General features: G+C 35.8%; 5 protein-coding genes, 2 long non-coding RNA genes and 1 pseudogene across 11 annotated transcripts; 4 read left to right on the forward strand and 4 right to left on the reverse strand.

Annotated features, from left to right (window-relative positions):
• Positions 1-632: 632 nt before the first annotated feature.
• Positions 633-5,800, forward strand: LOC127794668 (putative glucose-6-phosphate 1-epimerase). The gene is made up of 8 exons (XM_052325915.1): positions 633-734; positions 1,885-1,959; positions 2,269-2,325; positions 2,406-2,566; positions 2,836-2,976; positions 5,224-5,308; positions 5,401-5,497; positions 5,631-5,800. The coding sequence occupies exons 1-8, from the start codon at positions 633-635 to the stop codon at positions 5,798-5,800; spliced, it is 888 nt and encodes a 295-aa protein (XP_052181875.1).
• Positions 5,801-14,130: 8,330 nt separating this feature from the next.
• On the forward strand, positions 14,131-42,952 carry LOC127795806 (villin-4-like; annotated as a pseudogene).
• On the reverse strand, positions 16,346-23,721 carry LOC127795805 (uncharacterized). The gene is made up of 2 exons (XM_052327714.1): positions 23,204-23,721; positions 16,346-18,905 (listed from the first exon to the last, which is right to left on the reverse strand). The coding sequence occupies exons 1-2, from the start codon at positions 23,427-23,429 to the stop codon at positions 18,706-18,708; spliced, it is 426 nt and encodes a 141-aa protein (XP_052183674.1). The 5' UTR covers positions 23,430-23,721; the 3' UTR covers positions 16,346-18,705.
• LOC127795807 (uncharacterized) lies at positions 41,265-42,069 on the reverse strand. Its single transcript, XR_008021865.1, has 3 exons — positions 41,939-42,069; positions 41,512-41,673; positions 41,265-41,433 (listed from the first exon to the last, which is right to left on the reverse strand). It is a non-coding gene; the product is annotated as an uncharacterized LOC127795807 (long non-coding RNA).
• A 1,240-nt stretch (positions 42,953-44,192) lies between the features above and the next one.
• LOC127793947 (F-box protein At5g07610-like) lies at positions 44,193-45,668 on the forward strand. The gene has a single exon (XM_052324770.1). It carries the CDS (start codon positions 44,266-44,268, stop codon positions 45,508-45,510), a length of 1,245 nt encoding a protein of 414 aa, XP_052180730.1. The 5' UTR covers positions 44,193-44,265; the 3' UTR covers positions 45,511-45,668.
• A 10,203-nt stretch (positions 45,669-55,871) lies between these two features.
• LOC127794189 (uncharacterized) lies at positions 55,872-61,235 on the forward strand. The gene is made up of 2 exons (XR_008021582.1): positions 55,872-56,254; positions 60,777-61,235. It is a non-coding gene; the product is annotated as an uncharacterized LOC127794189 (long non-coding RNA).
• A 16,540-nt stretch (positions 61,236-77,775) lies between these two features.
• LOC127795834 (vacuolar protein sorting-associated protein 25-like) lies at positions 77,776-84,342 on the reverse strand. Of its 2 annotated transcripts, XM_052327753.1 has the most exons (8): positions 83,850-84,342; positions 82,053-82,118; positions 80,900-80,997; positions 79,801-79,940; positions 78,656-78,709; positions 78,477-78,565; positions 78,166-78,241; positions 77,776-78,004 (listed from the first exon to the last, which is right to left on the reverse strand). In XM_052327753.1, exons 3-8 carry the CDS (start codon positions 80,956-80,958, stop codon positions 77,883-77,885), a joined length of 540 nt encoding a protein of 179 aa, XP_052183713.1. In that variant the 5' UTR covers positions 80,959-80,997; positions 82,053-82,118; positions 83,850-84,342; the 3' UTR covers positions 77,776-77,882. The 2 variants fall into 2 exon arrangements, with proteins under 2 accessions (XP_052183713.1, XP_052183712.1); XM_052327752.1 differs by lacking the exon at positions 82,053-82,118.
• Positions 84,343-85,851: 1,509 nt separating this feature from the next.
• On the reverse strand, positions 85,852-97,619 carry LOC127794530 (rust resistance kinase Lr10-like). 4 transcript variants are annotated; one of them, XM_052325702.1, is made up of 4 exons: positions 97,472-97,619; positions 96,594-96,700; positions 87,443-87,485; positions 85,852-87,333 (listed from the first exon to the last, which is right to left on the reverse strand). In XM_052325702.1, the coding sequence occupies exons 3-4, from the start codon at positions 87,483-87,485 to the stop codon at positions 86,054-86,056; spliced, it is 1,323 nt and encodes a 440-aa protein (XP_052181662.1). In that variant the 5' UTR covers positions 96,594-96,700; positions 97,472-97,619; the 3' UTR covers positions 85,852-86,053. The 4 variants fall into 4 exon arrangements, with proteins under 4 accessions (XP_052181662.1, XP_052181661.1, XP_052181659.1 ...); XM_052325701.1 differs by having other exon boundaries at positions 96,573-96,700; XM_052325699.1 differs by having other exon boundaries at positions 96,573-97,480.
• Positions 97,620-118,842: the final 21,223 nt, after the last annotated feature.

Genomic DNA, 118,842 nt, shown 5'->3' on the forward strand with positions numbered 1-118,842 from the left:
TTGCCAGTTAGCAAGTGTTGTCTTATAATAGTATCATTTTCAATGATAGTCTCTAACTCATCGTACCGAGGAGAAAGTTTGTTCCTCTACTTTCTAAATTCAAGTTTTCCCTAAAAAAAGAAATTAGAAACAAAAAAAAAATACTTTCATGAATTGTCAATGCTCAAAAGAAACTATATTACTTAATATGTAATGACAAAAAAGTTTCATGGGAGATAAAGTATTATACCCTAAAGAACTCCTTTCAAGCCAATGCATCGGCTGTTACATATTTAGCTGTGACATATTTAGTGTTAGGATTCAACCCAAAATTACCTATACTTAATAATTGAAGAAGTTAAATATACTCTTTCTTAATATTCTTTGAACGCGCCTTACATTTTTTTGGGACACCGCAACTATACAGCCACTGCTTCCATCTTTATAAGTTCACGCTTCAACATTTGCAACCCTAAGAATAACTGTTTGAATTACAGTTTCGCGCGCTCGACATTTTTATTTCATCTATATATAAATCATTTTAAGAGAGACAGAGAGGTGACTTCTGAACAAGTAGAAGGCGAACAAGCAGATCTAGAAAGCAAAGCAAATCCGCATCTCTATCTTCAATATATATAAGAAAAGATCGATCAATGATGTCCGTGAGCTCAGAACTGATTCCAGTAGAGGTGTGTAAGGGCATCAACGGCCTGGACAAGGTGGTTCTCCGCGAGGATCGCGGCTGGTCTGCTGAAGTAATCGATACTTTCTCTCTCTCTCTCTACACACACACACACATATATCATATATATATATATAATGTGTATTCTAGATTTCCTTTCGGCTTCCTCGTTAGGTCTGTAATTTTTCGTTGTCTGTGCATAGATTTTCTGTATTGAGGTTGAATTGTCTTGATAAGATTGGATACTCATCCTCGGATTGGCTTTCTCGTCCGTACTTGGATGGAGACTCAGGGAATTGATAGCTAGCTAGTTACAGTTCTGTGAGATCTGGATAATCTTGATCTTGATCCAAAAGTCTATTTATTATTATCGTATGAAATTCAAGAGAATTGCCTTGTCCAAATACGAATCTATTTCTGAACTCCATATGCATGCTGTAATTTTTTTCTACATTGCTATGTACACTTCGTGCATGTGATTTAATTGAAGAGCTACCGCTTGCCTGCTGGGCCGCTGGCCACTACTACATCTGCAAGTTAAAAATGTTATTTATTTTAATGATAAATGATTTGATTATTGAAAACATTTTTTATATTTGTGGAGAAGTTGCTGTTCTTCTTTGTGCGTTAAAATGACGTTTAAATTCATGAATTAATACTTTGGTTGGTTCAGGTAGAATGTATAGAAATAGAGCTCCCTTGCCACTGCATCTCTAACCTGATTTCTTCAAGATGATGCTTTACTTTTGATTTACTGAATCTTTCTGTAGAAATAGAATAAATTACTTTTGATTTTTTTAGTTAATCAGCATATTCAAATTGAATCAAAGAGTCTCTACCTTGTGATTATTTATTAGAAAAAATATCTGATCTTCTAATCAATTAAGTGCATGAAATTGTCCTAGGGAAAACCTTCCTACCAAATATAAGATTTATATTACCAGAAACAAGTTAATCTGCATATATTAGAAAATTTAAGACGCAATATTACCTTCTCTGGTGGTTACAACAGAACAAACTGTATGAACTTTGTGGCGGTGTTTGTTAGTTTCTTCTTTAAAGTGAAAATGTTGACCTTATGTTTCGCTATCAATTTTGTTTTGGTAGATTATACATTTTTTCTGGAGTTAATTAATTAGCTCTTGCGATTTAAAATATGACGTTGCAGTTTCCCATTGTGTATTAGTTATGTTGTTCGTGGTAAAACTTAACCTGTTGCACAGGTGTACCTTTTTGGGGCTCATGTGACATCTTGGAAGAATAAACATGGAGAGGAGGTTTTTTTTTCCAGTAGGAAGGTAAAGTTTAGTTTGAAATAACTACTTTCGTATCATCATTCCAAACTCATCATTCTAAAGTTATTAAATTCATGTTAGAAATTTGAAAACATCATTTTTGATAGATGCACTACACTGCCAAGTTGTGAAGAGTTTTGTTTTGGTTAATATTTCTACTTAGTTAATCTTTTCACCGTCATTGGTGAATCCTGTAATTATCTTCTTGTTTTTGTGTCGTAATCTGTATGGGACCAAGCTTACCTGCCGCTGCATCATCAGTATTCTACTCTACATCATAATGATATGAATGACTGTAATCTATCTTTGCAGGCTACTTTTGAACCTCCATTGAGAACTCACGGAGGCATTCGAATATGTTTCCCCCAAGTAAATGATTCTCAACCTTCCTTCAGTGATTTCTGTGGTTGCTATCATCTTGATCAAGAAAACTTGCTTTTTATATGCAGTTTGAGAAGCATGGGTCTCTTCATCTGCATGGATTTGCCAGAAGAAGATTTTGGAGACTTGACCCAAACCCTCCTCCTTTGCCAGAAACTTCCCATACGAAGGCATTTGTTGATTTGATACTTAAGCCTTCTGGACAGGATTTAAATATCTGGCCTCACAGGTACAGTTTGAGAACCTCCCAAGTTTCCCAATTTAAATCCACTGACTTTTGTTCATGATATGGTTTTTTCAAGAAGATTGCTTTTTATAGAGTTAATAACCAAAAATTGTGCTGGATTTAGATTTATTTTCTGAAAGGCCTGCTCTATAAAATCTTAATAACCATTCACCACTCTCTTTCTACTTTTCCTGTTCTTTTTCACTTGCAGTCTTTTGATCAGGTTTTAGTACTAATTTCTACCTTCTAATCTCCATTATATTCTCTTGTAGTTTTGAATTTCGATTGAGGGTAACCTTGGCACCTGGTGGAGATTTGATTTTAACATCTCGCGTCAGAAACGTCAACACTGATGGAAAACCATTTTGTTTTTCATTTGCTTATCATCTCTATTTTCCAGCTATCGGGTATGTGTTGAAGTTGATTTGTGCATGTTTTCATTTAATAAATCTGCTAAAACAATAATTGCTCCATCTTTTAGTGCTGCATTGACTTTCTAACAGGATTTCCATTTATCAGATTATTGATCCTTTTACAGATATTAAGTTACATTTTTTAATTAATCTTAGAGCAAGCGGCATTAAGGTTTGATCATTCAAGACAAACTAAGGATATGAAAGAGATTCCAATCTAATGTGACTGTCATTTTCTTTAAATGTTGGCATTGATTTTGAGAAAAACTATGCTGTGGTGATTTATCTATGACTTATCTCCTTATCTTTTCTTCTTATCTGGTCAAATATATCTAACTCTAACATGGTAAGTTCTGCCAAGATGACATGTCAGAAACGGCGTGTAATGCACACATCATGTCAGTAATTATGTGTGGTATAGGCTTATTCAAATGGTTGGTGCATTACTGTTCCTTCCCCTTTGTGTTTTACCCATACAGTTGGCATCCCTGCAGTGTCTTCTTTGATTTACTGTTCCTATAAAAATACTATTTTGGAATCTGGATTATTGAGTTGAGTTGAGTTGAAATCAGTTGTATGAGAAAAATAAAAAATGATGAATTGGCCATTGGTTGGGGCAACACCATTTTCATGTTCTTCAATTTCACAATTCACATTGCTCTTTGGCTAATTTTGCTTATTCCCGCGCCCCCTCCCTCCCGGGGAGTTGCCGCCCTAGTGGTTGGCTCATAATCATTGTCTGTGCATTCGTGTCCAAGACTAAGTGGGAAACTTAGATCCATCTCGGGCTTGGTAATTGACCCTGTGAGTGCCCCCCCTCCCCCCGGCGCCCTTCAAAAAAAAAAAAAAAAAAAAAAACAGAAGGAAAAAGAAAATGGCCTTGGTTTGTGTAAAACTGCTGGCAAAATTGATCTATGTTCTGGTTACGTAATTATTGGAGTTTATGTTGGCTGCTTAGATTAATTAGAACATAATTAATACCATTGCTATGAGCAATAAACTATTACAAATAAATGTTTTATATTCTTTTTGTTTTTTTTTTTTTTTTTTGCTTTGGTTTTTTTAACACCTGGTTTACAGCTTTGGTGTGAGTTGAAAATGTTTAGTTCGTGAGGTTGATAACTACCAAGGATTTGTACAAAGTTGTCTGGAAATCAATTCCATCTTTTCCTTGATAGAGTTTATGATTAGATGCAACCTTCTCATTTTGGTGTCCTTGCATTGAATACAAATTGGACATACGTTAGGATCATAATGCATCGGTGTATAACAGTTTCTTGGCTATCAAGGCCAATTTTTCCCTTTCTTTTTTTTTTTTTTGGGTGGATAAATTAATGGGGCATGAACTCAAGTTTTGTAAGACTTATTTTAGTATCATAATGAATTGGTATACAAGAGTTTCTTGGCTATGAACACCAATTTTTTTCTTGCCTTTTCTTTTGACGGCAAAGTCAACGGGACTCAAACTTAGTCTCTTTGCGGGGAATGAACCTTAACCGCTGTATTGTCCCCTAGAGAGTTGGCCTTAGAGACGTCAGAAGGCGTCTTAGAGGTTCCCAGAGCCAGGGATATTGCTTTGTCTTTAGTTAACAGAATCCTTGTTATGTTGCAGTACTTTGACTAATACAGTTTTTGTTATGTTCTCAGTCGACTAGTAAGATTCAGTACTGATAACCTTCTTCTCTTTGTTGATAAGCAAAATAGTGAATTCGATCAACTTAGCCACTGGAGACGAAGTAACATCTTTGAAGAAAATGTTGAAAACAAATCATAATGATTTTCAGCAGAAGTGAAAGATAGGAAAACTAGTCGGTGCATGATTTTGTAATGTCAACTAAAGCTTCTTTGCTGGTTAAAATGGAGCATGGAATGGATCTATTGGCTTGAAGTGAAGTAGACAGGTTAAATAATTGGATCCCATCAACCATCTTACTGACTTGTGCTTTTGGAGTAAATGTTTCCTGAACTTAAGCCTCTTATGGTATTCCTGCAAGGGAACCAGAGCGTATGTTAAGGAAAATATTTCAAACCCCACTTTTTTCTCTGTTGTGTGAGTGTTTAGTTGTCTCTATATTTTCAATTAATCATTATACTGCCCGGTCGCATTTTGGAATAAATTTATTGGTTAACAGGTTTATGGTTCCATTTGTTGTTTTATTTTAGAATCACTTTTGGCAACTTTTGGAAGAATGTAATGTGAAGCTTTGAGTTGGTCTTTTGGTAGTTAGCTTATTTGCTTCAATTCAGTGAAGTTCAGATTGAAGGACTGGAGACGGATTATCTTGACGACTTGAAGAATAAGGAGAGTCTTACTGGAGATGAGGAATCAGAAGTAGGTTTAAGATATGATTGATTTTCCCTATTCTCTATGCGCATCGAATACGGTTTATGCTTGTCATATGTAATATCCATGCAATCATGCAGGATGGTGAATTATACATTTACAGTGGCGTACATTCAGAGACTGCAGGGGAGGATCAATGGAAGATTCAACACGTACTGACCATGGATGGAATTCCAGGTACATGTGAGAATAGTGATTATTGTTATCGTCGGCCTCACCTAATAGGATTAAGGCCTGTAAATATTGTTGTTGTCATAATATTTATTTTTATTCCGGGTGTTCATTATAAATTTAACCTTTTCTTCTGCAGGACCGGGGAGCCCCTGGCTTAAGAAGTCAAAGGGTTTGGTTGATGTTGGGAAAGATGAGACCGACCTGAAGTTGCGTGTGGAGACTGCTGCAGTCGAAAATCCCATAACACTGAACCCCGGTATGGAGTGGAAAGGAATTCTGGAACTCTATCCTATTCCAGCAGCCTAGAAGTCCGTATGCTGGTGTAATCATGTCCAGGTACTTGGCTGATTTTATTATTTTTGTTAACCCATTTCAATATATTGAAATTGGTTCTCAGTAGTTGTTCACGCGTACAAACTTAGATCACTGATTTTGTAAATCCCGTCCTTCTCTTCTGAGTCTACGGCTCACCACATTCACAGTTTTATTATTGTGGAATCCTGCAGGGTGCTCTGTTGCAATGTTGTTGGAGGACAATAACAAACCTCAGCTCAGGATTTTTGCTAGGCTAGCTATTCTACCCTCTTTACATTGTCTACTTTGGTGGGTTGGAAAGGTGGATTCATGAGTGTAGTCGTCAAATAATCTCTCGAATGATCAGTTGTTTGGAAGAGGCTTCTCCTCGTTTTGGAAAAATATTAATAATGGAATAGAAAAAATATATATATATTTTAGGTATAATAATAATTTTACACATGAAAGATATTTTTAAAAATTTGTTTTTCCTTTACATATTGTTCGAGTCTTTTGTAAAATATTTTTATACGAAAACTGGTTGAGCTTAATTTTGTCTATTTTGACATAAATATAATATACTTATTTTTTGGTGTTTGGATAAAAAATTAAAAAATTAAGCAAAATAATTTTTGCAGCAAATGTAAAAAATGACTAACAAAAATATTTTGGATTTTGAGACTAAAATTAAAATGTCATTATTCAACCAAATAATTAAATGGGAGTCTGAAAAGTCATAGAGACAGGGAGGAAAGTGAGGTTGAAGAAATCAGAGGAGAATAACAACAATAAACAATACGAGATTCTATACATAAAAGAAAGAGGAACAGAAGAGCCTGTGGGTCTTTTACATTTGGTTAACACCCACCCACCGCCCTCCCTTAGTTTTCCTTTCAAACAGTTAGCAAGGAATTAACATGACATGACCCACCACAAGGACCTACTCGCAGTTATTGCTGTCTGCAAAGATGCATAAATGTGGAAATTGGTTTAAGATTGTTACAATTTATTAAGATTGTTACAAAATGAAATTGATTTAAGATTGTTACATATAAGGGAAATTGATTTAAGATTGTTACAAAATGAAGAAATTTAAGATTGAACGAATTAATTTAAGAAAGGACAAAACTACAAATCATGCATACATTTTCAAGAAAGCGCACAAGCTCAATAGTTGATCAAATACTCTCTGTGATCGGGCCATTGTTTCTTTTCTATTATTTGATGGATAAGCCAAATGAAAATGGGGATATCACTTAAAAACAAAAAAATTAAAAAAAGGGAGATATCTTCAATTTAAATAGCTAACGAGAAAAAAAGGTTACAATTTTAGGAAAAAGGACTCATTATTTGCCGAGTCAATTCTATGAATTGACAATTAATTACTAACTTTTTTAATTAAAAATAGTACATAAAATAAAAAAATAAAATAATATTAGGATACTTGTAACACCCCGCTCCAACCGAGGGGCGTTATAAATGAGGAATAAACCATCATGAATTTCGGGGATATATTTTTTTTTCACAAATACAGCGTTTGTACGTGAATAGTACACTAGGTAAGTTTCCAAGAAAGAGAGGTGGGTCACAAACGGACACATTTAAGTACCAAGTCTTTCCTTAACCAGAACTTTCCTAGACATGCACATCCATTACATAACACTTAAATCCGTAATTTTCCCCGACAATTCCAATTACCTTCTCAGCATATCAAATAAAGCTAAGACAGGTAATATTATCATTAAACAAATGCAGAAGTTAGATCGAAACCTGATGATATACATAACAAAAACCATTTTATACATAACATCAAAACTATATCATCGTCTAACATGACATCATCAAAAGGAAATACATATAATCCAAAAACATATGCTGTAATCCACCAACATGTTGCCGTCACTTCTCGGCAATTCCTTTCTCTTTGGAACAGCTGCTACCACCTGGAACGTTAGAATATTCTAGGGACCAAAGTCCACTATAAGATGATGAATCATCTAAGTGAGAGTTCAAAACGTTTTCATGAATGTATGCAAGATATGAAACAACATAATATCATGACAAAACTCGACCCAAGAGAAACCCACCAAGCATTTAACTCTAACCGGGGAAAATGCAATCTCTCTAAAGGCATCACAACCACATTGACACATTGGCATAACACAATCCTGGCTTAAGAGGAAGCAACGTCAATGCATGAGCCCGGGAATCACCCCGTCATTATTACGTTCCCACTCAGAAGCTTACGGAGCACACGTCAACACAAGTCCTGGCCAAATGATGATCAACACCAATCCTGGGAATCCACGTCCACATCGGAAACAATACTACCACATAAAGGCCTCATGGAGTCCTACTTACTCGCAGCCCCGCTATACTATCGGTCCGGGGTGGTGTCCACTCTCAGCCCCGCCATTTGTCGATTCACGAGGGTGGTGTCCTACTCTCAGCCCAAGTCGACAAATTGGGTATTTTCCCTTGGCATGCTTCCCTAGTGCTATCACTCAAGTGCCGTATCACAGTCTGACATCCCAATCCCAACCCACAAAAACGACACGCCAATGCCACATACCATGATTCAATACATCATATGAAACAATATTTCATGTACATAATTTATCACAAAATTCAATGCACATGCTTTAAAACATTTCGGGACAAATCCCTACAAAACCAACCATCACATGTTAAAACCATTCACATGTAGTAAAACATTTGCATGGTTCAAATCAATGGTTAAGAGAACAACTTTGAATAAAAAAATTTTGGGGTTAGAACAACTCACCTTTGACAAAATTCAGGATACCTTGAAAAACGCGCACTGCCTCGATTTGCGTGCTCATTCTCGATTTTCGTGCCAAACTCAAAATTTGCACAAATCACATCACTTTAATCCTCAAGGCACCCTAATCAACATATAATAATCAAAAACCTATTTTTCTCACAATTTCTCCATCTTCTCCATTTTTCTTCTATTTTCACCTCTAAAAATCCAAATAAATCCCTCCGAAGCTATTTTCTCCAATATTTCTTCACAAAAATCATAATAACCTATGAACATCAATAGAAAAATAGTGGACTTACCTGGATGCTGCTTTTTCATGCAAAACGAGGCTCTTTGATGCTAGAATTGAGACCTAGAGAACTCCAAATCCAAATATTTTTCTACAGGACCTAGATCTCGAATTTATAGGAATTTAGAAATTTATTTCAAAATTTTCCGAGCTTGGACGCGCCCACACTCGCTCAAACAAGTTGCTTTACGTGCCTCCAGTCGCGGGCCCAGCTGGAGAGTGTCCTACACGCGCCGGTTGTCTTCAACCTTCAGCTCGCCGGACAGTATGCGACCCACTTGGTTTAATGGTCATATCTCCTTCATCCGACCTCTGATTGACCCCCCGTTTAAACCTACACCTTCCTCTCTTTGCCCTCTACCAGATAATAGCTTAAAATTGGTCAATTGGAGCCATTTATTGACTGCTCAACACGATTTTTTGGTGAAACTCGTTTTTCCGACGAGGCTTCAGATCTCCCTTAACTCTCAACCAAAATGGCTCAAATTGCATAGAAACGAAGCTTGAGACATGAGAAATAAAAACCCCTTATCCGATGCTCTCAATTCGTTCACAAACTCACCGATTTACAAAATTAATTTTCTTCCTCTTCTCGGCCACTTCTATTTATAGGCCTTCCCGAGCTTCCAAACGCTCAAGGCTTGCACAAACGACCTCTCCGAGGCTTCTACCGCCCCTGGATCGACCTAATCTCGTCAAAATCCGACCACAAAACAACCTTTTGGTGCTTCCAAAATTCGACCGAAAACTTGGTCGGTAATCATCAATTTCCGACCACCACATACCCGATTGACATCCCAATCCCGACCCAAAGGCATCCCCGACCCATTTGGCTCTATTCCCAACTGTAGGTAGGTGCTGTCGGCGACCAGAATTGGTCTCTCAACCATGGCAGGAAGCTTCTTAGTTTCAAGTTTCAAATATTACACTTTTGCCCCCTAATTTTGTCTCTTATGCCTTGACCCATTTTCACAAAGCCCACAAACTTTCTAATATTGCCGCTAAGTCCCTCAAGTCATAAAAACTTTCATTCCTTCTTGGAAGATTCCAAAAACTCACCATCTCGACCTCCGGCTAATTCGATAAACTGTACTTTGGCCCGAATCTTTGTTTTGGCCTCAAATCCATTAGTTTCTTCCCGAAACCATTGAAGGGTTGTTCTACACACCAAACATGAATACTCTTGGGGTTCCGTTGTCTTTCCGGAGGCCCCCTACAATAATTTGGTTTTATAGCCTATCCCGAAGTTGTATTTTTAGCTGTACCGAAAACTATTCCTGACCCAAATTCTTTCAATGCCATAAATCATATCTCAAATTACTCGACACTTCAATATCATTTTCTTTAGGCATCTTGACTCCAGGATACTCCCGGTAGTTGATTCAGTCAATTTCTCGGACTATTCTGATACCTATTTTCCTCAAAATTCGATTTTTCTAATAAAATATTAATTTCTTAATTACCCAACGTTCTCGGGTATTACAATACTAGTTAAAGGTGTATTGTGTGGAGGATTCCAGTAAATCAGTTATTGATTTACGAAATCAGGCCTCCTTAATTGTAGGAGATACAGTTTCCATTTATAATTATCTTTGTTATTTGATCTCAGTATTCAAACTTTACTTTATTTTGTGTATACATCTATATAAATGGAAAACTCAACCTCATAGAAGTGTGGTGGTTTTACAAACATTGTTATGGTATTAGAGCAAAGAGATGGATTGGGCAACAAAGAAGTAAGAAATAATTGTCCTTTTTAATTCAAAAGAGATAAAACTGAGTGATTTACGTGACCAAGACGAGCATGCCATAATGCAAAGGAAGCATGTAAATTCTTATTTCTAAGGACAGAAACAAATGCAGAGTTGCCACATTCAAGCACATACAGACCACCTTCTCGTTTACCTTTTGCCACCGTCATTCCTGTGATTTGATTCTGTACAACAAAATTATCATAAGAAAAAGTGACAGGGAGAGGAAAGTCAGAGGTCAATTTACTGATGGACAGCAAGTTTTTGGTAAGACGAGAAATAACAAGAACATCCAAAAGTTGAAAATTGGAAGAGGGAGAGAGCGTGTCAGTGTGTGTAATAGGAAGAGAAGCACTATTTCCCACTATTACTCAATCCTTACCATGATAGGGCTCAACCGTGTCCAACTAAGAAAGGTCAAGGGGGTATCAGCGAACCTTAGACTCCGAGCCATTTGAGAGGGAACAAGCTGTGGTGAAAGCTTCAGCAAGTTGTGTCGTAGGTTCGGCACAGTCGTAACGGCTCCTGCAACGATCAGCAGTGTGACCTTCAGTCTTGCAGATTTGACACCGAGAGGTATAAAAGCCCCATTTGCCACGTCCATGGCCATGGCCTCCATTGTAGCCTCCGCAAGAACGATAGGACTTGGAGGAATTGCCACCCTGAGATGGAGGAAAAGGCCCTTGGTGGCAATAAAGGCAGCAGAGGAAACATGTGGAAAATCTCAAAGCTTTCAGTTTTGGGAACCAAGTCTTTGAAAGCTGGTAATGTGGTGAGAGACATCTGGGTAGTAGAAAAATTAGCAAAGTCAACGCCCAATCCTTTGAGATACCAGTGAACTTTGTCTATATCATCAACCGAGCGGCCCATTGCAATGAGTTGATCACATAAGTCTTGGAAATATGGCTGATGAATTGCAAGTCATCTTCGGGTGACACTTCAGGTGCCGCGTTTGATGAATTGCAAGTCATCTTTGATGCGAAGCTCACAAGTCTTGGAAATATGGCTGAAGGAATTTTCCAAAGCAAACCGGACATCACAAGTGGTGGTGAGACCAAGGACTTCAGCCATGGCTTCTTTAGTCAACAAAGAGAAGAGGAGACTGAGAAGGCGTTGATCTTGAAGTTGCCATTCCACATATTTAGGATTCGGTTGAGAAGAAGAAGAATCAGAGGCGATAGTGGTTGGAGGTGCAACAACGGTACCATCGACATGGCTAAGGAGATTTTGACATTGAAGAAGAGCGAGAAGTTGATTTCACCACATAAGATAATTTGTGGAGGAGAGTTTAATAGTAACCATGTGGGTCATGGTGTTGAAGGAGAAGGAAGAATCGGCCATGAGAGGATCGAGGAGGTTAATCCAAAAAACGTCTTGATACCATTACAATGTTTGTAAAACCACCACACCTCTATGACCAGAGGTGTGGTGGTTTTACAAACATTGTTATATTGCATATATCCTTTTACATTTTATTATATTGAATTATTTAAAAATTAAAAATAATATACAATAAATACATATATATACATTAACAAACATTTTTAAGACACTTATTAACATTATCTAAAAAAAACAACAAACAATGAACGTTTGCTTGCCTTACAAGAACCAGCCAAATTACCATTTCAACTCTTTATATAAAGGATCCTCATTGCACATTAATCAATCTAAAGGTTGATTTAGGTAACTTGACCCTTTGTGGTGTCGTCGAATTAAGATGGCACCCCATGGGCTCGACTCACGACCACGATCAAGAGGACCACGATTGACAGCAAGGAGGAAGCTCGGAGCTTTTCCTCAAATGGATCTGCTCCCCCCATCGTCTTGCAGTCGTCCTTTGGCATCTGAAACTGATCGTTCATTAGCCTCGCCAGTTTCTCAATTAGCTCTATCACTTTTGCCATAACCAATTAATGTCATGGAGTTCAAAATAAAATAAGTTACACTCCAATCGAAATGTAAATTTAAAAATTCTTCTTTTTCACTTGCCGACTTAATTTGGATCAGGTTTTTGCAGTAATTTATACCTTCTAATCTCCCTTATAGCTTCTCTTGTAGTTTTAAGTTTCTATTGCCTTGGCACCTTGGTGGAGCTTTGAATTTAACTTCTCACATCAAGAACGTGAACACTAATGGAAGCCCATATTCTTCCACATTTGCTTATCATAACTATTTAACTGTTACAAACATCAGGTATGTGTTGTGTTGAGGTTGAATTATGCTTGTTTGCCTTTGAATAAGGTTTTGCATTTAAACACATACCTGATATTTATTCAATAATTAATCATTAAAAATGAATAAACTTCAAAACATTTTTAACATGCACATGAGTGGTAACTAAGCCATTAAGTGATATCCACTCAATTAATCATAATTACATATGAAGTGGAGTGAATTAATCTGCTGTCCACACGCAGGGTGACATAAAATTTGTGCAACGCGAGCAAATTGAGAGAAAGGTGTGGGCTCATGGGGGAGGGTGGGACCCACACGCTATCCCCCCGGCAACATATATAACAAGTCTCATGAAGTGGATATAACAATGCAAAAGACTTCTATACATTTTTAACATGCACATGTGGTTCTGAAATAGATTCATACTTAGAGAAGATAATAATAATAAACAACAAATACTCTTGTATTAAAATTTCACATAACTAACTATAACCAGCCATCAATTCCTTGAGTTTTCATCCAAACATGGACGAGAAAAAACTTATCAAAATAATTAATTGAGAAAAATAAATGCACACAATGAAGAAAACTTTAAACCATTATAGAAATATATTCGCATTTAGAGAAGAAAATTATCTTACATTTCAGCAGATAATAATAAATAGAGACTTATATCAAGATCAATATCTCACAGAATATAAACAACAATCAACTTTGAGTCTTCATCCAAATATGAACGAGAAAACAATAAATGTGTCAAAAGCAAAATCTTATTAGAAAACCAAACCAAAAACCTAAAATAATTATTTTTTGAGAAAGAAATTAATAATAAACGAGATTGACTTTCGAGACTGAAAATGTCTCATGAAAATATTTTATTTTTTTGATTTTTGCATAGGAAAACTAGGAAATTAAATATATTTGAACAAAAAACTTACATGCAATTGCAAGAATGACTTCCCTCTAATTATATTTAGGAAATTAAGCATGGCCTTAATTGAATCGCATTTTTTTATCTTTTCATTAAAAGTATAATAATGGTCACTGCACTTGTTGTTTAATATTATTATTATTCCCCTTCTTCCATTAATATTATCGCTCTCCTAATAAATAAGGAAAAAAAATTCTATTATTTTTCATCTCATATTAATATTGTCCCAAACAATGAGAAATATTTTACATTTTTTCCATTTCATTTAATTACTAAGAAGACGTTTCTAAGCCTACTAAATACAGCATATTAATATTACCGCAATCTCTATGCGCGCGCATATATATTTATATATATGCGCGCGCGAGAGAATGATGGCCCTACAGTGTCTCGCTCTTCTCATCCAAACCTGGTAAAGCGGAAGTCGAATCAATCATGGACCATGAATCTCATTCGCGGAGCTTCTCTCCCCACTCTCTACACATTTTGTTCTATTTTCACTGATGATGAGATCACATAAGAGGGAAACAAATCTCAGAATGGCTGCATACGGATCGAAGTACAGAAAGATCTGATCAACGCAATCAATTCGATCTCTTCGAAAGGTTCTCACAAATGTATGGGACGGCATTGTAATGTAACTTAATTTCGTTTCCTTTTAACAGCTATTAATTAATTCCCATTTCGATTTCTGTGTTTAATTTTGCATCAATTTCCACATTTCTGCATCTTTCCAGACAGCAATAACTGCGACTAGGTCGTTGTGGTGGGTCATGTCATGTTAATTCCTTGTTAACTCTTTGAAAGTTAAAAAAAGGGTGGTGGGTGGGGGTTAACCAAATGTAAAAGAACCGCAGCCAGCATTCCAGAATCAGAAAGATCCAAACGGAAAAACAAAATCTGCCTGATTGGAGGGAGATACAGAAGAAATTCAACTGTTTTTGATTTCCCTCAATTACCGTTTCATGGTCAAACTAATAGTGAACGTAAAAGTAGTGATAATTGGATGGGGGGTTAGTGAACTTCCAACCTTGTTAACTCATGTTTTAAATAATAGTTTAATGAATTTACAATTCATCACTCTTTCTTTCTTTCTTTCGGGGCCTTTTTGCAGCCGTTAATGGTAAGGACGCGAGGCATCGTTCCCTCCAAACCTACCCATTATTTCCGTCTTCTGTTCCTCTTTCTTTATCTGTAGAATCTCGTATTATTTATTGTTGTTATTCTCCTCTGATTTCTTCAACCTCACTTTTCAGTCTCCCATTTTGGGCCTTTTTCTCAAATATCAAACTTCATTTTGGTAAAAATTGATTTCATTGGATCTGGCCATTCATTTTTGGGTGTTTTCGGATTATTTTCTTATAGAGAAAGGTGATCCTGTCTCCAAATAATGTTTTCCGTTTGTTGTTCTTTATCAATTTGATTTATCACCTTGTTGAGTCTGCATTTTTTTTTTTTTTTTTTTGAGGTGTTTCCCAAATTATTGGAAATGTTCTATTCTTTTCGTGTTTGCATGCTTGGTTTCGAGAATGGGTTTCTGTAAGAAACTTACAGTTAGATGTATTCATATAAGTACAATAATATAAATGCCAATGCATAGGATATCCTTTGAGACAAATACCTACAAAGGGGATAGCCTGAGACTTATACAACAATAACAACATACAAAACCTTAATCTCACAAGGTTCGATGGGCTATATGAATTCTATCTTGCAAATCATCTTTGTTTTTGACCATATCTTTTGTAAGGTCATTATAACTCATATTATTGTCTAAAGTTTTTTTTTATCAGGTATCTTGATCATCTTCTCTCTCTCTCTGCCATTGCATGTTCTATCTCCTTTTATTAAACTTCCTTCATTTCATCCATTCTTCTCATATGGGCATCTATTGATCTTCTTTTCACATGATCGAACCCATTTTAATAGCATCTTATGTTTTTTGTCCTCAATAGCCACTCCAACCTCATTACAAGTACTCATTTAAAATCTATCCTTTTTTTTATAGCTGTAAGTCCACAAAAACATTCTCATTTAAGTTACAATTTTATTCTACATATGTCGGTGCTCTATTGCAGAAGATTCTATGCCATACAATAGTTGGTCTTATAGCCTTCAAACAAAATTTTTCTTTTAATTTTAAAAAGATTTTACTATCGCATAAAGCCCTTTTCCATTTTAATCATCTCTTCTTAATTTCATGAAAACGTCTCCCTATCTTTTTGGTTAATTGATCCTAGATATTTTAACTGGACTCCATGAATATTGAAAATTTTGACCAGCAGAATTCTTTAAAGTTTAGAATAAAAATTGAGTAAGACTCTACTAAATTAGTAACTTGAATATGCAGGATTTCGTACGCCTTGTCTTCAAATCATACTAATTTATGATTTAACAACTTGAGTTACTTTTTTTCTTGCTAGATGGACTGAATTTTATATTTATATTCACATATTGTGTCTCTAGTTTTTTTTCTTGCTAATACATCATCTTGAGCTAGCATCTTTTCCTGGTGGCCCTGTTGCAATGAAACTGTTTGAAATCTTGCCTCTTTACTAATTTATATTTTCTACTTACACACTCAGTTTATTTGTGTGACTATTTTCAGGGTTCTGCTACTCCTGTTTGTAGTCTGCAGTTGTGAAAAAACATAAACAAAAGGCCAAAAATTATGGCAGCTTCAATGAGAGGTTTAGATCCAGCTTTCCAAGGAGCTGGGCAGAAGGCGTATCCTTTGTTCTCTTATGTCTTATAATGGTGAACGTTATTGCACTAATTCTTACCACCCTTTTATAGAATGTTGGAATCAGTACCTCCAGCGAATCCTTCTCTTGAGGATGATCAATTTTCAGTTTGTTAATAAAGAAGGGCAAATGGAATGATAAGAAAATAATAATGGATAATATTATTATTAATGATAAATAAAAAAGAATGAGTTATCATCCTGTTACTATCTTGACGGTGGCTGCTGTTACCGACAGTCCTATATGCATCTTGATGTTCACATTTTGCTCTTCTTTACAATATGTAGCGGAATTGAAATATGGAGCATTGAAAACTTACATCCCGTGCCTGTCCCAAAGTCATCTTATGGAAATTTTTTTACTGGAGATTCATATATCATTTTGAAGGTATTTTTCTCTATTTTTTTTTTCTAACTTGCAGTTATCCAATTTATACTGTATAATTGCTCCCGGAGGATAGATATGATCAAATTTTGGGCTGTCAGTCTTCAATGTTGTTGGATTTCTCATTTGCAATCTAATAAATATGTTTTCTAATCAAGATATACTAGTAATACGAGTATCTGTGATCATGGTTATTAGTTATAGGATGTTTTTTCAATCTTTAATCTGGGACACTTATTAGCTTATGTACATGCAACCTATTGCCAAAACCACATTCTTTATTGATGATAACCGTATTTGGTGAAAAGTTAATACGGTTGCATTTTAGTACAATACTGACATGGCTTCGGTATGGGAATTCTCTGTACTATTTGGTAGCTTCTATAATATATAGAATAGATTCCCTTGGTGGCAAATGATGACATTGTATTAGGACAGAACTTCGGGATTTTATTCTTTTTCTAAACTTGGATAACTTAAGTTTCTTCCATGTGTATATGAATTGACAGCCATACTTGATTTCAATATCTGGGGCACTGATGTGAAGTTAATTGTTAAAGCATATGATTTAAGTTTTTGAAACTCAGATTTTCTTGCTCACAATGGTGATTCTGAGTATTTCAGGATCTATTAGTGCAGTATTGAGTTTGAGGATGGAAATTCCTCCAAAAATTTACTGGTTTCCTCTACTTTTATAGCATTTCACATGAGATCATGATGTCATCAGCTAGCTTCCATGTATAGAATTTCGTCTTTTGTGAAGTGCAGAAAATAGCAAGCCTTCGCAATGGAAGAGCTCGCCTTTTTTTGTTGATAGGTTGCAGGGACAGACAGGCCTATGACACAATTAGCATGAATGATACCCAATAAAGCATTCTCTGATTGAGAACCTAACCTACCATAGTACATGGAAGAGACTTCTTCCTAAGTTGTTCCATGAGTAGTAAACTTGCTACATTATCCCTTTGGGTGCTTTTTAGTGCAGGAAGCAACTGACATGTAATGATTGCCGCCAGGCCTAGATCTTGGGATATCCGTCAGCCAAAATTTTCTGTCTAGTTGCACTCACAATGTTCTTGCCTCATCTAGTGCCCTTCTTTAATAACTTTTAAACTTGTTATGCTATTCTTGTGGGGCTTCCTAGCGTCAAAAGGCACGTGCAATGGTTCCTGCAAATATCAAAATTTTCTGTCTTTTAGTTGTCAGAATATTATGGCTTCTACTAGCACTCTGCCTCCATCTGGTATAATACATGTCCCACCTGATTAAGCATCTGATATCACAATAAGCCATTAACTTGTTTTCTTTGTTATAATTGTTAAGATTTCGTTATGCTTCTTAGCTATTCCAAACTGGGGAAAACATTTTCAGATCTAATCTTCGTAGTTAATTAATTTCATCATTTTAAATTTTAGATTTTGTATGCAAAATACTAGATTATATTGAACCATATTGCTATGGTTTCTGTGAAGCCCATGAACTTTTGGGCTGAGAGAGAGAGGGAAAAAGGGACCACCCAATTGTCGGCAATGATATAAAGAAAACACGCTGGCCCATTAGGGTACCCTGTGTACTTCGTACCCTCCTAACTGAGGGATTGGCTCTTCGTGCACACATTTAGTTTCTCTAATGCTCTCCATCACTCTCTCTGTGTGATCTTCTTCTTCCCTTTTCAAAAACCGAAATTCCATACCCCTCCCCCCGCGTATTCTCTCAACGCATAATCTATAATATGTCCACACAAGCAGATGTTTTGCCTTGCTCGTTAACTGGAAAAGCTGGTTCTGTTAACCAATTGGACCATCTCCCAGCCACGTCTATCCCATACAAATTTAGAAGCTCCGTGATGTTCGACTCAGTTCGGTAACTCAGGGCTAATGTCGTGCACCATAACAGACTCAACCTCAACACCCGAAATTTTGTTCTCATCCCCTCCAATGACCTCGCTGGTCATGAGTATAATGACAAGGATTCTTAAATCTGCAGTCGTTCTACTGTAATCCTTAAGAGACTTCTTGCTGGTTCCGAGCTTGGAATTCTTCAAGTCAAAATTCCCTATTGAAACAGAAAGAGTAAAAAATATGTCGAGAATCTTATTGCAAAAGAGCTGTTCCAAGCTTAAATGATACAAGGCTCTTTTTCCTAACTAACTATCCAACTAAAACACTTAATTACATATCTGCCACTATCAACTAACAATGCAAGTAAAAGAACAATACAAATACAAGTAAACACAATAAATCTGTTACTCCCCTTCAAGATGGACCATGAAGATTGAGAATGGCCATCTTGGACAATAGAGGAAACAGTCGGGCTGCTGGTAGAGCCTTAGTAAACACATCTACCAATTGATTGTGTGTGTGAATAGGAAGAAGTTTGATATGATCAGCAACCACCTTGTCCCGAGTAAAATGACAATCAAGCTCTATATGCTTGGTGTGTTCATGAAACATCGGATTAGTGGCAATATGGACAACTGCTTGGTTATCACAAAAAAAGTAGAGCAGAAACTAAGGAAGGAACCTGAAAGTCCAACAGGAGCTAATTAAGCCAAGTGAGCTCGTTGGCAGTGGAAGTGAGAGCATGATACTTAGCTTTAGTTGAGGAATGAGACACAATAGTTTGCTTCTTAGATCTCCAGGAAACGAATGACTCACCAAGAAATACACAAAAGCCAGTAATTGAGCGGTGAGTATCCAAGCATGAACCCCAATCAGCATTAGAGAAAGCCCGGAGTTGTAAAGATGAGGAGGCAGAGAAGAACAACCCCTGACTAGGAGCAGCCTAGAGGTACTGTAATAGATGATAGACAACATCTAGATGAGGCTTTCTAGGGTGAGAAACAAACTGACTAAGTTTGTGAACTGCAAAGGTAATATCTAGCTGAGAAATGGTTAGATAAAGCAATCGGCCAATAAGCCTTCTATAGAGAGAAGAGTCTTCAAGTAAATCACCCTCATGAGAACTTAACTTGAGATTAGGAACCATAGGTATAGAGGTAGGCTTGCTAGCTAGAAAACCGATGTCCTCCAAAAGTTGTAAGGTATAATGCCTTTGAGAGAAAAAAATACCTTTTTGCTGATTAAGCAATCTCTAAGCCAAGAAAATACCTCAAACGGCCAAGGTCCTTGAGTTTAAACTGACTGTGAAGGAAGGTCTTGAGAGAGTTTATAGTTGCAAGATCATGACCTTTGATGATTATATCATCCACATAAATGAGAAGAGTTACAAATGATGACCCATTACCCTTGGTAAAAAGAGAATGATCAGATTTGGACTGCTGGAAACCAAACTGAACAAGAGCATGAGAAAATTTGGAAAACCACTATCGAGAAGCCTGTTTGAGACCATATATAGACTTATGTAATCTACACACCAACTTCTCCCCCTGAGTAGTAACAGGAACCTAAGGCTTATATACAAGAGGTAAATCCATATAAACTTCCTAATTAAAAAATATCTCCATTGAGGAAGGCATTATTAACATCTAATTGAATGAGGACCTATTTATGCATAGCAGCAAGAGCGAGCAATATCTTGACAGTAACTAACTTGGCAATCGAGGAAAATGTGTCAATAAAGTCCAACCCTTCCTGTTGAGTATATCCTTTAGCCACCAAGCGAGCTTTGTGCCTATCTATGGAACCATCACGCTTATACTTAATCTTGTAAACCCATTTACACCCAATGGCATGCTTGTTAGGAGGAAGAGTTCTAACAGTCCAGGTTTTGTTAAGATGCATAGCATCCAATTTAGCATCGATAGAACCCCTCTAGTGAGTGTACTGGATTGCTTGGTGAAAAAATTGAGGTTCAAAGTTAGAGGAGACATTAAGAAGAAAAGAACTGTGGGTAGGGGAAAGGTTAGAATAAGAAAGGTAATGTTGTAAAGGATATGAGGACTGAGTAGAGAGAATAGGTTTATGGGCTAACAAGTTGTAGTGGTATTCTTGAAGGTAGGCAAGTGGCCTAATGGATCTAGAGAACTTGCGAACAGGAACAAGAGCAGGCTCATCAGGGCAAGGATCAGCCTCAGCCAAGGCTTGAGAAGTAGAATGCAAGGGGGCAGAAAAAGAAAAGGACAAGTCATTCAGGAGGGTAGGCAGTACCAAGTTAGGAAAGGGATCAACTACTTCATCTCGAGATATAAGTGAAAAAGTGAAAAAGAAACATGTGCTCATGAAATTGCACATCTCGAGATATAAAAATGGACATGGTGTTAAGATCATACAACTTGTAGCCTTTGGCATTGGGAGGATAGCCAATGAAAATATAGGTTGTAGCTCTACAATGGAACTTAGTTTTATGGGAAGGCAATGTAGAAGCACAACAAAGGCTACCAAAGACTTTGAAAGAAGTACAATTGACATGAGATTGATATAGCAATTGATAGGGTGTTTTGGAATGTATAATAGGGGCAAAAGTTTTATTTATTAAGAAGGCAGCAGTAAGGATGCAATCCCCCCAAAACTTAATAGGAACCCTTGACTGGAAATACGGGACCCTAGCCGCATTTACAAGGTGTTGGTGCTTTCTTTCAACAACTGAGTTTTGTTCAGGTCTCTCAACACACAAAAATTGGTGTATAACACCCTTAGAAGTAAAATATTCAGTAAACTGCAATTCAAGAGCATTGTCTGACCTAAACTTCTTAATCACTTTGTTGAATTGAGTCTCAACTAAAGAGAAAAACTTGGGAACAATGGTTCTAGCCTCAGATTTATGCCTCATAAGAAAAACCCAAGTAAATCTAGTGCAGTCATCAACCAAGGTAAGGAAGTATCTCTATCCAGCATAGGTTGGAATATGATATGGTCCCCAAGTATTACAATGGACAAGATCAAAAGCACACTTTGATAGATGGTTACTTGAAACAAATAACAACCTTATTTGTTTAGCCAAAGGACATACAGAACAAAAATCACTGTCACCATTGCTGTAATGTAGCTGAGCCTTTATTGCGTCCATCTTTTTGAAAGAAAGATGACCTAGCCTGCTATGCCAAGTAGTCTTACTTACAACATTAGCTATTGTGGCATGATGAGTACTCCCCTGATCTATCCTTACACTACTAGACACCTCAGTGGCAGCATCAAAAACATATAGACCTTCAATCAAATCACCCTTGCCAATTGTCTTAAAGGTGTGTGTATCCTGAATAATACAGGCCTAAGAAGAGAAATTGAGACTCATGGTATCCTTCCCAACTAATGTGCTCACAGAGATTAGGTTAAACTTGAATTGAGGCACATAGAGAACATTTTTTAACACTATGTATGTGTGGAGCAAGTTTAACACTACCAATAGATTGTACTAAAATCCGAGTATGACCAGGAAGAGTAATATAAGTATTCTGAAGAGGCCTCATCCAAACAAAGGAAGAATGATTAAAGTAGACATGACTTGTGGCTCCTGAGGCCAATATCTAATATCTAGGACAACTAAGCAATGGACTGATAGAAATAGACAGGCAGGTACTTGACGCCTAATCAAGAGAGGAGGCTAGAGGCTCTAAACTGGTCTTAGAAACCGTAAGATGTGAGCTTAATACATTCAACAGGTGTTGATATTGCAGTGGGTTTAGTGACTGCATAAAACCTTCAACCTCCTATTTTTGAGAATGACAAGTATTTGAACCAGACACCTAACTCACAACAGTAGATTTCATATGATTAGAATTGATCTAGCTAGGGTTATTGTTCCGTTGTTTAGGCTTATATCCTGGAGGATATCCATGTAGCTTATAACACTTATCTATAGTATGTCCATTGTACCCACAATGAGTGCGTATAGGCCTCTCCCTATTTTGAAATCTACCCTGATTAAGCCTATTTGTATCATGCTTAATAGAGAATATAATCGGATCAGAACCATCAGTAGAATTATGAATATTCCTCTGATTCTTTTCTTGAGTAACTAGGGCTAAAACTTTGTTAATCGGAGGTATCAGATCCATTAGCAACAATTGGCCTCTAACTTGTGCATAGGAATCATTTAATCCCATTAGAAAGGACATGACATATTCAACGTGATAGTGATCTGCTAAGGCTTTTGTACCACCACAAGAACACTTTCTATATGAGCATGTAGGCCTATAGTTACTAAGTTCTTAAGTTTGGTAAAATAGGCACTCAAAGATAATTGTCTTTGTGTTAAGTTCATCAATTCTCTCATAAGTTGAAATATTCGAGGTCTATTACTCTGTTGATACCTCTCCTTAAGGTCAATCCATATATCATGAGCAGATTTAGAAAATATCACACTTGCGAAAATCTTTTTAGAGACAGAATTCAATATCCAAGATATCACAATATTATTATTTCTGATCCAAGCATTGAGAAGAGGATCATCACCTGATGGTCGAGAAATCAAGCCATTAACAAACCTTGGCTTATTCTTTATCGAGAGGGCGATCAACATTGCGCAGCGCCACGAAGCATAGTTGTTTCCTGTTAGCAATTGAGAAACCAGTAGCAAGCCAGGGCTATCGGAATGGTGCAGCAAGTAAGGACTTGAGCCGTCGTCAATGGCAGAATTGCTCATTGATGTGGAAGAATTATCTGGAAACAAGGTCGCCATAGAACAATCATGGACGATCAGGAAAAACAGAGAGCAATTACGAATATGCAGACTTCTAACAAGGAAGAATGCAAGAACTGACTGTGGCGGCTCACCGGGAAAACAAGAAAGAAGTGACGAAAAAAGTCAGCGAAGAAGAAGCGATCGCTCTGATACCATATTGAAAAAGAAAAGACTACCCTCGGGATATAGCCGAGTGATAAAGGGGCAGGCTGAAAACTTGTCTGGGCTCTAGTGTGGGTTCGATTTCTAGGAGAAGTGGAATGCTTTTTTTTTGGAGGACCTTGGGAGTAGCATAAGTGGTGCCAAGGTCTACCACTTTGTCACTCGGGCACATAATTTACTTTCAGTGTAGTTCTAAGAATAGGGTGACCGAAAATGCCAGTAACAAGGCGTAATCCAAAAAAAAAAAAGAAAGAGTAAAAAATACCTGAATCTTATTGCAAAAGAGCTGTTCCCAGCTTAAATAATACAAGTCTCTGTTCCCTAACTAACTGTCCAACTAAAACACATATCTGCCACTATCAACTAACAATGCAAGTAAAAGAACAATACAAACACAAGTAAACACAATAAATCTGTTATTCCCAAATTGGAACCCACAGGAAGTCTCATAACAAGTGGAATCGTTGAGGATTTGAAAATCCTCGTCACTGTACTCATGACTGATGAGGGTGTCAGGGGGGAAAGCAAAGGTTAGGGAGTCGAGGTTGAGTCTGTCTTGGTGTGGGACATTAGCCTCGAGTTTACAGACTGATATCGACGACCGACCTTTGACATCAACCAAGTCGAGCTTCGGTGAGCTTCTAAATTTGTATAGGATTGACGTGGCTGGGAGAGGGCCCAATTGGTTAACAGAATCAGTTCTTTCATGTACGAGCAAAGCATACACTTTTATGGATATATTGTGGATTATGGGTATGGAGAGAGAGAGAGAGAGGAAGTTTGGTTTTTGAGAAGGGAAGATCAGGCAAAGATTGATCAATTCAGAGAGACTGTATGTGTGGCCATGGAGGCAATCTCTCAACTAAGAGGAGTGTACGAAGCACACGAGGTACCCTAATGGGTCCCATGCGTTTTCTTTACATCATTGCCGACAACAGGCTGGCCCAATTCGGCCAACCCCTTCTTATTTGTATATAATATATTATTTTTTGAACAGCCCAAAAGTTCACAGGCTTCACATTTTCTTAGTGTCTTGGATGCTGCACCTATGCCATGGAATGAGTGCATCAATATTGTTTACTGATAGCATAGAGGGTGAAGGTTCAAATGGCCATCGTCAACATCATCACTGCAGATAGCTGCACTACACAGAAGTATGATAAACCTAAGGTTGCATTTGATAGACATGAAAAATGAGGGTGAAATTCATTTTTTATCTAAATTTTAAGAAATTCTATCAAACAGCTTTTTAATTTTATGGAATTTGAATTCTATTTTAGTTCAAAAAGTGAATATTTTTCTTAAAATCAAGGAATTGGAATTTTTAGAGGTTGGGGTGAGAATTGAAATTCCATGGAATTAGAATTCCACTCTCATTTTCTAACTCTATCAAACGCACCTTAAGTTACTTTGGTTCGTAAAAATGAGTTGTTGAGTCCTTGTATATGCTGTTATGTCAGTGGATCAGCTTGGTTCTAGTCTCTCGTTAAAGTTAATATATGAAACTTCGTGTTTTTTGCGCTTTTATAACTTTTCATATTTTATGTATGATTCAAAATTAATATTCTATTATCATGATAATATAATTATTTTTCAGTTATTTTCCCATATCTTGTCCAGCATGGAGACAACTAATTTTGAGCTATTAATGTCAAAAATGAGTCTATCAAAGGAATTGATTTATAGAACATAAAGAAAAAAGGAATGAACTTTTTAGCTTGAGCATTTAATATTTTCACCATATATAATCTGTTTTCCAGGCATTAGATACTGTTGAGGAAAATCAACTACAAAACAAACAGATTAGTGCAATCAAATCGAATCAAATTTAACGAAAACTAAGAACACGAAGAACAAAAAGAAAAACTCTCTGTTTCGGCAACAATGATAGTCACGAAGACTACTCCAAGCCTCAAATCTAAAAGAATCGCACCACTTTGGTAATGCCAACGAATAGGAACCACAAGCCACAACGAAGCCTCAAACCATAAGCTCAAAAAACCCCAACATCTCTTGGTCGAACTCAACGAAACCTCTCTCACCCAAACGATCAAAACCACACACAGTAGGTTACCACATAAGGTAGATCGGTCACAAATACGGAGTGTAGAAAGCACAAAGCCAAGAGAGAAACCTTACCCGTAAAAGAGACCTAGGTCTCGAATATTTAGAGGTTGCAATTGGCATCGACGGATCACCTATCGCACACACAAGGAAAGGCAGTCGAGAGAAAGGAAGTAAAGATTAACCCACAAAGGCAAGAAGACCCAATCACGATCGGTTGGATATGGAAGGAGAGAGATCGCAATCAGCCAAGGAAGGAAGACTCGAGAGAGAAGCTAGGGTTCGGTCAAGAAAGGGAAAACACCAAGAGAATGGGCCGCACAAAGGGCCTTTTATATGTGGGCTTAAGGACTAAGGGACAAGAGGGCTTTTGGGCTCATAACAGTGGGCTTCTCCCATTCGAGCAAATGGTTTGAGGCACATTTCACCTCCAAAGTGGAAATAGGGCTTGTGACTCGACTTTTAAAATGGGCTGCCTAAAAGTGGTGACGGACTTGGGTTCTTCAATTCCGGGCTGAAGCCTATGAAGATAAACCTCACCCGAAAAATCATCACAGCCTTGAGCCTCATTAGGAAACACAAACCCAACAGATACATAATAATGAAAACGGGTACGGAAAATATGCAGAACTCCTTTTAGCAGTCTTGGACAACTGGTATAGTCCCTTAGAAGATATTCATAAGACATTTGTACATGGCCCCTGTTCTGTCAGAGTTTCAAATGCTGTATAGCGCATGTTCTCAATTTGTATTAGTCTAAGAGGCTTTTGTCCTACCACTTGAGGTTTATTGTACATCTTATCTTTCTGTTTAAGTTCTAGCATTTATTATTATTTGAGAAAATATACTGTCACATAGTTGTTGTATAAGATTGTGTTATCGATTTCAGCCATATTCCTTAGCACAGTTCTTAACCTTTTATCTACTCTGCATATTTAGATCTACTTTTGTTAATTTCTATAACTTCCTGCATTCCTCACTTTCTTCTTTTGCAGACAAATGCTCTAAAAAGTGGTGCATTACGTCACGATATCCACTATTGGCTTGGTAAAGATACCAGTCAGGTGAACTTCTATAATTATGTTGTTTTTAATTCGTATGAGATCCTTCTATACTTGTAATTTGACCATATCAACTCTGTCTAAACAGGATGAAGCTGGTACTGCAGCTATCAAGGCTGTTGAACTGGATGCAGCTCTTGGTGGGCGTGCTGTTCAGTATCGTGAAGTACAGGGCAACGAAACTGAGAAGTTCCTGTCTTATTTCAAACCATGTATTATACCTCAAGAAGGTGGAGTTTCATCTGGGTTTAAGCATTCTGATGCTGATGAGTACCAGATACGTTTGTATGTGTGCAAAGGAAAGCATGTTGTTCACGTGAAAGAGGTACCTCTATATTCTTCAAGTGCTTGCTGATCTTGGATGAATAAAATGTATCACCGTACCCTATTCTTAACTTTCTTTATGGTGGGGTGCAGGTTCCTTTTTCTCGATCCTCTCTCAATCACGACAACATATTTATCCTCGATACCAAATCTAAAATCTTTCAATTCAATGGTTCCAACTCTTCTATACAAGAGAGGGCCAAATCACTAGAAGTTGTCCAGTACATTAATGATACTTACCATGATGGAAAATGTGAGATTGCTGCTATTGGTAAGTGAATGGCCTATTGGGTAGTGATAAGTTCCTGAATTGGTACTACTAGCTAAGTTTTTTTCTTGATGTATCAAATTAGAGGATGGAAAACTGATGGCTGATGCTGGAACTGGTGAATTTTGGGGCTTCTTTGGTGGCTTTGCTCCACTTCCAAGGAAAACAACTAATGACGAGGATGAAACTGTGGGTGCTATTTCTTCAAGGATGTTTTGGTAATATGTCTTTTGTTGGTTGCCATTTGACATTTATATCAAGATTAAATTGATCTCTTTGGTAACATATCTGATACAAACTCCCATCACACTGATGGATAAATATCATATAATAGATTATGCAACATAGATATGACTATCAAGTCTGTTTACTTGCTCAAGTGGCTGCCTCCTCAAATCTTTGATGTTAAGGTATTTGAGTATATATATGAAAGTTGAATCTGGATAAATGTACACACAAGAATAGTCTAAATATAATGTAAATGCATGAAATTTAGTATGAGACTATCCTGTTACTTAAGGATGCACTTGAAATTTCATAAAAATTGGTAAAAGATATTTTTATCTTGCATACATGTGAGTAGAAAGAAACTTTTCTTTATCATCAAATGCAAGTTTTTTCTATATCTTCAAAATTTGTTATAAATTAGAGGATCCAACTGTCCAGTTTTGGTACAGGGTTGGACACATATCCCATATATCCTTGTCCTAGTTTTGCATATCCCATACACAATAGAAGCATTCATGTAATGCAGATTTCAATTATTATGAGAACTAAGATGAAACGGAACAGAATATTTATTTTATGGGTATAATTGTTTATATTTTATTGAAAAGTCAATGTAACATGTATTTAGAATACATCAAAACTAAGTTGAAATTGTACTGGATTACTCATCTGTTACTAGTCTAATATATAAAATTTGAGTTTTTCGTTTTCTTCTCATGATGTGTGAGCATATTACACACACACAAACACAGTTTCTTCAATCCCATATATTCTTTTACAAATTTGAGATGTTCAATTTGGAAGGTGAAAAAGATTCTCTTTCGTGGAAATGGATTTTTGTGCCAGAAATTAAATACTAGTACTGATCTCTTGTTTCTATGGTAAATTATGGATCCTTTACGTTTAAGTATTAACAAGAATGTCTTTTCTGTTGCAGTGTTGAGAAGGGGCAGGCAGAGCCTGTTGAGGCCGATTCCTTGATCAGGGAGCTGCTGGACACAAATAAATGTTATCTTCTAGATTGTGGATCAGAAATTTTTGTATGGATGGGAAGAAATACATCTCTTGATGAAAGAAGAACTGCAAGTGGAGCTGCAGAAGTAATATTTAATGCTTTACTACTGGTTCTTAATTTGGAAGCAAATAGTCTGACTTTCTTTAATTGTTATTAATTTTACTTAACAGGAATTTTTCCACAGCCTTGATCATCCAAAATCTCGCATAATCCATGTAATTGAGGGATTTGAGACAGTGATGTTCAGAAAAAAGTTTGATTCCTGGCCTCAGTCAACTGATGTAACCGAATCTGAGAATGGCAGAGGAAAGGTTGCTGGTCAGTAGATAAATAAGTTTATACATTATCTGCATTTTCCCAGGAAAATAGTTGTGCAATATATTTATCTGCTTCTAAAATTATACATTTTCTGTTTTATATTTTCTGCATTAATTCATTTCAAATTTTATTGTTCTTCTTCTTCTTGTACGAATTTCTCACCATGGTTTTCCATTGATAATTATGCAGCACTTTTAAAAAGTCAGGGTATTAATGTGAAGGGTTTACTGAAATCTGCTCCTGCAAAAGAAGAACCTCAATCATACATTGATTGCACGGGAGATCTGCAGGTGCTGCACTAAATTCGTATTTGTATCTATACTAATCTAGGAAATTTGATGTATTACTAAAGTTCATGCCTATATTTCAGACATCCCCTCAGGAGTGGGGCCCACGGAAAATGTAGAGGAATCAAGTTTTTTGTGGAAGGAAAAAGTCTGGGTTTTGACCTTATTGGATTGCCCCTTTTTACATAGAATTTTTTGTTCAACTTACTTCTTTGTAGAAGGGGACCTAACTAGCTGCAAATGATTGTTTTGTGATGTCCAGTGGTATTTCTTTTTTTTTTTTTTTTTTTTTTGCAACTGTCAAAACAGACATTCCTTCTGAGATTCAAGGATCCTTCTTCAAAACATGAACACCCACAACTCGTTCCCCACCCCCTTCACTTAGCCATTTCTCTTCCTATTAGTGGGGAATAGACATGTACGATATAATTTTAGAACCAAATGTCAATTTTTAGCTAAGAAAACAAATATCAAGATTCACGAATATTTATCTTGTAAGTAAAATCCCAATGACATAAATATTCAAGTACTCCAGAACATCTGTGAACCTTTCAAAATTTTAAAAATCATAGTCATAATGCTCTAAATTCTTTCAAGCCTTTATAAACTTGCTTCCTCGTTGTATTTGAAATACTTCTTTGTTTTGTGAGTGTTTCTTTAGCCATTCATAATAAAGTTCCTGGTGATAAGTTAAAGTTTCCTCTTCCTGTTTGTTTGGCAGTAACTATGACCTTCTCCCTGTATATATTATGAGCTCAAAAAACCTTAATTCTGTCTTGGAAACTTTTTGTCTCTATTTTATATGCTAATGGTAGTTTACATCATGGCTGCAAAGGTCTGGCGTGTGAATGGCCAAGAGAAGACTCTTCTTCCTGCTTCTGAACAGTCAAAATTTTATGGTGGAGATTGCTACATCTTTCAGTATTCTTATCCTGGAGAAGATAAAGAGGAATACCTGATAGGAACATGGTTTGGGAAGCAGAGTGTTGAGGTGATAAGATTTTTTGGTTTGGGTTTTTAAATAATTTTCCTTATTCCATTCAGTACTTATAATTCTTTCTCTGTTTGCATTAGTCACATAATATGACATTTAAGAGCTTCAAACTTAAGGATCAATATATGAATTAATGTTCCAGATAAATAAAATAAGGAATACATTCTGAAGCATAGTGAGAAAAACATTGCTTCATGACAATATTTTAGGTACTTGCTTCTAGCTCTTTTGTACTAGATATTTTTGAACACCAACATTTCAGCTAATGGAGGTATGCCGTAGTTGGCTTTCTACGATCTATGTTGCATCGTTTCTAAGGGAAGAATAATAATATGCAGAAGAAATTGAATGCAAAAAAAAATTTCCCCCCAAGGATCAAGGAACAGAGTTTCCATTTGCTTCCATTTAAAAAACCAAATGCTTTTGTTTCCTAAGATAGAACGAACACCAGTAGAATAATGAAAGTTAGGTGTTTTCATCAGTCAAAACATACTGGAACATAGTGAAACACACACGCCCAAAGATAGCACAATATGGAAACAGTAAATGTGCTGGCATAAATTTAGAATTTAGATTTTTGTTTTACAATTTTGTCAAGAAAATATTATAGAAGATTGAGTTTGCTGTAGGATAAATTTAGTTCTTAATAATATCAGTACATCTATGTATTTTGGGGATTCTTTCTATTGCTCCTGAAACATCTCAATTTCTATGCTTCTGAATTTTGGTCCTGGCTAAGGAAACTGGAAGGAAGGCTATTAGCCAAGGAAATCATAATAGAATATGGAGCTACTGCACTCCAGAAGAAGATTAGAAGCCCAGATGACATTTCCTCTCTATATTAGTCAAAACTGGGCACTTGATTTCAAAGACATCCCAATTGCAATATAAATGCAAAAGGACAGCTTCTTTGGGTATTTGCTTCTGCAACTGAAATCTGGAACAAGAGAATCATATGCACAATGTATAACTACAAATATATGGAAATTCCTGATCCGTGACCTTTCATAAGGATCCATTTCAAGTTGTTTGTGTCTAAACCAATTTACTGGATTTGAATCAAGTTTTAATTTCACTAGTGGTTGGATATACGGAATCAGTTTCTCCTATTGGCTGTATTGAATCTGTAACAGATTGAATTCATTTAATTATATTATTTATTATTGTCCTAACCTGTGGCCTTCTTAGCTTTCTGCTTGTCCATTTTCTTTTTGCGTAGCCGTCTGCCTGTCCTTTTTGTATAAGGCCTTCTACTTTTCCTTTTTCAACCCCTTCCATATACAATTCCAGTTTGTATGACTGGAAACTGGGTTGCCCTGAATTTGACCGAACCATTGCACAGTCTCTTCTTTTTTCTTTAATTGGTTTTCTAACTTTTCACCAGCACCAGATTTTTTTCTACTCTCTTTTCTTTGAACACTATATATTTATCCCAATTTTGTTAGAGCTTGCTATTCCAATTTTGTAGAATTCCTATTTCCAAGTTGCCTTGTAGCATTTGTGCACAAACTAGATTCGTCATTGCATTTCTTGATAATGCTTTACTCTCTCCTTCCAAACCAAGTACTTGTGCATTAGGGAAACCTTCTAATCACTCATATTGTGTTCACATTTTTTCTTTACATATAACTTTATAAGTGAACTTATTTCTTTCATTTTCCGCCAGCTTCATTTAATTAATATCCTTAGGCAACAAACACAAGACCTCCCCAAAACCAATGTGGGATTGCTTAAGATAAACTCATGATTAGTCTATCATTCTTGGGAGGACAGGTATCACCACCATGGTTCGAGGTCCTCAAAACCTACCATGATAATCTTCAGCCATAGATAGCGAGATTGGTTAGTCTGATACAATGTTAGAATACTGCAGATCTTCACCAGAAAGTGCTCACTCAAGTTCCATGATGAACATCATGAACTATTTGTGTTCGTCCTTGATTTTGTCATTGCAGGTCAGGGAGCAAGTCTAATTAGATAGCATCCTACCTGGAATATAGGAGTTGCAGCATTTCAATCTGTGGATTGAGTAGAGAAACAAGACCTCTAGGTCATGACACTTGCTGGTTATTGCCCTTTGTTTTTGGTTATACCTGAGGATGCATCATTCATGACTATTTTCTTCTCCTCTATCTATGGAAGTATCACACAAATTTGCACTTTACCCATGTGCATGACTCCAAAGAATGATGCATTGCTCACTAGTAATTTCCTCCCTACTTCCTTCTTCTTTCTTTATAATCCTTTTCTTTCCTTTTTTTTCTCTTTCGGCTTCTTTATATTTTTTTCTGTTTCCTTGCTTTTATTGAAGTTTTCATCTTTCCTAGGTCCAAAATGACTGGTTGATTCTTTATTTCATAGGCATTGCAACACCTTCCAAGCATTTTATCTAAGTGATCTATTCCCCATAAAGTAACCGAAATTTTTTAGCTAAAGCTTTTAATGGTTCAACATAATGGAGCTGCATATAAAGGTTTATGAGGGGAATTATCTTTCTCTTTTTTGCCTGTTAATTCCAAATATGGAAAGCTAAACACTGATAAGTAACGTTTATGAACTCCGTACTTGCATCATGGAAACTATTAGCCACAAAATTTGAGACACTTTCCTGATTTATCTCTCTCCCTCATCCCTCCCTCCCAAATATCTCTCTCTCAACTTGCACACCAATGCTTGCTCTTACACAGAAACTTATAAAAATGCAATGTATTTGTGTCATGGATTTAATCTATGAACTCATGGTCACATCTGTGTCACGAATCTAATTTGATTATGCTATTTTTGCCTTTCTGAATTTTTTTTTTTTTTAATTTATTCACCATTGTATATAGGAAGATCAAACTTCAGCTATTTCTCAGGCAAACAAGATGGTTGAGTCACTGAAGTTTTTACCCGTTCAGGTAATTTACTTGGACGAAGTTAAAGTGCTCATCTAATGGTTTTGTCTGTTGTTATTTAGTAGATATGGTAGTTTGATTATTTATTGTCCTGCAGGCTCGCATCTTTGAAGGAAATGAACCAATTCTGTTCTTTTCAATCTTGCAGTGCTTCATTGTTTTTAAGGTAAGGGACAATTGAGGCCCAAAAGGAGGGATTTTCCACTCAAAAGTTAAGGCCTGTTCAGATGTAGAAAAATTTCCTGATTTTTCAACTTCAATTTTACAATTAAACATGGCCTAACAACAAGCAATAACATTCATTTTCATAAAATTTAGAAAAATCTTTGATTTTTTCCAATTCATGGTACATAAAGTTGAAAAATTAGAAATTTGAGTTTTTGGTTTTCTAATCAGAGATTCAATCATCCAATAGAAAATTGGAGTTGGAAAATTAGAAAATGTTTTCTACAACTGAACATGCCCTAATATTCTTCATTTTCATTTTTGTTTCTAGTATGTTTTTCTCATGGTTGACAACACACTATTTTGCTCATCAGGGTGGTCTCAGTGATGGGTACAAGAAACAAATTGCTGGCAGTGGTCTTCCAGATGAAACGTATACAGAGGATGGACTTGCATTGTTTCGGGTACAAGGTTCTGGACCTGAAGATATGCAATCAATTCAAGTTGAACCGGTAAGTCCTTTTTTACAATTCTGCCTATTCTTCTTCGGAATGCTTTATTAAATCCAAGTACACTTTGAGACGGCCTTCAACAATTGTGTTGCCGTTGCATTATCTTTTTCATGACCCGAAAATAGAGGTCTATGATCCTCGCAGATCCCTAAGAGAGCGGAGGGTCTCCTAGGGATCTGCAAGCCTCTGAACAATCAAACCCCTGTACATAAACTATCAGGACTATGATTCATCATGAATATACCTCATTATATAAAGCGATCAAATGTCAAATAGATCATCTGTCATCTGATCCTCAGTACTATAAACGAATATCAACATATAATGGAGCCAATGCTCAGTCTAGGAACCTCAGTATAACTATCTCAGTTAACATTTCTGAGTAAGTCTGTCTATATGTGTAACTGTGTCATCGACACAAAAAATGGACTCCCCTTAGGAGCAGACACCTAATACAAAGTGAAAGACGAAGGTAAGGGATCTAGCCATGTAGCCTACCAAAACATAGCTACCTTGCCGCTGAATGAGATGTCTCTCCTCAAAATATAACCACCCAAAAATCTGTAAATGGAAAATATATACACAAGATGTGTCACTAGGCACAATGACCAAATAACCTGTCAGTTAAGAAAACATAGGGTATGAACAAGGTTCATACATAAATTATACTCATTTTTATTCAAATCATGCATGATAAATGATGATAACAGATTTAATGAATAAAACCCCATCAAGTATAAATAATCTACTAACACTGCTAGCATAGAGTGTGCACTCGGCTTGGCCCCACTGTGGGGCGAGTCTGATGCACCCAAAAATGCATATTACGTATCAATATCTTGTTAATCTGTTCCATATATATAACTTAAAAATTCCACTCTCTCAATTATAATATCTCTATCATCTTAAAGTGGGTTCTATCTTAACATTGGTTCCTAATTAATAATTTGAGTTTAATATTTAACAAAAAAAAAGTAAATCCAGTGCATGGGGCTCCTGCATCGCTGGAATGGTCTTGTATTGTACGCAGCCTTACCTTTGCATAGCAAAGAGGCTGTTTCCTGGTTTGAGTTTAATGTGTTCAATGAATTTAAGCCATGTTTGGGCCTAGATGAAGATGGGTAAACTAGATTGGTCAAAACCATAAGGGTCTTGAATCATTTTCATCAAAATTTAGTTGCTTTAAATGGAATTTTTCAAAAAAAATATTTCAATTAAAAACTTATTTAAAAAAATTCTATAGGTTTGAAATTATTTGTAAAATTACACTTCTAACTGAGTCTAGTGTGTGGCATTTTGACAATATCAATGTTGCTCCTCCTAGGAGCTGAGATTCAATAAACTCCTTCAATCTTACTCCAAGAAACAAAATTGAAGTTGTCCAAATGCTTTTTTTATAAATAATTTTTTTATTTGTATTATTTTTATATAATTTCATTTTTAATGTTATCAGTTCTAAAGTCGTTTTTATATAATCCCAATGAGTTAATTTCTGTATTAGGTGCCTTTTAAGAAAGCACCCCTTATCTTACTCCTCCCAGAAACAAAATTGAAACTGTCCAAATGCTTTTGTTTAAAAAAATAAGTTTTTTAATTATATTATTTTTATAAAAATTTCGTTTTTCATGTTCCAATAGGTTGTAGAGTCCGCTTAATCCGATTTGGATCGGGTTGGGTCATTTAGTGACTTAGGGTTACTGTTCCACTTATTTTGGTCAGCCTCCACCGCTATTCTAGCTCGGGTTGCCATAAATCTGGGTCAGGAGTTGGGCTCTGGGTCACATATTTGTTGGTTTTACTCCATTTCGGGCCTCGTCTAAAGCATTTGGGTCAGTTAATTTCACTCGTCGGTTTGGTTTTACCCATTAACGGTCGGGTCTTATTATGCCAATCGGGTTTCAATATATCCCTTTCAAATCGGGTCAGGAGCTTCGGGTGCCTTGGGGGGGGGGGGACAAAAGGCGGCGAAAAGCGAAAGTCTTTGGACGTCGACCTCGGGTCGCGGAAAGATGCTTGGCTGATACCTAGTGAGGTCTCGGCGGCGATGATCCCGGCCAAATATGGCCGGAACCCTAGTGTCAAGTCATCCGAAACCCTCGGGGTTCAGCCGTCAGGTCTTCATCGTAAAATGATGGGACATGTCTGTTTGCCCAACTTGTCAGTTTTATGTGCTAAATGACTTAAGAAAACTAATTCATTTGCATATATAAGAACTAATTGACAATTTTTTCATGTCCAAATTTAATTTGTCAGATCAATCTTTGACTTGCTCAAATTCTAGTGCTGCTCATTGCAGCTCCCGTCAAGGTCCTCGAATAAGAATATACAAATTGTTTCTTCTTACTTTATTTCCAAGGGATATTCTTCTTTACATAAAGAAATTTATTACGTATTTTATTTGGATCAGGTGGCCTCGTCTTTAAACTCTTCGTACTGCTACATCCTGCACAGCGGGTCGACTGTCTTCACGTGGTCCGGGAACCTTACAACTTCAGAGGACCATGAACTTGTTGAGAGGCAGCTTGATCTGATAAAGGTCTGATATACTCGATGTTTGTTTTCCATTCCCTTGTAAGACTTGATTCAGCATGTTCTAATCTCATAATGAGCTATGTTTTATGATGAAAGATTTTTTGTCAACAGAACCACAAGAAAAAGTAATCTGACTCAGTTATTCATCCTTTTGCCCTTTTTGAGTCCTATTTGATTTCTTATAGCTATTTTATGAATTACGTGTAAAAGTCCTGATCCATTTATCTGCACAATCTTACTTCAAAAGGGTATTTCTTTTCCCTCGGATGTTATTATAGATGTCAAACTGTTTTATACAGCTATTCTTTTTTCTTAAATTTTGGTCTGATCTGGCATTTTTTTATTTTTTTATTTTTGGCTAAGTGATATGGCTTGTTCATTATTCAGTATTCACTTATTCTAAATTGTCCTTGCAGCCAAGTCTTCAGTCCAGACCACATAAAGAAGGTGCAGAATCTGAGCAGTTTTGGGATTTGTTAGGTGGAAAATCTGAATACCCTATCCAGAAGATTCGGAAGGATCCTGAAGGAGATCCTCACCTATTTTCATGCACTTTCATAAATGGTTAGAACTACCACCTTTATTATCAATTTCTACTGTTTGATGTAACTGATATTAATATGACCATTTATGTTCTTGCAACTACGCCACCAATACTGAAACGCGCGCTGATCTTCAGGAGATTTAAAGGTGTGTCTTTCCCCGGATTCTGTTATTTATGATCTTGATTGGACCATCAGCATATGAGATCTGCCCCTTGATAAGTCAAGCTTGATTTGCAGCAGAACTTGATTTGCAGCAGAGCTCTTTGAATTTTCATCCAAAGAAATTTAGAGTTCCATATTTTCCAAACCTTATTTCTTTCTTTTCCTTTTTCTTTATTGGCAATAGAAGTATTCAAATTTCATTATAATCAGGCAATAACTATTTGGTCTAACAGGCTATGGTCATTGCCTCAAATACATCATGCCCTTTGTGGTAATTTATGTAGTAGGCTTGGTAATTGTTCCACTTTCTTAGACAGATCAACTTAGATACTAATTTATTTTTGTGTTATAATTATCTCCTATCAATTAAAAACACACGCGCGCACACAAAAAAAAAAAAAAACCTACAGAATTTTATTTTTGTGTTTTTTGTTTCATTCATTTCATAGGTTTACCACTTAGCAATAATGTGTTGCTTGCACAATAGATTCTTCATGAAATAAAAACCAACAAAATTGTGTTATCTACCTCATGTACCTTAAAAAGTACATTGCTGATTATGTGTACTTTGCAAATTCTTCCTTCAGGTAACAGAGTTATACAACTTCAACCAGGATGATCTTATGAGTGAAGATATATTCATCCTGGATTGTCACTCAGACATCTCTGTCTGGATTGGGCAAGAGGTCAACTCTAAGACTAGAATGCATGCATTAACCATTGGAGAGGTATGATTTAACAAACATGTCTTGAGGAATGTTAATACATTGATTTGAAGAAACAAAAACAGATGCTATTATTACTATACCACATTCATATGTTTGTATCGTTAAAAGAAATTTGTAGCATGTAGAATTTGGGCTCTGCTACATCCGAGTTTTCTAATCCAAATCTAAAGTTAGCAGCTGTAAACTGATGTGCTGAGCCAGCATTCTTTTAGTTTCCTAGACTAGGTGAAAGAGTGGTGCTATGAAACTGATTTTGATGTTTGGAGGTTTCATAGGCTCACCAAACTCAATATTCGCACCATCTATTATAGTTTCTCGTCTAACTATAGAATGTGCATATATTTACCAATTCAGCATTAGTAGTAGTGATGCAGGATAGCAAGGATTTGTGGAAAATTGGGGGATGAAGAGAAGAAGAATTCAGAAAAGAATCTGAGAGAGAGAAGATAGGAGAAGAAATATAAGGGACGGAGAGTTGAGAGAATCCAAATTTTATGTATTGACATAATTCCAGATTGCTGTAATGAGACGTACATACAGGCTTGCGTGAATTGTTAACCACCATCTCATCTAAAAACTTAAACCAGTAGATAGAAGGTTAACTTATCTTTTATATTATTATTTTCACTTTCAATACGCCCCCTCACATGTGGCCAGATTCACTGCATAATTGGTCCGAACATGTGCAACAATTTGAGTATTAAGTTAGTAGTGAGGTTTGAACTCAAAACCTTTGCCTTGTTTGCTACGATATTAAATTGTCAACCATCATCTCATCTAAAAGCTTAAGCTGGTAGATAGAAGGTTAATTTATCTTTTATATTATTATTTTTACTCTCAATAGCTTGATAAAACTCTTAAAACTACTCTTAAATAATATGGTAACCTAATACACTTAAAGATCACACAATCCATAAAAAGTCACAATAGAACTAAAATGTATTCAATAAGATTCAAAACTCCTAATCACATAAAACTAACATTTTTATTTGTTTTGATTCCTATTAAGTGGCAGCAACTATATCTTGGATTTCTGATGCTTGAAAATGTCTTAGTCACATATGCAATCTCTTCTTATTTTCAACAGAAATTTCTTGAATGTGATTTTCTTCTGGAAAAATTATCTCTTGAAGCACCTATATACATTGTTATGGAAGGGAATGAACCACCTTTCTTCACCCGTTTCTTCACATGGGACTCTGCAAAATCTGGGGTAAGTAGGCTCAGTTTATATAAATCCTTGAATTGATAACTAGGAATTCATAACTTTTTCAGAGATCCTGAAGTTTCTGTGATTGTAGATCCATGGCAACTCATTTCAAAGGAAGCTTGCTATATTGAAAAATAGGGGAACTTCAGCATTAGATGTAAGTATCTTTGCCTTTTGTTTCCGTGATCATTCAGGAAAAAAACTTTTGGGGCTTCTTGTTCTTATGATTATTCGACTAGAAATTCCATATTATCAACCATATATATATATATATATATTCCCTGTGGAACACATGGTTCCAGGTCAAGATATGTGCTAGCAATTATGTTTTTTATTTTAAAATTAATGTCACCACGGTGTCATTAACTTATAGTGGTGGTTCTGATTTTGTAACACATAGGTCTGCACTGAGCATCTAGTAAAATGACTTGTATAGACTGCAGCATCATTGAACCTACTTGTAGGGTAGATAGTATTTCATTCATCTCATGTTAGCTCTTGGGAGACATACGATCTTCCTAATTTTTAAGCTATACTTGATTGATTCTTCTGATTATGAAAGAAAGAGTGATCACACTGTGTTGATAAAAGTGAAGTTTTCAGATTGCTCTACCCAACTTTGTTGTATCATCAAGTGGTTGAATCTTTGGACAGGGTATATACCAGTAAATAGTCTTTTACTGCTGCAAGACTTCAGCTTGGTGATCTATCCTGATTATTATCTCAGTAGGATTTGTTAAGCTATTTGGCCGAAGCTAAAAGGTCTTATCTCAAAAGTGTCAAGCACAGAATATCCTAGAAATTATGCTTTTGAGAAAATGCTTACACTATAGAAAATTAACGTGCACATCAGCAACTGTAAGAAGAAAGGAGGTGAGAAAATCCAATGATATGTGAGCCCAAGGAAGTGACATGTAATTTTGGGGTTCCACTGGGAAGCTTTGTCTAGATTTGGCATTGAGAACCATTGAAGGGATCAAATGAAAATTTGATAAAAGGGGCATCCCCAGTGCATGGGACTTCCCCCTTTGCAAGGTTTTTGTAAGCAGCTTTCCCCTTGCTTTTTTGCAAAGAGGCTGTTTCCATAACTCTGAGCCCATGACCTCCCAGTTACAAAGAATCAACCTTAGTATGGCTAAGAGAACTTGATAAAGGAAGAAAATCAATCTCCAGGATGGGTCATGTTCTAGATAATATCAATTTCAGGTTAGCAGGAAAATGCATCTGAGCTTCTGAATGTCTCATACAAAACATTTATGACTCTCACTCTCCTTTTTGATTTAGCTGTCTTTCACTGAGTTCCTTGAATTTTCTGGGAAAGCTCTCCTGCAAATAGTTTTCTGGTTTAATGGGGCATTGAGCTATTCATTTTTGAAGTATGACTGTATAAAGGATGTCCTTAGTGCACAAGAATTCCAGCTTTGTGAAGATTGGGGAAGGTCATGTTTGTTTGAAGACTTACCCTTGCTTTGCAAAGAGGCTATTTTCTCAGCTTGAACGCATGACCTTCCAGTCACAAAGGAGCAACTTGGCTGATAAGGATAAAGATGTAGAATACAATGCCGTTTAGGAAAAATACTTGGCTGATAACCCAGTTGAATACTGAGAAATTGAATGCTCTAACCCCACAAAGAGGCAAATAAAAAAGGGTAAAAACAGTAAACAAAAATAAAGGGTGAGAAAAAGGTAGTATTTGTCAACTGGTATGAAAACTTAAAATTAAAATTTCCACTAAAAACGTGCTGTTAAAAGCATATATTAGGGTTATCAACAAGGAGATTACATAAAGCAGGGACAAAAAATAAAAAATTTCATGATTATGTGGATCTTACATGTATTACATTCTTATATATCCAATGATGTCATGTTTGCAAATTTTAATTGTAAGTCGTTCGCTCTTTGAGATTGATGATTTACCTACCAGCCATTTCAACTGCTTCTTGTCTCCTCTAATGACATAATTATATAATTTTTATTTGATTTAATTGATACCATAAACTTATAGTGCTGCAATAAGGTTTTTGAATGACTTTGAGTTGTAGGATGGCATTAAAATTTTCAGTAGAACTTTGTAAAATGCTATAATGCTTGAAACTGAAAATTGAAATAAGAAAAGGAAAGTTTGGATTCCATGAAATTGAGGATAACAAAATGACTTAATGCCATTATAAAACCTGTTGACGGAAGATTGAACTGTCTAATTCCAGGAACTTAAATTAATAGGCAGACGATTTTAATCCTGTGTTCAAACTATATACCCTAAATTGAAGGGGAAAAGGACAGAAGTATTGTTTTGATTAGGAAGCAGAGGCATGGAGCATGGATTGTAAGATGTAGTTATGGAAGCTTAATTATTTGGTGCAAAATTACAGCAATGCCTTTAGTATATTTGCATTGAATAATGCACCCTACTTGTGAGTGCACTGATTAAATGTGTCAATCACAGTTCTTTAACTCTTGGGATGCATTTGGTTGTTGCTGCTCTCCTCCTTGTTCTTCTTGTTGCATTATACTTTTTTGCTTGATTTTCTGATCAGAAACATATTGGGTGACAATAGAAAATTAAAAGGAGAAGACCTGTATCATATGGTGGAAGGTCCAGCATACCAGATAAATCTCAACGTTCCCGAAGCGTGTCTGTCAGTGCTGACCGAGTTCGAGCGAGAGGCAGGTCTCCAGCTTTCAATGCGCTGGCCGCTAATTTTGAGAACCCAAATGCAAGGAACCTTTCAACTCCTCCACCAACTGTGAGAAGGATCTTTCCAAAATCTGTGGCCGTAGATTCAACAAAATTAGGTCCCAGATCTTCAGCTATTGCAGCAATAAGTGCAACTTTTGAACAAGCACCACGTCAAATTATTATGCCCCGTTCTTTAAAAGGTAAGCATTATTGAGGCTTGAAGATAGGTAGTTATATTCTCGACTGACATTTGAATTATCTTGTCATGAATGAAGTGAGCCTTGGTGCGTCCAAACAAGGACAAGAGGCCAACTCCAAGGAGAATTCTATGAGCAGCAGAATAGAAGCCCTTACCATAAAGGAAGATGTAAAAGAGGGTGAAACTGAAGATGATGAAGGAATCCCAATATATCCATATGAGCGGCTTCAGATATATGCAGCAGATCTTGTTGCTGACATCGATGTAACCAAGCGCGAGGTATTCCTTCTGAAATTATTGTAAAACAATAAGTTTATGGATATCATGCAACTATTGAGATTTCGCAAAATCAATGCTTGCAGACTTATCTTTCCTCTGAAGAGTTCAAAGAGAAATTTGGGATGACAAAGGATGCTTTCTACAAGCTACCAAAATGGAAACAGAATAAGCTGAAAATGACCCTTCTGTTGTTCTGAGTCTTCTCACTTCCTTGGGTTTTCATGTCAGTCTCAAGTCTTCTCCCCCGGTTCAGATTGCAGATAAAGGAAGAGTGCTTAGAAATTCATAGGATCTTTTCTCCGTTATATGTTCCATTGCCGATCTTCTTTTGCAAGTCACAACCCATATGAATTCCTGCTTTATCTTTCCAGTGAATGCCTCCATTTCCCATGCTAGAGGGACACTGTCAATCCATTTTAAGCTGCTTCTACTCCCAGATGCAGGAATTCTCGATTTCTTCTCCCCATCTGATGGTTTGAACCTGTAACATTTTCTCCTTTCCTCCAAATTAGTTTCTTCTTATCATTCTTTATGGTCACAGGTTTGATGTGAGCTTGCAGTTTTGTCTTCCTTTATTGTTTCCACTGCTTAGCTTGCTTCTTCTTCTTTTTTTTTTTTTTTTTTTTTGAAATAGAGCAATTCAAAAGGCTTGCAAATGTGAGCATTATACGTAGGCTGTATTTTGTACAGAGGATGGCAAGTTTGTACAGCACTGTAAAAACCAACTTTTGCCTTTTCCTTTGGCAATAAAGACGGTTCTGTCTTCCTTTTTTGTGATTTTTTTATTTAAATGTCAACATCTTTATGCTACTAATTGTAACTGTAAGTTGTTACGAGTATTGTAATTATTAACTTCTTCACAGTGGGAGCTTTAATTGGTCCTTCACATTTTCTGCAGATTTATTATATATCAAACAGATTAATTTTTAGTCAAATATGTCATTAAGATAAATTACATAATTACATAAACATGTCTGAAGTTTATTATAATATGCACTTTTTATTCAATTTTTTATTAACTTTATAGTCCTATACTTAGATCATTTTTAACTTAAGAAAACATGTATGAGATTTGAATCTTCATAGAGATAAATTTAAAAAAATACTTAATTATTTCTCAAAAATAGATAAAAGGGTTGAGGAAGTTCCAAGTTCAAAAAAATTCGTTTGAGGAGTTTTAGGTATTTAAAATTGCATCTTGTAGTTGATTTATTAATATGTAAAATAATTTTTTTGATTATTTTCATTAATTTTTTTTAAAGTTTAGGGTTTAGGTAAATTTCTGTTAAGTTAAAAAAATTAGTTATATTTTTATAAGAGTAATAATAAATTTAATAAGAATGTATATTATAGATGTTAAGAGTAAAATAATAGTTTAAAAGATAAAGATAACGTTACAAATTTTAACTAACTTAATTAGTTATATTTTTTTGATTATTGCATCTATTTGCTTTTTATATTTTATTATTTTTATACTTGTACTTTACTCTTATTCTTTTTTGTTTTTGGGTCTCTTTTTAAAATTCGTTCAAGACTTACTTATTTATTTTATCTTTATTGATATTTTATTCCATCACAAGTTTTGTTTTTTTATATTTTTCTATATATGTCTCAAATTCTTTTGATTACCCGTGTGAAAAAAATCTGTTAGGTATGCTAATATACATATTTTTTTTTTATAATATGAACTAAGTTACATATATATATATATAGAAAAAATATATATATAGTTAAAAAATGCAATCATGTTTGTATTTAAGAGAGGATATTTTTTTATACACGTACTTATTATGTATATTTATATATTTTGTGTATAAAATATATATTATTTTTTTTAAGTATTAATGTGACAATTCTTATATCACCTACATTCATATTTAATATATTTATACTTAAATTGCCCAATATTCTAAACTATATAACAAAAATCAAAAGAGAATTTTCTTAGTTACAAGTTTTAAATTCATTAGTCAAATCAAGGAAAATAATCGAACAAATACGTAAAACATGGATGCAAATCTTCCGCTTTTACCATTAAAAGTATAATATAATAAGAATGATGGGGAATAAATGTTAAAAATAGAAAAAAGAGGGACAAAACTGAAAAATGACAAAGCTAAGACTGCTCGTCGTCGTGGAGTGGGAGGCCAGCCACGGAAGAATTTCTCGACGCAACCATTTTCGCTGCTGCCAAATTTCCGGCATGGCATCAGAAGCTGGCACGCCGACCATCAAACGCCGCGGGAGTGCGAACGAATGCCCGAAGAGAATGGCGCCGTCATCCGACGTGGCGATCGATGGCAACGACGACCTGATAACCGAGATCCTGAGGCGCCTCCCGGCTAAGTCCCTTCTCAGATTCCGAAGCGTGTCCAAGCGATGGTTTTCTCTCATCTCCCACCCCGATTTCACCGTCCTCTGGACCAAATCCAACTGCAATTCCACGTCCGGCCTCTTCTTGCGCTCCTTATCTCACTCTTCCACCCCAACTTTCCATTATATTCCTCTCAATAGTCCCAACCCTAACCAACCAAACTTCACGTCTCTCGATTTCGTTCCCGATCAGCCCCAAGGCATCGACATCATACAGTCATGCAATGGCTTGCTCCTTTGCTCCGCTTTCCGGTTGCGCCACCACTCCTGCAGTTACTACGTCTATAATCCCACCACCCACAAATTCATCGCCCTGCCCAACCCTCGGCCCTTCGGCTTCGAGAATCGGATCGTTCGCGGTGTCAGCTTGGCATTCGATCCCTCAGAATCAGCTCACTACAAAGTAGTTTGCATTTTCTCGCATAGCTCGCTGTTGCGGGGCACTTACTGGGTCCAAATCTATTCTTCGGAGACCCGCAGTTGGGAACTTTACGATGATCTTGTTTTGGGACCTTTTGATATGGTGTTTGATAGTGGGGTCTTCTGGAATCATGCGATTCATTGGCTGAGTCGTGAATCGGACACTTCTTTTTGCTTTGATGTGGATGGTGAGTGTCCCCAGACAACACCAATGCCCCCATTGAAGGAGGGCGAGAAAGAAAGAAATTTCGGTTATTTTGGAGAGTCGAGAGGCCATTTGCATCTTGTTTTGTCTTGTGGTTCTCAAACTGCACTGGTTGATGTTTTTGAGATGGCAACGGACTACTCTAAGTGGTGCCTTATTTACCGAGTTGACTTTGATGCCGTTCTAACTTCATTTCTTGAGAAGCAGTTGGACTTCTCCGTTCCGTTGGATTATTGCAAGTTCTCTGTACTTACTGTTCTTAGTGGAGTGTCCGAAGATGACTTAGTCTTGGTGGTATATATACCCGGTAAGGCTATTTCATATAATCTCAAGGATAAATATCTCGAGAAGCTTTCTGATTTGAGGATGCACAGTAATGATGAATACATTTCATCAAACTGTAGATGGGTCGTTGCTCATCAGTATGTTGAGAGCCTCTTTTCTGTTTAATGATTAAAACCTTAGTTTTTGATTTCTCTCTTGCTTGTATTTCAACCATTTCTTTGGTGCTAATATGTCTCAAGTTTCTATATAAAATTTATAACTTTACAAGCTGCATTTTGTATTTTTTCTCAAAAGGAATTTGGATTTCAGCAGGTGGCTTCTTTCTTGGTTGAATTTATGAAGTTAAATTCAGATAGCAATCAGATATTATTTCCATTTACTTTTTATAGTCTTTTGAATCTGGTAAGATTAGGAAAAGTTGTATTCTTCGAGGCCTTACTTCTTGTTGCTTAGGAGAGGAAATCTAGGACTTCTTATGGGATAATTTTATTGTTAGAAGAAGGACAATGTGGCATATCTAATTGCTCAGCTAATTGTCACGAACCTAGGGTTCATAACAGGGCTATAATTGGCAATCGGAAGGATCCGAGAGGCTTAGGATTAAGAATAGAATGTTTAGAGGAGAATTTAGACAGAAATGGGGAAAGATATCATATAGAATTGAGGGAGAGATATTGAGAGAAGGGGGGGGGGGGGAGAAACAAGAGAGAAACGTGAGGAAGATTGGAGGGAGATTGAGAGAGAATTCTAGAGAGAAAAATGAGAATATTCATTCAATCCATTTAGGCATAATCCTTCCAACCTCAGCTGTGGCTTATATAGAGCCTAACAGCCTTCCACATGCTCCCATGTGCAATATAACAACTAACCTAACTGCCTGTAGAATAGGACAAAGCCCTATAACCGAAAGAAAGGAAAAGAAATTACAATTATTGTACATTGCATGCCAACTCCTACTATTATATTTACTAAACTATCCTTGGGGTCATGACACTAATTCATTTTGTTTGTAAATTTGTGCTATTTTACATTAGTCTTCCCCATTACAATGTTTGTATGGACACTGGAAGCATAAGTAACTTGTTCAATTTCTTTAGGTTTTGAATAAGGGTCCTTCCACCTTGCATTATCTCAAACAGAAATAACTTTTCAACAGGAAAGTGGAATCTGTTAGGGCTTTGATTTGAAATGCTTTCAATACTTGATGTCAAATCATTGATCAGTTGCCTCAGAGGTCTTAGAGGCACAATACCTCCAGAGATGATGGTGCCTTCTTTTTCCTCTTCCCTATCTACTTCCTCTTAATAATCAAAGAGGAAGCGCCCCAACCCTGACAATGTTGATTAGTGATCCAACTCTAGCCCCAAAAGAAGATCCATTTTTAGAGAGGCCTATCAAGAAATTTGCCATCTTTCCTAGGTTATGTGGTTTCTCAACAATAAAAACATCATATTGTCATGTAGCAAAAGAAAAAAAAATCATACTGTACAAACTTGGTATTTGATCCTTCTTTATATCCCCACTTCTGGATGTAATGCACACGATGTGCAACTCGTGCACTTTAGGATCCCAAAACTAAATATATGTGTATCTATTTATCTCTCTTTGTATATATGAGTGCTATGTATTTGTTAGTGTGAAGATGGTGAAACCCTCTTGCTTCAATCTCGATGGCCTCCTTCGGCACCTCCTCTTTCATCACAGAAGAAGCCATGCTTGACTCCGAGTGCTAAATTGGCCATCGAAATGACGACCTCTTGAGGGAAATTCTGATCTCTCTACCAATGGAGCCATTGTATCGATTCAAGCTCTCCAACCATTAGCTCTATCTTGATTGGAAACCCCCAAAATCTCATCAGCCCTTTGTCAGGACCCTATGGGTCCAGGGCAAATGTGCAATTACTTGTTATGGTTAGATGGTTAAGATGGTTGTAATGGTTAGGCTGTTGGGTGGTAGTTAGGGGGTTTAGACTGTTGGGGACAGTTAGATGGGTAAAAGGGACTGTTAATGTTGTTAGGAGGTTAACAACCTGGTGGTTAGGGTGTAACTACCATGGTAACTACCATGGATGGCGGGAAGAGGGGCTATAAGAAAGGGCTCCCCTATTCAATAAACATGATGAATGAATACTTTGATGAATTTACAGCCTATTCCTCTCTCAATTTCCCTCTAAGCTCTCTCTCTCAATTCTCTCCTAGAATCAAACCCTAATTCTCATCATCAAGGAGAATTCCCTTGTCAGGATTGAGACCCTAACACCCTTTTCTTCCAATGGTGATTCTAACCAAGTGTTAGTCCTTGGGAGCCTAGTTAACCTAAGGCTGGTTAATTAGCCCAAGTTGGGTTAACTACTTAACTTCTCACCAGTGGAGCTTTTTCACACAACTTCCCTTCTCCCCTCTCTCTACTAAATTAAACAGCCGCTTGCCAAAAATGATGTTGCCTTCTTCCTCTTCCCCTTCCTCATCTGCTTCCTCTTAACAATCAAAGAGGAAGCTACCCAACCTTGACAAAGTTTATTAGAGCTCCAACTCCGGCCCCAGAAGAAGATCCATTTATAGTGGCCTACCAAGAAATTTGGCATCTTTCCTTGGCCATGTGGTCTCCATTTCTCAACAATAAAATCATCACACTATCATGTAGCCAAACAAAAAAAAAAAAGAAACGTACTATCAATGAACTTGGTATCTGATCCTTGTTTACATCCTCACTTCTGGAGGTAGTGCACATGATGTGCATGCAGTGTGCAACTCATGTGCACTTTAGGATCCAAAAACTCATATATAAGTGTCTCTCTCTCTCTCTCTCTCTCTATATATATATATATATAAGTGTTCTGATTTCATTAACACGAGGGATGGTGAAAGCCTCCCGCTTCAATCTCAATGACCTCTTCTGGCACCTCCTTTTTCGTTGTAGCTTCTCGCGATGGCCAAAGCCAACAACATTGGTGGAAGATGCCATGCTTGTCTTTGAGTGCTGAATTTGTCATCTAAAATGCTGACCTCTTGAGGAAAATTCCTAATCTGTCTACCAATGAAGCCAATGTTCCGATTCAAGCTCATTTGCCGAAGGTGGTGCTCTTTTGGCTTTGACCATTAGCTCCCTCTCGATTGGAAGCCCCCCAAAATCCATGTCCGAAGGTACTCCTCTCTTGATTCTAGCAGCATCAAATTCAATTTCATTCCCCTTGATGCTGCACCCCTAATAAAGCCTCCTAAACCCATGATATTGCTCAATTTTGGAAGTGATCCTTTAGGCATCAAAATTTGCCAGTCCTGTAATGCTTGTTGTTATGCTCTTCCTCTAGTTTAATCAACAGATTTTGATAGGATTTGTTACTATGTTTACATTCCTATTATCAAACAATTTTCCACCATCCATAGGCCTCACAGTTCCCATAACAGAACAAAACTTTATATGTTTCCTAAACTTGGCATTTGATCTTCTTGTGTCCCTTCATTGCAAAGTGCTTTGTGTTTGCTCCAAAGTTTGACTAGGTTACTTTGTCTGATTAACATTTTTTCCCTAACACTACAGTAAATTATTTCATTGTTGTGGTGGTGACGTGGTTGTAGTCTTTGGAAATGATGTCTTCATGAATGGTAAGATCCACTGGCCTTCTCGCTTCACAAAAACTTCAATCTACTATGATTTCAATCAAGCAACACTGCTGCAATTGCCTATGCCTTGCATATGCTGTTCGAGGAAGCTACTATTTTTTTCTCGGGGGGGTGTTTGGGAAGGGTGTTTGGAGGTCATTTAGGGGTTGTATTGTTGTGAAAAACAGTGCTAGTTCTTCAGAAAATTACTCCATAAATAATAAGGAAAAACGCACTTTTCCAAAATTTAATTAAACTTGGAAACTCTTAAAATGAGTTTTCTAAGTTTTCCTTATGAGTGTGGAGATTTGGAAAACACGATTTTCCAAAATTTTTCCACAAATAATCTTCATCTCATTCTCTAGCACAAGTTACACAAAAGAAATTAAAATTTTCTTTTTTTTTTTTTGAACACGGATTCTATTTTCTATATCAGAAATTAGTTTTTGTATTTCTAACTTTTGAATTCTTTTTTCAAATTCTTTATGAAAAATGAAAACTGATGTTATAATTGGGAGCATTGTCGGTCCAATAAACCAACAAATATATCCACTCTTTAACACTCTCTCACCGATTCAACAAAAGAACATAAATAGAAATATAAAGAATTGACAAAAGACAAAGATAGAGCAATCAAACCACACGAGTATACTGAGAATTATCCTAGTTCGAACTGGTTTACACCAGTCCTACATCCAGCCTTTCGAGAGAGCAATCCACTATGATCTTGATGAAGAACAGTACAATCAATTCACTCACACACCTTACAACCCTCGCTAAAACACTTGAGAACTCTCACTGCAGATTACAAAGATTTCTCTCAAACCTTTTCTCTAACAGTACAGCTCTCAATACTCAATGAGAATGATTGATTTCCAGGGCTTCAACAGACTGCCTATCGCCTCTTATTTATAGACATAAGAGGCGTTAGTTACAAAAGAGGGAATACCTGGAATACCCTATCTACCCCTCACTTAAAAATACTTACAATTAGCCTTTTATTTCCTTATTTGCCACTGCCGAATATCAATCTAATTAAACCGAGTTCTCCTAGAATATCCAGCTACTAAATGCAAAACTCGAATAACAACTAAAGATTTTATAGAATGTTGGAAATCATTTTCCACAATTAAACAGCCTCTTACTGGTTGTTGCATTTTCTGAACCTCATTGTGCACAGTTTGATATGTTTGAGATGCAGCTGACTATTCTATGTGGTTTATGAAACACCGTATTAACATTGAAGTGGTTGCAATGGCATTTTCATTAACTTTTGGCTTTTTCATGCTTTGGATTGTTGGAGATGAGGTTGAATGAGATTTGTGCGTGGTATTGTGCATACATGGTAAATTCATTTCATTTAACTTCACAGGTAGGGGTGTCAAAAGGTCTGCAATTTGAAGCTGCATCCTTTTGATTATGACAACATCCATGCATGCATGGGGAGACTATTTTTGTGTTTGAGGGTATTTCTTTGAAAACTTTTCTCCCGTTTCTTATTTAAAATTTTGTTTCCTTTCTTTTCTTGCCCTTATAGTTGAAAATGTCTTTTCCCTCTCCTGGTTCTCTGTTTCGACTGATTGTAAATTTGTTTGCTTCCTGTGCAATTGCATGGTTTCCAACCTCACTCGTGTGGCATATCTGTAGCTTATGAATGTAATGAATTTGAATTCATGACTTCCTAAGTAAATATGCAAGACAAGCTATGATGAAGTAATGCGTTGAGAGAAAGTATAAAATAACGTTTGCGTGTCTAGACAACCATCACAAAGTAAACCTTATTTAGGGATAGATGGATTCCAATTCTCAATTTTCGAGAGTTAACCTTAAGTCATGGTCTGTTGGTTTAAAATAACTGTTTCCTTGTGGAGGATATACTGGTGATTCTTCTTCTCTGCGTTCTAGGAAAGCTTTTTTTGTTGTAAGTAATCTTTATAAAACACTATTAAGGTTTTTAGGGTTTTCACTCTTTTTTTCCCTTTTGTTTCTCAGTGGCTAGGAGGTTGGCTATTTCAAGATATAATGAGTTCAATTGGGACTAAGTTGAAGTTGTTGCAATGGTAGGTTGTCTATAAATATGTTGTACTTTTAACCATATTATTCACACAATTCAATATAATTCTTTTCGATAGTTCTCCTAACAAGTAAGTAGTCATTCAACAAGGACGTGACTTTTTTATATAGATGGGTGGCTTAGATTAGAGGGATTCTTTGTGATCAATGACTGATTTATTAGTATTATAACCTTAGTATAAATAGTCTTTGTAGACAATTATTTTTAGTCTAATTCAACATTTGAAGTTTTTTTCAACTCTTAGGTTTCTTATTATCGTTCCAACTTTGATCTTACACTGCTTTTAGCCTAATTTCTGCACTTGAATTGTTGCTTTTGATTTCTCACTATACATGATGTACATGTAGAGTGCAAGTCTTGTCACACGTGCACATCATTGAATCCACGAGCTTACTCTTCAAGACCTAGAAAGGACTTCTGAACAACCTATGGCAAAAGTATTCTTGAATCTTGATGATCCCAAGGATAGAGAGTCCATGTTTGGAAAACCCCCTGAAAAGTTGGCTATAAAGATAGCCCTAGATCATTTACATCAAAGATGGATGGATTTCTCGAAAACCAAAGTACAATTCTTATCTTGAATCTGAATCTGTTATCACTAATAGGGCTTGAGAGAGTGAGAGAGAAGAGAGAAGTTTCGTTGTCTTGAGTAGACTAAGTTTATCTCCTTTTTCTCTGTCAATAGCCAGAATATTAGGTTTTATGTGTTTCTTTACTTTGACTGTCAAGCTAAGTTTTTTACAAGATGATCCTTCTAAAAGGTGTGTTATATCTCCCAACCATTTATGGGCTGGCACAAATTGCTACACACAAAAGGCTAATTATATGGAAAGTGATTTAACCTTATCCTAAATTTTAATAAAAAGTGAATCAGGTGCTAGCACATGAATTTTTTGTCTAATCATTCAATCTATCTTACTTTAAGATGCAGTGTGCACATGATGTGCATTCAATGTGCGAGCCATGTACACTTTAGGATCCTAAAGATAGAGAGTTCGTACATCAAAGAAACCATGAAAAATTAACCAAAAAGGTGAGCCCTAGATCATTTGTACCAAAGATGGTTGGATTTCCTAAAGACCAAAGTATAATACTTACCTTTAAGGCTAGACGTGTGGTCTATTGTAGGGCTTGAGAGATAGAGGGAAGGAGGGAGGTTCTGATGTCTAAGTAAACTGAGATAATCTCTTTTTTTCTCTGTCAATACCTTGAATGTTCCTCCCCTTTTAATCGCACACTCTGCACTAGCTCTATTGTTTACACAATGATCCTTCAAGAAAATGGATTATATCTTCCAAACATTTTTAGTCTTGGCCAATTAGTGCAACTTGCACACCCAATGATAATTAATTGGAACTACTTTAATCTTTATCCTATGTTTTATTGTTGAAGGTGAATTGCTAAGGGTCTTTGCCTATGGGTCTACTATGTTTGGTTTTCCTAATCCTAAGGATTTGAAACTTATACTGGAGAAATTAAATTTCAAACTTCACTCAAAATCTTCTTTGTGTAAGTTTAAGTCTAAAAGGTTGCACGAGCTACCTATTGGTTATAGACCAGTCAATGTTAAATGGAGAGACCTTGATAAGTGCATTATTTGCCATATGGATGAGGAATATGAAGAACAATTTGTTTCTACAGCATGATAAGTGCTAGATGATGGTCCATGATCTGTTGATGGAATTCTTTGGTTATGTAACTTTTGTCTTCTTGGGGCTCTTGAGTTTCCCCCACCCTACTTTCTTTTTCATGTTGTGGGAGCTGTTATGAAGCCTAGAATTGATGGACTCTAGGCTCATCTTGCTTGTTCCATATTGATGCCAAAGATATGGTTACCGGATGTCCAAAAATGGAGCCCATTAACAGGTTGAGTAGAATCCAAAGGGACTGCTAGAAGCTTTTATGTGGCATTTGTCGTGTGTCTTATGGGGCTTGCATCTAGTGCTCAAACAATGCATGTCGTGTAGCATATTACCCACTTTCTATATGTGATGATGGTTTTTATGTTGAGCTTGAAGACGAGGACATACTACATTTAATTTCTATGGATGAAAATGATGATGAACAGTTCAACGTGCATGCAACGTGCAAGTCATTGCACCTCGATATCAAAGAATTTAGTACAAGTAATTATTTACAATGTTGTCTAGTAAGAAACCGAATTCAGTGATATGCCCCAGATATGATAGTGGAAGTGTTTTTACACAATTCAAGCCTAATAAATTGGCTCCCCAAGTCCAATATTAGCCCATGCCACGAGTTAATCCTTGGTTAGCTGGAACCCTATCTGCGCATCCGCTTTGATCTTGATGGACTCTTATCCCACATTCGCCTCCATTGTCATTCGCTACCCAACTATTGGCCCTTAGTAGCCAAGTTGGGTTAACTACATAACTTCTCGACACCAAAGGTTTTTCACAGAGCTCTCTTTCTCTCTCTCTCTCTCTCTGTGCTAAATTAAAGTAACCTACCAAGTTGCTTTTCAACATGGGGAGATTGATGTGGGAACATATTCTTTAATTTTTGTTTTCTTGTTTGTTTAGCTAATGGTTAGTATTTATATTATTATGTTTAGTTATTAGTCATTTGTACGGATGTAAATGGGTCCCTAGTGGATCCCAATTAACTCCATTTAAAGTGAAAACAAGTGCAAAAATAAGGTGAGGGTACAAGGTTCATTTGAAAATTTATCAAAACAAGCATGTAAATAGACTTTCCATTTTTATCCCTAGTCATTTGAATACAGCGTGACATTTTAATACAGATGGATGGCTTAGATTAGGGATTATTTGTGTTCAATGACCATGATTTATTACTATGATTTAATATAGATGAATGGTTTAGAGTAGAATGATTCTTTGTGATCAACAACTATGATTTATTACGATTATAACCTTAATATAAATATAAATAGTCTTCAAGTTTCATATTATCTTTATAGCTTTGATCTTAAATTGCTTTTAGCCTAATTGCTGCACTTGAATGTTGTTTTTGATATCTTGTTGCATCACATGATGTGCATGTAGAGTGCAAATCTTATCACGGGCACATAATTGAAGGCCATGAGCTTACTCTTCAAGACCAGAAAAGAGCTTTCAATCCTCTTGCAACAAATGTATGTATTATTGATGATACCCACCAAAGATGGATGGAGACAAGAGTATAGTTCTTGTCTTCGAAGCTAGATCTCTTATCAATTGAGAGAGAGATAGGGATAAGTTTATTTGTTTGAGTAGATTGTGCTTCTCTCATTTTTCTCTCTCAATTGCTCAAATATTAGGTTTTATGCCCTTCTCTCCTTTGACTCACAACTCCACACAAGTTGAGTTTTTTATGCAATGATCCTTCTAAAAGGTGGTTATATCTCCCAATCATTTTTGCGTTGGCCCAAATTGCTGCACAGAAAGAGAATAACTGTATCAAAATGAATTTAACTTCATCCTAATATTTAATAAAAAGTGAATTAGGTGCGAGTGCATATGCACTTGTCTCCTATTTATTCAATCTAACCTCACTTCTGGATGCAATGTGCATATAATGTGCATTCACTGTGAGAGTTATGTGGACTTCAATATCGTGAGGATAGAGAGTTATTATACTGAAAAATTGACCCTAGATCATCTATGCAAAAGATGGTGGGATTTCTTAAAGCTCAAAGTATAGTATTTACCTTCAAGTCTAAGTCTACAATATATTTTAGGATTTGGGATAGAGAGAGAAGTTTTGATGCCTGTGTAGACTAAGCTGATCTCCTTTTTGATCTCTTAGTAGGTTGAACGATAGGGTTTGCAGTACACTCACAAGCTATCCTATAGCTAGGTTGTTTACAAAATGATCCTTCATGAAGGTGGGACTACATCTCCTTGACATTTCTTGATCGGGCCAAATTTGTTTGACTTGCACACAAAAGGACAATTATATTGAAATTAGTTTAATCTTTATTCTAATTTTATTATTGAAGGTGAGTTTTAAAGTGTTTTTGCCTGTGTGTTTGATATGTTTGTTTTTTCCAATTTCAAGGATTTGAAAATTATATTATTCCAATCCTCACTCAAAATCTTCTTTGTGCAAGTTGAATTCTCAAAGTTTGCATGTCCTATCTATTGGTTATTGAACAATCAATGTTAAGTGGAGATACCTAGCGCTACAAAGGGGGGAGGCTTTAATGAGGGAAAACTAACGAAAGGACTTCGTTAAAAGCTTAATTTTCATGATTTATAGTGAGAAATTATTTTTACTCCCGTTCAATGTGGAGAAAAATTAGTTTTTTAATGGCAGGCTTTTAAATTTCTAGTTATTAATTAAGAATATTCCCCCCACACCCCCCCTATAGGTGTCAAAAGGACTGGGCCGGCCCGGCCCGAGTCGGCCCACGGGCTTTTTAAACGGGCCCGGGCCCTTCTATCTTAATTCTTAAGTTTTAAATATTATTTCATTATTTTATATGCCTTATAATTTTTTCTTATGAATTGATATGAAAAATAATGTACATATAAAAAGGAGAATGTTTATTTATAATTTAAATATATAAAAAATTTAACTTAAAAATTTTAAATAAATTAATTGATGGTTATTATTTATATATATTGTGAAATTAAATTTTTTAATATTCAATATCAATAATTACTAAATAATAACAAAATTTAAAAAAAAAATGAGTAAGGGCCTTACTGGCCCATAAGGGCCTCATGGGCCTGGCCCATAAGGGCTCAACGGGCCACGAGCCAGGCCCTTAGATGGATCGGGCCGTGGGCCCAATTTCTTTGGCCCAGCCCATCACGTGCTGGGCCGGGCGGCCCGCGGGCCGCCGAGCCTTTTTGACACCTCTACCCAAAAAAAAAAAAAAAAACAATACCCATAGTCTTAGGCTAATTTTCTTTTATTGAATTTTCTTTAACTTTCCATCTTCTTTGACAAAACCCCTCTTCTTCCCGACAATCCAAATCCACAGCCTCTATTCTTCTCGTCAAATCCAAATCCCTAGCAATTTCATCAATAAAAATCCCTACCCATTGAGACCTCATTGCACCCCCTTTGTACGGAAGCTTTCTTTAGCACTACAATCGCCAATTTTCTGGTCTGATCATTGTGGGAAAATTAAGCTCAAGACAGAATCTCCAAATTTTGATATTGCAAAGTGTTCTATTCATTGAGTTTCAGTGTTCAAAACAACACTGTGGTTTTCCCCTTAGAGGACTTTCTCGATTGTTTTCCTCTTCCTCTCATTATTAGGTATTCTTCTTCTCTGCTTGTTTTTAACTGTTAATTGATTCATGGGATTTGCTATATTAAACTAGTGTAGTAACGGAGTGACATGTTTGATTTAATAACCATGTAAATGTATAGTTCAGTGGTGGTTATGATCCCTTTATGGTGGACATATAATGGAATTAGCTGTAGTTTTTCTTTCCGTCTTATTTTTTTTTTTTTGTAGATGTTTTAGTCTTATGGTTGCCTCTGTGTTTGTCAAGATATTCAAGGTATATTTAGTATTTCTATTTGAGAAATAGTTTGGTTCTAACTCTTGGATAGATTCCTACAACGCTATATCTTTTTAGAATATATGCTAAGCTTAAAGGGTAACAATGGTTGATTTTTCCATTTTCTCTGTCTTCTTGTCACCTAACTTGAAGCTTATTGGTTTTGTATTATTAGATAACAAATATTTCATACTAAATTGTTGGTTGTGATCTTGTTTGATTGATGTTATTACGATGGATTTTATTTTCCTTTTTGCAAAGAATAATAGTAAATTAAATATAAGTCTAGGAGTAATAATAAAGTTTTTTGTTTTGTTTTTTTTAAGTAAAAATAAAGTTGCGGGTTGTGTTGGTTGTAGTTGGTATTATGGGTAGACTTGTAATCTTTGTACAATGCTTTATTAAGAATTATTACGTTAAAAGTTGATGATGAGGTAGATAACAACTATTCCAAAAAGTAAAGGTTCAGCAGTTTTCTTTGGTTTATGGATAAATATGGATACAATTTACTAATTTAAAATTCAACAAGACGAAAATAAGTACAGGGAAGGGATATAAAAACATATCCATTTCAAATAAATATGTTCGTAACAAGTACCAATAACAGAAATAGATGGAGTAATAAAGTTTGATATATGATCTCATGACCTTCAAGTTATTACCTCTTGCTTTTGTTGAATATTATTGTTGAAAATTATTGGGGCGGGTTCAAGTTGATTGAATCGAGCCTATATATTTTTTAATTTTAGTTTAACCAAGCTTAACCCAATAGGTCGAATTTGCCCATTAACTAAATCATCTAATTTGAATTAGGCATACATATATACATATTTGATTCTTGTTGATAGATTGAAACTCATTATATTTTTTGTTTAATGTTTGAATTTTCAGTTTAGCTACATTTTTTATATTAGTCATGGCACACAATAAGTAGTGGATGAATCTTGTTAATAATTGGCTGAGTGAAATATATCAATTAGGCATTAAGGAATTTTTAAGCTAAGCTTCAAAAAAGGTGGAAGATTGTAAAATCCCATATCCATATGTCAAGTGTAATTACACTTATTCAAGCAGTCAGTGAAGTGGTTGAAAACCATCTAATAGTTTATGACATAGCCCATAATTATACATTTTAGTATCACCATGGATAAAGGTTTGGTGAATCTAAATCTAAATCTAAATCTAAATCCAAATCCGGGGGTGAAAGATGAGGCATTAGAAACCATAGGAGAGGAAGAGATTCATGGGATCATGAGGGACTTCTTTACTAGTTTTGATGCCTTCAACAAAAACGGAGTGAATTTTGGTGGCTCGAGCCATAATGTGCAAAAAGAGGATCCTAATGATGAAACAAAGAAATTTTATAGGCCGTTGACAAATTTGGAGCAACCATTATATGAAGGTTCTAGGAGTTTAAAATTGTTACTCAAATTAGGTTGTTACATATTAAGAGCCTTGGTCGTTGAAGTAACGAGTTTTTTGCTATGTTATTACAAAGGTTAAAAATGACTTACTCCTTGATGGTTAGAGTTTGCCAAATTCATATTATGAGGCAAATAAAATTATTCAAGATCTTGAGCTCTCATACAAAAAGATAGATGCATGTGTTAATAATTGTATATTATATTGGAAGAAAGATGAGGAGTTTGACTTTTGTAGTATATGTGGTGCTTCGAGATGGAAAGATAATAATTGTAGCGGAGAAATCAAAATTGGAAGGAATGGCTGTTATAATTGGGAGCACTGTCGCTCAAGAATTTACCCAATAAACCAACAAATCTGACCACTCTTTTTTCACTCTCTCACCGATTCAACAACATACAACATAAATGGAAAATTAAAGAATTGACAAAAGATAGAGTTAAGAGTAATCAAATCACACAATATACAGAGATTTATCCTAGTTTGAACTGGTTAAAACCAGTTCTACATCCAGCCTTCACAGAGAAAGCAATTCACTATAATCTTGATGAAATCAGTTCATAGAAATCACTCATAGCACACCCCACAATCCTCACTGAAAAATCGAGAACCTTCACTGCAAGATTACAAAGTTATCTCTTCTATCTTTTCTCTAGCAAAGGTAACTTCACTTTGGGTGCATGTTCACACTATGCATTGTCGCATCCCCCCTCCTGAAGCTTTAATTATTGTCTTGACAAATTTCCTCAAAGAGTAACAAACAAGAAGTCCAGCTAAAAGCTTTTTTAGTTGTGAGATTGCCATCTCTTCTTCACGAAGATATATACAAAAACAAGAGAGGCTATTGGTTTTATGGTTAGCTATGAGTTGGCACTTGGAACCAAGTTAACCCAAGGCAAGTTAATTAACCCAAGCCGGGTTAACACTTCTTGAGTTCTCACCGTGGAAGTTTTTGCACAGAGCACTCTCTCTTCATGCTAAACAACCACCGACCAAGTTTCTTTTCAACATGGGGATATTGATGTAGGAGCATCTTCTTTAATTTATTAGGGTTTTATTTTCTTATTTGCTTAGCTAATGGTTAATGTTTATATTATTATATTTAGTAAATAGTCATTTGACTTGGATGTGATTTCTTAATATAGATAGATGGCTTAGATTAGAAAGATTCTTTCTAATCAATGACCAGGAGATTATTTACTCAATGTAAATAATCTGACGAGGCATTTCGTAGTTTGTCATTTTTATTTTAATTCAACATATGAGGTTTTTCTAAACTTAAGTTTTATATTATCTTTCCAACTTTGATCTTACACTGCTTCTAGTCAAATTTATGCACTTAAATTGTTGTTTTTGATCTCTCATTGCATCACTTGATGTGCATGTAGAGTGCAAGTATGGTCACATGCACATCTTCGAAGGCCATGAGCTTACTATTTGAGACTTAGAAAGGTCTTCTAATCCATCTACAACAAGGTCATTCTAGATGATCTCAGGGGCTGAGAGTTCATGTTTGGAATAAACCCTAAAAAGTTGGATGTAGAGGTGAGACCTAGATCATTTACACCAAATATGGAAGTATTTCTTGAACACCAAAGTACAATTCTTATCTTCAAAACTAGATTTGTTCTCTTTTCTAAGGCTTGAGAGTTAGAAGTTTCTATGTTTGAGTAGTCTAAGTTGATCTCCTTTTCTTCTCTCAATTGTCTGAATATTTCAGTTTCGTGCTTTTATTTCCTTGACACACAAGCTCCTCAAAAGCTGAGTTTTTTACATCATGATCATTCAAAATGGTTGGTTATATTTTCCAATCATTTTTTAGTTAACCCAAATTGTTGCACACAAAATACTTAATCAAAACTAATTTAACTTTATCCTAATTTTTAATAAAAAGTGAATCAAGTGCAAGTGCGTGTGAACTTTTCACATAAACATTCAATCTAACCTTAGTACCTTACTTTAAGATGTAATGTGCACATTATGTGCATTCAACATGCGAGCAATGTGCACTTCGGGATCCCAAGGATGGAGAGCTCTGCACTATGGAAAATTGACCATAAAGGTGAGCCTTAAATCATCTGTGCCAAAGATGGTTCGATTTCTTGAAGACCAAGTACAATACTTATTTTGAGGTTAGATTTGTGATTTATTCTAGGGCTTAAGATAAAGAAAGAAGTTTTGATGTTTGAGTAGAGTGAGTTATTTATTCTCTTTTTTTCTCTCTCAATAGGTTGAATGATAGGATTTGCCTATTTCTCTCCATTTACTCACTAGTTGAGTTGTGTGCATGATTCAACTTGGGTTGTATATCCCAAATATTTTTGGGCCCAAATTATTTCAACTTGCACACAAAAGGATCATTATATTGAAACCAATTTAATCTTTATTGTAAGTTTAATTATTGATGGTGGATATTAAGGGATCTGTGTCTGATATGTTTGGTTTTTTTAATTTTAAGAATTTGATACTTATACTTGGAAAAATCAAATTTCAAATTTCATTGAAAATATTTTCTATGTGAGTCGGATTCTCAAAGGTTGCTAGACCTACTTATTGTTTATAAACCAATCAATGTGAAATAGAGAGACGTTGATAAGTGCATCATTTGTCATGCGGATGAGGAATACAAAAAACAATTTGTTTCTATATTGTGACAAGTGTTGGATGATGGTCCAGGCTACAGTGGCGGAGCCACGTTCTGGCCAGCTGGGGCCTTGGCCCTAGCTAGCTTTTTTATATTTTTGATTTTTTATATATATTAGTATGAATAATTATAATTTTTATAATTTGGTTAAAGCTAAAATTATATTTTAGTCCAGACTAAAATTTTTTTTTGGTTCCGCCACTGTCAGGCTAAGTGTTGTGCCACGATGAACCCTTCAACTGATGGACACACGAGGTTCATCTTGCTTGTACCATGTGGATGAAAAGGCATGCTTATCTGATGCCTAGAAAATGGAGTCAATTGACGAGTTGAGTAGAATTCACAAGGACTATGAAAGCTTTTATGTAGCTTGTGCAATGTGTCTTATGGAGCTTGCATCTAGTGTTCAAATGCATATTGTGTAGCTTATCACTCATCCAGATCACTTTGTGGAGCTTAAAGATGAGGAAAGACTACCTCAAATTTCTATGGACGAGGATGAAGATGAACACTTCAACACACATGATGTGCATGCAGCATGCAAGCTCATCACATTTCAAGACCAAAAAGTTCATTGACAAGTAATTATTTGCAATGTTGTCTGGTAGGAAACCAAGTTTAGTGGCTTGCACACCATAATTGATAATGGAAGGTTTTTCTTACACAAGTTAGGCGCCTGATAAATGGGCTCCAAGTCCACCACGCAACAAGTCATCGAGGTTAGTTGATGGTTTGTCTCATAATTGATTCTAAAAGTGTCTACCCAAAAAAGGTAACTTCACTTTGGATGCATGTTCACACTATGCATCGTCACATCCCCATCCTCAAGCTTTAACCGACAAAATTTCCTCAAAAAAGTATTAGATTTAAATTTCCTCAACAAAATGTGTAATATCCCCAAAATAATAAAAGTATAAATTAAATTTGTCTAAATTAATTTAAATTAATTAAGTTGAGAGGCGGTGCGCGTGTGCTAAGAATCAAAAAGAAATTGATGCTTTTGTCTCTCAAGGAAGCTTCTGGCGAGATGAAGAACAAAGGAAAGAAAGAGAGAGTGAGAGTTGGAGAGGGAGAGCTCGCGAGGAAGGCCATGGCCGAAGTAGAAGCAGCTCGCGTCGGAGGCAGCCATTGATGGCGGCCTTGTAGCGACGTGGAGCGGCGGTTTGCGGTGGCGCGAGGTAGCAGCCAGGGGCTTTGGCTGCTGCTATGGCGGTTGCGGCAGTTGCAGAGCGTGCGGTGGAGGAAGCCAACTGTGGTGGCGACGTTCGGCCAGCAGTTGCAGAGCATTAGGAGCAGCCAGTGGCGGTGGTGCTGGCCGCAGCGGCGGCCGACGGGCTAGAACCAGGCAGTGGTGATCGGCCGCTGGTGCTGGTGCGCGTGCAGGAGAGAGCCGTGAAGAAGAAGAAGAAGAAGAAGAAGAAGAAAGGAAAGAAAAAGAAAAAGAAAACGAAAGGAAAGAGGAAGAGAAGAAGAAGAAGAATGGCGAACAGAGCAGAGGCGGGAAGAAGGAAGAAAAAGAAGAAAAGAAAGGAAAGAAATAAAAATAAGAAAAAATAAAAGAATTTTGGGATTTTTCGGCAAATGAAGTAATCAGGTACGTGGGTAAAAATTAGTAGAAGCGTGATACGTTTAAAGTATAAATTTTACGCGATTAGAATTTTATTTTGGTCCAATTTTATTAATTTTGGAAGTTATTCTATTTTACAGCGTGTATTAATTTGGTGGTGTTCAAGCGTGAAAACGTCGTAAACGACTAGATACAGGCAAGCTCTCATCTACCCTTACAATTTCTTTCCATTTTATGATCCCCTTGTCTTCCCTTAATTCGTTTCGGTATCGCGTATTAATTATACATATAAATTGAGGATGTTATTGGCGTTATTTAATTTAAAATAAATATGAGATTTATTAAGATTTTATTTGGGGTGCGCCTACGTGGGATTTTAGACGGTTAAATTATTTATATTACACGGTTAGATTTAGTTAATGCAAGCCAGGGTTTTATTAATCGCTATTAAACGTTTTACTTCGCAGTAGGAGTGCAAGAAATGCAAGAAACGGCCGTGTAAAGGCAAGCTCCTAACCCTCTCCTCGTGTTCTTTAATTCTCGTGAGAAACCCCGTGATTTCCTGTATTTTATCACCTCCCTTACTTTAATTCGGCACCTAGCCTTATTTGTTGAATTATTATTCATCTGTTTTAATTTAAATTAAATCCGAGACTTCTAGAATTTTATTCGTTGTGAGCCTATGAGGGTTTGTATCGCCCCCACTCCTTTTGGGAATGATGTTGACCCAGCCTAGGAACTAGGTTCCTAGACGTGTAGGTTTATTTACGATTTTATTGGGTTTTTTAACAGTTTTTCTCGGATTTATTTATGGCTCGGGTAGAGCTATCGAGCAGTAAGGCAGGGGTCAGTTGTTAGTGACGTTAGGGTAGACTATTGTACAGCTCTGAAGTGGACCGTCGAGTGGACACTCCTAGTCACTGGCCGTTGACCGGTGCCGGGCATTGTTGACCAGCTCTACCAGCATGTGATTTACTACATGTTTAGATTCGTTTTATTACTGTTCATGATTTGATATGCACATGGGTACGGGTTGCATGTTGGGATATTCATTTATTGAGTATGCATGGACACGGACATTCTAGCGTGGTTAGGTTGCATCCAGCACGGACATATGCATCGCGTGTGGTTTACTATGTGGGCGGAGCATGGCCTGATGCCTGGATGTATGGGCGCCCTGTATCACGTTGATGCTCACTACGCCATTGCATTTCTATGTGCATTGCATGGCTACTGGTAGTATTTAGTTCTCGGACGGGAGTACCGTTCCAAGGGAGCCTCTGGCTCGGATGTTGGGAGTATTGACATGGACGGGTGACGGGAGTACCGACCCGAGACAGTGCGCGCAGGTTTGTTGGAGATACATGTTGCCTTTCAGGGCAGCGGCAGATTGGTATGGGACTTGGGTGTCAGGTGTCTTGTGTGGGCCCCAAGAACCGGTATATGCTTTTATTATGCTATGCTATTGTGTTGTAGCGTCTCATGGCTTGTGTGTATCTGGGAGTTTATTCTGGGAAGAGTTTATTGGATTTATCCAGTCTTCAGCCTTTCTTTTCTTTTGCTTGCTGAGTCTCTCGACTCACCTTGCTTTTCATCATTCCAAGTAGTGGCAGCGTGGGCCATGGCAAGGGAGTCATCTCTTAGGGGCAGAGTCGGTATGGTGTATAGGCAGTCCCGTCAATCCCTGTCAACTCTGATAGTTGAGTAGGATTTACTTTATTATTTTTATTGTGCCGGGTCTTTCCTCGTGTCTTATGTATGTCGACACAAGAGTTTGAATTCATTTATTTATTTTGTGACTGCTGTGTTAGCGGGGTACCCGTAGTGCATGCATGTGTTTAGCTTTGCTTCCGCTGTTCTTAATTTTGTGTATGCATGCCAGGGTAGTTTTTGTCTTGTATCTCATTCTTTTTCTTTCCGTAGGCGCTCCCGTTCGGGTAATTCGGGTGGTTGGAGATATCCGGGCGGGGGTGCTTACATTGTTGGTATCAGAGCGTAGTTTGAGTCAATTTTAAGGGACGAGTTCCTGTACATCAAGATTGTCGGGTAGAATTTGGGAGGTCTCGGTGAATCGAGTAGGGTCAGGCTGCGTTAAGTTGAATTTTGCTGATTCGTGTGGGAGATTGTGTCCCAAAGTTATATTCGTGTAGGAGTGATAAGTGCACGTTAGGATGGGACCGTGAGGTGGCATGAATGAGATTTATTTAGGACTTGTGCCTACCCTAGGTGTTTAGGTAAAAGGTTGGTTAGTCGTGATTTATTTACCTGATATTTGGTGTTGTATGTAGATTTTGAGTGTTTCCTATGGAACCCGGAGGCCCAGATTCTGGTGTACCCTTACCCAATTCGAATGACCTTCCAACATTAGATTGCTTATGGTGTCGGTGGGAATGGGAGTTCGCTTCTGGATGGGGAGGCGAGCAAGACGAAGAGGAGTACCTAGTGAGTTATATGCATCGACTTGACGAGTTGTTTCAAGAGATGATCCACGAGATCTTTTAGGGATTGTCAGAGAGATAAGTCATGTTTGCCCGTGAGCACATGAATGACATGTGGAGGCGGCCGACTCTTGTAATTATGAATGATGTGAGTCTTCATTCCCATTATGATATTTTTGCCAGGGCTGTGAGGCAACAAGTTGCCATTTGGGAGCCTTACCAGGGACCGGTACAGGATGTGCCTAGGATTGGAGCACTACCCAGCACCCAATCAGTTCGAGCCACCTTATGGGTACCGTTACAGCCACTAGAGGGACTTGTTGGACCCAGCTCCAGCGTAGCTAGCGTTGAGGACTTAGCTTACCTAGCAGATGAAGTTACCTCGGTTGTCAGAGGTGATACGAGAAGTTTTAGTTAGTGAGATTATTAGGGGCTGTAATGCTAATGTATGGTTGTAAATTACGAGTTTTGTAAGGATGGGAATAGTATGGGAAACATCAGGTACAAGGTTTGAAGGGATTATGTAATGAGATGTATTTAGTAAATTTATGAGCCTTGAAATCCTTAGGAATCAAGTAGTCATTGCTATTAGCAGAAAGTATCATAGTGTCATGATGTGATGAATAGTATGGACCTGGAAAGTCATAGGTTTGACCTGCGATGGACATTTAGTTGCGGATTGTTTTCGCTAAGATCGAGTGGACCGGATACTTGATTTGTGGTGGACTTGTTGGGTCCCTAATCATTGTCTATTGGTGATGTGGATTAGAGATAGGACGTACCTTGTCTAAGGAAAGTAATTAAGGAAACTTTTAAAAGCTGCATTTAGGGCGCACGTTGCTTATGATAAGGGCGTGTATGGTTGGATTTCTTCCCCGGTTGCGAGTGAGCAAAGGATACTCTTAACTTTCTTGGAGATTTACCAGGGAGATTGCCTTAGTAGGAGATTAACTCTGGGGTGTTCTCTGACGATTGCATATCGTACTCGTACAGCTGTTAGGAGTTCGTGGCCATATCATTTGGGCTGACTGACGCCTTCGCAGTATTTATGGGTTGGTCGGGACCAGCAACAGAGATAAAGGTCTGGAGTTTTCTTGGTCTCGCCAGGTGTTGCCGACGCCCTACTAAAAGCTTGCATCAATTTCATGAGAAATGGGGTCGTGGTAGAATGTGAGCTGGAGGTCCATGATTGGATTTTGCCAAGAGTGGTATGGAAAAGTACCACATGGTGAAAATATGCTAGAGGAGTTTAATGGTTAATGGTAGACCCGCAGGTACCAAGATGTGTGCCTGGTGCAATTGATTTATGATAAGTTTGAGGTCGAGCTTATCCCAAGAGAGATCTATGATGGGAATTTATTAAGGGATTACTATGGAATTGTGGCCTTGGAGTTTACGACGGTTATGCTGCTTGGAGATTCGGTATCGCTACCTAGGTGTTTAGTTCTCACAGGTGGAGCAGAGTACAGGTGACACCGCGGCGGGCGTGACGAAGGACTAAGGCTGTGAGATTCGGTAATAAATAGGATTAAGCAAATGTGGTAGTTGACGTTTTGGGCCGTCGTGCAGCATCCGTGATAAAGTGAAGTAGGAATAAGAAAACCCCTCTAAGTTTGATGATGTGGGAGATACTCGGGTGTATGGCCAGGATCGAAGTTAGCTATATGTCTAAGTAGCTGTTGGATTCTGTTGTAAAGGTAGTGGTTGCTATGAGTACGCGTGGTACTGATCACGGACCACATGCCCTAGGGTCGGTTATTGACCGATTGAGGGGATGAGACTCCTCTGGATGCTGGTCAAGTGGTACATCAGCAAAAACATGAGATAGCTTGTTATGCCAGTCAGAGGAATGCTTAACCACATCTTTAAGTTGCTTTTCGTTTTTGAGGAGACCTATGAGATACCTTGTGGACTAGAATAGCTACTGGTACGGTGAGTTGCTTTTAGTCGAGCAGATAACACCGGTTCTAAAGATCGAGTCCCAGCTACCGTATAAAGTCTTGAGGAGGTCAAGGTTTGTACTTAGCGATCGAGATGAGGTGTGCCCAATTAGCTACTGGGAGTTAAAATTAGTAGCAGGACATGACCGAGGGTTGGTGGTCATCGAATAAGTCACAGTAGGAACTGACAATTGGGTATGTCGATTCCTTAGGAGGAGAGATCTGGTGACATTTTAGATCTCGAGATGTATTGAGTGGAGGATATTTACTCTTGGATAGCTCTGATTAAATGGCTATTCATATTTATTGACGGGACCCTAAGCATTCGCGGCAAATTGTGGGAGAAAGTACTGCCGAGAAAATGCTGTGTACCTGATTGAGAATCAGTTGGAAAAGTCAGACTAAAGGATACTACTGTTGAATTCTTGATTGAATATGAAGCATCGTTCTATGTTCCTATGCTTCGTAGGTACATGACAGGTCCCGATCACGTTATCGAGTATTAGTTTCTCGTTAAGCAAGATGATGGCTCTATTCCTGTTGCTACTGGTTGTATTTGAAGTTAGTTGCATTTGCATTGAGCTTTGTGTTGTGGATCGGTTTATTATGGGGATACGAGATAGTTTTGGGGAACGATTGAGTTATGATATTGTAATAGGCGAACCATGTTGGTGTGTGTAATATAATTGATGGCGTTCCTTAAGTCGGTTAAGGTATTAATGATCATAACGTGGTCCTATAGAGGTGATAGATTGGGGAGTTGTGCTGGTGTAGTAAGTCGAGTAGGATATGTCGTGGACTCAGACTTGTGGGAATACTGAAAAATGATGATATGGAATGTCTTGGAGGAGATATTGGGTAATATCAAGGGGATTGTGAGTGTATCTTGAGGACATAGACTAGAGGTGAATTTCGAGGATGAAATTATAATAATGAGGGGAGAATTGTAATATCCCAAAAATAATAAAAGTATAAATTAAATTTATCTAAATTAATTTAAATTAATTAAGTTGAGAGGCTGTGCGCGTGTGCTAAGCATCAAAAAGAAATTGATGCTTTTGTCTCTCAAGGAAGCTTCTAGCGAGATGAAGAACAGAGGAAAGAAAGAGAGAGTGAGAGTTGGAGAGGGAGAGCTCCTGAGGAAGGCCATGGCCGAAGCAGAAGCAGCTCGCGTCGGAGGCAACCATTGATGGCGGCCTTGTAACGACGTGGAGCGGCGGTTTGCGGTGGCGCGAGGTAGCAGCCAGGGGCTTCGACTGCTGCTATGGCGGTTGCGGCAATTGCAGAGCGCACGGTGGAGGAAGCCAGCCGTGGTGGCGACGTTCGGCCAGCAGTTGCGGAGCATCAGGAGCGGCTGGTGGCAGTGGTGCTGGCTGCAGCGGCGGCCGACAGGCTGGAACCAAGCGGCGGTGATCGACTGCTGGTGCTGGTGCGCGCGCAGGAGAGAGCCGTGAAGATGAAGAAGAAGAAGAAAAAGAAAGGAAAAAGGAAGAGAAGAAGAAGAAGAATGGCGCGCAGAGCAGAGGCGGGGAAGAAGGAAGAAAAAGAAGAAAAGAAATGAAAGAAAAGAAAATAAGAAAAAATAAAAGAATTTTGAGATTTTTCGGCAAAGGAAGTAATCAGGTACGTGGATAAAAATTAGTAGAAGCGTGATACGTTTAAATTATAAATTTTACACGATTAGAATTTTATTTTGGTCCAATTTTATTAATTTTGGAAGTTATTCTATTTTACAGCGTGTATTAATTTGGTGGTGTTCAAGCATGGAAATGCCGTAAACGACTAGATACAGGCAAGCTCTCATCTACCCTTACAATTTCTTTCCATTTTATGATCCCCTTGTCTTCCCTTAATTCGTTTCGGTATCGCGTATTAATTATACATATAAATTGAAGATGTTATTGGGGTTATTTAATTTAAAATAAATATGAGATTTATTAGGATTTTATTTGGGGTGCGCCTATGTGGGATTTTAGACGATTAAATTATTTATATTACACGGTTAGATTTAGTTAATGCGAGCCAGGGTTTTATTAATCGCTATTAAACGTTTTACTTCGCAGCGAGAGTGCAAGAAATGCAAGAAACGACCATGTAAAGGCAAGCTCCTAACCCTCTCCTCGTGTTCTTTAATTCCCGTGAGAAACCCCGTGATTTCCTGTATTTTATCACCTCCCTTACTTTAATTCGGCACCTAGCCTTATTTGTTGAATTATTATTCATCTATTTTAATTTAAATTAAATCCGAGACTTCTAGAATTTTATTCGTTGTGAGCCTATGGGGGTTTGTACCGCCCCCACTCCTTTTGGGAATGATGTTAACCCAGCCTAGGAACTAGGTTCCTAAACATGCGAGTTTATTTACGATTTTATTGGGTTTATTTACAGTTTTTCTCGAATTTATTTATAGCTCGGATAGAGCTATCGAGCAGTAGGGCAGGGGTCGGTTGTTAGTGACGTTGGGGTAGACTATTGTACGACCCTGAAGTGGACCGTCAAGTGGACACTTCTAGTCACTGGCCGTTAACCGGTGCCGGGCACTGCTGACCAGCTCTACCAACATGTGATTTACTACATGTTTAAATTCATTTTATTACTGTTCATGATTTGATATGCACATGGGTACGGGTTGCATGTTGGGATATTTATTTATTGAGTATGCATGGACACGGACATTCTAGCGTGGTTAGGTTGCATCCAGCACGGGCATATGCATCGCGTGTGGTTTACTATGTGGGCGGAGCATGGCCTGATGCTTGGATATATGGGCGTCCTGTATCACGTTGATGCTCACTACGCCATTGCATTTCTATGTGCATTGCATGGCTACTGGTAGTATTTAGTTCTCGGACGGGAGTACCGTTCCAAGGGAGCCTCTGGCTCGGATGTTGGGAGTACCGACATGGACGGGTGACGGGAGTACCGACCTGGGATAGCGCGCGCAGGTTTGTTGGAGATACATGTTGCCTTTCAGGGCAGCGGCAGGTTGGTATGGGACTTGGGTGCCAGGTGTCTTGTGTGGGCCCCAAGGACCAGTATATGCTTTTATTATGCTATGCTATTGTGTTGTAGCGTCTCATGGCTTGTGTGTATCTGGGAGTTTATTCTGGGAAGAGTTTATTGGATTTATCCAGTCTTCAGCCTTTCTTTTCTTTTCTTTTGCTTGTTGAGTCTCTCGACTCACCTTGTTTTTCATCATTCCAGGTAGTGGCAACGTGGGCCATGACAAGGGAGTCATCTCTTAGTGGTAGAGTCGATATGGTGTACAGGCAGTCCCATCAGTCCCTGTCAACTCTGATAGTTGAGCAGGATTTACTCTATTATTTTTACTGTGCCGGGTCTTTCCTCGTGTCTTATGTATGTCGGCACAGGAGTCTGAATTCATTTATTTATCTTGTGACCGCTGTGTTAGCGGGGTACCCATAGTGCATGCATGTGTTTAGCTTTGCTTCCGCTGTTCTTAATTTTGTGTATGCATGTCAGGGTAGTTTTTGTCTTGTGTCTCATTCTTTTTCTTTTCGTAAGCACTCCCATTCAGGTAATCCGGGTGATTGGGGATATCCGGACGAGAGTGCTTACAAAATGTTCACACTATGCATGTTCTATTAGCTTATGGTGTATCAAAATTTTTTCCATTACCTAAAATGTTTCTAATAATTATTTTCTATATTAGATTTAAATTATTTAAAAGAAAAATTCAAAAATTCTACTTCACATTTAGTTATCAATATGTATAACTCTTAAATATTAAACATTTTACTTTTCATTCATTAAGATCATATTCTTACTTATTTTGTTGATAAATAACACAATTTTTTTTTTATCAAATTAGTGCCTAGATAATTAATTAATTTTATATAACCTATGTCAGCCCATTTATAAACTTAAATAATAAATATATATGCATAAACCAGTTAAATCTATTGAACAGTTAGACTTCAATAATTTTAAAGCCTTAAATTATTTTAAAAATTTTAATTTTATAATCTTTCGTTAACATTATATTTTTTTTTACTTATTTTGTTCATAAATTATAAATCTAAATAAGTAAAAAAGAATTCAAAATTTTCATTACATTAGTGTCTAGGTAACTTAATTTTTCAGAATTTGTCAATCGATATATATAATTTTATAAAATTATATAATAAATATACATAAACAAGTTAAAAGTTCAGTTTAACTTCTAATTAAAATAAATTATACAATTACAATATAAAATATATTTAAATGATATTATATTCAAATATAATATGTATATATATATATATTTCTGTATTAGCTTCTATTTTTAATCTTGTAAAAATTGGTATTTTATTTAAAAGAAGAATTTGAAAATTCTATTAACCATTTAGAAGTCAAAATTTAAAACTTCGAATTATGAAAAATCTTCTTGTTTAAAATTCGAACTGAAACTTGTAAATAAGATTATATGTTTGTTTATTTTTTGTTGATAAATTACATATTTAAATAATTAACGATTTGAAAATTTTTCATTATGTTATTTTCTACGTAATTAACTACGTTCATCAAAATTGATGTCATCCTAATAATATAAATTTATAAAATTAACTAATTCTTATATATATAAACCCACAGCTTGACTTCTAATTTAAATACATGATATATTTATATTATAAAATATATATTTTAAAAATGACTTCAATAATCTATATATATATTATAACAAAACAATCGTCAAATCCTTTTCCACCCATTTTAAGTTTCTATTTTAATATATTATTATGTTTTTTATTTTTTGTTTACCCGAAATAGAATTTTTGTAACTCATTAACTAAGCCTAAATTTGTGGAAAACGGGTAATTTTTAGAACATGTAGATAATTTTTTTAACTGAATAGTGCTTGGAAAATGTGTAAGCATGGTATATGAAGAGACAATATATAATCTATATTATTAATTCTTAAATAGTAATATAAAATTTTAATTAAAATAAATTATAGAAAAATGAGATTTTTTTAAATCAGGAGAAATCTATATCTATATATATATATATATTATAACAAAACAACAGCCAAATCCTTTCCCGCCCATTTTTAGTTTTTATTTTGATATTTTATTATGTTTTATTTTTTTTTGATTTACCCGAAATAGAATTTTTGTAACTCATTAACTAAACCTAGATTTGTGAAAAACGTGTAATTTTTGGAACTTGTAGATAATTTTTTTTAGCTGAATAGTGTTTAGAGAATATGTAAGCATAGTATACGAAGAGACAAGATCTAATCTATATTATTAATTCTTAAATATTAATATAAATTTTTAATTGAAATAAATTACAAAAAAAGGAGATTTTTTTAAATCGGGAGAAATCTTGAAATATCAGGTAATACCACCGGATATCGATTGCCAAGTAAATATTTTTAAAAAATAAATTTAATTTTTATTTTATTTTTCATAATTTATCTCTTATTCTCTCTCAATAAAGTCACCACTCAAAACTCTAAAACCTTTAATTAGTTTCTAAACCATGCAAAAAAAGTACAAATCTTATATATGTTTATGTTATTACTTAACTTTGAAAAATAATTAGTTGGTAAGTTATGTTAAATTAGTTATTTAATAAAAATTAGATTATTTTAAATAAGTCATTTTAGTTATTTTGACAAAACTAATATTTTGTATAGGCTATTTATATTTATAATATATTGTCATATTTTTTTTTGAAATATTTAATATATTTTATATTTTTATTATTGGTAGGAGAAATATGTAATAGTTTAATAGTTTAATTTTTTTGGAAATCGTCCCAACATTAAGATTTCCAATTAATAGTCATTTTTAACTTTAAGTTTTCTATGAGGAATATGTAAAATTATGTATGGATAATCAATTTTGAAAATTTGATTATTATTATTTATATAATTATTTATTTATTTAAATTATTTTTATTTTATATATAGTTTAATTAATTTATTTTTTTTATAATTTTAAATGTTATAATTTTATATATAGCTTAAATGTTATAATTTTAAATGTTATAGTTTTATATAATTTTATAGTTTAATTAGTTTAGTTTTATTTTTTAAAAATTTTAAATGTTATAATTTTATATATAACTTAATTGATTTTTATTATTTATTTAATTAGTTTAATTGTGCTTTTGGTTTTCAACCAATTAGTTTTAACCGTATTTCTAGTTTGTCGATGTGAACAGGTTTTCTATAACAATTTAATTGTTTAGAAGTTGTCCTAGCATTAAGTTTTTCAGTTAATAGTTATTTTTTAACTTTTTCTCTTTTTTTATTGCTTTCAAAATTTTTTGATATATCTTGAATGTGGTAATTAATTGTAAAGAAGAAGTGAAATCATGTATAGATAATCAATTTTGAAATTTTGATTACTATAATTTATATATTTAATTGATTATTTCAATAATCTTTATTTTATATATACAATTTAATTAATTTAAATTTATTTTTTAAAATAAGTCCTTTAAGTTATCTTGTCAAGTGTCACTCATACACTTAATTTAGTTATTTCTTATTTCTTTAATACCTTGTCTTTTTCATTGAGAACTTACTAAGTGTCTTTATTTGACACCTATTTGGCCCCCAACCCACAATCTTGGCCATCCAATATTTCTCAATGAATTAATTAAAATTAAATTCTTCTCATAGGATTTATTACATATTTTCACCCATAATAATTCTCTTTTAATGGGATAATATCCAAATTACCATATTGCCCTTCTAGAGGCATTTCACTTTATAACTTTCATTAGCCAACTTAGGACAATTTTGAAATGCCACATGTCTCTATTTTATAATTTATTTAATTAAATTCATACTCACACCTAGGATGTTACATTGGGTATGCCTGGGATCTTCGAAACCTTTGGTTGGTCAATGGCTTTTCTTTGCCCATGGTAAATGGAATCATAGACATGGTTAAAAATGTTATTTAGTGGAACATAGACAATTTGGTTGGAAAGAAATGAGATTATTTTTTTGCGATGGTTGTTCAACTTAAACTAAACTAACATTTTTGTCTTATCCATTAAAATGTTGGGTTTTTGGCTTTAGGCATAAGACTTTTCCCATCCATATGGGTCAGCTAGTTTGTTTCATTTCAATCTTCCACTTAAGCATTGATGAATAACTCCAAACTCCACCTCTAATTTTTTGGAAATGGAATGTTACAAAGTAGACAAAGAAAAACCTAGTTTGTTTGGGATTGAGAAGGTGTTTAGAGACTTTAATGGCATTTTGTCTTGCATTTTTCATGTCCTACAAGAATTAAAGAGTTAAACAAGGTGGAGTTGTTACTAATATGAAAGCCCTAGAGTTATCTTTTGAGAAAGATGATTTTCAATCAATTTGATGGATAATTGAATTAGATTCAAGCAACGCAATCAATTTGGCTTTCAATCTACTCTCTTGTGAGAATCGTTGAAAATTATGGGACCATCTGAAAAAGTTAGATGGGTCGTCTAAAAGTTTTATCTTAGTCACTTTTGTTTATGGTCTATAAAATGCTAATATATAGTGGCAGATTCTCTATTTAAAGAATGTACCTCTCGACAGCGAGTGTTCGTTGCCTGGATATGGGAGTTTTGTGAAGATGCAATGGATACAAACTTTTTGGTCCTTGTTAGATAATGTTATATCTAACTAATATCGGGAGATGATCTTTTATATATATGAAGGCTCTGTTTCTTAATTTTTCTTTGTGATTGGTGGGCAAATGTTTAATGTCTTTAATAACTCTTCAACAATGATAGTGTTTTTGTCGACGTTTCTCAAGAGCTAATGTTTTATCCAAATGCTCATTTGACGACTTCACAATTGACTTCCTTGTTTTGATTGGATGATTACGTGGATGTGAAGTTTTGTCTTACGAATGGTCACTTTTTACTGATCTTCTACTTCTAAAAAGAGAGCTACACTTTTGTTGAGTTTATTCGTATTGAAGTTTTTAATAAAGTGGGTGTTGTGTTGATGTTTTCATGGTTGTTAAACTCCCGATTTTATAAGTACGATTTTATGATTTTTTTGCACCAAAAACCTTTACGATTTTACAATTTTGAAATTGAATCGCATTCAATTTTACGATTTTACATGTCGAAAACTCTTTTATGATTTTATGATTTTAACAACCTTGGATGTTTTTGTTGGGCAATTATATTGCCTAGATAACTCTCTTTCTTTTCCCCAACTTTGGATTGAGTTTTGATTTCTTGTATAGAGATTATACATCTATTTAAATTAATAAATTCTCTCATCCTTTATAAAAAAAAGATTAAAATATATGAAAAATACATGGCATTCAAGGTACTCTCAACCCAACCTCAATTCAATAAACTCACCTCACTCTTAATAATTTAATCATTTACCAAATACTCTAATAACATCAAATACTTTTATATAATCAAATTCACATTACTCACCTCACCTAACTTCAATCCCAAGCAAAACCTACATCATGAGTTCATAATGATAGTATGAACTGGGCAAGGTGCATGGATTAACAAATGAGAATTTTTATAGCTAACAGAATAATTTTCTGTACCATATTCAGGAAAATATCAAATTCAAGACAAATAAATTAAATGGATAATACAGTTCCATCTTGTGGTGATAGGCTAATAACATATCAAAAAAACAAAACAAAGCAAAAATAAAGCAAAAAGGGAAAGCACAGTATAGGACATTTGGCACCTTCAATTGAAGCTCCCTTGAAGATGGTAAGCTTCTCCTTGTGTGTGTAACAGTAGGTTTGGGGCTTGCATTAGGATTGCCTGCACCAGGGGCCGGTTGAAGGGTAGGCTGGTGAGGCAATTGCCTAGTATCTAACCTCTTCAGCTTAATAAATAATTATTTTAATTTATTAATTTTTTATTTTTCATTAAGGAGTTGGAGCCCCTAAATTAATGATGACTTAGGGCCCCCTAAGCCCTTGAGTCGGTCCTGATCTAAATCGAACTCACAAAAGTTTATAACACCCGACAAATACATAAGAATTAGTAAAATAATAAAATACAACAAAATAACAATTTTTTTCTGTAATATATAGTTCATCAATAGTATAATGTTTGAGGAGAGGTATCAATGATCGCAAGCTCAATGCAGTGTGTGTGAAAGAGAGAGAGAGAGACTTCAATTTTATTAAAATACCTACTTGCAAAGCTATTGATTTAGCATAGAGATATCATGCAATTGCCAAACATAGATGCCTTATGTGATACTGTCAGCTTAATTGACAATTTTAAATTTTAAAATATTAAATCCTTTCTACAATTTTAGAAATTTTATAATACTAAATTGGGATTATTAATATTTTTACTATTTACTATTAGTCAATTCTAGTATTTATTCCTATTTTTACAATTTACAAAAGTAGTAATGTTGTTGATCTTTTTGATATTATAATAATATTTTATTGTTAGTAATATTTTTATTGTTTACAATACTGACGTTATTAAGAAATGTCATGTAATACGAAATTCTTAATAAATTTTCATTAGTTTTCACATCAAAATAAATATTAGCTACTCTCTAAACGAAAGTGAAATAAAACATGCATTGAAAAATGAAATTTTTTACTATTTTATTATTTTTTAATAAAAAAAATTAAACAAAACATAATCTTTTTAAAAAATTAATACTAGAAGACGAACTTCTCGGCCACCTAGGACTCCACACTAGAGTAGGGGTCAATGGTCAATTAGAAGTACTATTAAGTAAGATATAAAGTCACTTTTAAGACTCAAAAAACCTTATCCGTCTCTTAATTTAGAAAGCTTTCAAGCAACAACTATCAAAAAAGGTAACAAAAGCTGTGGGTGGAAGAAAAAAAATTGCCAACTTATGTTGTTTTGCCCACACAACTGAGCAATTGAGAGATTGATCTAATTATAAAATTTGATTTTTGCACTTGAAATTAAAATTAGTCCATGTTATTGGCCACCCTTTTTCGTAGAAAAATGCTATTATATTTCATATATACGTATAAAAAAATTAATTGATGAACCCGCTGGGTTGATAAATTTATTATACAACTAGTCACATCTCACCTCTTGATAATACACGTGACACTACCTTCGTCATTCTCAAAATGACACCCAGAAAAACACGCGTCCTCCTTTTTTTTTTTTTACTCTATTGTTTACTAACCGTTTTATAGTGAAAAGTGACTCCATCCAAATTGCCTTGCCTCATATGAGGATTTGGATGTAAACAAAGAACGAAAAAAGTGCATGAAAAGACAATTTTCTAATAACAGAGGAACATATTAAATCGGAGCGGATCCAGAAATGGATCTGGGGAAGGACTAGCCCCCAGATCCATCAATTATTTCAACCATTTTCCCTCCCAAATGGTCTAAATCTCAAGGTAAATTTGAGGGAGGGCTGAGGCTGGCACAGGCTGCAGCCCGTGCTCCCCCCCCCGTTTTATAGTGAAAAGTGACTCCATCCAAATCGCCTTGCCTCATATGAGGATTTGGATGTAAACAAAGAACGAAAAAAGTGCATGAAAAGACAATTTTCTAATAATAGAGGAACATGTTAAATTGGGGTGAATCCAGAAATGGATCTAGGAAGGACTAGCCTCTAGATCCATCAATTATTTCAACCCCTTCCTCTCTTAAATGGTCTAAATCTCAAGATAAATTTGAGGGAAGACTGAGGCTGGCACGGGCTGCAGCCCATGCTACCCCCCGAATCCGCCCCTGATGTTAAAGAGTTGCTACTGAATTTATAGATTTTTCATTATCAAGAGAAAAGTTTGCAGGTTTTTCATTGATAGCAGCAACTTCAAATTCATACCCAGAGATGAGGAAATTCTCAATTGCTTAGCAATGTGGGCAAAAGCAACATGCATTTGCAATTTTTCATATCCCACCCACTGCTTTGGATGTTATTCCCCCCTTTTGATGGCTCTCTCTTGAGAGCTTTCCAAACAAAGAAAGAGATAAAGGTTGGCCACCCCAGAGCGAAAACAAAGGCAAAGTCTTCCCCAAGTCAAAAAGCAAAAGTAGAGCATATGGCTCGCCCCAGAGCAAAAGAAAAGGCAAAGGCAAAGTTAGTGTGAAGCCTGATGCCACATTTTACAGCCATAGGTCTCTAAAACCAAAAAAGTTGACCAAATACGCCTCTTCCTTCTGCCCCCTAACATTTTTCCTTCCGAAATTTTGATTAGAATACCACTTTTCAATCAGCTATTATGACATCTCTTGTGAAAAAAAGTGCCTCTAAGTTGTACTTGATTGGCCAAGTCGAATTCATAAGTTAAAAACACTGATCTTCGTCTCAAATTTAAGACAAATAAATTAAAGCAACATTACAACTTGCATATTCATTAGAAAAGACCCATCATTAACCAAACAAATAAGGCACAAAAGGGAAAAGCACTAAATAGAGAATTTGATGCCTTCATCATCAGTTGAAGCTCCCTTGAAAATTGTAAGCTTCCCCTTGTGTTCTAGTAGCTTCAGCGCTCGCATTAGGACTGATCGCTCCACTCCATGAAGCTCTATATATGTGGCATCCAACAAATATACAATGAACATTAGTACAATAAAATTAAAAAAAGCACAACAAAAAACTACAATTTTTACAAGGATCCTTCACTTCTTCCTCCTACTCCTGCCAACAAAATGGTATCAAGAGGTACTTTTAGGAATCATAGTTTACCTGTTCCCCGAGATTCAGTCCCTGATCGAATCTCCTCCACTGTCATTACACTATCTTCCAAGCCATTATCTTTCACCTAACCAAACATGTCAAAGAAAAAAAATATATTCAAAACTAAAGCAAGGGGACAGCATTAGTACTAAATGAATATCCTCAAACTGATTACAATTTCACAAGGGACTATCCTTCACCTAATCAAACATGTTGAGATAACCCATAACAAAAGAACAAGATGTTTTGAACATAACAGATCATGCAAGCTCACATGATCAACAAGCAGATTCTTATTAAGAGATGAGATAACTACTTACAAATGCTAAAATCAAGTCAGCCCAATCTTGGATGCGGTGCCAGAGGATAAGGCATTTTCTGTGTCCCTTATCCATCCATTCTGCACGGCCTGTTCAGTAGAAAACAAACCCCTAAATTTACATGCAAGTACTTAAAAAAGGGGGAAAGAATATGAGAAATATTAAGGACTTTGACCAACCTTCAGAAACTAAGGCTGACAGAAATACCTCCCTAGCTTCATGACTTAGAGACCCTACATCAAGCGCAACAAGAAATAATGCAGGCATATTAGTTTTTGAAAATAAAAAGGGCATCACCAATGTACAAGGCTTAGTTTTCTCAGCTAATGTAGAGAGAGAGAGAGAGCAGAATGCAAACAGATGCATTCATATTAACATTATCCCAAAAACTCTTGCCATTTATATCAGAAAATCCACTAGGTGGATACACTTCTGTTTTAGATTGATATGATTAAAGCACACACAAGAATGGCCAATAAAAGTATGCACGGCAGCAAGAAAAGATTGATTCATTGAAGAAGAAGAAGAGAAGAAATTGGGGCAGAATCCAAGTGGGAAAGAAGAGGGAGGGAAAAAATTCAGCATAGGAAATCTCATAAAATTGTATTTCAATTCAATAATCACATCCATTCACATAGCAAAATAGAAAAAGAGGAACCATGTAGCTGCTCCACCTCCCTGGATAGAAACTCTTAGTTGACTTTATCTAAATCCTACTACTTTTTTTTTAAAGAAAAAATCACACTCAAGAGGGAATTGCAGGATAAAGTTTGAGAACAAGTCATGAAGATATTATATCTGTTATTTGAACAAATCAAGTAAACCCGCAATATCCAAAAATTTTAAACTCGATCTGACATTTAGGCCCCTATCATGGCATAAGGAATTCCACTTAAAAGGCCCTACATGGGTCTCAAAAGATTGGTGACACTTCTGTTTGACAAACATTTTAACACAGGACTAAAACTCATCAAGGTATGTTGTTCTGAGTAGAAAATAAATTCAAATTTTTTTGAAATTTTTTTGAATAAATAAAGGGACTGATTTATCCCTTAAGCAATCCATTTGACATGTAAAAAACAGACATGTTAAGTCCCAAAAAAATCTACAAAGTACATAGTAGATTGAACTATAAAAATACAAGTACAACATCCAAGAAATATCTATTTCCAACCTTGTCAATCCTTTGAAATCCCTTACATAGCAGCCATCCAAGCATTCCATTACACCTCAGAACTCACATAGTTTCAGAGAGAAAAAAAAAACATGCAGCTGTAACAGAAAATAAGAGAACAAGAAAAAAGGTAATGAAGAGATAGCTTACTTTCAATTACAGGATTTGTGAACAGAGGAAAGTCATTTTCTAGTTCAATTATAAAAATATTTTGAGCTCTACAGAAATCAACTACTAGTTCCTTCCAAAGTTGTATCTGCTTTTCCCTGGTGTCCTTAACTGGCTGCAAGCTAGACAGAAGAACGCGTTCAAAGTGAGCACCAAAATTTTAATCAGGTAAAGGCTTGGGAGTGAATAGCTTAAATAAGCATGCTTGACATTATAACTATTTGAATATGTGGGAATCCTTGGAGTAAAGATGAAAATAAATATCCAACCATGCCTGCAAAGTTTGGAAAGAACTATATTGGATATAAATCTGAAAATCAAAGCACTGGTAAAATTGACATGCAGGTTAGTCATTCAGTTTTATATCAATACCACACATCTGAAAACCATTGAGACTGGAATATAGCAGTTCTGTACCAAAAAACTTTTTTCATTGTTTAAGATCCTAAGGGAACCTATTTCATAGGTTAGAAAATTGCAGAAGAAACATATGGCATCACTGGTTTTGTATCCAAATCATAGGTTCAGTTTACTATGTTCAGCAGCATCATATCAAAATAGTATGGTACGGACCCAGACAAAAACAAAATAGTGTGATATTGAAGGAAATGATAGAATCTGAGGAGAAGGGTGAGCGAATCTAATGGCATATACATGACCAGAAAAAAGGAAACCAGGTAGATGCTAATGATGTTCTGAAAGTTTCATGGTTGATCACTTTATTATTAAAGGGAATATTGCAACCCATCCACTCAAACTATACTCATGGAACTGTATAGTTTCTTTGCAAGGCAACAGGAAATGCAAAGAGTTTTTTTTTCTTTAAAAAAGTACGTGCTTGTTAAGAACAATGATACTGCATAAGAATGGCAATTTCAAATTTTTTATTGATTTGTTAAAATGTGCCAAGTCAAGGCCTACTTAAAAAAGCACACCATTGAACATCTAGGCTCTTAACAAATCTCTCCAGCTTCAGAAGTACTAAAGAAAAAGATATTTTTTAAAACAAAGGAAAGCAAACTGTTTTTCGTTTTTCTTTTATAGGTAACAAATCAAAAGCATCAAAAGCACAAGCTATTACGTGAAGTAAGGTGGATAATTGAAGAAGTGGGGCAGCTTGAAATCTCCCAATTTCTGCATCCTTCTACCTTATTACGTTATGATCTGCATGAAGTGAATCTGTTTAACAGAAAACAATTAGGATAAAGCAGTTAGCAAGCAAAGATATAGCGACAAATTCAAACCCATTTCCATTTTCCCGTGGAACTTAACATTTGGTTTAAATATCACATCCATAATTGAACATATTTATAGACATGGATATCCAAAGAAAATGGGATCTGTAAAGGCACACATACATGAATATAATATATATTGATAAATTATCTGTAGGTAATATAGATAGATACAAAGAATCATTCAGACAATTTACCAAATAAGTGGAGGTCATCAAACAAAACAATGGGCACTTGCGTGGAATCAAAAAACCAACAACAACAACAATCACAAGCCTGAATCCCATTGGGTGGGGTAAGTTACATAAATTGTACATCTCCAACCATCTCTATCCAGGAATAAAGCAAACCTTAAGATTAATACTAGTTATGAGCAAACCCGCCAAATGGGGGGGGGGGGAAGGTCTTACCTATTAGCCACATGAAGGAATATATATCCTAGACGGCAATAGGTAGGCCCGACCAGCTGAGTTCAACTCATGTTTGGGTCAATCATCATTTAACTATGACCTAACTTTTGAACAAATAGATTGTATGCATGAACCAAAATCCACTCATCTAATCACTATTGTCAAAACTATTGTATAGAAGGAAAACAAAGGTTTTACATTGCCCCTTAACTCAAAGCTGTGTCACTATTTAAGAATAGTTATTTATTGTTTTAATCAATTTTATCTTAGTTTTTCTTAGGATAAATTATGAAATTATAATATTTATAATAGTTGAATTTCAAACATTTTGCAAAGAGGAAAGGAAAAGTTCAAAGAAGAATAACCTTGATCCATCCACAGTACTAATAAAACCATAGGCGCAAATTTACAGTTAATTTTGTAGATTAGTACACCAACAAGGTTAATTGAAATGATTGCATTAACAACTAGATGCAATTTTAAGATGTGTGGGTTCTGCAGTAGACATGTCTACAAACCAATCAATTGATCCAATAGTATCAGAATACCTTAATCAATTGATCCAAGAGTATCAGAATGCCTTACTTACATTAACAACCCCTCCACTGCAACTCAATACCATGATACCCCTTACAACTACTAAAGCAGGAAAAACCTGATCCACAAAATAAACAGTTTGCTGAAGCAATTAAGTTTACAACTGAGATAAATTAAAGTTTAAAACTGAGAGTTAGCTTCTAGAATTATCCAAGAAATGAAGTACAACCATGACTATGACTTAGCCAACAACTATAGAAGAAATAAGTCTATACCATAGTTGTCTGGTTTGTAGAATGCAGTATGGGGGCATGGTACACCACATTTCTTGGAACATGGTATGGGGGGTAGGTTTCTATGGTTGGCCAAAGTGGAATGCCTCCAAAACGTCACACACACACACACACACATGGGGGGTGGGGGGGTGGATTGAGTTGTCTTTCTCATATTTTATTTCTAATTTGTCTTTCTCTATTTCATAAAATAACTGAGCATAAAATAATTATCCCCTTTTTCTTATATTTTATTTTTCTAATTAGTATTTGTTTTCTCCATTAGGCTTGTCCCCTTTTTTCATAAAATAATTTTTTTCCATTATAATAACTGAGCATAATAAGTTATATATTTGATGTTGGTCCACTGTATAATATTTACATTTTTTTCCATTATAAACTAAGTGCAATGCTTGCCAAATACATAACTATGGTTATATATTTACATTTTTCCATTTCTCCAATCTAGGAAAACTGGAACATGTACCATGGTGTTCCAAGACGCCAAAGCAGCATGTTTCAGGGCATGGGAACTGGAGCATGGTTCGCTGGGGGGTAAGGGGAACCTGTAACTATGGTCTATACCAGATTCAGACAATAATACATTTATACCGAGGTATATAAAAATAGAAAAAACTTAATGAACTTTAGATTAATGGCATGATTCAGGACAATAAATTTAAAGACAACATCATCAGATGAGATGCTTAATGTGAGCGTATTTTATGGAAGACACTCAAAGGTCATTGGCAGATATACCTAGCATACAAAGAAACTCAAAGCAAGCCATTGAATTGTAAACACATCAGCAAAACAAAAAAGGCAAAAGATTCAATATTGTGAAGAACTTAAGAATGGAGTAGTTACTGCAATGATTGGTTGGTTTGATAAAACCATAGCAGTTATTGGGTTAAAATGGGAACGGAGTAACACCTTTACCTGCCACCTAACATTTTTTCCCTCGACTTAAGTAAAAAAGAGTTTTAAAGGAATTATTTTTTTGACCACGCATTGGCAGCCTCAAAAATTATATTGACGCAAATCAAGAACCTGAAAGAAAACCTACCCATCAAAAAATCCATCTCAACAACCATAAAAAAATAAGATTACGTTTGGATAAGGTACTTAAAATGACATCATTTCAAATTCTTATATTTCTTGAGTCCAAATCCAAATGCTTCCAAAAATTATGTAACCAAATAATGGATTTGAATTTCAGATTCCAAATGACAGTAATAAGGTCAAATCTATCCAAACGCAGCATGACCCCATCCAAGCCCAACCTTAATCTAATTGTCATAAATGAAGAGTGAAATCGTTTGCTTATGGAAACAAATCAGACCCCTTATACTTCAGAATTGAAATCATACGGGATCACCAAAAACCCGCATCGATCAGACCATGAAAAAAAAAAAGGAAAAGGAACAAAAGAAAGACAAAAGAAACCAGTCCCTCTAGAAAACAGTTGCAAGTCATTAATGGAATAGAATCCTAGCTATCCAAAACAGCTTAAATTCATATAAGCACAACGAACCCTACTCCAATGATATCAGCAGAAACAAAGTTGTATATGTTACCTTGTCAATGCATTAATGTCGGGTTGCAGAAGCACTGACGGAAAAATTAGCAGCGCTTCAAATTAATGTGGGTTTGGCGAGGGCGACGCTTGGCGCCAATCGGTAGCAAAGAAGTATAGAGTATAGAGTGGTCGCCAGGAGCCGATGGCCGCGCCGAGAGACTTCGAGGCCGTTTGGATAGGATTTTTTTTTTTTTTTTTCAAAAAAGAGCTTTGAAGTATCTCGGGGGAGATGTGAAGCCGGATCGGGAACTCTGTGACCCCGGAGATGACAGGGCGGACGGAGCGAGGAAGATGAGCGGCGAGGGACGAAGGACGCCGGAATCGGAAGCAGAAGCAGAAGCAGCAGCAGGAGCAACTTTCTCGTTCTGGGTCAGCGACCAGGGCCGAGGGACGCCGGAGATGATGGCCTCAGCGATGACGGACAGGAGATGCTGCGAGGGAGAAGGGAGAGGAGAAATTGATTTTGGGTTAGGGATTTGTTGGGACATGAATGGCAACCGCAAGCCTAATTTTTTTGAAACTAATTCGCTCAAGTATTTTTTTGAAATTTCTCATTTTTCAATTTTTTGGATAAAAAATCACGTTGTTAGTTTAAATATAACAGCATTATATAATTATTATAATTAAAAAAATTAAATATATATTTAATAAAAATTAAAATTTACTATATACTTAATACACATGGTAGAATTCATGATTTTTTAGTGATTTACCCTTTATTTTCTAATTTTTAAGTTTTTCGTTCATATTTAATTTTATTTTATATATATATTTTAAATGTCAAAATTCAAAAAAAAATTACTTTATAAATTATAAATTTTATATTATGATTGTGATATTAATTCTCAATTAAACACCTAGAGGGCGAAAGGTTCTGCTATTCTCCTTATTCCATCATTTATTTTGAAATTAATATTGTCATTCTAATTTTAGTTAAATTTTCTAATTTTTAAATACAAACATATTATATTTGACATCTAAACTTGTTAAGTGGGTTGGTTATTATAAAAAAATATTAAAACAATGACTTATATAATATTGAGAATTGAAAATCATAATATGATGTAATATATCTCTTAATTATTTGAACGATCAACTTATAAATTTTGAGTTTGAAGCTTTACCAATATTTTCAAATAAAAATTTGCTCACTCTTAAATGGTTCAAAATGTACCAAATTTGATTATTATAAGAATTTACTTACCATAAAGGAAATAGACTTCCTTAAAAGCAAGGGAGGGAGGGAGAGATAACCAATCTTTTATCTTTGATTGAAATTAGACCGAATCCAATAAATACTTAAATTGATCATCATCACCAAATTTAAGGAACCAACCCCAAAATCACACCTCCAATAATCTTTGTTATCGCTAAATTGATTTGTCAAATTTCTGGCAAAGGTCAAAAGGATCACCAACTCTGGCAATCGAAGTTTTTAAGAACATATCGCCATCAACCCCCCTCCCCATAACAGTCATAAATGTTAAAAGAGGACAATATTGACCGAAGAAAAGAAGGATCGACTAGAGAAGAGGTTGACCAAACGCACGAAAGCTGAATTGGTCGGAGAAGACGAGTTGCAGACGAAGACAAAGGCAAAATTTGCCAGAGAAAAGACACAATATCTAGCAAACGAGTTGTTGTGGCAGACAAATTGCAGACACCAGATTTGACAATGGTGGCATCTTCTTCGGTGATAATTAGGAGCAAATCATCCTAATTTGTGATTTTTTTTTATTTATTTTTGTATTAAATGAGTGATCATATTGTGTGTATTTCATTATTTTGTATATTTCATTATTGATTTTGTATGTGTGTGTATTTGATTATTTTATATATTTAATTATTAATTTGTATATTTGATTATTAATTTTATATACGTGTATTTAATTATTGATTATGTATGTTAAAATAAATAGAATTAAAGTTTATTAATAAATAAATAAAATAAAGAATCAAATAGAGAGAGAGAAATAATAGTATTGTTAGAATAAACACAATTTTTGAGATAAAATCTAAATAAGAAATAAATTATTTATAATATAATAAGAAGTAGGATGGGTGCATAAGTTTCAATGCCATTGGATAAACAATTCTTTTCTGGAAGCCTGTTTTCATTTGGCCCATGGCATTAGGCACAAATCAAGTACATTATTTAAGGGTAGAAACAAGAAAGGCTGTTACACATATTTTTTTCTATTTTTAGGTGGTGGTAGTGATACTGGCCATTTGAATCTCGTACTTGGCCATGATGGGCGTGGTGTCTTTGTACCAACGTGAATTCGTTCCACAGCTGGTCGAAGTAGAAATGTCTGAACTGTCACTGCCATTAGAGGGCGCATCAGGGCTAGTCACGGAAATAGATAACAAGTACTGGAATGGCTTCGGAGGTGGCATCACCTCCACTCCGCCTTCCAGCATTTTCACCACCGCGCTCATCGGCGGCCTGTCCTCCGGCGAGTCCTGAACGCACCACAGAGCCACCATAGCCGCCTTCTCCACTTGCTCCCTATCCTTCTCCTCATTCCAACACCCCGACAACATTGCAGCCAACTCTCCTTTCTCGTACTCTTCCCACACTTGCTTTGGAAACCAATCCAAACTGTCCGTGGAACGTATTCGGGCATTCCTCCTCCTCCCTATTATCTCGAACAACAGCATTCCGAAGCTGTGGACATCGCATTTATGCGTTATGGGGAAGTTCCTGAGCTGAAATTCCGGTGCTGAGTAGCCGGGAGTCCCTCGATAACCAGACAGAGACACATGGGTACTGTCTCTGTTGCAAAGCTTTGCCAGCCCAAAATCAGCGACCTTGGGGGTAAACTTTTCGTCTAGGAGGACATTTCCAGGCTTTATATCATAGTGAATGATGCGCTGATGGCACTCTTCGTGCAGGTAGGCGATGCCTTTTGCTGTTCCAATTGCAATTTCACGCAGCTTTTCCCACTCCTCAATTGCTTGCATATCGCTGAACAAGTACTTGTCCAATGATCCATTCTCCATGTACTCGTAGACTAGTGCACTCATGAATTGATCAAAGCAAAAACCATAAAGCCTGACTAGATTTCTATGGTAAGTTCTTCCAATGGTGGTCACCTCAGCCATGGATTGCTCCTCAGCTCTTCCATCTGAGTTCCTGTTGAGGACTTTTACTGCAATCTTAACCCCATTAGGGAACTGTCCTTTATAGACAATGCCAAAGCCTCCAGAACCCAACCTTGTGGAGTAATTGGAAGTGAAGGTACACAGTTCTTGGGCTGTGAATCTGATCGGTTTCTCCTTTGCCAGGTCTTCGAGGATCCTCTCCATTGTAGGAGCATCAACTTCCCACACATGAACCACATGACTCGTGGCTTGAACCACATAACTCGGGGCTGGCTGAGCAACAGCTGTTCTCAATTCTGAAATTCTTCTTGCAATCTTGGTACAAAAACACGAGATCACGCTAATGCCTGCAAGTACTAGCACTGGCACTGTGATAGCTGTACCGCATCAAAAAACATTAAAAACAATGGTGAGTTTTCAATGCCTCGTCAATTGATAAACACTTTGATATGTAAGAATTTTGAAACTATTTCTTCATCAACCAACTAGCAACATGTGGCCCGTCATTACTATATGGCGGTGGAGACATCTATAGAGGCATCAACCAAAGTTAGAAACTCAGCAAAGCAAAGATTAAAGGGCAGCAAAGACGAGTAATTTTGTGCGAGGAAATAGTTTCCCAACCAAAAACTTTTTCATCTTCAACTCATTCATGGTGTCAAAGACTACACAAAACTATGTTACAATCAACTTGAATTTAATGTTTACACATGTTTAACCAGCTTGTGAAGGAAAATCCAGCCCCATGTTAGAAGATGTGCAATAGAATAAATAACACAGTTGTCCAATCTTTCTAACAATTTAAGTTTTTAGATGAGTTGGTAGACAAATCATTAGAGTCATAGTTTTTATGCATCTAAAAACTGGTGATGGTTAGGTAATAAAACCTTGTCAACATGATAAATAATTTTATAGTTACATTGAATTTACATTGGAGAAGAAAGTCAGTACATTTTCAACTATAAGATGTATATAAATCTTAAATATTTACTACCAGAGTCTCTATGTGTTATGTGCAATAGTTAAGGTGCAACAAATGTTGAATATAAAGAAAATCACAAGTTTTGGCTAATAAAGCAGAAAAAAATGGTTCTCAAATGTACAGACTACCTACTCATACTATTGGTTATATTTTGTCACTATTTTACCTATAATTAACACTAATATTTTAATCACTCTTGGCTCCTCAGCTAGCTTTTCTCCCGAATTCTATAAAATATTCAATTTGATTACAACATAAAGAAAATCTCATCTTACTCTAAATTTAATGCAACACTTCAAAGTTTTGAAGCCCAAATTATAATTAAAATATTTAATTTTTTTCCATTACCACAAAGTATAAGAAAGATACCTAAATGATGAAATCAATTAGAATATACATCAAGATGAAAAAAAAAAAATGAAATCTTAATGGACTTACTGGGGATGATCCTACAATCAAGATATTTGGTTGAATCCTATAAAACCATTTCATAGAAGTTCGTTGAAATCTTTGCTTTTAGTAAATTCTTTTTGTGTAAGGCCCATGGTATTGGCCCTTAGTTTTTGCTAAGGCCCAATTCTCTCTCTCTCTCTCTCGTGCTCTCTAGGTTTGCGCTGTAAATTGAAGAAGATTCTAGCTCTGGGCATAGGAGATCGTCAATCAATCTTTCAGGTAAGTTAATCATCTATTGTTTATGATCTATCTATTCTTCCTTTTCTCACTCCTTCGATCTTCATTTCTGGTTTTAGAGGTTTGATTTCAAAAGTTAATGAAAGGGAGACAGTTTAATCAAAGCACAATTGTTGTTAAACACTTGCCTTCCTCTTTTCAGTACTCTGCAAAAGGTTGATGTTTTGAAACCCACAAACCAGTGAAAGCTACGAGCCTTGACTTGTTATTGTCTAATTAGTGTTGGGGATTCAATTTGGATTACTAGGAAAGAAGGCTTTAGCTTTTAAAGTGGACTCAGTTCCATACAATTGTATAAACTAGTTGCAGGACCAGCTTTTGATTGCTTGGGGATGAAAGTCTAAACTAGTTGGAAGCAATATGAAGATTGAAGATTGCTATTTGGCAATTAGAATATGGAAGAAGATAGACTAAATTTGAAGGAACCAATTAGAATCCAATTGTCAAGACTCCCACCCATTCAAGCAAAGGTTCACATCCAAAATGATAAGGCTTAGGGTCTCAATTGGAAGCTTTAATGTCTAATCTAACCCAACTTCCACCAACTGATTAAAAATCAATTAAATTATAGGAAAATCTAAATGTTTTAAAGTTTTGACTGATTACACAAATCTTGATCCATTTTAAATAAGAAAATAACTTGGGCAAACTTTTGGATTAAATAAACTAAATAACTCAAAACTAAACTAAAATGGAATTTATCTCGACTATTTTGTCGGATCAGGAAATCTAACAGTGTGCTCTCACCAATTGTGGTGAGAATTTGAAAAGAATTAAGGGAGAATTTAGGAGAAATGTAGGGAGAATTAGAAGAACAGAGAATGAAGGAGAGAAAGATCGAGAGAGGGATAGAGAGAAGAGTAAGTTAGGCAGGGAAAAGAGATCTCAATTATGATATTTGATGATCTCACTTGGGTGTGATCAGCTTGTTTGTATACTGATCCAGCAGCCCATATAACGCCAAAGTCTGCCAAAATTCAAGAGAGTACAACCGCCTTAAGCTATCATCTGAGTACAAACAATCACTGCTATAACTACCCATGTACAACCACTTACTGCTATAACTACCCATACAAGTTACCACCCCTTATTAGCAGTAGGTACATGACATATTTGTAAACCTTCACCATAGTATTTATATGAATTAGAAATAGATAGATATTTTGGTAAATAAAATTTTATATGGGAACTTAAAGATCATCTTATTGGTTAGTATTATTTTAATTTCAAGTTTTCTTATACACCTAATTTATTTATATTTATTATCTAGGTGATTCTCAGGATGCCCCCCGTGAGATCTGGGTTGACCAATTTAATTTGCAATAGCACTGTGAGTGTGATACTGTTATAACGGTACTTTAGCGTTCACTTTGCATCTTCACTTATTTAGTGTGACACTAACTTTTCAAAATAAGTGTTAAAATTTCATTCACAAAACTGCATAAAATGGGGAAGTAAGAGTCCATTTCTTTTGACCATGTGTAACTGTTATCATTATTGTTTCATGAAGCAATTGTCAATACTGCTGATGGTAGGGATTGAAACAGATTTATTGTACCATGCATTTTAACATTTACCCAGTAATATTATAAATTATTGTATCTCATGACAAGGGAGTATTCACGTTAGAACCTGTATGCTAACACTAGTAAGTGTTAGCCGATAGTCCACTACTTACTGTCCCAGTTAGCAAGGTAGTGCTAACCCCAGTGTGTAGGCCAACACTTCTGGGTATTGATTGTTATGAGGCTGAGGCTTATTATTGTATTGATTGAGATGTTGAACTGACTGTTGTACCATGCTGATTAACTGTTGTTCTTCTTGATTACTCCCTCAAGGCATATGTATGTCTTGCATTCATTGTTGATTGATCCCTTATCCCTATCCTGTTATACTTACTGTCATGGCATTTTCATTATCTATTTGTTGCATGTATTCTTATTTTCCCCAATATAATGTCCTTTTATCCTTCACTAGGCCGGTTGAGATTTACCCCAGTTTTTCATGTTTTCTGTGTTCCCCCTCCCAATGTTTTACTGGTAGGTAGACCTGGACTATCAAAGCACAAAGACTGTGGTATGAGCTTTTTGATAGGATTCCAATAGAATTCCAATACAATCCAATATCAATATATTCCAATCCCTTTCAACAGAAAAACAAGAATGAAACAGGGCATTCGAGAGGCCCTAACTCTCCCAATTCTCTACCAAAAGCTCGCTATCCAATTCTCCATCTCCTATCCTACTTATACCCCCTTCCCACGCTTTCCTAACAGAATTCCCCATTCACACTGCTGATTATTCCTTCAGCAGTGTGGATTACAACTTTACCCCTCCTTCCCCATGCGCACATGCTGGTTGTTACACCTGCATGTGCGGTCCCCTTAATTCCAGCCTCAAGCCTTCAGTTGCTTGTTACGCCTATGATAGGTTTGTTGCACCGGCGGCCTATCATTACTCCCCTCTCGGACTTTCACCTTGTACTCAAGGTGAAAAGCTGGAAATTGTTGCTGAATCATGTTGTAGGGCTCCCAAGTTGCCTCTAACGGTGGTAAGCCCTTCCACTGGATCAGGATATCTAGCCCGCGTAAGTTAGAACCCTTCCCAGGCCGCACTCCCAACACTGCTTCTGGTTCAACCTTCATTTCTAAGTCAGCCTGCAACTCGAGGGGAATCTGCTCCATTGCGCCGGGCCTGCCCTTAGCTTCTTTCAACTGAGACACATGGAAAACCGGGTGAACCCGGCAGTTGACGGGGAGTTTGAGTCTATAAGCCATTGACCCCACTTTCTGCTCAATTTCAAATGGCCCATAGTACCTCGGAGCCAGCTTCTCATTAGGTTTGCCAGCTAGGGACTTCCTTCTATACGGCCTTAATTTCAAGTAGACAAAATCACCAACTGCAAATTGCACATCCCTTCTCCTTCAGTCAGCCCCCTTCTTCATAATCACCTGAGCTCGTTCCAGCTGGTTCTTGAGCTCGTCCAATGCTAAATCTCTCTCCAGCAACTGCTGTTCCACTGTTGATACCGAGGTTGATCCCTTGTCAAATCGGATCAAGGTTGGCGGCTCCCTCCCATAAACTGTTTGGAAAGGAGTAATCCGTGAAGCAATGTGGTATGAGGTGTTGTACCACAATTCCGCCCATGGCAGCCACACATACCACCCTAAAGGCCTTACTGATGCAAAACAGCGCAAATAAGTCTCTAAGGTCCGGTTGAGTACTTCTGTTTGCCCATCCGTTTGCGGGTGGTAAGCCGTACTACGTTGAAGCTTAGTGCCTTGAAGTCGAAATAACTCTTCCCAAAAACGACTCATAAAAACCTTATCTCGATCCGAAACAATAGTCCTAGGCATACCATGCAACCGTACTACCTCTTTTATGAAAATTCCAGCTATTGCTCCAGCTGTAAAGGGGTGTTTGAGACCAATAAAATGGCCGTATTTGCTGAGTCTATCTACAACCACCAATATAACATTCATATGACCCGATTTCGGTAACCCGTCAATAAAATCCATGGCTATATCCTCCCAAATCTGACAAGGAACCGGAAGAGGCTGCAAAAGACCCCCTGGAGATAAGGACTCATATTTACTTTGCTGGCAAATGACACACCTTTCCACATATTGGCGTATGTCCCGCTTCATGCCCGCCCAAAAAACACTCGCTGCAATCCGCTTATAAGTCTTTAGGAACCCCGAATGACCCCCTACACTGCTATCATGACCCTCTTGGAGCACCAAGGGAATTAGGGAAGACTTCTTAGGCAGGAACAACCGCCCCTTATAGAGGAGTTGGTCGCCTACCAGCTGAAAATCTGAGCTGTAAGCTGGATCCGCCTTTAATTTATGTATGATTCCCTGTAAATAAGCATCCTTCTCCACTTCTTGGACCAGCTGATCGAGTTGCACCACCCTTGGCACCGTTAGAGCGAATAGAGCTGCTGGGTGGCTGATTCTCGAAAGGCTATCTGCAGCCTTGTTCTCCAATCCCGACCGGTAGTGTATCTCAAAATGGAAGCCCATTAGTTTCAGCATCCACCTTTGATAATCCGGGCTCACCATTCGCTGCTCAAACAAAAACTTCAAGCTTTTTTGGTCCGTTCTTACTATGAACTTCCTTCCCCAAAGATAATGTCTCAATTTCTGGACTGCAAACACCATGGCCATCAACTCCCTTTCGTAAACCGATTTTTTCCTCTCCGTTGGTTTAAGAGCATGGCTGTAATATGCAATAGGTCTATGATTCTGCATCAACATTGCCCCTACTCCATGCCCTGAAGCATCGGATTCAATTATGAGGGGCTGATCGAAGTCCGGTAGTGCAAGAACTGGTAGCGACACCATGGCTGTTTTGAGCTGCTGGAATGCTCGTTCAACCTCTCCATCCCAACGAAAGTTGTTCTTCTTTAGTTTCTCGGTGAGGGGCCATGCCATCTTACCATAATCCTTCACGAACCTCCTATAGTACCCCGTAAGACCAAGGAATCCCCGCAACTCCTTCAAGGAACTTGGCGCTGGCTAGTCGATCATGGCTTGCACCTTGCAACGATCAGCCGACACGCCTTGTTGGGAGATGATATGGCCCAGGTATTCAACCTCCAACTGCCCAAAGGAGCACTTCTTTTTGTTGGCAAACAGCTGATTTGTGGCCAGCACTTTCAGCACACAACGGAAGTGCTACAAATGTTGGTCAAAATTTTGGCTATAGATTAAAATATCATCAAAAAAAACCAACACAAACCGATGCAAATACTCCCTGAAGACATCATTCATCAAGGATTGGAAGGTGGCCGGGGCATTTGTCAATCCGAAGGGCATGACGAGGAACTCATAATGGCTCTCATGTGTTCAAAAGGCGGTCTTTGGTTCGTCTCCAGCCTTGACTCGAATCTGGTGGTAACCAGATTTGAGATCCAATTTCGAAAAAACCTTCGCGCCATGTAGTTCATCCAGCAATTCATCAATGACTAGAATAGGAAACTTGTCGGGGATTGTCACCTTGTTGAGAGCCCGGTAGTCTACACAAAACCGCCATCCCCCATCCTTCTTCTTAACGAGCAACACCGGGCTAGAAAAAGGGCTAACACTAGGTTTGATGATACCAGCTGCCAACATCTCTCGTACCATCTTTTCGATCTCATTCTTTTGAAGATACAGGTAGCAGTAAGGCCGAACACTAACCGGGGGGGTGTCGGGTAGGAGATTGATGGCATGATCTCTGTTTCTAGTGGGTGGCAGTCCCACTGGGCTGGAAAAAACTCCTTCAAACTCAGCCAATAATTCCTCCAAACTTCTGGGCAGCCCCACTTGCAGCTCATTGCATTCAGCAGCCACCTCTCCAATTTCCAACAACACTCACTCCCCACTCTCCTTCAACACCTTCATCATAGCTTTTAGGGAGACTAATGTTTTACTTAAGCTAGGATCACCCTGCAAAGTCACTGCCATCCCCCCTACTGAAAACTTCATGGTTAGATTCCTCCAATCCACACTCATCTTACCCACCGAAGCCAGCCATTTCATGCCAAGAATGACATCCGAACTTCCTAACTCAAGGGGAAGGAATTCTTCCACTATCTGCAAGTTATCCAAAGACAATTTGACCCCCTTGCAAACTCCTGCACCTTGTACCGCCATTCCAGTTCCCATTATCACCCCATATCCCGCCGTTTCCGTCCTCGGTAAATTCAAGCGTTGCACCAACTCGGAGGAGATGAAGTTATGGGTTGCTCCCCCATCCACCAGAACTACCACTGGCTGCCCTTCTATGAGCCCCCTTAGCTTCATCGTTTGAGGGGTAGTTAATCCAACCACTGAATTCATAGATAATTCAATCACCTCTCTTCCATATTCCACCCCTTCGTCACCTCCTTGCTCCTCTTCTTCTTCTGCCGCAGCCTCGCCTATTTCTTCATCATAAAGCATCAGCACTTGGATCTCTTTGTTCTTGCACCTATGGCCAATCGAGTACTTCTCATCGCAGCGAAAGCAAAGGCCCTTCTCTCGCCTTGCCTTCCACTCAGCCTCACTAAGTTTCTTGAAAGGAAAATTGCCACCATTACCTGCGGACTGAATCCAGAGGCCTGGCTGGTTCACGGACCTTTGGGAGGAACCCACACCTTTTGCGGGTACCTGTGACAGCCGACTCGCGATTGCGGTGGTGGTGGAATAACCACTCCTAGTTGACCCAGCTGCCCGATGGTAATGTTGAAGAGCTAAGTTCTTGTCCTCAACGTTTTGTGCCACCACCATAATTCGATCAAGCCCCCGCGTTTGTAACACTCTAATCTCAGCTCGTATCTCTGGGTTGAGGCCGTTGAGAAATTGGCCCTCCAAAAACGCCTCCTGCACATCAGGTACTGCCGCTGCCATGGTCTCAAACTTCAAACGATACTCCTTCACCGATCCCTCCTGCCGAAGAGCCAAGAACCGCTCCTCTAACGACCCCTCCTGAGTGAGGCGAAACCGGCTCAGAAGTCCTTGTTTCAGGCCCTCCCAACTCCGAATTCCTCTTCGCCTGGTCTCCCATTGAAACCACGACAGTGCTGCGGCTTCAAAACACAGGGCTGCGGAGTCAATCTTCTCTTCATCCGTGAGTTGGTTGACAGCAAAATACCTCTCGGCTCGAAAGATCCACTCATCTGGATTGTCTCCTTCGAAGAGAGGCATCTCCAATCGTCTTCCACGTAAGTCCGCTCGGTACTCGCCTCCACTACCCCCTCCCGGATTGCAATCCCCCTTAACTCCAGGGGTTACTTCGGAATCCAAAGTGAATTCCGAAGGCCCTTCCCGCTCTCTGGACTTGTTCTTCCTTTCCCGCTCCAGCTCATCCCATCTTGTTCGCATGAAAGCAAACTGTTCAAGCAGCATCTCTGATACCAAATTGATAGGATTCCAATAGAATTCCAATACAATCCAATATCAATATATTCCAATCCCTTTCAACAGAAAAACAAGAATGAAACAGGGCATTCGAGAGGCCCTAACTCTCCCAATTCTCTACCAAAAGCTCGCTATCCAATTCTCCATCTCCTATCCTACTTATACCCTCTTCCCACGCTTTCCTAACAGAATTCCCCATTCACACTGCTGATTATTCCTTCAGCAGTGCGGATTACAACTTTACCCCTCCTTCCCCATGCGCACATGCTGGTTGTTACACCTGCATGTGCAGTCCCCTTAATTCCAGCCTCAAGCCTTCAGTTGCTTGTTACGCCTATGATAGGTTTGTTGCACCGGCGGCCTATCACTTTTCTCGGACTATACCTTAGGCATGCTCCTGGTACAGTTCTTGTTGCACAAGCTTTAGGTAGTACACTGACTAGGGGTGATGTTAATCATCATTGATTAAGGGATGATTCATACGGATTTATTGATTACTGATATTGGAATTGTTAATGTCACATAAAAAATCTTGATTAATCAATAATATTTAATTTTTAATATTCGTAATATATGATAAACTTAATGAATAAACTATATCCAGATTGATATAGTACTAAACTGTATGATATGAGACTTGCTACCCATAGCGGAGTAGATGGTTTTCTTAAAGGGTAGTGCTCGTTATGGTCCAATTTTGAGTCATGACATTTTGACTCTTTAATGATCCACATATTGAAACAATAAAACATATTTAAATATTAATTATTACTCAACAAAGAAAAATCAAAAATAAAATTGTTTAAACAATCCTCAACCCCTAGGTAGAAAAGGGAAAAAAGTTAAGTGATATGATGATGTTTTGTACCTACCATACCAAAAGGATTGATTATATGATTTCTGTTTAGTTTCCAAGCTCACCATTAGCTAGTTATTTACCTTCCCAATCACCAGATCAATGAAAAAGAGGAGATTTAAAGACAATAACAGATTCAGGACCACTAATGGTGGCAACTACAACTGATAATAAACTATTCGTATTGAATAAATATGTCACATACCAACAGGTAGGCAAGTTTCACCTGGATGAGGAATCCTGCTTTCACAACAAAATGCTGCTGTAGGGCTAGCTCGTAAGTAGACAACTAAGCTTTTTCCTCTCCTTCTTCTTCCCTTTATCCCTCTTAATCTGACAAACAAAATTTGTGATATATATATATATGCACAGAGAGAGAGAGAGAGAGAGAGAGAGAGAGAGGACCCCTTGTGGGGGGAGGGAGAGTAGCAAGAAGGGGCGAGGAAATTTCACAGAACTATTGTGTATTCAAATTCAGATGTCAAGAAAAGGATTGGCAGAAAACTGGTGATTGTGGTTGCTTTTAAGACAGCTGCATCCCAAATTGGACTAGTCTACTTAAAGAAATGCACAAGCAAGAAACTAGGTGAACTAGTCTACTTAGAAGACATCTAGAAAGCAAACAAGCAAAATTAACATAAAACAGAGTTATCAAGGATTAATCAACTCAAATGAAACTAAATTAATGCTGGACCCCTTGTTACAAAGAGATTGAATTGAGCTGTTTTACTACTTGTCTGTCTAAAGCGCCAAAAAATGGATAAAAAAGAAAATGGAAAAGAACATAGAATCCGGCTGAGGTGAAATTGAAATTTACAACCAAAGAAAGGACGCCCAATTGTATAAGCAAACGAATATTCCTCATAAGCCAATTCAAGTTTTGGAAGCCTTCACAAATTGTTTGAATGGTGCACCGATTGAACATTAATTCACCAGCTCATTTCAATTTCTCTTCTACAAATTCCAAATGGCATAAGGAAGAAGACATGAAAACTTTATTGCTAAAACTGACAAATGGACACGCCCAAGTGTGAGCCCATTAAAGTCGCACGATTGAAGTCAAGAGTCAATCTTGTTCCAATAATGCACTAATTGAAAACGAACCTCCTCAGAATGCTTGGTTCCACTGCTACCGCCGTTGGATGTACGCTTGTTAACGAGAGGCTTTTGCCGAACTTTGCCGACAATGCCGAGGGACTCTATTTTGCCGTCACTTTCAATTCTCTCTCCCGCTGGGGTGGTTTGACAATGAGAGGATCACAGGACACTCAGCTTGGACTATGCTCTCTCCTCCCAGGGAAAATGTATTTGATGCTTGTTAGCTATCATGTCAGAATTTCTCAAATATATAGTTATCCGTTGGAAATATTGATATAAATAAATTAAATGTATTTATATGTTTGCCTCATCACAAAAATATTTTATTTTATGTTTGATTTTTAATTTATCCTTCCATTTTCTAGATATTTAGAAAGAATGAATTATGCTATATTCATGTCTCATTCTACAAATTAGATCCACTTTCTCTTCATTCAAATTTTAAAAAATTCACTAAGCATATGTAATCTAGATTTAAGAGCATGGATAATTTGATATAATTTTTAAACATTACAGAGAATTAATTAATGTAATTTACAAAGAGTGAAGTTTAGTCTTGTATTTTTACTACTCCTCGTGGATGTACAATTTATGTTATTCCTTTACAACACAAACTTTCTTATAAACTAAAACATTTTTCAATAAATTAAAATAGAATGAATTGTAAAAAAAATATTTATAATATGCTTTGTTCAGGGTGTGGTGAACCTATTTGAGTTTATCACACACAGGATTCATTGTGAGTGTGGTGAATACAAAGAAGAGGAAAAAAAGAAAAAAAAAATAAAGGTTTGACAGAACCTTTGCTTGGGTTCCATCAAATCCAAAACATGGAAAAAGAAGAAGAAGAATAAGAAGAAGAAGAGTTTGATGGAACCCAAGTTTTGTTATGTTAAACCCAAAACATAGAGAAAAATAATCCAAGAAAAAAAGGAAGAAGAAAAAGAGTTCGAAAAAAATCAAGTAAAAGAAGGGTTCTAATTGAACCCAAGAAAGAAGAAAATGATGATGATGATGAAGAAGAAGAAGAAGAAGAAGAAGGGGCGAAGGAAAGAGAAAGAGAGACTTATCCCCTATAAGTGGTTGCTACTCTTGTGGCCATCATCTTTTCTGACTATTTGAAGTGATATAGAAATTGATAAAAGATTTGAGAAGACAAATAAATGTAAATAAAAATAAAAAAATTTAAATATAAGAACATTTTTGTTATTTTTTAATGTTTAACGAGGTTAATTAATTATAAGGGAGAAATTGCACCATTATATTAAACTGCAATGATACTTTCTATTTTTTTTTCAAACAAAAAAAACATTTTTTTACAATTATTCCAAACTTCATACATATTATATAGCAATTTCCCTTAAAAATAATATAAAAACAAAAAAAATACAAAAAAACTCTTGGGATGATTATTAGGGTCTAGGTAGCATGAAAACGAAAAACGATATATTTTTGAAACAAAATGAAAATGCTGAAACGGTATTTTTTTTAAAAAGTAAGAATCAGAAATGTGGAGTAAACTGTAAATTTAAAAAATATAAAGGAAGTTTTGTAAATATAATTTTTAAAATAATAAATTATAAAAAATAATTTAAATATAAAAATTTATTTTCAATAATATGCAATGTGCCATAAAATTAATTTTATTTTGATATAAATAAATTAAAAACAAAATACCAAACAAAAATTAAACAAAGAACATAAAACACTAAAAAAAACGTACACACCTCCAACCAAACACGGCCCAATTGGCTGTCTGCCCCCAAATTCGATCGCATTTGCGAACAACTTGCAATCCAATGGGCGACACGTACTGCTCGGAGTCTCGGACTGCAAGAGAGCGACGGAAGACCGGAAGTGGTGTTCGACCACTCGGTCGGGGATAGGTGTGCTCGGAATGGAGGATCTTCGCCAACGAGTCCGCCGTTTTCGAAACGGGAAATGGTTCGGAAACATCGAAACGACATTCTAAACGCGTTTCCATGCAACTTAGGTTAGGGCATCCCTGGAGCTTGCCGAGCTTGCTCAACTAAGTTTTGGATCAGGTGGATTGATTCTACCTTAGTAGCGGAAAACTAAAACACCATGCAGTCTCACCTATACACCAAATATTATATTAAAAGAATAATTGATCATATGGTCCTATGAATATGGTACAGTGATAAAACACTTAAAATTTTATATAGACTATCGGGGTTCGAATCTGTGTAGTGACTTGAAAGGCAGATTTATTACTGAAAAATAACAATAATGACGGAAGACAAGTTTCGCAATTAAACACCAAGTTCAAATTCTCAATTAAACTCTCTTTCTTATTAATACTTGCAAAACCTAACCCATTGAATGCACGATGAGGAGCATTGCTATTTAATAAGGGTTTTAATGTCGTTTTTGTGCGTGCTATGTTATGAAATACAACACTTGTATATTCGGGGAGTGTCATTTCTAACTAAACTAGCTAATTATTCTCACTTCTCTATATAAATGGTATCATTAATTTTAATTTCTTTATTTTTTTTTAATATTGACAATCATCTATATATCACTTTGTCGAAAATACAAACAAGAATAGTGGAATGTAAAAGATTAAATCTAATTAAAAGTTTGAATGCCTGAGATAGTCAAATTAAGGAAATAAATCTATGTAATTAGCAAATTACGTGTAAAGGGAAAATCGTCTCAAGTTCAGTCAATTCTAGCATTTTTTAATTTTTTTACAATTTGCAAAAGTATAATATTTCCATTGTTATTAATATTTTTATTATTTAACATTATTGAGATTTGTAGTTTACGATATTCTTTATCATGTATAAATTATAAAATTCATATTTTTTATTTAAAAACTCAAAAACAAATGAAAATATCCCAAAAATATTGTGAAATATAAAACTCTGAATAAGTTTTCATCAGTCTCTACATCAGAACAAACATATTTGCTTCTCTCTAAAAGGTAGTGAAATGAAAGAAGAAATGTTGACAAAGGAATTTTTCCCTAATTTACCACTTTCTAAAAAACAGAACTTGAATAAGGCAAGCCTGCATTTTTTTTTCCATCAAGTCGTCAACGAACTGGGATTGGTGTGGTGTGAACTGTGTGAAGTTGTGATCTTCGACGAGTAAGGATTGCCAGACTTGGTGCATCTTCTGATTGCTGCTTGTGTTATGCCTATCCCACCAATTCGATTGCCAGACTTGGTGCTTTGCTTTATGTGTAAGAAAGTGTTTGCTCAAAAATGAGAAGAACACTTGTGAGTGAAAATGGTGGTAGAAGTAGTTCTCTTTCCAAAGCTTTTAATATGCAAGCTTGTAATGTATTGCATACTCACACTGCTAGAATGTTTTATTTAGCTGGTTTACCCTTTCATTTTATTGCATGCTCACGCTACTAATGCAATTCCTAGTTATTTGTCTCCTGGATATATTTTAATCTGCTCCAACCAAAAAAAGAAAAGAAAAAGGGGCACATGTTGAAAGATTGTTAGAGCCCATCAAAAGAACTTGAAAGGTAAAGGGCGTTAGTATTGTTAGTGATGGCTTGAGCGATTCACAAAGAAGGCCATTAATTAATTTTATGGAAGTTTCAGATGGTCAGCCCATGCAAGTTTTTGAAAATTAAAATTTATTGGTGATCTAATGCAAGAGCTGATCAATAAGATTGAGGTTGTTAATGTGATTAGGGTAATTACTGATAATGCCAAAAATTGTAAAGATGTTGTGAAAATCATTGAAAGATGATTTCCAAATATTTTTTGGACTTCTTGTGTAGTTCGTACGAAGAAAATAATCAAGTTATAAATGATGCATGCAGTTGAATTATAGAAATTCATGATGATGCTTGTCAAATTAAAAATTCCATCATGAATCATGATATGAGATTGAGAATTTGTAATGGATTGGTTCCTTTGAAGTTGTTATTTGTTGTATGTTGCGGAAAATCTCTTCAAAAGAGAAAATGTTAGTGCAATAGAACGAATCAAATATAGATCAAAACAAGAATGTAATAAAAACAAATAACAAACTCCCTGTTTTAACCGTTCAAGGCTCAGATCTGAAAGACCAGTTACCATTCTTGGTAACACCAACGAATAAGAACTACAAGCTACAAACGAAGCTCTCAAACCGTAAGCCCAGAAAAAAACCCCAACACCTCTCGGCCAAACCAACAAAGTAAACCCTCTCCCTCTCAAACGATCATAACCACACACAAAGTAGGTAGATCAGTCACAAAGACAGCGAGATCAAGGCACACAGCAAGGAGAAGAAACTTACCCCAAAAAAGAGAACCCCGATCTGAATAAATAAGGTGCTTCTAGCGATATCAGAGGGACTGCCTTTCTCACATAAGGAAAGGCGGCTGAATACATGAAAGGAAACAGTATCCACAAAAGGCAAGAGTGCCTTCATCGCTATTGGATGAACAGGGACTGAAGCGATGAAGCAATCAGCCACGAAAGGAAACACGAGAGAGACAGAGAGAACTAGGGTTCGGCCGAATAGAGGATAGGATAGAGGCGCCGAAAGGAGAACCAAAGGCTCTTTTATATGAGGGCTAAAAAATGGGCTAAGCTTGAGTGGGCTTTACCCCCATTTCTCCTCTAAAATGGGGAGTGGGCTTGTGGCTTGATTTCTAAAATAGGCTGCCAAAAGAAGATGGTAACGGTCTTGGGTCCTTCAATTCCAGGCCGAAGCCTATGAAGACCCACCTGAAAAATTGTCATTGCCTTAGGTCTTATTAGGGAACAAAAAACAATAAATCTCCACCTTGTTTCCTAATAAGACCAGCAAACACAAGTAGCAAAATAACATACATCAGAAAGCATAATCAGTAAGTAAAAGAAAACCTTATCAATTCTCACGTAACTTTACCAATGCTTAGAAGTTCTAGGCACCTTTTGAATTTTTCAACAGTAAGCACATTTGTTCCCATATCAGAGGGGTTGAAATTTGAATGCACTTTTTCAAGTCTAATAATATCTTGAGATATAATATCACGAATAAAATACAATCTTACATCAATGTGTTTAGTGCGTTCGTGAAAAATAGGGTTTTTACACAAATGTATAGCTGACTGACTATTAGAAAAGACAATAACATTTTCTGTTAGAACACGCAGTTCATTAAGCAAACCTTTAAGCCACAATGCTTCTTTAATTGCTTCTGTAGCAGCTATATATTCAGATTCAGTAGTGGAAAAAACAACAATGTGTTGGAGTTGAGACTTCCAACTAATACATGAATTACATAAAGTAAACACATAGGATCATGTTGATTTTCTATTGTCTCTATCACTTGCATAATCTAAATCTGTAAACCCCATTAAACTCATTTTATCTGAATGGTGTTTATACACTAAACCTACATTGGAAGTACCCCTCAAATACCTAAGCAACCATTTCAATGCTTCCCAATGGACAGGACCTGGGTTTGTCATAAATCTACTTAATATGCTAACTGCATGGGCTAGGTTTGGTCTAGTACACACCATGAGGTACATAATCGATCCTATTGCATTTGAATAAAGGACTTTACTCATGTACTCCTCTTCTTCTTTGTTAGCTGGAGATTTTTCTTTTGACAGTATGAAATGCTTCCTATTGCATTTGATTTGCTTTCATGCATGCTAAATCTTTTTAGATTTTTTAACACATATGAAGTTTGATGCAAGAATAACATGGAATTTGACATATCTCTTATAATTTCCATACCTAGGATTCTTTTAGCCATACCTAAGTCTTTCATGTCAAATTCTCCACCTAAAGAAGATTTTATGCTATTGATCTTTTTAAGATCAGGGCCAATAAGAAGCATGTCATCAACATAAAGTAAAAGAAAAACACAGTCATCTTTATTTTTATGCTGAAAATATAGGCAATGATCAAAATCACTCCTTTTAAAACCAATTGATTTAATAACTAATCAAAAGTTTATACCATTGCCTAGGAAATTGCTTTAAACCATATAAAGATTTTTTCAAGAAACACACAGAATCTGGTTTTTTCTTATCTTCAAAACCTTTGGGTTGAAACATATAGATTTTTTCATCTAAGTCACCATGCAAAAAAGCAGTTTTAACATCAAGTTGTTCAAGTTCCCAGTCAAAATATGCAACAAAAGCAAGCATGACACGAATTGTAGTATACTTAACAACTGGTGAAAAATTTTCATTATAATCTGCCCCTTCCTTTTGTGTGAAACCTTTGGCTACTAACCTAGCCTTAAATCTTATGGGGTCTTTTTCACTTGTACCTTCTTTAACCTTAAAGATTCACTTATAGCCCACTATTGATTTATCTTTTGGTCTAGGTACTAATTCTCATGTATGGTTTTTATTTAAAGAACTCATCTCCTCTCCCATTGCTTCTTTTCAGTTTTTAGAATACTCACTTCTAATGGCCTCTTCATATGTTTTTGGCTCTTTATCGGCTAGATCTTGATAACTAGCAAAAGCTAAATCAAAATCAGATTCTAGCCTTTGAGGAATCCTATGAGATCTCTTCTCCCTATCTCGGGCTAATTGATAGTTAGATAGCGGTGGTTGTTCTTCTACTATCTCATTTTTCTCATTTTCTTCAGTCTAGTTTTGTATCTCCACCTCACTTGAGGTGGTGGGAATGTTGGTGCTAATATTCCTAGACTCTTCTAGGGAATCCTCACCCTCACTATCTTGCTGTTTGTTACTGTTTGATTGTAAACAAGGCATTTCAGCTTCATTAAATGTGACATTTCTACTTACAATTATTTTTACTCCTTTTTGACTTCTATCCCAAAGTCTATAACCCTTTACTCCTTCAAGATACCCTAAGAAAACAAATTTTCTTGATCTAGGTTCCAATTTGCCTTCATTCTGATGAGAATAGGCAGCACAGCCGAAGGTTCTAAGGGTTGAATAATCTGCACATTTTCCATGCCATTTCTCATAAGGAGTGTCACCATTTAATGTAGCTGATGGGGTTAAGTTAACCAAGTAACAAGCAGTCATCACTGCTTCACCCCAAAAGGATTTAGGTATATTAGAACTAATCATCATACACCTAACCTTATCTAGGAGAGTTCTATTCATTCTCTCAGCCACCCGATTTTGCTGTGGGGTGTGAGGGACAGTTCTATGTCTTGTTACTCCACATTCTTTACACAAGTCATCAAAATTCTTGTTGCAAAATTCTAGACCATTATCAGTCCTTAGATATTTTACTGTCTTTCCTGTTTGATTTTCTATTTGAGTTTTCCAAATTTTGAAACTTTTAAAGGTTTCTGTTTTGTCTTTTAAGAGAAAAACCCACACTCTCCTAGAAAAATCATCTATAATAGACAAAAAAATATCTATTCCCACCAAATGTAGGATTTGATGCTGGTCCCCATAAATTTGAATGGATATACTCTAAAACCCTTGAGGCTCTATGCATATTTGAAAAAAAGGATAATCATGATGTTTTCCTAACACACAATGGTCACAAAAGGGGATATCGGACACACAGTCCTTACCAAAGACTCCCTTATCATTTAGGAACTTAAGCCCTTTAATACTAACATGAGCTAACATGTTGTGCCATTTTTGGGTGACATCAGAATTGATTGAATCAATGTGAGAGCTTGAGCTATTCATTACCTCGGCAGTTAAGGCATATATCCCATTTTTTCTAACTCCCTTACATACCATCATTACCCCTTTAAACATTTTAATCATTTCATTTTCTATTTTTCCTGTAAATCCATCTTTTCTAATTCTCCTACTGAAATTAAATTTCTAGCCATTTTAGGGATGAATCTAACATCTCTCAATTTTAGGATATATCCTGATTCTAACTTAAGAGTGATGTCTCCAATCCCTACAACCTTATAGGCTATATTACTACAAACTATGGCATGACCACCCACGGATTTGCGCATATTTTCAAACCAATGTCTTTGGGATGTGACATGGAATGATGCACCTGAGTCAAGAATCCATTCTTACCCATGTGCCCTAAGTGTAGCATTAATTTCAGCAATGTCAGAATCTATAAGCATGTAAACTTCACTAGGGTCAAAAGAGGTTATTGCATTTGCTTCTTCTTGATCCTTTAATTTTTCTTTTTGCTTATTTTTCTCTGCATAACAGTCTTTAATATAATGTTCGGTTTTCCCACAACCAAAATACTTACCCTTTTCCTTTCCTTTGGTATTAGACTTATACCTACTTCTACCTTTCTTTTTACCACCTCTCTCATGTCCTCTAGATTGAGACCTACCTCTCATCAAGTGGACCTCTCCATGTCTTTTCTCACTTTTTAACTCCATATCTTTGCTCCTAAGGGAATCTATGACTATTTCAGGTGTCAAGGTGTCTTTACCATACTTAATGGCATTTTTAACTTCCTTATATACATTTGGAATTGCATTTAAAAGAATTATTGCTTTGTATTCTTCGGTTACCTTTTCACCATAATTAGTTATATCTTGCACCAACTTATTGAAGATATCTAGGTTGTCATCAAGATCCCTAGAGGAGTCTATCTTAAAACTGAAGAAGATTTCAAGCAAGAAAAGTTTGTTGGGTGTGGATTTTTTCACATAGAGTTCTTCCATTTTTTCTCATAACTCTTTTGTATAACCAAGTTTTCCTACCTTTCTTGGAACATAATCAGAAAGATGTAAAATGATAGAAGTATAAGCCAATTCATCAGCCTTAGTTTTTTGTTCAACGGTATATGATTCAGGGTATTTGCCATCTAAGGCTTTAGAAACTTTCTGTTGTACCAAAATTTCCCTCATTTTTTGTTGCCAAATCGAGAAATCCCCCTTCCCATTGAAAATCGCCAATTCAAAATGATGTGCAAACATGTTTACACAAAAGAATATGCTTAACACACACAAACAGAATAATTTTAGGGTTTAATTTCAACCTAACTGATAGGAATAACTAAGGCAGATTTCATACACAACACAATAACACTAATTTTCTAAGCAAGACTTAACCGTACCAAAACAATTTATGCTAGCGCAAGAAAATCACAGATAACCCTAAGTCTAGCAACAAGCAATGGTTACCACCACAGGATAACCCCCAAACCTAATGGCCACCCCCACACGATGACCTGTTAATTGCTAGAGAGGGAATACAGAGAAGTTACCAGTACAGATCTCAAGGCTGAGATCTGTGAAAGATGCAGGCACGTACAGATCTAGAACAGACGATGGGCGCCCCGGCCTTCACGCTCTACCTCACGCGCTGCCGCCTACACGCTCACGCGTCGCTGGTCAGCAAGAGAGTGAGAAGCCACGTGCTGCTTGGAGAGAATCCCCACGACTTGCTAGATCCGGATCTGGGGTCCTCGCAACCCAACTCACAACCTGCAAGGGTCAATCGAACTGAGATCAGATCTAATATGGAACAAACTTACCGTGAGATCGAATCTGAAAATGATAGGGCTTTTCAGATCTGATTCGAACAAGGCACTACCCAGGAGCCAAACCTGGCTTTGATACCATTTGTTGCGCAAAATCTCTTCAAAACAGAAAATGTTAATGCAATAAAACAAATCAAATATTGTAAGCACCCCCGTCCGGATATCCGAACGGGAGCGCCTACGGGAGGAGAAAGAATGAACCACGAGACAAAAACCACCCTGGCATGCATATACGAAAATAAAGACAACGGAAGCAAAACAAAACACATGCATACACTACGGGTACCCCACTAACACAGCGATCACATGAGAAATAAATAAACACAGACTCCTGTGCCAACATACACGAGACTCGAGGAAAGACTTGGCACAGTACAAAATAATAGAGTAAACCCTACTCAACCATCAGAGTTGACAGGAATTGACGGGACTGCCTGTACACCATACAAACTCTGCCACCAAAAGCTAACTCCATTGCCATGGCCCACGCTGTCATTACCTGGAATGATGGAAAAACAAGGTGAGTCGAGAGACTCAGCAAGCATAAGGAAAGAAAGGCTGAAGGCTACACAAAACCAGAAATCTCTCCCCAGAATAAACCCCAAGGTACACACAAGCCATGAGACGCTACAACACAATAGTATAGCATAATAAAAGCATATACCGGTCCTTGGGGCTCACATAAGACACCTGGCACCCAAGTCCCATACCAACCTGTCGCTGCCCTAGACGGTAACAAATACCTCCAGCCAATCTGTGCGCCATCCCGGGTCGGTACTCCCGTCACCCGTCCATGTCGGTACTCCCGACACCCGTATCCCTGCTGGTACTCCCGACAGCCAAGCCATAGGCTCCCTCGGAACGATACTCCCGTCCGATAACTAAATACTACCGGTAACCATGCAATGCACATAACAATGCAATGGCGTAGTGAGCATCAACGTGATACACCCGCGCCCATACATCCAGGCATCAGGCCATGCTCCGCCCACATAGTAAACCACACGCGATGCATATGCCCGTGCTAGATGCAACCTAACCAAACTAGCATGTCCGTGTCCAAGCATACTCAATAAATGAATATCCTAACATGCAACCCGTACCCATGTGCATATCAAATCATGAACAATAATATAATAAATCTAAACGTGCAGTAAATCACAAACTGGTAGAGCTAGTCAGCAGTGTCCGGCACCGGTCAACGGTCAGTGATTAGGAGTGTCCACCCGACGGTCCACCTCAGGGCCATACAATAGTCTACTCTAATGTCACCAACAACCGACTCCTGCCCTACTGCTCGATAACTCTAACCGAACCATAAATAAATTCGAGAAAATCATAAATAACCCGCACGTCTAGGAACCTAGTTCTCAGGCTGGATCAACACCATTCCCAAAAGGAGTGGGGGCGATACAAACCCCCGTAAGCTCACAACAAACAAAACTCTAGATGTCTCGAATTTAATTTAACTTAAAATAAATGAATAATAACTCAACAAATAAGGCTAGGTGCCGAATTAAAGTAAGGGAGATGATAAAATACAAGAAACTACGAAGTCTCTCACGGGAATTAAAGAACACGAGGAAAGGGTTAGGATCTTGCCTTCACACGGTCGTTTCCTCTTTTTCTTGCACTCCCGCTGCGAAGTAAAGCGTTTAATAACTATTAATAAAACTCTGACTGGCATAATTAAATCTAACAATGTAATATAAATAATTTAATCGTCTAAAATCTCATGTAGGCACTCTGTAAATAAAACCCCAACGAATCTTAAATTTAATTTAAATTATATCACACCAATAACATTCTCAATGTATATAATTAATTAATTAATTTATAATAATAACAACTTACCCATATACACTTACGGCTAGCATTCCTTAACTGTTTTTTCATTTCAATTTCATTGCACTCACCACTGATTCACACTCACACTTTGACTACACATATATACATATGGATATATAAATATACATATGGATATATAAATTGGCACACGGCACACTCACACTTTGATTACACATATATACATATGGATATATAAATTGGCACACGACACACTCACTGCCACACAAATCCTCACAATCAAAATAATATGGCAAATCCTCACAATCAAAATAATATACGCACATCAAAATAATGGTTTAATCAACTAAAATTAATAAAATTACACCATAATTTAAATTTCAAACCGTATAAATTTACTTGCATAATTTACACAACTTACCAAATTATTCAAACCTTAATTTGCTTGAACTTTCCTCCAATTTTCCTCAGATTTCTCCTCCAATTTAGCTTCCGCGCGGGCTATTTCTCTCACTGTAGTCACTCCCCTCTCACTGCTGTTAATTCCCTCGGCCAAATGCTCCCAAAATCGGGAGTTAAAATAGCAAAAGAAAGAAGCTGCCAGAGACTGCCGCGTGGCAGCCAGCGCATGACCGCCTCTGGGCCGCAAAACCACGCCGTTTTGGGCGCCATGGTTTGGAAAAATCAATGAATTTCTCCCCCAGCGCACGCGCATGACCCGTGATTCGATCCCTCGCCCAGCACACGAACACCCTCGCGCGCGACCACCCGCGCCAATCGGCTTCCTCAACCTACATGCACACTATATTATACTTAACGTCATTTTTGTCCGCTTCTGAAAATCGCATTTCAGCTCCCAATATTCCCATTAATTACACATGCCCCCCTCACTTTCATTTCTTTCTTATTTCACTCATACCCTGACATTTCCATAATTTCACCAATTTAATTTATTTTCCTATTTCAAAAATACTCCCAAATTTCCTATTTCCTCAAATTACATAATTAAACATTTCCAAATAATTTAATTATTTACCTTTAATTCCTTACTTTCCTCAAAACCATATAAATAAATACTTTCTCTTAAAATCTCAAATATTCAATAATGTCCTCAAACACCGATTTCAATAATTATTTTTGACTTTTTGGGATATTAAAAATATAGATCAAAACAAGAACGTAATGAAAATAAATAACAAACTCCCTGTTTTAACCGTTCAAGGCTCAGATCTGAACGACCAGTTACCACTCTTGGTAACACCAACGAATAGGAACCACAAGTGATTAGTGGTTAATTTTGTAAAAATTTTGTTATAATTATACCCTTCTTTCGATCTTAAATATGGTTTAAATTAGATATTAATTTATATTTTATGGTTATATGTAAATTTAAATTGAAAGATGAATGAAATGAAGTTCTAAAGTAAATAATAATAATATATAAAATTATATATAATACATATATATCATTATATGCATGCATGTAATATATATATAATATAATCTAATATATATATGTGCCATGTGTAATACATATATATAATATATAATTTATTAATAACATTAAATTATTTTTATTTTTTTTAGGCATGAAGAATTCAAGCCCATGAAGACTTAAAGTCCATGAAGAATTCAAGTCCATGAAGAAATCAAAGCCATGGAGAAATCAAGTCCATGAAGAAATTAAACCCATGAAAAATTAAAGTCCATGAAGAATTCAAGCCCATGAAGAATTAAGGCCCAATTTGAGCAACCCATGGAAAATATTATTTGGAGAAGGCCCAAGGATTATTTTTAATCCTAATGAAGATTAAAAATCAATTTATAGAAATCTATTTTTATTTTTTATGTGAGAGCTTTATTAGGTGTGTTTTTTAGCTAAAATCCATTTAACTATTAGGTGGATATTATAGCTAAAATCCATTTAACTTTATGAGTGCTTTATTAGGTATGTATTTTAGCTAAAATCCATTTAATATTAGGTGTGTATTATAGCTAAAATCCATTTAACTTTAAGTGTGTGAGTGCCCATTAGATATAATTATGTCTAATTGAATAATTGAAATTGTGTGGTTTGTATTGCATCTTGTGGCCTATAAATAGCTCACTTGATTGCATTTGTAAGTGTGATTATTATTCTTGAATAAAAGTTTAGTTGTTTCTTTATAATTCTCTCTTTGAGAATTGTTCTTGTTCTTTCTTATTTTTTTTAGTACTTTCTCTTATAATCTTACTTTTTTTTTCTTTCTTCTTTTAAATTCTTATGTCATTTATTATTACTTTATTATTCACCGCCTAAATGGCCGGTTAATTTGTGCCTTTAAATTTCTGTAATTTTAATTCTTGTCATTTAATTATTCACCGCCTAAATGGCCGGTTAGTTTATGCTTTTAAATTTCTGCAATTTTAATTCTTGTCATTTAATTATCCACCGCCTAAATGGCCGGTTAGTTTATGCTTTTAAATTTCTTGTCATTTAAATTCTGTTATTTAAATTACGTCATTTAAATTTCTGTCAATTAACTTTCAAATAAAAATGAGTAGTTAAATCTAATCTTGGGTTAAGGCAAGGACAGTGTCCAATGCCAATGATTCCCAAAGAAAGTTGCGCTTTAAATAAGTAACATTAATTTAAATTTCAGTATGAGTGTGTATTAATTATTAAAAAATCACTAGGTTTGGATTGGAGCGTAAGCCTAACTTAGAGCTTTCATGCCATGTATGAGAGTTACTAGAACTGGAAACGCTATCATACCCAAACCCGGATGATTAATTTAGTTGTTTTGTATATTAATTGTAATTGGATTTATGGTAGTTGCTTAAATTAGAATCCCGCATATCATGTATGGGGATTGCTTAACCTAGAACTATCATCATCTCTAATTGCATTTAATAACAAACCCTCATATCTGAAATTAAATTAATGTTGCTAATCTTATATGCTAAAATTTGAGAATCAACGGGTTGGTACTGAAATTGTCTTAACTCAAGCACTATCCAAATTCATATTTTTACGTTTAATGTTTATTTCAATTTTTGCCTTACTTTATTTTCTAGTATCTGTTGTCTAAAAACAAAACCATAAAAAATCTTGTTGTCAATTTGTCCAAATGCGTGTGCGTGTGTGTGACATTCTTTTTCTTTTGCCATAAATAAATCTCTTAGTGGACGACCTGGATTCATCCAGAAAATATAAATTTAAATTTGGACTACAACTGCACTCGTACACTGGCGAGTATAAACCTCTCACTAAAATAAAAAAAAATATAAAAGTTTTATTATGATTTGTTTTTATTGTGTTTTAATTGCAGGGTGAGAGTGCAGTCAACAAGCCACAAACGAAGCTCTCAAACCATAAGCTCAGAAAAAAACCCCAACACCTCTCGACCAAACCAGCAAAGTAAACCCTCTCCGTCTCAAATTTTATAATTTTATATATAGCCTAAATATTATAATTTTATTTTTTAACTTTATTTTTTTTTGTTACTTTCTTAAAAATTTGACCTATCTTGAATGCAGTAATTGATTGTCAGAAAAAATATGTAAAGTCATGTATGGATAATCAACTTTGAAAATTTTATTATTGTCATTTATATAATTAATTAATTATTTAAATTATCTTTATTTTACATATAGTTTAATTAATTTAAATTTATTTTTATAATATTAAATGTTATAATTTTATTTTTTTACTTTTTATTTTGTTGCTCTCTTAAAAATTTGACTTGTCTTGAATGTGGTAATTGATTGACAGGAGGAATATATAAAGTCATGTATAGATAATCAATCTCGCAAATTTTATTATTGTCATTTATATAATTAATTGATTATTTAAATTATCTTTATTTTATATATAATTTAATTAATTTAAATTTATTTTTTATAATTTTAAATGTTATAATTTTTTTTTTTGCTTTCTTAAAAATTTAACCTGTATTGAACGTGATAATTGATTGCGAGGAGAAATATGTGAAGTTATGTATAAATAATCAATTTAAAAAAATTGAATATTATCATTTATATAATTAATTAATTATTTAATTTAAATTTATTTTATTATAATTTTAAATGTTATAATTTTATATATAACTTAATTAATTATTATTATTTATTTTTTTAATTTTTTTTTCAACCAATTAGTTTTAACAGTGTTTTTGGTTTGTCAATGTGAACGAATTTTGTGTAACAATTTAATTCTTTGGAAATCATCCCAACATTAAGATTTCCGGTTAATAGTTATTCTTTAACTTTCAGTTTTCTATGAGGAATATGTAAAATTATGTATGGATAATCAATTTTGAAATTTTGATTATTATTATTTACATAATTAATTAATTATTTAAATTATCTTTATTTTATATATAGTTTAATTAATTAATTTTTTATAATTTTAAATGTTATAATTTTATATATAGCTTAAATGTTATAGTTTTATATAATTTTAAAGTTTAATTAGTTTAGTTTTATTTTCTTAAAATTTTAAATGTTATAATTTTATATATATCTTAATTGATTTTTATTATTTATTTAATTAGTTTAACCGTGCTTTTGGTTTTCAACCAATTAGTTTTAACCGTATTTCTAGTTTGTCAATGTGAACAGGTTTTGTGTAACAATTTAATTTTTTAGAAGTCGTCCTAGCATTAAGTTTTTCAGTTAATAGTCATTTTTTAACTTTTTCTCTTTTTTTGTTGCTTTTAAAATTTTTTGATCTATTTTAAATGTGGTAATTAATTGTAAAGAAGATGTGAAATCATGTATAGATAATTAATTTTGAAAATTTGATTACTATAATTTATATATTTAATTGATTATTTTAATTATCTTTATTTTATATATATAATTTAATTAATTTAAATTTATTTTTTTAAATAAATCCTTTAAGTTATTTTGACAAAATTAATATTTTTTATAGGCTATTTATATTTATCATATGTTGTTATATTTCTTTTGAAAAATTTATTATGTTTTATATTTTTATTATTGGCAGGAGGAATATGTGAAGTCATATATGGATAATTAATTTTAAAATTTTAATTATTATCATTCATATAATTAATTAATTAATTAAATTATCTTTATTTTATATATATAGTTTAATTAATTTAATTTTTTTATAATTTTAAATGTTATAATTTTATATATAGCTTAAATATTATAATTTTATTTTTTAACTTTTTTTTTTGTTGCTTTCTTACAAATTTTGACATGTCTTAAATGTGGTAATTAATTAGCTGGAAAAATATGTAAAGTCATGTTAATGTGAACAAGTTTTGTAGAACAACTTAATTTTTTGGAAGTCGTCATAACATTAAGTTTTTCGGTTAATAGTTATTTTTTAATTTTATTATTTTTTGTTTTGTTACTTTCAAAAAATTTTGACTTATCTTGAATGTGATAATTAATTGTCCGGAAGAAAATGTGAAATCATGTATAGATAATCAATTTTGAAAATTTGATTATTATAATTTATATAATTAATTGATTATTTAAATTATCTTTATTTTATATATATAATTTAATTAATTTAAATTTATTTTTTTAAAATTTTAAATGTTATAATTTTATATAACTTAAATGTTATGATTTTATTTTTTAACTTTATTTTTTTGTTGCTTTTTTAAAAATTTGATCTATTTTGAATGTGGTGGTAATTGATTGTCAAGATGAATACGCGAAATCATGTATAGATAATCAATTATGAAAATTTGAATTTTAAATGTTATAATTTTATTTTTTTACTTTTTTTTTTTTGTTGCTTTCTTAAAAATTTGACCTATCTTGAATGTGGTAATTGATTGACAAGAGGAATATGTGAAGTCATATATGGATAATCAACTTTGAAAATTTGATTATTATCATTTATATAATTAATTGATTATTTAAATTATCTTTATTTTATATATAGCTTAATTATTTTAAATTTATTTTTTATAATTTTAAATGTTATAATATTATATATAACTTAAATGTTATAATTTTAGTTCTTAACTTTATTTGCAAACATAGTGAAGTTTTTAATGTGATGATGTTGGCAAAGGTAGTGAAGTTTGCTGATTTTTTATTTCTAAATATTTTGGTTGTTGTTAGATTTATATCTAGGTAATTTGTTTGATCTACATGTTTTTTATTTTCTTTTATTATTTTTTCTTCTTTTTTTTATTGATTCACACTTATGTATTTGCTCATTTTTTTATGTTCTTTTACTTCTATTTATTTGTATATTTTTTTTTAGTCCACTAATTTATTTTGGGTGTTTAACGTTCCTAAGTACATTCCTACTTGCATTTTTTTTTTCACTACACATATTATTCGTTTTAGCGTATTGCACAAGAATTTATCATAATTGAGTTATAGTTTAATAACATACACAATATTGAAATCATAACGAACAGAGCGAGAAACATCTACAAGTAAATAATTAATAAAAGGATTGAGAAATCACCATTTATACTGAGTAATCAACTACCATGCTACTGAGAGTTCAAAATAAGACATGCCACATTTGTAATATCTCGAGAGCCCACAGAAGGATAGTATATATTGAGGATAAGTAAGAAAAGAAACAACACCAGCTAGATATCTTTTGAACTGAATACATGCAAATAACTCTGGGGTTAAGCGTGCTTGACCTGAGGAAATCCAAGGATGGGTGACCCCACTGGGAAGTTCGCGTAGGCCCATTAGGGTAAGTTGTTCCGGTCATTCCTATCGCTCGATGCGGGATGTTACAGTTGGTATCAGAGCCGACTCTTGGAGAAGGCAGTTCGATGAGGGTGGGGAATAGGGCCGGGGCATGAAGCCTGATCAAGGAACGGTTCCTGGCAGGCTTCTAGGATGGCAGCCTCCAAATGAGAGAAGATCTGAGATCAATTATAAGGTCGCATGACGAAGACGTCATGTGCTCAAGGGGGGATAATGTAATACCCCGAGAGCCCAAATGAGGATAATATATATCGAAGATAAGTAAGGAAGAAAACAACACCAGCTGGATACATTTTGGGCTGAATGTAGGCAAATAACTCTATGGTTAAGCGTGCTTGACCTGGGGAAATTCAAGAATTGGTGACCCCCCTGGGAAGTTCGCGTAAGCCCATCAGGGTAAGTTGTTCCGGTCCTTCATATCGCTCGATGCTAGATGTTACAACATTTTTAGTATTTTTAGTATGTGTGGGTAAATCCCCTAAATTCTTGTAGTGTAGTGTGTTTGAAATGGTAGACATTAACCTTACTCTAACAAGTTACGAATATTATAGACGTTGGATTCAATCTTTTATTAAAAACACACATATGTGTTAATAGAAAGATCATAATAAAAGCATAAAAAAGGTTAAAAAATAAAAAAAATGATAGACAAAAAGAAGGCATACATATTCCATAGTAATTAAATAACTAATTTTGTTGTATGTTTGCTCATTTCTCATGATTGCAATACGATTATTTTTTTTTTATTTTCTACTTCTTCATTATGATGTTCATTTTTTATAATTACTAAATTATATAAATTTTACTTTAATGGTTATTTTTTTTCTTGTGATATTCTTGCATCGTATGGGTGATACACTAGTTATTTTTATATTAGATATTCTTATATTATCAAATTTTGAATTTATTCTTTAAATTATCTAAAAAAAGAATACAAAAATTCTATTTGACATTTAAATATCAATATTAAGATTTTATTTTTACTTTCTTTTTGTGAATTACGTATATAAATACTGCACCCCTTCCTCCGAGGGAGTTTTCTTGAAGAAGGCAATATTTTTGAGAGAAGCAGTTCTTCCAAAAGGGTCTTTCGGGGTTAATCTTCTCGAGGGACCATACAACAACTTTCTCAAAACTAACTTCTCGGAGACACATCCTATATGTTAGCAATCCATCATGTCAAGCCCAACTCTTAATAGAGATCTAGGAAAACTTGTCTCCCACACATCTTTGCCCCACGTTGTCCTTCACAACATAATCCTCCTACTTTAGACCCTTTTTCCCCAAGAGGACTTATTTTCCAATGGGCTTCTCACGAAGACCTTCTCCCGAGCATAACCTTAGGACAACACCACGTGCGTTGAAAGTGTTTCATATTCCCGCACGTATGTGTCGTGTTCCAATCATGGCCAACAACTATAAATAGCCTTCGACCCCTTGTGTTTAAAGACTTTTTTTTTAGACCTTTGGACTTCTTCTCTCTTTTCCTCTTGGGTTTCTTTCTACTTTTCTCAAGGCGACTTTTCACATCCCGACATCCTACAGCGTTACTTCTCCCAAATATTCTACACAACATACCACATACTATATACTGCATTTTGCATTTCGCCACAACACTATCTAACTTAAGCATTGAAGGGCCTAAGCGAGAGAAATTTCCGCGTGCTTCTAATTGCTTCCTGTCTTACAGATTGCACCCAAAGGACACATTGACTTTCCCAGGCATTAGAGACTCCCCCTAAACCATCATGATAGCTTTTATTTTTTCCCCAATCCTACATCAGCTTTCTTGGATAACGGTTCGAATTTCCTCTAAGGTCTACCTTAGCTTTCCCAAATAGTGAATTAATCCCATCTCGAACGATCATCAAGTCTTCCCTACACTGTCTATGCCATGGCATGGGACTCTGCTTTCTCTTAAGCCTTACCGATTATTCATTGAGTTTCCTTGAAACAAACATATATTAACTGTTGTATTCTGACAATAACAATAAATAAGTAAATTTTTTCATTAAATTAGTGTATAGATAATTAATCAATTTTATAAAAATTTTGTCAACCAATTTATAAAACGTTATAAGATTAAATAGTATACATATATATAAACTGATTAAAAGTTTCTGTACGTCTCACATGTAAAAAAAAAAAATTGAAAATTTTTCTTTAATTGCATTTTGACCCCTCCCCAAATTCTTTAGGAATTATTTATTTTTTAATTTTTGAGAAAAAAAGAATTATGAATATTAGAAAAAATAGGAGAAAAATTTGAAAAATTCCCATAAAATTTTAGAAATTTGGGAATATTATTTTATGAATTATTTTGGAATTTTTTTTTTTGAAAAGAATTGAGGAAATAATTTTTGTGCAATTTCAAAGAAAACATGGTTTATGGAAAATAGAGAAAATAGGAAAAAATAAAGAAAATTGTGAAAAAATTAGGAAAAATCAGAATACCGATTTTCCTTGGAAAATATTGGCAAGAAGGTGTGTAATACTCCAGAACATCGTGTATAAATAAGCGTAATTTTTGGTATATGTGGGTCATAGTAAGTTGTTAGAATTTTAGTGTATATCCGTGAATTTAACATAATTAGGCTATGAATAAATAGCATGGTATGAAAAAATTATAAATGCATACGTGTTTTGAATGAATAAGTATAAAGTATTAGTAAACTTATAAATATGTATATGTACATTGTGAATAATAAGTATCACATAAAGGAATATGAAATATTTTATATTTTATGAATTATGAGTTTAAACATGGTTATAAAATATCAGAAAATATATGAATTTCCTACAAATATTATATGCTATTATATATATATTTGTATATATATATGTAAAAAAAAAAATCAGAATCAATCAGACGTAGTGGCCATGCTCTGGCCGCCGTTTGAAGCAAGAAATCAAAGGGATAGGACAAGTTAAGGCCGTAATGGCTTTTGATATGGTGCTTAAGGCGTGAGAGTATCCTTAATAGGACAAGGCACAGTTGAATTCAGGCTATAAATAGCCGAATTCAAGTAAGGTTTTTTCATTCAAAATTTATTTCGAGAAATCAAGTGTTAAGGCAGTGTTTTGAGAGTTTGGTGAGAGAGTTTTTGATCATTGCATCATGGGCAAGAATTTTGGAGAGTTTGGTGGCCATTGGAGTAGAAGAAAGCAACGAATCGAAGTTCACCGGAAAATCACGCCATCGCCAAAGCCGAGACTATTAATGTCGATTTGAGGTATTTTTGATATATATATATTTTTTTTCTAAATTTTAAGGCCATAATCGATGTCAGAAGGTCGGTTTTAGGGGGGATAGGGGGTTGTTTGAAGCTTGGGGGTTCGGGGAGGCCGTCGGCGGCAAAGTGGCCACCGGAGAAGACGACCTGGGAGTCGGGCACGTGGCGGGCACGCACCAAGGGCGTGGGGGCAGTGCGTGGGTTGCACGCGCACGCCAGATGGAAAAGAAAGAAAATAAAAGAAAGA

Source organism: Diospyros lotus, chromosome 2 (genome assembly GCF_014633365.1).
Source record: "Diospyros lotus cultivar Yz01 chromosome 2, ASM1463336v1, whole genome shotgun sequence".
In the NCBI taxonomy this organism is placed as follows: domain Eukaryota; kingdom Viridiplantae; phylum Streptophyta; class Magnoliopsida; order Ericales; family Ebenaceae; genus Diospyros; species Diospyros lotus.

What these genes read in the sequence shown, in the direction of transcription:
- LOC127795805 (XM_052327714.1), bottom strand. Translation starts at nt 23,429, where the DNA reads ATGGCGACCTTGTTTCCAGATAATTCTTCCACATCAATGAGCAATTCT. An exon ending in CTTGATTTCTCGACCATCAG is followed by an intron (nt 18,906 to 23,203) that starts GTGATGATCCTC and finishes CTGTTTCAATAG; the next exon opens with GGAATTTTGACTTGAAGAAT.
- LOC127794530 (XM_052325702.1), bottom strand. Translation starts at nt 87,485, where the DNA reads ATGTCTCCACCGCCATATAGTAATGACGGGCCACATGTTGCTA. An exon ending in TGACGGGCCACATGTTGCTA is followed by an intron (nt 87,334 to 87,442) that starts GTTGGTTGATGA and finishes GATGCGGTACAG; the next exon opens with CTATCACAGTGCCAGTGCTA.
- LOC127795834 (XM_052327752.1), bottom strand. Translation starts at nt 80,958, where the DNA reads ATGCAGAAATTGGGAGATTTCAAGCTGCCCCACTTCTTCAATTATCCA. An exon ending in CACAAATCCTGTAATTGAAA is followed by an intron (nt 78,710 to 79,800) that starts GTAAGCTATCTC and finishes CGCTTGATGTAG; the next exon opens with GGTCTCTAAGTCATGAAGCT. An exon ending in CTGACTTGATTTTAGCATTT is followed by an intron (nt 78,242 to 78,476) that starts GTAAGTAGTTAT and finishes ATGTTTGGTTAG; the next exon opens with GTGAAAGATAATGGCTTGGA.
- LOC127794668 (XM_052325915.1), top strand. Translation starts at nt 633, where the DNA reads ATGATGTCCGTGAGCTCAGAACTGATTCCAGTAGAGGTGTGTAAGGGC. An exon ending in TTTCCAGCTATCGGGTATGT is followed by an intron (nt 2,977 to 5,223) that starts GTTGAAGTTGAT and finishes GCTTCAATTCAG; the next exon opens with TGAAGTTCAGATTGAAGGAC. An exon ending in CTGGAGATGAGGAATCAGAA is followed by an intron (nt 5,309 to 5,400) that starts GTAGGTTTAAGA and finishes GCAATCATGCAG; the next exon opens with GATGGTGAATTATACATTTA.
- LOC127793947 (XM_052324770.1), top strand. Translation starts at nt 44,266, where the DNA reads ATGGCATCAGAAGCTGGCACGCCGACCATCAAACGCCGCGGGAGTGCG.